This window comes from Hippoglossus hippoglossus, chromosome 13, assembly GCF_009819705.1.
Source record: "Hippoglossus hippoglossus isolate fHipHip1 chromosome 13, fHipHip1.pri, whole genome shotgun sequence".
Lineage (NCBI taxonomy): Eukaryota > Metazoa > Chordata > Actinopteri > Pleuronectiformes > Pleuronectidae > Hippoglossus > Hippoglossus hippoglossus.
The window spans coordinates 24937225-25081403 of record NC_047163.1 but is presented as its reverse complement, the minus strand read 5'-3'; the positions used below and the strand labels follow the sequence as shown (position 1 = coordinate 25081403).

Below are 144179 nucleotides of genomic sequence, written 5' to 3'. Positions count from 1 at the left end.
GATTAAAATACTGTAAAAATAATGGTGATAAATATGTCATAACAAATATCTGCAGAAGCCAAAATGTCTTTATCATCATTAAATCTCTATGTTAATTGAAGAGAGGAATATTTAATTCAGTGTTGCTCTCTCTCTCTGTGTGTGTGTGTGTGTGTGTGTGTGTGTGTGTGTGTGTGTGTGTGTGTGTGTGTGTGTGTGTGTGTGTGTGTGTGTGTGTGTGTGTGTGTGTGTGTGTGTGTGTGTGTGTGTGTGTGTGTGTGTGTGTGTGTGTGTGTGTGTGTGTGTGTGTGTGTAATTATACTGCTTACATCTCTGTCACAGTTACCACACAATACAAAGCTGCTGTAAGTTGCAATCAGCTTCTACTTTTCATAAAGAGACACGTAGATGCTCCCATTGTTAAAACTCATTCACTCTAACCTCTTGAAATCTGTGACAGCAAGGTCCACCTTATTGGCAAGAAAATGGTTATCTTCTGTGTTTAAGGAGAGATAATAAGCCCTGCATCATCAAGCCGATGCTGCCAAGTGCTCTCCTTTGTTAGGAGGGCTCTGTGCACTGCCTGATGAGTTGGCGAATGAAGCTTTCTTCTCAACCAGGAGACTAAGTGAGCAGATTATCAGAGGAATTAGTGAAGGTGGTCTGATGGAATCCCACAGAGTAATTGGTTTTTACGTTATAAAATCATATTTGACACAAAACTCCATAATGTAAAACACCAAGAATCCTTTAAACTCATTATGACGGAGATGTGCACTGTGACATAACAAGACAGTGGGCTGTGTATTTTTTATTGAATAAAATATGAAAAAAGCTTTATATGCTTCACAAATTGAGGTTTACTGGCAAGTGTCAAGAAGATGCTATAAGCCAAGGACTCCCTCCACTCTGTATTGATCTTTCCATTTCAGTTTCAGACCTCTTTGGGAAATGTCATTGACTGAAGGCCATGTTTTTATGGAGGATCTTATTCTCCTCCTACACTGTTCTCGTATTGACCATCTGACCAATGGTACAACAGATTTGGCTCTTAATAATACAAGACTCCAGCTAATTTTCAGGGGCTATTTTAGTTTCAAGGCTGTGCTGTCTTATTTAGTCTTCAATCAAGCCTTTACAGCACAACAGGACTGTCTGCGAGCCGCCTATAAAACACTTTTGTCCACAGTGCAGGAGCTGAGACGTTGTAAAAAAAAATCGGATGGAATAAGATGCAGCCTTTTATCACATCTCTGTCAGAGTTTGATGTTCGTGTCCCTTTGCTGGTCGAGGTTCATGTCTTTTGATACACAAACTGTATTTTTTTCCGAGTTTTGGAATTGGTCCTCAGTTAATGACTGCAGCACATGTTGAGAGAGGAAAAAAGCACATTCTTCTTTTGTAGTTTTACGCAATGGAAAGTTGGAGCGTTTCTCTGCATGTAAGAAGCAGCTGGCTTCACTTTATTGGAGCAGAATTGGGTCTTTTTGGACCCGTGTCAGACTTTTTTCATCAGGGCTCACACTGGACTGTGGAGGGATGATTTCTACCTGTGGCCAGATCATGAATAAAATATGTAAGAAGTTTCTCCGAGTGTTTACATGTTGTTTGTGCAAAGACGTGTCAAGAAAGTCAGCATATGATGTCCCCCACTGCTCCATCGTTCTTATTTTAAAAAGTCTTCAAAGGATATTAGACATGTATTGAAATCCTTTTCACCATATCAACACATACCCATATAATGGCAACTTTAACTGACAAATCTTTCCATGGAGCCCCTGTCAGTGTGCTACGGACCCACATTTGAGAAACTCATAAATGTACAACATTCAAATATTACCTTCGGTCATAGTGCCCAATTTTCGAGAGGCACGGGGGCATGTGGCATCTGTATTTTTCTAATCCTGGCTATGTATCCATCTTAACCCCACATAATTCAGGTTTACTTGATGTACCTAAGTCTTAAATAGTAGAGTAGGAGCCAGAGCTTTCAGCTCCTCTCCTGTGGAGTCATCTCCCAGTTTTCATTCAGGAGGCAGACACCCTCTCTACGCTTAAGAGTTGGCTTAAAACCTTCCTTTATGATAAAGCTTATAATTGGAGCTGGCTCAGGTCTGTCTTGGACCTGCTCTTAGTTATGCTGCTATAGGCCTAGACTGTCTGGGGACACATGGAGCTTCTCTTTTCTCCTCATCCTCTTCATCACATTTTTGTTTCATTAATACATGTTACTGACTTGACTTCGTCCCCTTCGTCTTTGTGCTTCCTCATTGCAGATCGAGGATCGCTGCTGTGGCCACATCGTAGATCGTGGTGGCAGCTGATCGTAGAATATGATTACAACTAGATTGCTTAATATATAAGTATTAGTATTTATATAGCACTTTTCTAGTCCTGATGACCAGTCAAAGCACTTTTCACACATTTCACAAATTCAAACAGCTGACCTTCTAGTGAGAGGACGACCGCTTGTGTTTTTATTGTGTATTAATAATTTAAACATTGATACACCTCTCCAGCTATGTTAGACACTGTCTTTTCTCATGAATGTTGTAAATATTGTTATCTTACTGATGTGCTCTGTTACACACAGCATCTCCTGAGCTTCTGTCTGTCTTAGGAGAGGGATCCCTCTCATGTGACACATTGTGTTTTTCGCTAGCTTTTCCTCACTCTTGTTGAGGGACAGAGGATGTCACACCTTGTTAAGCCCTATATGAGACAAATTGTGAATATGGGCTATACAAATAAGATTTGATCGATTGATACTGTTGGCCCTGTGTTAACTTACATATGACAATAAAACCTAAAACTTGAACTTGAATCCTGATATTTGATTGATTAGTATGTACCCATCAATGTGAATTGATATCAATCCAGGACACTGTTTCAAGGCTAAAGCGAAAACATCTTCGACCTGTTCTCATCCTAGATCCATACCTAGATAGAGTGCACTGACTCACTATGAATACATCCCTGTTCACTGCAGTGAGATCAACCTGCAGAGCACCTGACCTGACCATGCGCCCTTTTGCAGGAGACACCTACTCCCAGAGGCTCCCTGCTCCTCCTGCTGCTGCTCAGAGGGACACAGCAGCTTGGTCACCACACGGTGGCGCAGTGGAGCTCCTGACACGAATCCGTGCGCTTCTTTTTCCACTTCTCTCTGGAAAACATCAATGGGAAGAGTGGATTTGCATGTCCGGCCGCCTGTGCCAATGGGCGCACAGGAAAGGCTGGGTTAGCGGGTGGAGCCGGGGGAAGCAGCCCGGTTAGTGCACAGTCTACACGCAAAGCATCCGAGGTGACTACTCACACAGCGAGATCCTCAAACCCTGTGTCCGTGCGTTTTTTTTGTTTTGATCGCAGGAGTGAAGCTGGATCGCTGTTGTGAACCGTTTCTCTGTTTGAATGCGAGCGTGCGCGTGTGTGCGCATCGGAACCAGGTTGATCTGCGGCTCCACCTCGCCTCGATCCGTCGCCCTCCCAGTGCGGATGAAGAAGATTCGGTGAAATATTTACAGATCCTCATCTTTCCTGTGGTGAGCTGTAGTGTTTTCAGTCCGGGGTCCTGGATCCACACAGGGGAGGAGCGGGGAGCAGATCAGCCGTCGATCTCTTGGGTGAGTTCACTGGATTTTTTCTCTCGTCCCCTCTCGTCATCCCCCCATGTACTGACACTTCCAGGCTTATGTCTTTACAATCAGTGAGTGAAGGGATGGATGAGTGCGTGATGAAGAAGTGAGCGATCCACTCAAAACCACATGTAATGGTTGATTTGGGTGGGTTTCACACCAGCTGCTATTGGGCCCATATGTGTGAAATGAATGAAATGTCTATGATGATGGCTTTTATCTTTAACGAAGCAAAAACAATAGTGTACATGACTCAAAACTACAGACTCACAGATCAACCTAACATGGTTATTGTCCTGTAGAAATATCCCAGTGAAGCCATATTGTAATAAAAACTGTAACTTTCAGGCTCTGCTGTTATAATATTGATCATATTATGACCAAATGACACCCATCATTGCATCATTATTGGCATGGGAATGGAATAATGTGGTATCGATGGAGCTGTAAAGAGTCACCTTGATTATTGGGTAGTGGTTGGCTCATAGTTTTGCAGGTCTTTCTAAGAATTTCTTTCTCCTGGACAGCATGCACGGCCTCTCAAACAAGAGTTTTTGAATACTTCTACCTCTCTCCAACATCCCCTCCATCTTACCCCCCCATCATGCACCATGCTCGGTGATGAGCTGTTCTTTTTTTAGGGATGGTTACATCATTTTCAGAGTTACTCAGGGCTTCTTCTTCTGCTGCTGCTTTCTCCGATCTATCCCTGCTCCCTGATGTAAATAGGAGGTTGGTAGGGTACCAGAGCAAAAGTGCCAAAGTATGGCTTTCAGACTGGAGTCATAATGCATCCACACACACACACACACACACACACACACACACACACACACACACACACACACACACACACACACACACACACACACACACACACACACACACACACACACACACACACACTTATGCACTTCGCACATGCCTTCGTATATGGACCTGGTAAATGCATGCCGCTCCATTGTCTGTGGAGCTCCATCTGTTCCGTGACATGGCATTCCTCAGACAGCCAGTCATGCTGTTGGGGGGGGGGGGGGGGCTTCACCCTGACCCACTGCCTCAGAAAGAGAGAGAGAGAGAGAGAGAGAGTGTCACATGGGGTTTATTAAGAGAGGAGGTGCAGGGCTCAGGGTGTCTCAGCCCGCAATCCTTACAGACCACCTGCGTGGACAGCTCCTGCTCAGGCCAGGGTGGAGAGGTTTGGCCCAGTGTCAGTTTAGTGGAGCTCTAAATTGGGCCTGAGACTAGACTAGAGGATGGTGAGTTTAGTTTGGAGCATGAGTTATGTTCGGACTGGACTTGTTTTGGAGCTTGAGTAGGAGGACGCTATGTTTGAACCAAAGCCAGAGCGAGAGAGGAGCTGGGTATGGTCTGTTGTAGACACTAGAGACGAGGTATGGTCCAAAACCTGGATGAGGTGGGCTGGAGAAGGTTTAAATTTGGTCTGGAGCTGGGATGAGAGGAAGTCAAAGTCCTGTGACTGACGCTACATCCATAATACTATTTTTTTCTTTTGAACATAATTCTGCCTGATACTCTGGGCATTCATACTACTCTGGAGCTTTAGAGATGCTAAAACGTAGAAGTTTGGAAATGCTGCTGGACCCAGACCAGTGTGGAGAGTTTTGGCCCATCGTCAGTTTAGTAGAGCTCTAAATTGGACCAGGCTAGAGTATGGTGAGATTGGTTTGGAGCATGAGCTACATTACCATTAGGTTTGTTTTAGAGCTGGAGTAAGAGACTGCTATGTTTGCTCCAAAGCCAAGGATAGAGAGGAGCTAGGTTTATGGTCTCTTGCAGTGTTTGGATCACAATTTAGGTCTGGGAAGCCAGGTGCAACACTTGAAAACAGACGCTATAGTTCACCATTGTTGATGTTGGGCTTAAAGTCAGCTGCTCAGTGGGAGAGGTATAAAGTGACGTAATGATGTGTCTCTACGGGGGCTCTAGCTCATGGAAAAGCAAACTGGTTCTCACAAACTTTGCAAGTTGATCAAGCTCGGAACCAGCACTAGCATTGACTAGGTATGGTCCAAAACCTTGAATGAGGAGGGCCTGAGAGAGGTTAGATTTGTTCTGGAGCTGGAATTAGTGGAAGTCTAGGTGTGGTCTAGGGCTCTGACTGAGGAGGGCTACGTTTGGTCCAGAAATAGGACTAGAGGAAGGGCCGATTTGGTCTACAGGGCTGAGGCAAGAAGAAAAGAAGGAAGAGAGGTCGAGGCTTTAGAAGTCAAATCCGAGGGGTTGCCGGATATAAATTAGCTTCGGTGTGGTTAATCAACGCTGCAACTCAGTCATCACAACAAGAACATAATTACACCACCCCCATTCACACACACACACACACACACACACACACACACACACACACACACACATACACACATACATACATACATACATACATACATACATACATACAGTCCATTTCCCCTTAGACCACTTCCCCTCTTCCACAGCTCTGATTGCTGCATTAGGACTTGGCTGTCTTTTGTTGTCCACACACACACACACACACACACAAACACAAACACACACACACACACACACACACGCCCACGCAAGGGGGAGAGCCGGCCCAGCTGAGACCACAATACAACGGGGATCAAAGGTCATCAAGCTGGCCAATCACTGGGCTTTCTGGGTTGGCTAGTGGCGGAGGAGGGCGTTGCCCCCCCTTTTGTGCTGGTCAGGGTGGGTCCGCTAAACAAGTAGCTCTACTTCCAGCCACGGCCCAGCTACTGCCAGCGGCCTCGCCGTGCTTCCTCCGAGGCCTTCACAGCGCCAGACTGCTGCAGGTCAGGGGCCCGTGCAGCTCAGAGGAACTTCTGTATTGATTTACGACAGGATTTCTGGTTGATAATAGTTTTAATCAGCTGGATCTGAACTTAAGTTGTTGAGCCTTCACTGAGAAGGATTACAAGCAAATAATGTTATGATTTAAACTATAAAACATTAAAATACAACTGCACTGAGGTTTGATTTCTGAGTTGACAGCCATGATGCACAGTGGCTGCTTGTTTGTGCTGTGCATGCGTGTACATTTTTAGATTGTGTGTGTGTGTATTAATTAATGAAACCAACAAAAGCTCTTAAATTAATTACAGAATAATATATTTATAGCAGTGGGATTAGCTAATTAACAAAATTAAATATAAAAAGATAATGAGATTTGAAGCACTAGAAAGATGGTGAGGAGAGGAAGGATGCAAAGACATAAGTGGAGGAAGAGGAAGTCGTGTAGATTTGGAGCAGGGTGCTGAGGAGTAGAGAGAAAGACAAGATAACAGAAATTGGAAGAGAGAGAAAGTGACTCTGCAGAAAGACGGAGAATGGGCGAGTGATCATGTAAAAGAAGAAGAGGAAAAGATGGACTGGGAGAGAATTTGCCACCAGGGAAACTGCGGGAGCCTTTAGTTCCCCATCCCCGCTTGCTGTCTTTTCATTGGTGGCAGAGACTCCTCTCCTCGTTGGACATGATCTTGCCAGTTTGCGCAGAAGTTCTGTCTCAGAGGAGATTGTCCTCTAACATTTACATCCATGTCATCCTCCCTCTCACTTTCTTACACACACACACACACACACACACACACACACACACACACACATAAAACACGCACACATAACACACGCACACACTTCCATCTTTGCCGTCTGATGCCTAAGTGCCTTCAGTATGTGCTGAGTGGAGTTATCAGATTTTTGCTGGCTAGTTAGATCCAACCACTCCTCTCTTCCTACTTATAGTAGTTCCATTAGTGCACACACTAATGGCATACTCACAGTGCAGAGACATGGTCCTGTTGTTTTGTCTGTGTGTGTGTGTGTGTACATTTGCTGCACGCCCTTATTGGTGTGCATTATGCTTATGTGGATTGATAAATGATTGGAACAATGGATTTGAAAGCCATGTCTTATGTGTGAAGGCAACGATTTGTGTTGTGCTATGTGTTTGACCATGCGTGTGTGTAGAGCGATGCTCACTGGCTTGTGTGTACGTGTGTGTGTGTGTGGGGGGGGTGGGGGGGTGTGTGTGCCTGTTTCTCTAGTGATCAGCAGTTTATTTCTTTGCTTCAGTAGCTTTTTTCTCTGCAGATAACAAGAAAAGTGGAAATGGGTCTTTCTCAGGCGCAACTCCAAGTGGGGCGCTCATCGCCACAAATAACTCACTTTGAGTTTGAATTATTGGCATCTTGATTTATATTTTGATGATGACCTATTTCAGCTTATTTAGCTGTTGAAGATTAGACGCAACATCTCGATGAAAGAAGTGCCTTTGAAACAGAAAATCCCAAATGCTAAAAATGCTTCAGTCTCAACTTCAGCCTCTTGCACACCACATCCCTCCCTCAGGGTCTGATTTGATCTATATGCTTTCACAAGCTTTTAGCAGCTGCTTTGCTTGCTGCTTTTTCGATTGTTTTCACATGGTTTGTCCCAAATTACACTTACTGCACCTACTGCGAACGTATACCACAAACCTCCTGATGCTGTGTGAACACAGTGTTGTGCTGCCTTTGCACCATTTCTACACAGAGTGATGACTGGCCTATATGTGGAGGAGACTCAGTCCCAGTAAGATTCATGGGAGAACGACCAAAGCTGTTTTCAGACCTGAACACCGGAGAATGCCCACACAATGGAATCTGGACATTTTCCAAAGAAAACAAACGGTTAGCCTTGTAAATACGAACACTGCAAAGGAATTTCTACAAACTATGTATAAATGGTCACTTGGACTCAAGGATGAATTGAACAGATTTTGGTTTTCAAAGGTCAAAGGTCAAGGTCACAGCGGATTTTGGTACAAACGTTCACTTGGAGTCAAAGATGAACTGATTATATTATAGTTCTTGAAGGTGATGAACACTCATAAGGAATTTCCTTACATTTGGCACAAACATTCACTGCAACTCAAGGATGAACTGATCAGAATTTGGGTGGCCGAAGGTCAAAAACCTTATTTGCCTTGTGAAATTTGGTTCAGTTTTTCATCTGGCGTGTGTTAGAAACGTCATCACTCATGATGAATCCTCTGGAGGATCTCCTCCTGTGTTCTCACATACTTTGGGACTGGCAGGAGAAACCCTGGAGCCCATCTACTATCTGAAGTTCAATGGCATATCTGTGACAGTATGTAGCTATAAAACAGTGTACATGCTTTCAAATTTTCCCTGGATTAAAAATAAATACGATTGCATAATCAGGATTCTCCATTAGATCTATATGAGAAGGTAAATGAGCGCAGATGGTCTTTCTGCACCATAATGCATGGGAGAAACCCTGGCATTGTCTAATCTCCTGTTATTTACAGTACCTACAGCTCATGTACGATGACTTTCTCCCTGCACGTGTCGGGTTTAATTCAAAGCCTGTACTATGTGAGTGTGTTTGTAGCTGATGGTTTCACAGCCTTTAATTCAACAGTGGCTCCTCCGCTGTACTATTCCAGTGTGACGCCGGGGGAGAGAGATTGTTAGCAATAGACCGAAGAACCCAAGTTAAATCTCCCAGAGCACAGAGGGGCCCATTCACTGTGCTATGTGAAGAGTGGAGAGAGGGAGAGAGAGATAGAGGTTGCAGCGAGTGAGGTGGGGGTGGGACAGGAGCGGGGTGACGCTTAAAGCGTTTTTTATGGTTGATGGCGTGCATCTGTCGGGGTGTGAGTGTGTTGCATCGCTCCACCGGCCTGGCTGAAGCAGTCGGAGACCCAGAGACGGGGTGAAGGATGGAGGACAGCTGATAGCACTCCACATGATAGAGGACACACAAAGAAATAAAGCTCTGTACGTGTGTGTGTGTGTGCTGTGTGACCGAGGGCGAGAGAGGGGGCAAGTTCGAGTTTATGAGCAGCCACAACTCACCTCCCCACAAATGAGTCACTGGAGTATATGTATAGTGCATGTGTGTGCATGTACTGTTAGACTAGTAGCTCAGTTGTGTGTGTGTGTGACAAGAAATGACAAGGGCTGACAAAATAAATGTCAAGCAACGTGAGTGTCGAGCGAGGCTGTTTGAAAACTCTTCACAGGGGGTGCAGGAATGACACACTGGAGGTAATGGTGGCTCTCACATTACCCTGTATGACTTTCTAATGAAATACTATACTTAGCAGGGCTTATTAGAGCTTGACTGATGGATCAGCCAGGATGATATATCATCTCCATGAGAAAGTCACTAATGAGCTCTGCTAAGCTTATTTATTTATCGTGAAACGTCTGGCTCAGTAAATTGCAGTTTATTTTACATTTAAGGAATACTTAAAAAGTCACTTTTACTCACAAGATTCATATCAAAAAGAGTTAGTTATGCTCGGTAGTTATAGAATATTTTTTAAATAATGTGTTGTGTTTCTTGGGGTAGTTTTTCCTTACTCTTGTTAAGAGTTTAAGGACAGAGGATGTCACACCTTGTTAAACCCTATGAGACAATTGTATTTTGTGAATATGGACTATAGAAATAAAATTTGATTGATTGATTATTTTTCTATTATTGTCATATATGAATTTAAATTGTCCAGTATTGGTATTTGATATTAGTCCACAGTGAAATCGTCCACTTTTACTTCCCTAAGAAAATTCTGTTTACATTTCGCTCCTCTTTTAGCCGACATTTAACCAAAGCAAACTTTTAACAAGCTGTTCAAACAGTTGTCCCTGTCCCTGCCTGGTGCAGGAGTCACCGTCTTCAGGCTGAGCAGCCCTGTCTCCCTTATCCCCCACAGCCCAACCAATGCAGCAGCCTTCCAGTCTCAGCTGCAGGAGGAGGCGAGCAGCACTGTGTTGAATGACATATTAGTTGGCATAATTGCAGGGGGTCCGTGGGGATTTCTGTTTGTTTTATTATGAAAAAAATGATTAAATACATTTAAATGACAAGAATTCAAACACTGTAATTATGTTTCCACATAAACGGCCATTATATGAAACAAAAACTGCTGCTTGAAACTTAAACAGCTGCTTAATTTTAGTTTTCAGTGTGTACTGTATGAGTTATTCTGTCGCTTATATAATTATATATATGATAACGTTGATTTGATTTAGTTGACGTACATTGAAGTTGTCTTTACATCTTGCCCAGAATCCCTGGCCAAGGAGTTTTAACAGAGAGGAGGTTTTATCAACCAAGGGAGACTCTTGGTTGATAAAACCTCCTCTCTGTTTACCATGCGATGACTCATGGTTGTCATGGCGAGAGGCTCTGACAGCAATGCAGCTAATCGAGAGCATCTGACTCCACATGACTGTCCTCCCTTCATCTCTCTCTGTGCCTCCATCAGTCCATCGCTTTTGAGTCTGGCCTCTTTTCTTTCCTTTCGGCCTTGCTATCTTTGTGTTCGCAGACTTTCATTCGTTCTTTCTGCCACACCCTTCTATTGCGCTTCTCCTTTCATCCCTCGTTTTAGCGCCACAACACTCACCAACCTTTAATAAACCTCATAGGTTTTCTTTTCACACCGTATCCCCTCACTACTCCTCTCCTCTTTTCCCCTATCCCCCTCTCAGTCCCTTGCATCTGCCTGTCTTTCTATGGGGGGCCAGCTGTGCACCAGATGTGGCTCACTCTCCCAGCTGTTGGCATCATGATCATCATGAATACAATGGAAAGGATGAAAGTAATCCCTATAAAACATGTGAGAAAGATAAATATGCAAAAATGCAAGAAGGAAGGATAAAAAAAAAAAACAGTACTATTAATTACAGTCTAGTACGGGAATGTTTTATGAGATGTAATTGAAGCCGATCATAAACACTGAGTACTACAGATGCACTGTAAATCCTGAGAGGACTATCTGATGATGCTACAGTGGATAAATATGCTATTAAATGGAGTTAGGTCCCTTTTGAAAACAGACAGATTTGACTGTAAATCCCTATTATGAGATTGGAGGCTTGTTTTCATTAGAAACCCCATAACACAAATGCTAAGAGGTGTGAAGAGTAGAGTAGAGGAGAGGAAGAGGAGGGTCACTGCTGTTTGAAATAATCCAGATATGAACTTTTTTAGAAATTAAAAATGAGGAAAGTGCTTGAAGAAATGTTTCACCTCACAGCTTATGTTTCTCTCTCCCTTTTAAAGTAATACTTTTAAATTTTGGTAAATATGCTCCCCTAATTTATTGAGGAGAGATCAGATATTTGATACCTCTCTCTGTATTTTATAAACATAAATCAGGTTATCTTAGCATTTACACTCCAGGGGGACACAGTTAGTGTGGCCCTTACTTTAAAATATACATAGCAGCCTCACTAATTAACATCTTGTTTGTTGAAGTTATAGAAAGCGAAGTGTAAAACGGACAGACTGGGAACAACGCCCCTTCCCACAGTTTACTGCTCAGCCAGTGGAGCACGTCCAACTAGAGACTGAGCAGGACCTTGCTTCCTGTGGACATCCAGTTATACACTCCGTCCCATTTCTGCACACATTCACCAGTACTCTGATGCTAAACTACTGCTAATTTACTGTTGACCCACGTTACATTTTTCATTCGCTTGATAGTTACACATTAGTTAATTTACCGTTAAATTATGGTTAATCATTTTCACATTTCCATTTTTGCCCTTTGGTCACATACTGTATTACGATTATAATTTTTAAGTGGGTTTTACATTAGTTTTTACATTTTTATTTCTTCCGTCTGCATTTGTCTGTCTGTCTGTTAGTTAGCAGGATTATGCAAAAATGCTGGAAGGATTTCCACATGGGGCGGCTGTGGCTGAGGGGTAGAGCGGTCTTCCTCCAACCTGAAGGTCGGCAGTTCGATCACCAGTCTTCCCCATCTGCATGCCGAAGTGTCCTTGGGCAAGATGCTGAACCCCGAATTGCCCCTCATAGAACAACAAAGTGCTGCTAATAGATGCACTGTATGAATGTGTGTGTGAATGGGTGAATGTAAGTGTACTGTAAAGAGCTTTGAGTGGTCATCAAGACTAGAAAAGTGCTATATAAATACAAAACCATTTACCACATAACTTGGTGGAATGATGCAGTATGAGTCAGGAAAGAGCCCAGTGAGCAGATCTATTTAACATTGTGTGATGTGTTTTTTTTTTTCAACAATTTCATCGATTTCTCAGAGAAAAATACATCACTGTTGGACCTTGGAGGAGAAATGCACTCTCTGAGTACCATTCTAGTTTATTTACTTTGTCTTCCCAAACTGAGTGTTGAGAAATTGTAACAAAGTAATTTTCCTGCAGGGATCACTTCGATTCTGATTCTGATTTGGAGCCAGGCTAGCTGTTCCCCTTCCTCCAGTCTTTGTGATGAGCTAAGCTAATCATCTGTCTCTTCTCCTCTGTTTACATTGAATACTTACACACGTTATACTTCAGAAATGTGTAGCAGCATGATATATATAGGTCTCAAATATTAGTATAAAGACATGCTGTGTGTGTTTTATTTTTGGCTGAAAGTAGCTGGCCAATTTACCCATGATGTTAGATGTGTTTACGACACAGAATTTCCTGTTTTATGGCTCTCATAATCCTTCACAACCCACAAGATCATCTCAGGTTGTTGATTTTGTGAAATAGTATTGGCTTCAAATTCTGTGGGAAAGAAAAATCTGGAATACAAATCAGACTGGTTTTCACACGACAGCTCCGCATTTGCTGGTGCAGATGGATGGGGCCCCGGGCCAAGAGGAAAGACGTGAGGAGCCATCGTAGGTGCTGGGGAGATGGACAGAGCACAGGGAGAGAAAGATGAAATGAGGGCAAGAGGGAGGAGGGAGAGATGTCTTGTTTTGCAGGCTGGTCTGCTGTAAAATGTCACAGCCTCTGTGAAAAAAAGAAAAGCATGCTGGAGATGGAGATTGTTGATAGTGTTAGCATTTAGAGTGGATTGTTCATGTTGTGACCGCCCCCAGGGACTCTGAGGCAAATACTTTGCGAAAAGGGCAATGGAGAGTAACATTTTGACTGACTATAGCTCATTACACAACAACCATGTTGGACTGTAGCTAATGGGCAGCGACTGACCTCCACACCTTTTCTATACCTCTCTTTTCCCTCATCAATTTTGTACATAATCCTTCCTGTCTTTTTTCCAATTTCCTCTCAGTCCTTGCTAACTTTAAAGCTCCTCCTGCTTTCTATCCTTCTCAGTCATCTCCCTTTCCTTCAAAAGATCCATTTCTTCATCCACCTCACTTTCCCCCTCTGTCTGCCTCTGTCGGTCAGAGGAAGTGGCAGTCTCTGCCTGCTGGCTCCCAGAGGAACAGAGCGGCCTTTGTCTGTTTTGAACTGTAGGAAGATGAGTAGTCCGTCCGCCCAGCAAGCCCAGCAAGCCCAGTAGGGATTCAGGATTTGTCTGTGGCAAGCTAACCGACCAGAATGCCTGTAAATCAGATAGCCAATCAAGCCAGGGCCTTCCTGGTCTGTATACAGCTAGCAGTCAGTCAGTCAGGTATTATGTTAGGCTCTCATGACTGTTAGGAAGCATGGATGAGAAAGCATGGTGCACAGGGACCGCAGACCTTGGTTCAACGTTTTCCAAGCATAACCAAAATGTACAGTGACTTTGAAACCCGAACAGCAAATAAACTCCCCCACTCACTTGCGCTCATTTCCAAATGTGAAATTATTAAAGCCCAATTCATCACTTCCTGCAATAAACGCTATGAGAGCTACCAGAGCGGACTGCCAGATGATATAAAATGCAGAGTGTTGCCAATTCAGTGACTTTACAGACTCAACTCCTTCGACAAATCCTCAATAGAAGAGACCAGACTTCTGCATCTTCTTTGTCTGGTGAGAGGTGTGTGAGGCAAGTGTACGTATGGCAGTTGTCATCAGCTGTTTCAGACATTAACTAAAATGTCCAGATGATTGGGACAATTTCAGTTTGCCTTTCTCATATGAAGCATGCAGGAGGACATTTTTTTGGGTCAGACGTGTTCACAGCAACAGGAAAATATCCGGAATGTTCAGGTGAGGGATGGGATGGGATTTGTGTTCTCTCATGCAGCCCCTCCAGAATATGTCAGACTGGACTTTAGTGCATGTCTTGTTCTCTTTAAATCACAGTTGTTGTGTGGTTACTCATAGTTTCACTGAAATAATGAGGCAGTCTGTTTCTGCTTCAGTAAAGATTCCTGGTCACACTCTGAATTGACCCTGATCTCATTACAAGAAAGAAGCACAGAGAACTAATGAAACAACCAGAACAGGTTAGATGCAGCATAGTGTGCATGGTCTGTGCAAGCTCATTTAACCACACTCCTGTCTGCACCAACTTCTTTGCCGAACCACATCACATCCACGCCCTTTTGGAATAGGAAACCAAAAACACATCCAGTAACATTGATTTCTTTATTGTATTTCATAGCTGAAAACTACTTCACATCATTCCACTCGACACGACCCTTCTGATGTAATTTCCGCTGCTTTGACTACAGGCATGATGAAATTGAAGATACAGCTGGGGTTCTTTTTCTTTTTTTCTTACGTTCGACTTTATTGGATGGGGCTCCAGGCACCTCAGGCCTCGACAAGCCTTAACAAGGAGATCAATAGAAAGTTTATAGACTGTCGTCACACAGGCTGTGTCAGCTCACACCTCGGATCACAGAGGAATATTTGGGAGACAGACACCAAGGAGACGCAACCAGCGTGGAAATGATTTGATGTAATGGGAACACTATGGTCTGATTACCGTGGAGCAGCTCCTCATTCATCTCTCGCCCCGTACTACCACTCCGGTCTCTGTGAAGTCGATATGTCAGGGGAGGTGAGCTCGCATTAGCCATTCTCTTTAAGCCTCCCTTCCTTTGACAGCACCCCTCGTCTCTCTGTTTTTAAAGAATGGTGGTAGAGGTGGAGGAGTAAAAAAGGAGGATGACAGAGGCGATAAAGCGCTTGTGAGAGAAGAATAAAAATATATGGCTTGACACCAGTCTCACTCATTCACATCCTGTATCTGGATCGTCTGATTCACCAGATGGCTGCTTGATATACTTGTGAGGGGAACAAGCCCGGGACACACCACACTCTGTGTGTCTGTGTGTCTGTGTGTGTGTGTGTGTCTGTGTGTCTGTGTGTCTGTGTCTGTGTGTGTGTGTGTGTGTGTGTGTGTGTGTGTGTGTGTGTGTGTGTGTGTGTGTGTGTGTGTGTGTGTGTGTGTGTGTGTGTGTGTGTGTGTGTGTGTGTGTGTGTGTGTTTGTGTGTGTTTACATCCTATCTGTCCAGTGTTGCCCACTGTGCTCCACATAGGGAACGTGTTATTGCTCTTGCTTTGCATTCTTGAGAGCCAGAGGAGACTCTCAACCTCTTATAACCCCGTTCTCAGCTGTAGACCATCTTTGAAGCTTTTTTCTCTCTTCCCTCCTCTCTCTTACACACACACACACACACACACACACACACACACACACACACACTTACAAACTCAGCACAGCTTCTTTCCTCACATGGATTTGTTTACATCCTGGCAGCCACCTCCCACAGTACGTGGCTGCGACACAGGCTGTATGGAAGACATACTTCTTGCTGAAGTGCTGCACAGTCAAACTGTATTTGCAGGAGATGATGATTTGGCTATAAAGTGAATGCCCCATTTTGACACAAATGCATTTTGAAAGATTTTTGAGACTGGCTGGTTGTTAGCACAGGGAGGGAAGCCGACTTGGCATACTGGTTTCGTATCCCGTCCTTTCCTTTTCCCTGGAGACATGTTGTGATGGACAGATTCTCAGTCTGCAGAGAAGTTGCATGAGGCCTCGATGCCTGTGAAGTGGAGGGACTGTTTATGCATGCTGTCTATATCTATTTCTATGTAGGTGTATGATGATGGCTGCTGCATCACAACCACACTCCGTCTATGTGGAGTTTGCATGCGCTTCCTGTGTCTGTGTGGGTTTTCTCTGAGAACTCAAGCTTCCTCCCACAGTCCCAAAACATTCAGATTGGGGTTAGGCTCTAAATTCACTGTTGGTCTCAATGTGAGTGTGAATGTTTTGTTTGTCTCTGTATGGTGCTCCTGCGATATGCTGGCAACCTGTCCAGAGTGGACCCCACCTCTCGCTCAGTGTGAGCGGGGATTGGCTCCAGCTCCCCCGATGACCCACAAAGGAGAAGTGGTATGGATGATGGATGGATTATTGTGGCTCCTTCTTTTACAGAATGTGTGTGCTTCTGTATCTTATTTTGTGAACGAGATCAAATAGTCAGATGAGGCTGATGAGTACAAAAACCAATCCTATTCACACATCATGCATGCACGTTCATTTCCCCATTGTGCTGCATTCCGCGTTGCTCTACACTACTTTCCTTTCGCTCCCAATTTTCATCACCAATTCCCCAGTGCACATCTACAGTATTTAAAACTTGCCTAACATGCAAAGAGAATAATCTAATCTAATCTAGTTTGCCTCAGGCCCCAGATTCACAAAGCAAAGTTAGAGAGATTTGGTTCAGTGTGCTGTGAAGGCTACTCCCTCCCCTTATCTGTACACCACTGTATGTGTGTCTCACAAGATATGAAACAGAAATATAATTTTTAAATAAAAAATAAAGCTGAGGCAACAACACAGTGTTGTACTATAAAGTATGTACAAGTCACTTTGTCTCATATTCAGCCTTAAAATCACACTTTTTCTTGAAAGAAATTACTTTTCATAGGTTTCTGCTATAACTGTGTCTGTTTCAGTCACAAGACCAGACAGAAGAAAACATGACAAGATTAAGAAACCATTTAATTTACAGAGTGTAAGACTGAACTTTGATGAGATACAAAATATTTACTTAGCAAAATGTTCCTTCAAGTATACTCTTGATACCATAAGTGCATTTGCAAGTCATAGAGCTTCGCGCGTGTGTCTGTGCATGGCTCTATGTAGGTCTGTGTTATCTAATACAATCTGTCCATATGTAATATTCAAACTGCTAACCCTTGAGGGTAAAGAGACAGAGGAGAGGAGAGCAGAGGAAGAGGAGGGTTTCCCTATATCACCAATAAATATCATCCTGGAACCTGTTTAACTTTAAGAAGGAATCAAACACAGAACAGATTTAATAAACACACACAGAGTTGCAAAGGCTATTTGGCTCAGTTAGTGAGTATCCAGATCCCTCAGTCATGGGTGGATTAATACACAAGTTACAAGTCCTCCTGCCTGCCAGTGACTTAAAGGTCATGGACGGACGCACACACACACACGCACGCACGCACGCACGCACGCACGCACGCACGCACGCACGCACGCACGCACACACACTCACGTTCTCCTTCTTCAAACAATTCAAACTGTATTCTCTTTTGAGTACAACTAACATATCAGAGAATCACTAATATTTTCAAACCATCCTAACATGTGAGTATAGCAGTGTGTAGTGAAGCACAGAGGAACATCTTTGAAGTATTTAGGAGCAAAACCACTGCTTCTCTTCAACAGAGTCCATCTGTTCTGAACTCTGCTGTAACATCGACCAGTCATATTTCACTTGGAGCCAGGTTGGTGTGTGTTGTTGAGGTGGGAAACATTTGGATGCAGTTTGTCCCTGAACCAATCACAAGCCAGTAAGGTATGCTATGGGGCAATGGAGGTAAAAAAAAAAAGGAAAATTGATTCAATATTTAAGTTAAGTAGAGTATTTCTAATTAAAACAGCAATATCAAATTCAGGAGAGACCGACTGTAGCTCCCAAGTGACTCCCCTTAATTCCTTTATGCCCAACTGCCTGAGCTTGGGCTAATTATACTTACTTAATATTATTAGTATTATATTTTCTTTTTCTCTTAATCCACCAGACGTTTGGCCTTTACTCACTCTTTTTCTCCCTCTTTCTCTTTGGCTTTTCTTTTTCAAATATTGTTCTGCTCCGATACAGCAGATTCCACTCGCCAGGCACACGCAACGAAGTGAAAAACAAGAATGGAGCTTGAATCAATTACTTTGTGGATGCATTTATTAGGTGGCGCTCTGGATAATAATAATAATTCATATAAATATAATATTTATATGAATTATGTCTGATCTGTGCTGATCTGCTGTCAGCCTGGATGCAGATCATAATGAAGGGAGGTGTTGAAGCTCCATGAGTCATCCTCTCTTTCCAAGAGGCGTGGATTAAGAAATATGAGATGCACTGTAACAGAATGCTGTTTAGGAGCGCACCATAATTAATGATGCTCTCTCTAAATTGATGTTTGTGCCGTTTAATTAGGTGTAAATGCTTTACTTTTTCTGATAGACACAATGCAAAGCGGAAACATCCCCTGTACTCAGCGATCATCAACATGCTGTATAATAAAAGACTTGCAGAAGCTAATTCAGAGCTATTAACAAAACACATATTCAAAACAGTCTACTATTGATCCATATCCAGCACCTGTGAGGATTATTTAGCTTCCCGTCATTGCTTCAAAATTGTGTGTGTGTGTGTGTGTGTGTGTGTGTGTGTGTGTGTGTGTGTGTGTGTGTGTGTGTGTGTGTGTGTGTGTGTGTGTGTGTGTGTGTGTGTGTGTGTGTGTGTGTGTGTGTGTGTGTGTGTGTGAGTCACAGCCACAGCCTTTGAGTCACACTGATCTACCCAGGGAAGCTGTTTCTGGGTGGGAGATGTCATAGGAGGCTTGTTGGTAGATGTCTGGTTAAGAATATTTCCATATCTCCAGGGCTTTTGTTTGGGGCGTGGTGCTGTGTTTTTTACCACAACTGTCACCATTGCTGTGTTATGGAGCAATCAGAGAGACAACTCTCCTCCTACCGACAGATGGTTGTGTGTGTGGTGTGTCTGCGTGCTCCTGCTGACATTTGGGTGAGGTTTTTTGCTCGTGGGGGAGGGTAAGAGGGGTTTCAGGGAGGAAGAGGAGGTGGAGAAGTGTGGGGAGAGGTCAGCGGAGGCACAGCTGGTAAGACCCCCACTCCAACCAGCTGCTGCCTGAAAAGAGCCTGTCAGCAGCCTGCCGGCCTGCATGTCACTGCCCCGCCCTCTGTCTTGTGCCCCTGCAGCTTCAGCCCAGCTGTTCCAAACTTTCTACTCTCCTCCCCTAACACTCTGCACCCTGACCTCCACAGACAAAAAAGAAAAACCTCGTCCTGCATTTACAAACAAGCATGCATGCTCTTGGGTGCACATACACACCGACACTCATAACCTTGCCCTGTTCAGGCAGGTATCAAGTTAGTTACATCAAAGATGTCCCAGGAGAGATGGTGTAAAGCCTCTGGAGCAAGTAGAGGCCTGAGGCTGGAGTAAATCCACCAGCTGGGTCTTGCCCTCCGCAGTGGACTTGTCTCAGCTGAGGGTTTGGTTGTGGCCATCAAATGACAAACACTGTGGTTTGATATGAAATGCCAGAGCGATGCTGATTGTTTGTCTTGCCCTTAAAACTGCAAATTCGGAATACTGTGCGTCACTGATGACCTTTTCTCTGGAAGCGATTAGTTTCATTTTATCCCGTTGCTGTATGAAAATCAACTCGCCAAGACTTGAAGCAAGATTCAAGAGTGTCTTTGTATCAAAATCAGGTCCATATTTCAGTCTGTTCGTGTAGCTTATTCCGTATAGCTGGGCAATTTTCTTTATTTTATATCTTCCAATAAGGGTAATTCTTTTGTATTATTTTTATGAACCTCCCTCAAAATAAGTTTCTAAATAGGTTCCTACCCTAGTTTCCTGTAGCAAACCTGGTTGTTTCCCTTGGGTGTTATTTCAGTGCTACCCGTCCGTGACCTGCTGCAGTGAGAGCGAACGCTCGGAGCTGAGTGGTGGACAGACGCAAAAATAATTGGATTGGAAGTGTACGATTCCTGTGTTTCTTTTCCTATGAAAGTCCACACTACTCGGAAAACAGAGAAGTTTGGAAACGCTGGTGGACTCGTTTGAGTTTGAAAACTCCGGGCCCTGTGTTTTAGTCTGGACCGGCAGAAAGAGATGTTTGGACACGATGACATAGACTCTGAAGACTCTGAACCGCTTGCTGATTGGATCTTTTCACTCACAGCGTAGCCTTCGCTGATTCGTCAGGTCCTTTTTACATGACTACATGCTACCAGTGTAGCACACAATAATCAATTACAAGTGTCACTGACCCTGTTATCTTTTCTAACAGCGGTTGTGCAGTTATCTTATCTGCACTTTACAATGATTCACTGCTTAGCCTACAGGATACGAGCTATTCAAAACAATTCCTGTGCAAGATATTTCATGTGTGTTCCTATAGACAGGATGTTATGAGTAGTATGGAAGTAGCTGAACATCACAACACAATGCAGAATAAGAGCAGAAAGTGGCCTGCTACACCAAGCGACTCCTAGTGGCTGTTCAAGTCGAGTTCAGAGTCTTTACTCTAACTGCACTGACACACAATAACAACAAAACCCTTCACCGGATTTAATGATGATGGATTTGTGACTTGAAGCAGAGGTTTTATGTCTCTACAAGTTCATCATCAAACTGTTTAGATATTAATGCAATCCTGTAGCTGTCTGGAAGGGAGGCAGTCTGTCTGCAGACATATGGAACGCTTTGATTAACAGTCAGTGCTCGTGTTACTTATACAAATGTGTAGCTGATGGGCTGAAAGATACAAAGGCAAGTAGGCAGGAAGTGAAAAAGTGACTAATAATTTGATGAATTAAAAAGTAAATGATGAGTCTCACCAGATGTACACACCTCAGAGGAAACACTGCTGCTGAATATTTTATTTTTGTTGTTATATGCCCTCCATTAAAAGAAATAAATCTTCCAAGTTCAACTAAACCCAGGGCCACCCATGATGCACCTCAGCATCCCCTGTTGCAGTGGGTGCTGGGGGTGCCACACCCTCGCTCCCTGTCTTCCCCCCGTGCTATTGTTCCCTGGATGATAAGGCCCACGTGCCCCACTATTCAGCATCCTGGTAGGGGGTAGGCGGGCTCTTTGTCTGGCCGCCATTGTCCCAGTCACACGCTTCCATTTGACGGACACACGTGCTGACAAAAGAGAAAGGGAATGGGTTGGGGGGGGGGGGGGGCGAGGAGGGGCCACCACCACTGGCCATTATTCTCGGCGGCGGTGGTGGTGGTGGTGAAAAGACGAGACGCGCTGGCCATCTGTGGTGTGTGTCTGTAATCTGTAGTGACTGGGGGGGGGAACTGCACACGTACACACACAAACATACATGCAAACATACACACACTTCTTGGTTTCTAAAAGAATCCCTCTCTTTTGTCTCGCCACGCTTTTCTAGTGGCATGATGCCTATTGAGGTGTCTTGCCTTGGCTTTTGATGGATGTTTGTTTTGGTGCGGTGCTGAAAGAGAAAGGGGGAGAGAGTGTGTGTGGGTCACAGAGGCCGATATGGCTGAAGTGAACCGACACATGAATGTTGTATATCCTCTCCTCTCGTCTGCGTGTCACAGTGACTTTAGCTGAGAGTCTGTTTTCTAGCAACAGTCCTATAAACATCGTGTCCACTTGTGGTTTATTTACCCGGTTTCCTTCTCTGGCCTCGGATCAGGTTGCGAGTCTTCACCTCTGCTGTGTTTACTCTGCTTCTTCACGATCCCACTCAACTTCCTCTCTCCTGGAGACACACTGATGTTCTGAGAAGTCTAACATGGCCGTGTTTTCTGGAACTCACTGTTGGATGTTTTAACCGAGCTCAAATGCGATATGACCTGTGGATGTCTCCTTTCCTTCTCCCTTCTTTCTTTCCTTTGTTCAAGTCCTTTTCACCCATTCTACTTCCTCGTTATTGTGTGCTCCTTCCCTTCATTCTCTGTTCTCTTCCAGTCCGTATGTGTTTAATTCCTTCCAGTTTCCTTCCGTCTTTGTAGTCTTTCTTCATTCACTGCTCCCTATTTGTTTCCACGACTGCCCTCCTTTCCTTTCCTCTAAATATTTACTGAGTCTGTCTTTTTTTCTTGTCTCTTCTCTTCTTTCACACACACCAGTAAAAGCGATGCATTTGTAGAATACCGCAGGGGCAACGAGGGCATGTCCAATCATGAAGAATGAATCTTGTGCACATTCAAATTTTTTCTATGTTATTAATTTAGAAAATATCATCACAACACCGCTGCAATGGTTTGTGTTGAAGTCCTATTTTGTAAATTATCCAAATTTTCCTAAAATAACTCAGTGAAGTCACCTCATTCATATTTGTTGGAGAGAATCTAGACATAAAGTTCCTCTGGTGTGAGATGTATCCTGATCATAGAGAGTGAGGAGCTTTTATTGTTCAAAAAGGTCCTGAATATCCACACATGGATTATTATTCAATATTCTCTTAAGATTTCAGCTAACAGAGACACCAATACACGCAGCGTGATTCAGCGTCACCACGGTGCATGTCTGCTACTTCCCCTGTGTGTGTTTCTGCGTGACCAGCTTGGGCTTTTAGTTCCGGTCGATAAGGCACGACCATCCCATGAAGGTCATTCAGTCTCGCCTCGCAGCCACAAAATCTCCCAAACCACTGCAAAAGTCGGCCACTGGCGCTGCTCTTGTTGGCGACGATAACAGAGACTGACTTTAATTACTAATTTTTTCTTCCTCATGGGCCTCTGCCGCTCTGTACATGAAAACAATTGTGCCTCAGAGGTATTGTTATTTTGTTTAGTAAGTTTCTGTGTCACCAGATGTTGCTGTAAGGAGAATTGCTGATGTGGGCAAATAGAGGAGGACTGGGCCTCTTTCTTGTGGCCCAGAAAACGCTGCAAGAGTCCCCCTCCGAGGACAGACTTCAGGGCAGGGAGACAGATGGGGGATGTCACAAAGGCAAAGAGATAGATTGACATACAGATGGATAAACAGACTGACAGATAACAGATGCGTAGTATATATAGAGCCAGCATTCAACCGTCTGCTGTGTGTAGGAGGTTGTCAAGTTCAAGATAAGAACAGCAAAATATTGATTCATATCTGGGACAGAAAACAGCTGTACTGTAATTCCCTGTGATGGACTGTATTACCTGTGGTCAACAGACTTTTAAAATATATACATTTAATTTTATAATCCATATATGGAGGCCATTGTTTTAACATTAAGACATCTTCCAAATGTTTCCTGTCCAGGAATGCAGAGAGAGACAGACAAGCAGTCAGTCCGAGTGATGGAGCAGATGTTAAAAGCTTTAAAAGCCTCATTGATTTTAAAGCTCTGGCCTTGTATTTAGTTGCTTTACTAGCATAAACATGCATTATGCATGAATGCATTGTGTTGCCTGTCAACACTTGAAATCTGCTAAAACAATGCAACATTATTTGACATGACATTTACATTAATACAGTGTGATTTGCATTCAGTGCATGCAGAGATGGGTCAGCAAAATGAAGTGAAAAAACTGTGCCTGTCTGGACAGATCTGACATGAGGTCAGAGGTCAGAGGCCACAAAGTGACCTGGATAATGACTCACACACACAAATACACAGCATGAGCACAGGCTGCTGTCAGTGTGATGCGCTCCCTCAATCCAGTAGGGGCGCTGTTACACAGGCAACAAGGCACTATGCCTTGCCTCCTCTCCTCTCCTCTCCTCTCCTCTCCTCTCCTCTCCTCTCCTCCAACACCTCCTATCAGTGTGTTCCCTTTATACATGAAAAAGCAGTAATCCTGTAATTACAGCACATATGGAGCATCAGTAAAGTAAAATACAGGAAGACCCACAGGGAATGAGAGACCAACAACTTTGATTCATTCATTTATTACAATTTCCTTACAAAAATGATATAATAGTAGGCATCATGTTATTTACTTAAAACTCATATATGTCAGTTTTCTTCTGACCTTTCCCTTTTTTACAGTGTAAGTGTTGGTAATTTGGACAGTAATATTAAATGTTCCATTGTTCACCAAACTTTAAATGTAATAATAATAATATAATGTATTGTTATAATTAAATTCTTGATTGCTTCTGACTGTCTTACCACCTGCTCACAAGTATTTTTCTGATACCATCATATGTACAACATATTTACATTGTTGTTTGCCGGCTATAATCTAAAACCTCACAAAAATAATTTTGGGAATTTTTCATCTATTTCTCTCCTTGTTGCTTTTCCTCTATCTTGTTTTCCTGCCCCTCAACAGGAAGACCTCACTGTAATCTGCCTAGAGGGAGGTCTACTTTCACCCACAATGTTGTCACTGTCTCTGTCTCCTCACCCCCATCTGAAGTGTGTGTGTGTGTGTGTGTGTGTGTGTGTGTGTGTGTGTGTGTGTGTGTGTGTGTGTGTGTGTGTGTGTGTGTGTGTGTGTGTGTGTGTGTGTGTGTGTGTGTGTGTGTGTGTGTGTGTGTGTGTGTGTGTGTGTGTGTGTGTGTTCCCTACTTCCTCTGCCTTCTTCTGTCTTTCTTTCTTTCTTTCTATTTTTGTTCTTTTCCAGAGTTGCCCTTTTTTCCTCCAAAATATCTGCCACCCCCCCTTTTCCTTCCCCTCCTCTCTCTCTCTGTCTATCTCTCTCTCTCGGCCCACAAAAAAAGCCCCATACCATCGGTTGCCATGGAATCCGGTTGCCATGCAGCAGTGAGGTTTTCACATTGCCCTGGCATGTATGCGTGTGTACTGTGGTATGACGGAGTTTGGATGCCAAGTTGATTGGGAAGAGGGAGAGAGGATGCAAGGCCTTAAAAAAAAACTAGCTGCTGTCATCTCTTTGGCCCCACACTCCTGACTCATTCATACATGTACACACACACACTCTGTCTGTGTGTGTGTCCAAAGCCACTTGAGGGGACAGTCACACACTCCTCCATCATCTTACAGTTGGTCAATGAGGCTTTGTCTGTAACTACAGGCTTTGTGTGCGTGTGGAGAAAGATAAGTCGGGGATAATGGAGACATATGATGATGGAGAGTCACCGAGAGGAGAAATGGATGACAGGAGGGAGAGAAAGAAGAAAAAACGAGTGGTATTGACCAGAGGCAGAAATCGATGAGCAGCCTGTCAGGAGGAGGCTGGAGGATTTGGCTGCCCTGCCTCACGATTGGACAGCGTGTCCGACTGGGTGCAGTTTTACGGAGTGTGACTGGATAAAAAGAGGGTGTTTGCTGGGTGCTTGTTATAGAGGTGACTGGCTGATCCAAATACATCAGGCTTTCTTATCAGCCAATGATTGGATCACTCGAGTTTGGTTTAGCAGAAGTCAAAGAGGCGTCGTGATAACATGACGATGATCTGGAGCGGCTGAAATCTCCTAACGAAGCACGTAGAGTAAACTCACATAAAGATCAGCCACCTGTTTCTTCAGAGAATACACTCACCTTCATTCTCATAGACTCTTATTGTTGCTTCTTGTGTTCTAATGCCACATTAGCTCATGTTACATTATGTTAAAGATTTCGCTAATCAATATTTTTTATATTATGATGGATTTAATGAGGTGGTAATAAATCAATATTGTATTTAAAGCTTATTGTTCTGCCTCATAGCTGCTAAAAAATAACTTAATGTAGATTTAAGAGGTGGCTGTTCTAATAGACTGACACAGTGCACACACACACGCACACCATTGAGGCTTTTGTTGCATGCCTGTCACATGTGGTATTTTAAAGGAGATGATGTCATCCAGTGGTCGGGTTTTAATTTCCTCCAATAAGCTCTGTCTTTTCCACATTAAAGAAAACAAGAAAACAAGAAAGTGTTGTTTTCTTCTCTTCTATTCTGGTTATTTTTTCGAGGAAGGAATGCTGTATACGTTGCTATGCATAAAATGAAAAAAAGTAAAACACACTGTCTAAAACGGGAAGATTCAGTCACATTCAAACTAAATTTCTACCTTTTTGCGGCTGGAGTTTTGAGCTGGAGTTTTGTCCACAACATTCTAAACTTCAGCTTAAGTTTTCTGGTATATAACCAGTTGCATTCAGTGTTACTTCTTGATAAACATTGTATTTATATTTGAGATTTTTAAAAGTGTATTTTTAAGAAACAAATGCAGTTTTGACATTACAATCCAGAAAATGTCTGCAAACTTAGGCTCCAGACAGGAGATTGCATCAGGAGATAGTCTTGGACTGACGTGTTCACAACAACAGGAACATTCGCAGATCATTCAGGCGCCAGGTGGTGTCTGGGTAGAGCTAGAGGCAGGACATGACGTATAAATTCCACTGCGGTAATGACAAGCTCTTAAATCACACTTTTTATTTTCAAGTATACATATTCATCTGCATCTTCTATACAGCATACAGCATACACATATTCTTCCAGTTTTGTGTCTGCAGAATGTTTCACACGTCCTCAACACACTTTCTTGACATTTTACCAGGAAGCTGGCAGGAAAAATTCAGGAAAATATCTGAAACAACTGACTTGGACATTTGCGTTCTCGTGTACAGCCCCTCCGGATAATTTCAGGAAAATGTCTAGACTTTAGTCCATGTTTGAAATCTTTTACTGGTTTTTATTTTATCTTCGTAATAATACACACATTTAATGCTGTAAGACTTTACTCTTCTCATCTATAAACTTGATTTTACTGGGTCAAATTTATTCAAGGATTCAGTTTAATTTGAGTTCAAATTTTCTTGCCTGATTAGTATATAAATAAGAAGAAATATGACAAAAACAAACAGCAGCTGCTTTGAGGGAATTAAACTTTAACAACTTGGTGCTGAAGGACTCACAGTGACCACACTTCATTCATTTTAGCATCATTACAGTTTCCGCGAGGATACAGGAAGTAGGTTATTGCTTGTTAGTATATGCATGTCTGCGCTCGAGGGCCTGCTGCCTACTGGCCCATACGGAAGATTGCTTATTGGCACATAAACCTAGATTACTGAGTATTTGTAATGTGGTTTTGTGTGTGTGTGTGTGTGTGTGTGTGTGTGTGTGTGCGTGTGTGCTATGTGTGTGTATTACAGAGTGCTGATTAAAATAACAAACTGGCGTGGAGTTACTGAGGCACGGTGGCAGTCAAAGACTTAACATGTTCACAGACACAAACATATTACATGCACATGTAGACAATTACGAACACACTGACAACATGATTGTGTTTCTGTGTGTGTGCTCTAACTGGTGGGAAAGCTCACATGAAACACGTGCCGCAGGGCTTATTTCTTGCGAGCAGGAAGTGTGTCTGCCACAACCTGGCCGGTGAGATCATCATGTTTCATAACTACGCAGCAGCTTTAAATGGCTTATGTTAGCGTCTGCCCATGTACACAGATATACACAGTCAGTCAGATGAAAACGCAAGCAGATGCCTACACACACACACACACACACACACACACACACACACACACACACACACACACACACACACACACACACACACACACACACACACACACACACACGTATTCTGCAGTACAGTACAGCTACTTGGCAGATATGATACACTGCACCCGCCTCTGATTAGTTCAAAACTGTGGCTCCTTTTGTCTTCCTCTGTGGCTTATTTTTAGATCCTTTTCTTTCTCACCCTATTATTCTCTCTCTCCTGGAGGAGTGAAGAAGAAAAGCGGAGGAGGGCGAGTTAATAACGAGCAAGATGCAAAGTCTTTCAAATAAAGAGCAAATGAAAGAGGTGCAGGTAGAAATGATGAAAGCTCATGGTTCTTACCTTTTACCATACTGCAACACAGCTTTGGCCTTGTCACAAAAAGTTTGTTCTTGCAGACCCAGACTAATAGATTAAATGAAACACACATATTGTCCCACGTCAGATGTCAGATTTACAGAACAATTGTCTGGTAGCATTGGGACCACAGTGACGTTTGTGTGTGGGGGTTTATCTGTATTTGTAAATGTCACAGTTGCTGTGCACCTTTTTAACAATTGAAAAGCTCCAAACCATGTGACGATGAGAGTGTGACAGGATCCTAACATGAGGTAATATCTGTCAGCAGTGATGATTTCAGTGGATTTAATGGTCTTCAAATGATGTCACAGCAGACGGGACAAAGACGTGTGTTTGCAGCAACACTATCAGGAAACGATCTAACAACTTAAGCGGGAGGACATTTGTCCTTACAGATTTCTATCTGTCAGACTAGAAAGGGATTTGAGTCTGTGTTCACTGTGGATGAGATCAGATGGTTTCTGGTGCACAGTTCTTTTTATTATCTGTGTAGTGTTATCTAACCATTTGATTGTGGTGCGTACTTATTCACATTGCATTTTGTAATTAATGCAGTTCTGTGAAGTCATGTTTCCACACAGGGACATTTTAAGTACATCAAAATCAGGATGCCAGTCAGCTTTTAATGTCACCTCTGCCAACAAGAGGCGACTGACAACAAGCACAGAGGAAGCTGCTGTTGAACGCTGCCAGTCAGCAACAAATACCCAGAATGCTGTTTCTGTAACAGACACGTGAACAAAGCCAGAGCACAACAAGGACGTTTTTGATCCCTCTGACTCTCATCCATTGTTGATCTCGGGCTCTGGGTTGGAGCGGTAAACAGCTTATGGGGATGAACTTGCATCGTGGAAGGGGCGAGGAATGTGTGAGATAGCGTTAACACACAACACGACACTGAGCTGCAGTACAGGCTCAGCCTCAGTTGTAACCCTCCTGAAACACAGACTACATCCAACTGAGTTTCACGTTTGGCCTGACATCAGGAGGTGTCTCAAAATGCATCCTGTGTGACCAGAGTCCGTTTCTCCACTCACGTTAGATTTTATTGGTGTTGTAACTGAACTGCATTGCTGCTAAACAGGAAGAATACACAGTGGAGCTCAGCCGCATACTGCTAGAGTGTCCCCCAAGTCATTATACATGCAGTTTAGAGGTGGCAAATAAACTGTGACTGTTCACTTCTTTATTAGAGTTAAAGCAATTGAGCTTTCGCACCATCGCCGTTTTTAGAGGAACTCCAGAAAATGTGCTGACAATTGGCTCTGGACTTTCTCAGGAGGTTGCTTTTCACATACAGAAACACCGCAGCAGTAGATTGTCTCAGTCAGATGCGTTCAAAACAAAAGGAGAATGTCAGGAGCAATCTGGCGAGGCCAGGCGTCTGGGTTAGAGCGTGCTGGAGGCAGGACATGACATATAAATTCAACTGCGGAAATCACATGTTTTTGTGTACAGCACATCGACACCAGCGTCAGCTCTTATCACCAAAAGCTCTTGAATTTTGTTTGTCTTCTTCTGTATCTTCTACATCCTCTTTTTCATCATGAGGTATTTACAATCTTTTTGTTCATTTCCGTTTTGCATTTTCCTGCTGGATTCTAAATGGGCTCATTCCACTATGTTGGACATTTGTGTTCTGACATACAGCCCCTGTGGAAAACATCTGGCGATCAATTCATGTCTGAAGGCAGCACATGTAATATCTGTGTTTCAAGTGCATTTATACCTCTACTTTTACCCCTGTGATTACATAACCCCAAATTCACTGGTGCAAAGATGCAATGATGTAGTTTTCAGTCTACTGTGTTGTCTCTAAACCCACTGCCAACAAGCCTTTTTGATTCTGGGTGTTTGAGATAGAGATCCAAGAGTCTGGAGGATTAACTGATGCCAAAGCTCCGCACAGAGGTTTATAGTGTGATGAAGATGAATTTTTGTACTAAAAGATTATTCATTAAATATCCTTTGTGTCGCCTATTGGGTGGTTGACAGTAGAAATATGGCAATCACAAGTAATGTAACAGAAGTGAGTGGATGTGTGTATTTGTTGTGCCAGATACATTTGTTTTTCTGTCCTTCCTCTGCATCCATCTGCTGATCTAGCTTTGACCCAACAGCTAACCTGCCGCTCTCGCTCCACTATGAAAATATTTTGGGCACGGGAATTTCCTAGATTTCTAATTTGCATAGTAAGTGGCCATGCAATGATTTACGATAAAGTACAGTGCAATGCAAGGGCATCGACTGCGACACATCTGATACACAGTTAAAAAGTTGACCTAAACAGTATGTAAATCAGAGCGTGTCCCACAGAGCTCTTGAAAGTGCCGAGCCCTGTGAACAAACTTTTGAAACCACATTTACTGGAATACCTCTACACCCCATATCAGAGTTCAGAGAATTAAATCCCTGAAATGTTTCGATGATATAAGTTTATCCAGCTACGCGAGCAAATGTTTCCCCAGCTAGAAAATCTGGAACCAAAAACATGGCGTACTCATCCGACCAGGTGCTCGTGATGGTCTGTGGGTTTCATCATTTTGCAAAAAGCAGATCTTTATTTATTCATCTTTTGGGAACGCTGCCTGCTGTAGCCTGCCCTTCAGCATCCAGCACTGTGGAGCAGCACTCTCCCTCGTGTCCAGTTGGGAAAACACACTACCAGGATGAGGTCCAGTCCTCCGGTTAAACACGTCCTCCAGCGCTGGCCCCGTTCCCCAGTTCCAGCACGAGCGCCCGTCCCTAGACCGCCGCCCCAGTTCTCGCCCTCTCCCCCAGTGCACTGTTGACCAGTTCGCCCATAGCAGATGGAGAGCGAAGAAAACTGTGTCACCACCCGCCATGACTCGCTTAATCACCCCTCTTTTCTCTCTGTTACTCTCTCCCTTTCTATCCTCCCACTCTCTTCTTTCCCCACTCCCAGGATTTGGAGCATCAAACATTGATTTGACTTTATTTTTAGCGCAGCTGTGAGTGTATGTGGGTGTGCGTACAGTACTTGTGTGTATGTGTACACCAGACACTCATCCAGACTGGGTTGTGGGCAGTTTGATTGTGTTTAGGTGCATCCCTTTTTGCATGAGTGGGTATTTGCAAATGTGTCCAGGCTCCTTTTTCCAAGTTAATCCTTTAAGAAGAGGTGTGGTTCTCTCTCTCTCTCTCTCTCTCTCGCTCTCTCTCCCTCTCTCTCTCTCCCTCTCTCTCTCTCTCTCTCTTGAGCGCGCTCTGTGTTCCCTCTCCTCTCTGTCCCTCGTTCTCAAATGCAATTTCATCACACGCTTCCTCGCTCCTCTCATCTCCCCCTCGCATCTTTTTCTCGTTCTGTTGCTATTGCTGTGGCGGCTGGTCTGGGGGAGTTCTTGCTCTCAGCTTGTTGTCATCTCCTCTCGTCTGCTGTCGTTTCGGCGTGAGATGAGTTCTTGTGGCGAGATGGAGGAGGCCATCGAGCTTAGGTGAGTCAAACAGGTGTGAACTTTGTGTGTGTGCCTGTTTAGGAACTGGCAGATGACATCCAACATATGAAGGCGTATTCACTTTGAGGGTATTTCTGCTTATACACCTATTCACAGTGTCTTCTGGTATTTGTGAGTGTGCGATCGTGCACCTGGATGCGTTTGAGTGACAAACTGGGTCGATTGTTACCGTGGCAGTCAGCAACATGGGCTATTCTTTCTTAGCCTCACCTCATTTTCTGTCCATCAAGTTGACCCTGTATCAACGAGGCAGAAGTCTGCAAGCATGACAGAGGTCCACAGGAGATCTGTCGTCTTTGTGATAGTGAGAACAGTGGTTTGTTATTGTTGTTGCTGCTGTTGCTGTCGGTTATTGGCACCTACAGTGATATTTTCAGTCACTGCCAAAGTGATAATAGGTCCCGTCTAGCCTGTATCCACAGGGCTCATAGCGGCTAATAGCCTTAGCAGATGCATTAGCCCCCACGCCCATATGGAAGAGATTAAACCTGCTAAATTGATTCCTGCAAAGCGTTCGTTTCTGCACATGTTTTTGTGAGCATGTATCAATATGACAGTGCTTGTGTGTGTGTTTGTGTCTGTGTGTGTGTGTGTGTGAACACCTGCCATACACCCTTTTTTAACAGTGTGTTTTCAAGCATTGTCAGGCTGAAGGGAGGGACGGCTTCGCTTAAATTCCCTCACGAGTTTCCAACACTTCCTCTCTTTTTTTGACTTTCTCCCTCTCGCTCTCTCTGCCGTCATGATTAGATAACTGAGAAGTACAGCTCTCATGTGTTTTGGAAAATAGAAACAGAACAAGGTGATGAGCGAGAATACTGAGTACTTGTAATAGGCGAAATGAGGACAAATTAAGAATGGTGAGATGAGGCTTAACAGGAGGGAGTAGATAAGAGGAGGGCTGTGAAATTGAAAATTAAGTTGGCAAAGGGTGAAAATGAGAAGAGAGTGTGTGTGGGCGAAGACTTAAGGACAAATAGATTAACCATGAAAGAAAAAAGTTGACAGAAGAGAGAGTTTGAAAGAGGATGGAGACATGAGGTTGAGAAACGGTGGATGTGAAAAATGTGAATGTTTCAACAACGCAACTTCTCAAAAAGTAGATCCAAGGTTAAATCCTGATTCCTTTTCACTGTGAGGGATCAGAGTTTCTGAATACTGGCTGCAGAGACACACCTGCGTCACCTCTTCTTGGTGACTAGGGTCTGATGTAAAATCTGCACAATTGAAACTCATGGGTGGGGTTGACAACACATTAAGAAATTACAGCATTACAAAGTCATGTAAAGCTTTTTCTTTTTGACTTTGTCTCTCGAAGTTTATTCAGTTCTGTTCATGTGTAATTATGCCTTATTGATGTGATTGTGTTTTAAAGCAATGCTGGTAAAAATAAATAGTAGATATGGAGCATTGTGTGCCACACACCTTGCTGTCACACCAGTAATGCATAGAGTTTCTTTCTGATCGTCACTTAAATGCGTGCTCTTTCATTTCCAGAGCCTTATTTCTAAGTTTCATGTTCACATTTTGTAATGCTCCCATCAAAACTTTGGCCCTCTCAAGTTCTGTTGATCCCTTTTTGCAGAAGTTTCGTAAGCCTGAGCGTGAGGAGAAGGACTCAAACCGGAGAAGCGGCTCAACTGTGCAGTAAAAGCATTTCTAAGAGCAGTTTTGAGTAGGAGCAGAGAAAACTTGCATGCACGCAGGGATCTACAGTATTTAGGAGAGAGGGCGGGGTTGGGAGAGGAAGCGATACAAAATCTGAACGTGAAATGAAGAAATAATGCTCTTGAAATGAAAGATCATGTTCTTGATAGGAGAGATAGGGAAAGAGAACTCCACAGTAATGTAGCACAGATGATGAGCTGGCCTGTGGCCTTGGTCTGGACTGACAGGAGGGAATACAAAGTGGGAACACAGAATGACAATATGATACAGGAGCATATTGACAATACTGCTCCACTTCATGCCTGGCTGCACTGCACACACACATACACACACACACACACACACACACTTTTCCTGTCACAGTTACAGGCACACTCTGTCATGCAGGCACGTCCATGCTCTGATGATGGAGGCAAACACAAGATTGCTAACTCACAGAGAGCTGGTGTGGTCTGTACCCTCTTCGCCTGCTGTTCCAAGGGCACAGGGGGATTTGGATATTGTTATGTTAATCTGTCTCTCTTTTGTGTCTTGGATCCCATTCACACACATGCACGCATCACACACACACGCACGCACACACACACATACACACAATGTGCACACAATATGCACAAATACACGCATGCATCATGATGCAGGATGCACACACGTTTGCTTACAAAAGGAAGGAAGTCACTGCAGACACACACACACACACACACACACACACACACACACACACACACACACACACACACACACACACACACAGAGAGAGACACACAAACTCTGACGCAGACAATCTTCTTCAGGCTTAACTTGTGTGGGTGGGAACTGAAACCATTGCAGGAGGGCCAGTGACACAGGACCCTGATAAGCCTGGAAGAAGAGGATAAAAAGTGTGGGAGCTGTGTGTGTTTTCTGCTGTTGAGTTGACAGTGCATTTTTTACACACATGTTTTGGTAGCCTGAAACTCATTCAGCCCCCTGACCACTAGCATTGATCATTCCTTTACTTCTCCCCATGTTTTATCATAGCTGAGAATTTGATTTTATTATTTTCTTTTCAGTGGAGATAAGGACATATATTGACTTTAGCTGATCTCACAGTCATTTGTAGGGTTCACAGTATGAATGCATGTTGTGTATGGTCCCATTTGCCTGTTCGCTCATGTCTGCTTGCATGTTGGAGAGTGATAATGTGAATAAGTGCCAGTAAATCTCATTTAGCTGCAGTCAAACCATGACCGGACTGGCTCTGGAAACCAGTGCTGCTTCCTGGATCCCTCCATCTTTATTGTGATGACATTTCGTGCTATTCCAAGCACATCTCTCAAAGTTTCTTGTCATAACCCTCATTATTTGTTATGAACAATATATTTTAAACTTGCTTCAGAATGGACTTCTCTGGGAAAAGAAAGTAGAATTTACTAAACTCTAAAAAACTAAATGTAAGTTTAAATAATGGCTTGTTTACAACTTGTCTACTTGTCTGACTACTTCTGCTTCTCGTCCTGTCAAACACTACGTTCACACTGCAAGTCTCGGTGCTCAATTCAGCTTTATGGCTCAAATCCAATTTTTTGGGGTTTGGCCAACAAACCAACTGAACTGATCCGCATGCACAAAGGAACAACACATCATACCATGCACACGCAGCACCCTGAACAACATTGAGGCCAATGAAGTCAGCCCATACGGTTTCATGAATAAGTTGTTGAGCAGTCAGAGACCGGCTCATGGCTCACGTTATAAGCAGCTCAGAGGCAGCAAGTTCACTGACCAATCTTGTTCTCACTAATATCGTGGCTGCCAGCGGAAGTAGTTCTGCTCCCTGGAGTTTCAGGCTCCTGTTCGCCAGCATTGATTGACAGCTCAGTTTATCACAAGGTCAAGGTCGTTGTAAAATGGACAGATGTGTCGACCACGACTGCTTCGTTGGTTCGTCTTGAGCTTCTTTGGACTTCAGATTCTTAATTTTCCTCTGACATTGCAGTCACATTCTTCTGTGGCCCTGTTGAGCCATTTCTTTCATGATGTTTTCTAACTAATTGGTTGTTATCTGAGATCTCAAGTCTGGAGAAGTTTCACCGCAAATACTTCATAATGTCTAACACCTAACACCTCTGTCCTGCCACTAACAGCCTCTGTCAGTGTCTGCTGTCTTCCATGTTTGTACGAGCGAGTGACTGTGCAGAATTGTTACTAAAATGTCGCTGTAGAGTGATGTTAAGGTCGCTTGCATCAGATTTAAACTGCATATGAAAGTGTCACAAATTCTTGTTTGAAAAGTTCAGACTGACTTGTCATAAAAAAAAACAGACCTGAGTCAGATATGAGCAAACAAATCTGATTTGGGGCGACTCAAGCCTGCAGTAACCGAAGTGCTTGTATTGTTTTTATTTTTACTTGAATTTAAAGATATTATGTTCTGCATCTTTCCCATAACATGCAGAATTAAATCAGGGTGCCTGCAGCAGAGCGCTGCACGGGTCCATGTTTGCAAACGACGCATCCTGCAAAGCTCTGTTCGGGATCCAAACCGCAATTATCTCCAAGTCAAATCTAGAGACATTAACATATGACCCGACCCGACCCGTCGCCTGCGATCAAACGCACATGCAACATACAAAGTCCCTCACATCAAATGGGTAATGGCCTCCTTGTGCTCCTGTTTTGGTGCTTGAGTTGGGAAAAGTGTCTGTGAACTGTCGCAGCTCCTGCAGCTGTCAGTGTGTTTCCTCAGCGATAAAGTGCGTGACTATCAACAGCTAATACATTGTGGCACATTTCACAAGCCACTGAAAACATCTCTTTGTGATCCATTTTGATGTACTGGCTAGTTCTCTGTCAGTCGTGAAACTTATCTGACTGGAAGTGAAGGAGTCAAAGGTGATTAAAAAAAGCAAGAAAAAAGTCCTTATGGCTTACTCGGCTTCATATAAACTGATTTAGTTATTTTTGCACGATCATTTTAATTTCTGATACTTTAGTTCTGACCCGCTGCCCGCCTCTGCTTGATTAATTTGTATCCGAATTTATAGCAATATATTTTTACCCGTTACACAACCTTTTCAAAGGTTACCATTGAGTTCTAGCCAGCCTGTTAGCAAGTTTATGAATATGGGTAAATGCAAGTTTAATGAATAGTGGCTTGAGAATGACGAGTACTTATGGTGGTTAAAGTCAGTGCCTGGAAGTACTTAAAATTTATTTCAAATTTTGCTCAGACACATTATGTAAGATGTTGACCACCAGCTTACACACACACACACACACACACACACACACACACACACACACACACACACACACACACACACACACACGACTCTAATTATATTAGGGCAGCTTTCTGTGATGCTTCACTCTTCCCAGAAACCAGCCTGAAAGATCATATTGTGTTGTTGTATATGTTAGGCGGACGATTTACTCTGATGCTTACACCTTTGCAGAAATCTCAAAAGTTTATATGGTTATAATTTTTGAGCTGAGAGAAGGCCAGAGGTTTTAACGGGTTAAACATGTTAACACTGTGACACACACGAACACACACTCTTTAAATCCATCTAGCTCATGTTTCTCAGAAACTGATGAGAACCCACCTAGTTCATAGACTGTGGTAATAAATGTCACATAACCAATATGATCTGCACATCAGAGTAAATGGCAGGAGAAGGAACTGCCTGAAAATTGTATCAGTCTGTTACAGGAACTGGTTCAATTGTTATTTTCTTTCCACATTGCTCTTTGTTTTTTTAATAAAGAAATAACTGGAAAATTGACATTAATGTAAAAGAAGATCATGCTTATTATCATTGTATGGGTCCACTGTGTATTTGTTAGAGTCCTTGCAGCTTTCTTGCTGAGTCACATGAACATGAAGATTTTTTGTGCTGCTTGATGCAGGGTACTGAATAATTTGTTGACAACAGAGTCAGGCAAGTGAGTGTATCTCTAGACAAGCTTTGCTTTTTCTGTTATTAAATTCAGAAAATATTAACACTACAGGAAACAACCCGGGGGAATCTGGTTGCAAGTAAACTGAACTGACTCCATAAATATTATATATTACAGTACATGGAAAATCATTCAAGGACATCCCACCAGTCTATATTATATGATGTTATGAGTCATATTGAACAGTACTGCAGTCTGAGGAGCACTGCATAAAAAAACACTATGGATTGTGGATCGTTCCTGAATTCCAATGACTGAGAGATAAATGAACCCACCGACCCCTTTCTTTGGAGTGGCCCTGGCACTGCGAAGTGTGTGTGTGTGTGTGTGTGTGTGTGTGTGTGTGTGTGTGTGTGTGTGTGTGTGTGTGTGTGTGTGTGTGTGTGTGTGTGTGTGTGTGTGTGTGTGTGTGTGTGTGTGTGTGTGTGTGTGTGTGTGTGTGTGTGTGTGTGTGTAGCACCGTAGTGGGTGCCAAGCTGATGGTTAAACACATGGTTCTGCTTCACCTGCCACCATCCATCAGTCTGTAAACTGTCACTCACAGACCTAATCTTGGCAGAAAGAGATATTACTGATACACTGATGCAATATGGCCTATTTTGCCTCCTCACTGCATCACAAGCCTCCTACACACTGTTCTGTATACAACACTCCCCTGATCTGTATGTGCTGCTTCTCAGGGTTTCTTTATATTTATATTTATATTTGTTCACTGTAGCTGCTGGACCCAAGGGGCGTTTACGTTTCATATGGGTGCATATTAGACAGCATGGGTACAGACTGTATACGACTATTTTTACCTCCGACAAGGAGGTTATGTTTTAACCCCTGTCCATTTGTTTGTTGGTTGGTTGGTTTCGTATGTTTGTAGGGTTAGGTTAAAAAAACTGAATGTATTTCCACGAAACTTGGTATGGATGTTGTTTGATTCTTGAAAGAGCCCAGTAAATTCCGGTGCGGATCTGCATCAGGAGGAGGATCTAGGAATTTTTTGCTAGATAGAGTGTTTTTCTACATTTTCACTGTTTTCACTTGATGAAAAGGATTTATATCTATGAGTGTGTGAGATTTGGTGCAGCTTGAATCAATCTAAGGGAACTTTTGGGCCTTGATGGAGGTGACCTCGACTGAGCGTCATTCTAGTTGCAGCTGCAATGTTTCCTGCAATAAGTTATTGATATAGTGATTCAATATTTGTGTAATTGTGTTGTTTTGCAGCCATTAAATTGATGTGGAAAATGTCTGCCCATCAGCTGACTTGGTTGTCTGGCTTTTGTGTCTGGACACAACTCCCTGTGCGTCTCTGGATTGAATTAGGAAGTTAAGTCTAAGTATAATATCAATTTTCCTGTGGGTTCAGCACAAATATTGTATTGTAGATGAAGATGTGTCTGACAGGTTGGTCTGCTAACTGGACAGAGGGAGACAGTGTGGGGATCCATCTCAGGCATTATTCCATCCAAGCTTCTTACAGCCCCCCCAGACGGTACCTATAGAATTAGACATGTAAGAGGTATGCCCCAAACTTAGTAAGAAGGGATGAGGGAGGGAAAAGAGGATGAATGGATTTGGGTAGGGATGAGCAGAGGGGTGGATGAGATAGAGAGGTTAATGGATGAGGGGACAGGAAAGGATGAATCAAGAAATCTGAGACTAACAGCATGGGTTGACTGGGTATATGTAGGCTTGACAGTTGATTAGAGATGTCGTTGAGGCGCCTCCCTGCACCCGGACCTAACTGACAACCTCTGTACTGAGGGGCAGGTCCAAGTCATGTCTGAAGTCATTACAAGTCTTTAATCCTGTTGGGCCAGGTCATCAAGTCACTCAAGTTTTTTATTCAAGTCAACATGCAGGTCTGTTGCATCTGTGAATGTTAAAGTCTGTCCTAGGTCAAAAGTGTGTGTAGTATATTGGTTGAAGTCTGGTGATGTAACTTCTTTCTAACACCACACCCTCTATCGACACTGACTTAAGTGACATCACTTGAAGACTTATCAGATTTTACACAGCTTCCTCTGGAGCCGCTAAAGGCTTTATACTAATATTTTCACATAAACATCCCCAGGACCTGAAACGTGATGATTAAGTTTGACTTAAGTCCAAGTCTCAAGTTTATGGCTCCAAAACACCTGCCAATAAGAAAGCAAACAGGGCTTCCCTCCCCAAATAAGTGTTTCTTTAATATATTGCAGATGAGGTGAAATGTGTATTTGTGTCACAGTATCTGAAAATATGTGCATAGAAATGATGGTGTGTGTGTGTGTGTTTGTGTGTGTGTGTGTGTGTTTGTGTTAGTGTGTCCAGTATATTTGTGCCTACGTCTTTTAGTCCAGTTCAAACCCTATATAGAGCCATATCTCCTGGAGGGAAGACTGACCAAGCACCAAGCACGCTCTCTCTCTCTGGCTGTCTGTCTGACCCTCTCTCAGACTCATGCACACACTCATTCATACACACTCCTGCACCGCCTCATAAACCACTGCAATGTATACGGCCATCCTGTCCTGGGTCAGCCTTCAGTCCAAACACAAGTGCCCTGGGTTTTTTTTATCTCACAAACGCACGCACGCATGCACGCACGCACGCACGCACGCACGCACGCACGCACGCACACACACACACACACCAACTGTCGCTCTCTCTGTGTGTGTGAGAGGAGGAGAGAAACAGAGTTTTGAGGATAGCAATGATGTCAGCATCACTATTCGGGTCACTCAGTGTCAGTTAAAGTCTGCAGGGCCCAGAAACTGGGTCACCTTTCAGTGTGTGTGTGTGTGTCTGTGTGTCTGTGTGTCTGTGTGTGTGTGTGTCACCGTAATGTTCCTGCATGTATTGTGTTTCTGATTCAACTCTATCAACTGGACAGTTCATTGGCTAATATAAGCTTGGAGATGAGTCACCATTGGAGTGACATTCAATGGTGAGTCATACCATGAATGGATGTGAGCCTTCGTCTGTGTGTGTGTGTGTTTGAGCACACATATCTTTGTCTGTAATGTGATTAAAAGAGATGAAGTACTAACATTGCCTAATCAAAACAGAGGACCTGAGACCAACTGAACTAGGTAGATAAAAATCACCCTAAATATAAATATAAACTCTCTTGTCAACACAGGTGACTGTCCAACATAAGATATAAAACTTCTCTACAAACACCTCATAAAGAAAAACATGGGGCTGATCTCTGGTTCAGCTTAAAATTTTAACTTTTGTTTTGGACCAAGTTTTGGATAATCATCCAACATTTACTACTGATTTACAGTTTTGTTTTAAGCCATGAATGAGAAAAAACTTTGGGTTTTTGAAAACCCATGTAACTGGTGTTAACAATGCATTTAATTATTTTCATTTTCTAATGAAATTTAAGGCCTGATCATTGATCTATAAAGGTTTATTAAACAATATTAAATGATATACTTACTATTAATAGAACTATTGGTTTTAGTCCATAGACCATTCGAGAAGAGTAGTGTATTACAGTCCTGATGTGACACATAAAACCAAAAATTGAGACATAGGTATTGCTTTTCTAAGTAATCTCCAAACCTGCAAACTAAAACACAACAAGATGCTCTGGAATCTTGGTGTTTTTCAAGTTGACATCTTATATGTGTATGTTATGTACGTCTAGAGCAACTGACTTGGACATTTGTATTGTCAAGCACAGCCCCTCCGTAAAATGTCAGGAAAATGTGCGTCTTCTCATCAACAGTTTATGATGAGCTTGTCAGCAAACAATTACCCAATTACACACCAAGCAGATACAGAGTAGTATTCATGTGTTTCCGGCCACCTGATGTTTGGAAGTCCAGTATTCACTCTGCTTTTTATTCTTTCATTCCCAACAGGTCAATAAATACCTGGTTCTTCAGCTGCTGAATGCTCTGATATATTTAGCAGTCTCGCTTCAGTTTGCTGTTGCTGGTTTATCAGAGCTTTCACTGCAATAAAATCTCTCTATGTCCAAAATGGATGAATAAGAAGTCATTGGTGTTTGCTGCAAAGTTTGCTCATCAGAATCCTCGAAGACATTATTTGACCCGAATCAACTGAATCTCCATAAATCATATCATTAATCTCATGGTCATATACAGGACTTTGAAATGACATGAGCCTCTCAGTTGTTCGGCCAATAAGACACAACTGGAATTCAGCTGAACTGAAAGGGAGGGGAGAGAGTCCGGCACATTGTGTCCACAGAAAGTGGTCAGCTCAGTGATGACTAAGCCACGACAATCCCTTGCTGCAACACACACACACACACCCCTCCTTGTCTCTCCGGAACATCACAGATATATGGCTTACCGTAATACAAGGTGCCAATGACTCATTGTGTGTGTGTGTGTGTGTGTGTGTGTGTGTGTGTGTGTGTGTGTGTGTGTGTGTGTGTGTGTGTGTGTGTGTGTGTGTGTGTGTGTGTGTGTGTGTGTGTGTGTGTGTGTGTGTGTGTGTGTGTGTGTGTGTGTGTGTGTGTGTGTGTGTGGTCTAGGTTTTATGAAAGTTGTTGGGGCCTAAAACTGACACATTCACATTATGGGGTTAGGTTAAGTTCAGGTTAATGTCCTTAAACTTACCCTATAAATAGGCAAGTAGTAGTTATGGATAAAGCTGTGGTCATGGAGACACAACATTGTGTATTTATGTCTGTGTGTATGTGACAACATCATCACTTCTCTGCTCCTCCTCTGTCTCCCCCTCCTTGTGCGAGGTGTGTTTCCGAGCATCTGGATGAGAAGTAGTGTGAGGGAGGAGCTGTGGCCCGTTTTGCCAAAAATCTCTGAGCCGCTGCGATGAACACAGAACATCTGGATCAGGGAGGAACACTGTGTGAGTGTGTGAGCGTGTGTGAAAGGGAGGGAGAGTGCCAAACATATCAATCAGACTCACATCTGGCCCAGCACAAAACACAGCTGGACACACATGAGTTCATGCAGACTCAACACGGAGAATACAAAGTGAATACATACTTTTAATACAAGCTGATATTAATGACATCTACACGCACATTGTTGATCACAAACGCCACAATCTAGTAACAACTAAAACTCCAACATAACAAGCTGAAGCAAAAATATTCACAACTTTCCCCATATTTTAATAGTCTACATATGTAGGTGAACTTGTCATGCTAAATTCATCCCTTTAAAACTTTTTTTTGCATCCGTCGCTGCATCTTTCGGACAAAGCGAGGGGAGACGTGGTGTCTAAACTCACGCGAAGAAGAAGAATAGGGGGCGGGGACCGGGAGAGGAAGCAGCGATGAAGGGAGGTCAGCTTGGGTGAACAACGACATAACATCGTGTGATCGTAAGTCGTCGTCACTGCCATCTCCTCTGTAAAGGATGGCTGCTGAGACTCGAACACTCGATGGGGAACTACTATGTGTTTTTTGGCACCGGGCCTCATGTTTGTGTAGTCTACGCTGAAGTGCTTATGAGTTTTGCGTGGGTTTATGATGAGAGTGGGATTTCATTTGTGCCATTGATTTATAGATTTATTTTTATGTTTTGCCCGCCTGCCAAACCTCCCCCTCTCTCTGTTTTTATTCCTCTCGTCCTTTTTTCTTTCTTCACGCAGATGGTTCTTATTGTACGAGGTGAAGTCACAGCTATGCAAGGGCTTTGCATGTTGCATGCTGGGTAAATGTCTCCACCCTAGTGTGTCTCTACACAGACTCCATCAAAGAGCATTTACTATCAGATTTCAGTTGGTTTCACCCTTTGCCGCCCAGCGAGGGGACTATCAACTTGTTTTTTCAAAGGTCATATTTTTGTGTCCTGTCACTGTGGCACATGTGGATTTTGTGTCGTCTGTGTTTCTGAGCAACGACTCATTATTGTGAGAGCCACGACTCACAACAACAAGTGCAGAAACACATTGGTACTTATAAACTAATAAATTGGGGTAGATATCTGTACATATTTAAAAGCATTTATTTAATTTAAGGATTATTTCTTTTAGAAGAGACTTTTAGAGAAACAAATAAAAATGATTACATTAGAATAAAATATTAGAATACAATATAATTATTATTATTGTGAACAGAGGAATAGACTTCAAATTTAGAAATCTAATCTATAGAAATAGATTGAAATATTATTATTATTATTATTGTATACAGAGAAATAGACTTTGGCGCTCAGACTCCAGAGGGAAATCGAACACCATGGATGCACAAGTAAATCCCCCCCCCCCTCAGTCTGGACACTGGAGCATAAAGACGGGGCATCTCATGTTGGCTTCTGATGAGACAGTAGAAGGGGGATGACATTTTAAACTTTGACAGCCTGCAGGTGATTGACTCAAGGCGAGCTTGTTAGGTTGTAATTGGATGAAAAGACAATGAGCTGGTGGAGCTTAGAGATAGCAGGAACTGTGCATGTGACTTAGGAGGCGTGTGCAAGAAGACTGAACTTTGGCTTATAGCTTTATTACAACATTTGTGGGAAACACAGTGAGAACCTCCTCCAGCACCAGCATCTCTGTAACCTTATAGTTATAGTTTCATGTTTACCAAACATCAATTTTTAGCTCTAAGATACAAGGTTTATATTTATGCTGGCGCATGATCATGCATTACTATCCTTATATTCACTTTAGAGATAATGTAAACCTACTGTTAGAGCTGGGTTGTTGGTCCGTCTCAACTTCTTTGTCTGTTTTCCTACTTTGCATCAAACCAACCAGCCTCCTGACTCACGATTACGTGGAATTCATACGAATTATAGTGCATTACTTTTAGTAGTGTTTCCTACGAAATCTGGATGAGAACAGCCTGAACCATTCAACCCTTTCATTTTTTCTACACATATTCCAGATGTATTGTGAGTCATCTACTCTCACGAATCTTACATTGTTTGGGAACTTTGAAATTGCCACTCAGATGAGCAGGAAGTGGATTTTCATTCTGTGTATACTGGTATGTTCATGTGCCTGTCTCCCACATGTTTCAAATTTCCCAAGAGTATGAAGTATGTAAAGGGGTAACTTGATGGGTTGTGACACTCATTTTTATCACCTCATCTCTTAATTCCCTCACTTCTGCCAGTTATTTTTCTCTTGATCCGATACTATTAGTTCATTAGTCTCTTTCCCCTTGTGGCCTGGTATCTGATGCCAGATACCAGGCAGATATCCTCCTCCTCTTCCTCCTCTACTGCTGTCCCAAACCATATGAGGGCAGTTACTGGGCATCGTGTATTCCCCATCCAGTCCCCCTGTCCCCCATCCTGCTGCCATAACTCCCCCTTCTGCCTCCCTTGTGGGGTATTATGCACCGCACGCACGCACGCACGCACGCACGCACGCACGCACGCACGCACGCACGCACGCACGCACGCACGCACGCACTCACATTCACACCTGCTACAGTAGTGCTGGTGCCAACCAGGTGCCAGTTATTTGGAGATTTGCCCAGAAATGACTGGCACACGCCTCGACATGTGTGCAAACCTTACTGCAGATGGGGCTTGTATGTATTTGTGTGTGTGTGTGCATGCCTCACATGCCAGCAGAATGACTGAGCCACTTTAGCTGTTTGATTTAAATGCTCTGCATTACACACACATCTGAGCGGTGTGCATGGTGTGTGTGTGTGCACATGCTTCCAGCAAACCAGCCTTTGGCCTTACCAGTAACAGCAATGATTATGAGAAGTGATGTGTCTGTATATATATATATATATATATATAATTGCATTTAAACCCAGACCTGTGTGTAGAACAGCAAAGCGGAAAGTTCCTCTCTTCAGGATACAGCACTCAGCCATACAGATGGACATTACTTGTCTCCAGTGTAATATTTATGTACTTTCACACCCTGTTGTAGCCAGGATGCCAATAATTGGAGCAACCAGATGGTAAGACCAGTTTTTACTCAGATTACCCATTAAGACATATGGAAGAGCACAGGCAGTGAGGGAACATTTTACACACAGTCTTTCATTTCTTAATATTTTGCATTGATGCTGTATTTAAAAGAAGTCAGATTTCCTCTGTGTGCTCTGCGGTTGGTTTTAATATCATACTTCTCTTATCAGATCAACTAATGACAATTTAAATGTGTTTAAAAAATACATGTATAGAGAGCGAGTGGACCACAGTGATTGGAGTCTTAGACACGAGTCAGAGGGACCTTAAAGTCAGAGTGGAGGGTTTGAAGTGGGTACTAGAGCAGCAGGTTGTGCAGTTAACTCCGTCTTGATAAGCGGAGAGGAGCCACGGGAGGAGAGCTGTTTTTATCTCCACGTCTTCTTTTGAGGGAGGATCATGGAGGAATGAAAATAGTAATTATCATTTTTAAGCAGGTCATGTTTTGATGGCATCGTGTTTCATTATGCTTGAAAATTAGCATCGCTAAACAGGCCAGAGGGCTGAATGGTCTAATTAAGCAGCAGAGAGGACTGGAGTGTGTTCAGAGAAGGATTGGTGTGTGTGCATGTGTTTGTGTTTGTGTGTGTATGTGTGTGGGTGTCTGTGTGTATGTGTGTGTGCGTTGATCAGTTTTCGCTCAGCAGTCTTGATGTTTCTTGGAGAGATGAAAGCATCCTGCTCGATGTGTTCATCAGCGTTCACGTTGTACCTGTGTGATGTGCACTGTAGCGGATTGTCTGTATGGAGAATCAATAGAGCATCCTGGCGGGAAGTGTTTATGACTCTCTGACTGCCTTGTTAGTGCATAACGAGCTGGAATTGGTCAATGAAATCAATCCCAATTCACTCATAATCATCATGTATGAAACACACGACCACAGTTCCAAGCTCTCAGCTGGCGTTCTTTTAATTTATAGCTCAGCTCTGCTTTATTACATTATTTAATTAGCTTTTATGAGTCTCACTGTCATGTTCAGAGTAAATTTATGCATTTTCAATTGTTGTTTTAGTTTTTTGCCTTGGTCGTTATATGACAGAGAATTATTTGATTGTGATTACCTATTTCATCCTATTGAGCCTTTGTTTTTTTTTTGTGTGCCCCCGCAGTACCAGGGAGCACGTGACCCCGGAGATGAACAAGCTTCGTCAGAGCCTGAGGAGGAAGAAGCCCACCTACGTGCCAGAGGCCAGCAGACCCCATCAGTGGCAGGCTGACGAGGAGGCGGTACGCAAGGGCAAATGTAACTTCGCTGTTCGGGTGAGTTCTAGTCCAGCGCTGTACCATTCCTGACCAGTATATAATATATATTCATGGATTTCCTTCCCAGGCAGATTATTAATGGAGAACATGAATAAAGAATGAGTCATATTGACAAATGAATAATCTTCTGGGGGAAGACTTAAACTTTGCTACACATATCTCGACTAGATAAACCAAAAGGTCACACCCATTACAGTAAATGAAAGTTTCCTGGGTCTTAGCACACAGTTCATTCACCATTACTTATGCCTCTGTATATGGTTGCTCAACTATACCAGGTGCATAGGATCCTTATTTGTTCAGCACCTTGTCCTTGAACATCACAGGAGACGAGTGAGTTCAGAGGGAGCTTGAGGACAAAGCCATTCAGAACTTTTATATACTTATTACCTGAGAAAAAGATGTGAGATCAATGCAACTCCAAATATTTAAAGTATGAAGTATTGCACAATTTAAATGGTAAAACCTGAGTGAGACATATTATGGTCGACATGCACTGAATACACCACATGATGGACAGGGGTCCCACAACATCACGTCAAAACATCATTGATTGAAAATGAAATGTAGGTTAAGCTGAACCGCGCGGTGACAATAGCAGAGAGTTCACAACTCCACTTGTCTGAATACAGATTATTCCTAAACAGCTTTGTTACTTCAAAGTTTGATCAGTCTTTGGAAAAGTTGTGGAACATAGAGATAAAGTTGTATGATAAGCTGCGGTTAATCAACCATTCCAGCACAAGCAACCTGCGAGCACCCAAATGTGCACGGCCCGATGTCCAAAGTCATGTGTTGGTGTGTAGATCTATGTTGAAATATAACTATCGTTATATCTATCGTTGTGTTGGTTTGCCCTCTTATGGACATAATGTGCAAAAATAAATATTCCAATGCATTTTCATAAATAAAAGTAATAACTGGATGTTATTTGTTTGGCAACATGAGACTGAAAGATCATGACATTCACATCCTCATGCCAAATAAACAAAAATATCTTGTTATCAGTAGAATATTGGATCCTCCCAGGAACCCTGTGGTATTTTCCCTTTGGGCCAAGAACAAACTCATATTTTCGCTCTCAGCGGAGTGCCACACGTGCAATAAATGCAAAAGATGCATTATTAATGGGCCAATTTACTGATAACAAGGGCTCATCTGTGTTGCTGAGAGTCAAAGTGATTTGTTGAGGAGCTGGAGAGATGATGGCAGTAAGAGATGGAGGGCAGAGAGGGACGAATGACGACGAGGTGGAGTTATAGATTAAGGAGACCACAGGAAATGACAGGGTGAGGGATGAGGGCACACGGCGGGGACGGGGAGACATTGTGAGATATGAAATGAGGAAGGGAGATGTAGAAGTGGATAAGAGAGGCGAAGAGAAGGACAAAGACTGAATGGTGGAAGCTTGAGAAAAGGGAAAGGGAACAAAGGACGATCTGTGTGTAGGAAAAGGCAGAGTAAGCTTCTGAGGCAGGCCGATGGAAAATGGTCCTGATCGTAATGTTCCAAAGGTTCACAGGGAAATGGAGCTCAGAGCCTTACAGCAAGAGATCGTAAAAAAAATTGTTGCTTTTCCTTTTCCCTTGACTCTTCGTTCTTCTGTTCACTTCTTCTTTCTCACTCGTCTGCCTTCCCTCAGTTCTACTCCTCCAATGTATTCACGAGTCATGCACTATTAATGCCTCTTCAAGAGCTGCTGAGCTGCACCAGAGAAAAAGAAAAGTACCATTGTGAGCTCAACACTGAGAGAAAAGTTTCAGAACAGCAGTAAGTTAAGAGGAGGGGAGAGTGGAAATCCAACTAGTGATGCAAGCAGGATAAACAGATAAAGATCACTGGTTGCTTGATTTGTTTATGTCTTCGCGCCTGCGTCAGCCAGTGGCCGGACGATTTATGTTTTTGGGTTGTCTGTCTGTCCCATTACTGTGAACTACTACTACTTCAAATTGGGTTAAAAAAATGTACTTGGACTCAGGGTTGACCTGATTCAATTTGGGTGGTCAGAGGTCAAGGTCACTGTGGCCTCTTAAGCAGGATATCCCAAGTTTCCTTCAGGGAATTTCTTCTTTCAACCAGCTGTCACTTGGAGTCAAATATGAACTGATTAGATTTCAGGGGTCAAAGGTCATTTGACCTCATAAGTCTGAAAAACGATGTAGTCTCTCAACGCTCTCCATCTTTACTTTCTCTGGATATGGATAGTAGTAGCCTATGGATTAGTTTTCTGGTCTACAAGGGTAAGGGTTACTATCAATAAAGTCTATAGTATTATTATTATAGTCCAGCAATATTATATTTCGAGTTCAATTTGTTTGTTCATCATTGCTTTTCTAAAACTTGTCCTGCACTTCACCGTGGAAAGACCTAATTATTTTTTCATAGGTAGTGAGAATTTACGTGTTTTCCAATCCAACACGGTGCAGCTGCTGGGTTCAAATCAACCCCTCACACAAGCAGTGTTCTTATGAGGTCTTGCTGTTTCCCTGCTGCATATTAAGAACACAGAAGCCTTGTCATTATGGCTGTAACATTAGATTAGATAAAATCCAGCTGTCCATCCATACATACCTGTACATACATGTGTAGGCCTATACACAGGTTTTTGCTCACCGATTGTATCCACTACCATTGCAGAGCAAAAGCCAGGTGTCGGTGGTTTTTTTGGCCAGTGGTAAAGAGGCTCTTGTTGTCATGGTGTTGCAGAAAGCCATACAGGCAAAACTTGAATCTAACAAACTGCTACCTTTGGATAATTGTCGCTCTGCAGCCTCTTAAGCAGGTTTATATGATTTTAACAATCTGAGACCAAACTACTGCACTCAGAGCTCTCCTTCTTTCCTCCTCACTTGGCTCCTGACTCCAGCCGGGCTACTGGAGCTTTAATTGCGTCCCCGTTGGCTCTCCACACACCAGAGACAACAAGAAGGGATGTGAGGCTATAAATTACTCTCCTGTCCTTGTTATCAGCAGCAACATGCGGCTGTAAATCCAGTATGCCTGCTTATTAGCAGCTTCACACCTGTCAATTTCATAGCACTTACAGAAATACTGACACAAGCTAATGAGGCTTTGGTGATTATTACGTCTCGTGCTTTGGTTTTCACGTAGTTTTCAGTTCAGCTCAGTTGTTGCGTCGCTGGCCTCGAGGTTAGATGTAAAAAAAAATGTAACAACATCTGTCAACATCTGTCTGGTTCTGGCTTCATGTGTTTCTGCTTTCTTTTCTCCTCAGTACCTGGGGTTGGTGGAGGTGGAGGAGTCGAGAGGGATGCATGTATGTGAGGACGCAGTGAAGAAGCTAAAAGTTGTACGTATCCCTCACACACACACACACGCACACACACACACACACACACACACACACACACACACACACACACACACACACACACACACAAACACGCTCACACACACTCACACACGCTCCTTGTCTTATGATGTTGTTATCCCTCAAGGACGGTGCTATTATCAGAACACCTGCGTCACTCCTGAACATAAAACATTGCAACATCCCCTTTGTTCTGGGCTCATTTGCCCGTTCATGCAGTCTCTGTTGATTGACTGACAGACGGAAGTGCCACCACAACGCTCAACACTCTCCCATGTTGTGGTTTTTTTCTTCTTCATCACTTTAATCTCCTACATCTTCCTCCCTGGTTGGTCTTATTCCATATCTGTCGGCCTGGCTGCTCATCAGTCGCTCTCTGTCTGATCCCACTATACCCAAGAGAGCGGAAAATGAGATCTGAGCTAACATAGACACATATAAACACATACTGGCACACACACACACACACAAACACACAGTTTGGCCCCTTGGGAAGCTGGATTGGATCAGGGAGCGTGTGAACACAGTGACACAGACTGGCCAGTGTCACACACTCAGTGGTTCTGCACTGAAGCAATGATGTGTCTTTTGTCACTTTCTTCACAATCTTCCCATCTGTAGCTCTGCCACCACTTCTCTTGAGCAATGGGATCCAACCGGACCTTTGCATGAGAAACCGAGAAGCATATCTTCTGTTTCCAACGTACAATCATTCTATAACCTGATTTAGCTTTCTCAGAGAAGTTTATTTTGCACATGAGAAATGTTTTGTGCAGCGATTCAAATCTCCATTTAGTACAATTTTCCTCTTTTAATTCTCCCTGATGGATCAATTCTGTTTCTTTCCATCTTCTATCTTCATCAGCATCTTTCTTCTGCAGCAGCCCCTCCTCTCTGCAGATTCTTGCACTGAAAACATTTCTTTCGAGTTGCCCCCTCCCTCCACGTCCTCTTTCAGCTTTCATCTCCTTCTTCGCCCCTTTCCCTCCACTACTCCTTGTGTCTTCACCTCCGTTCTCACTCCCTCTCTCTTCCTCTTGGTAGGATTATGCAAAAATGGAAGCTTGTCATTGCTTTGCTGTGGGTTTCAAAGCCACTTTCTGCAGTGCTCCGATTTTTGCACACACACACGCACATGAAAACACATGCACACACAGAGCTCCACACTCTTCTTCAGCTCATGTATTTTTAGCATGGCCCATGCTGAGTGTGTTATTAGCTCTGCCTGGTGTCCTCCTCTGGAGAAATGACTCCTGGTGCCAGCTGGCACAGTTTTTAGCTCTGCCTGCCTCTCCGCTTCTTAACCCACTGCTACCTCATTTGCTTGTAAGGGTGTAATGATCGCCTTACATAACTGCAAATGAAGGAGCAAAACAGGCTGTTCATGCTAATAGCTTGTTGATTGCACCTCTGCAAGAATCAGTCAGGAAGCACCTGGTGAAACGGGCCAATGATTGAAGCACATTTACGATGTAACTTGATCTCTTGAGTTATAAATCATTCACGTTCTCTACTTTTCTGTCTTTTTTAGAGCGGGAAGAAGACAGTAAAGGCAGTGTTGTGGGTTTCCGCTGATGGTCTCAGGGTGGTCGATGAAAAAACAAAGGTAAGAAAACATTTGTTTTTGCATGTGTCACCTCTGTTTCTTTGTTTTGTCCTCCTCTCTTGCTTCCCTGCTTGTTTACCTCATCACTCTCTTAGCCACAAAGATGGCAGATTTGTGTTACACATGTATTTGTGTTGTCAGCCTCTGAAGATAAACAGATATACCTCCACCAAGGCCCAATAGTCCCCTTAAATTCAATCAAGTCACAAAAAATAGTACACACTCATATATTAGTCCTCTAATTGTGCCTGATTTTTTCCATCAAGATCTATTATTCCCTGGGAATTTGGTAACAACGTAAAAAAACGAGAGAAATCCTGGAACTGCCTCCTGATGCGGATCAGCACCGAAATGTTTTTTTCCTCCTTTCCTCCCTGACCCATATCACATCCTTTCACTAAGTTTTGTGGAAATCTATCCTGTAGTTTTTGTGTAACCCTGCTTACTAACAGACAAACACAAATGATGACATAAAGAAACTGTTTGCTGAACAACAGGTGACAGAAATGTCTCCTTAATCTCTGACACATGTTAGTATAGTATTTTCGGCCTTTTATTTCCCCATATTCAGGTAAGAGACGTTTTCCATCCTCAGACCAACAACAGCAGCCTGGTTTCAGAGCTGATATATGTGACTCATGGTATCTTGCTGAAAATGCATAGTGGGGGAGGGAAGATCAAGTAAACACAGACACACACACACACATGCACTTGAGCAGTGTCTGGTGGCCAGGGAGGCCTCCTACTGCTTCTATTGAAAGAAGAGCTGAATATAGAGCGATACAGAATAGAGGAAAGAGGGAGAGAGCCCAGTGGAGCAGCATCTCCCTCACCCGCACTTGCTCTGCTTTACAGTGATGTGTTTCAGGTAGATAAACAGTATCCTTTCCCTCTCTGCCACAGAGTCCCAGTGTTTTACAAAACATTTTAAAGACACACTTTGTAGCAGTAGAGCTGGTGCCCCACGTATGGGGACTTGGGTTCTCATGCAGGTTCAATAAAGGCAAAATGACCCCCACATTTTTTTGGTTTCAAAAGACGCACTGCTACACTGGGACAGATGTTTCTTCCTCAGATGTTTCTTCCTCAGGCGTTCCTTCCTCAGTAGCCATATCACAGTCCCGGCTGAGGACCAAAGGTGATGGGCCTTTTCTGTCAGGGCTCCCAGTCTTTGGAACAATCTCCCTGAGGAGACATACTCCTTATCCTCATTTAAATCTCTCTTAAAGACGCATTTTTATAGATGAGCTTTCTCCTAGTTCTGATCTTACCTACTATTTTAATCAGTTTTGATTATTGTTTTATTTATATTTACTTTATCTCACTCTTTTCTCATCTGTAACATTTTTTTATTTTGTATTTGCGCTGAGCTTCAAATTGATTTGAATTGTTTCTTTTAGTTTCTTAAAGCACCTTATGACCCGTGTTTTAAAAGGTGCACACCAGCACAAATAATCCCCAAACAATGAAATATTCCCCAGGAAATGCTAATCTAATCTAATCTATTTCTGTTTAAATATTGTTTGCAACAAACCACAGTGCAGCTGTTTTGAAACCATTACCGTGACTCATGATTTAAGTCTTGGACTTGGGGTCAGGAAGGGCTGAGGAACTAACACTGCATTAGATTGTCTTCTCTTTAACCTTCTTTTAATCCTCCTTTATGTTCTTGTCTATATCTTGTTAACCAGTGGCTTACCTGACATGTAGCTTAGAATCCGACATAAATGTTTAATGTGGGTTAAAGTTATTACCTCCACCAAGGAGGTTGTTTTCACCCCTGTCCATTTGTTTGTTGGTTGGTTTGTTGTACAGATTGTCACAAAACTTGTAAGAAGGAGCCAGGAGAGAAGCTGTTACATTTTGGGATGCATCAAGGAATTTTTGTCTTTAACATTGTGTGAGGGCATTTTTCAACATTTTCCTTGACTTCTCAGAGAATAATTCATGGATCTTGTCCAAAAATATCAGACACGTTGAGGGGACTGATATCTATGAGTGTGTGTAAAAAAAAAAAAAAAGTGGTTTCATAAGGGGGATGTTCCAGTTCTCTATATGTGAAATAAAGTTTCCACATATTTGCTCAAGCAAAATTCATTTAAATTAATTTCACTCCAGATATTTTCCCCAGGAGTGTGTAGTGATTAAAAACAAAGAAGAGTCAACGTCTGACCCAAGTGTTCATCAACCCTAAATGAAAGCTAATGTTGCGAAGATGTTAACTATAAGCCTCCTGCCTCCACCCATGAATCAGCATGTATGCCCTTCATAACACCCACACATTAGTCCAAGCCTGTGAATGTACAGTACACGTGGGTTAATGTGGGTGAGCATGAGAGTCACAGCTCCTGACGACCTTGGTGATGCATCAATAGAAAGAAAGAGTCAAGTCTTTTTCTTTGAAGCAGTTTCTCTGTGCACAAGGCTGAGCAGCTTCTCTGCTTAGATACAAAAGCCTGAGTCACACACTTCTGTGCTGTGTTCTTCCTTTCAGTGATGTAAGGACGTGATCTGAGTCACCTTTTCCCACACACACACGCAGAAAACTCTAGAAAACACACCGATAGATGTGTTTCTATAGGATGAACAACTTACTGTACCAGTGAGGGGGAGCGCACACACACACACACACACACACACACACACACACACACACACACACACACACACACTGCTCTCCGCTCAGCCTTTTGCCTCGGTACCAGCATCCCCCTTCAATCACTAATTGGCGCACAATGAATGGCCTGTTTTTCCTTCACCTCTTTCTCCGCAAATCCTTCCTTTTTTCTCCTCATTTCCCGTCCTCCCTCTTCCTCTATTCCCCCCCCCTCTCTTTGTTTTTCGCCGACACTGGAGGAGAGGAAGGAAGTGCATGGATGAGTGTGTGAATACCTCTTTCTCTCTCTTCCCTTTCTTCTGTGTTTCGGCGCTTGTTTTCCTTCTCTTTCTGTTTTTGGTGAGTCAAAGAGGTGAGCCGGGGGCCCCTTAATGTACACAGAGAAGGAGAGGGGCCCCTCTTAGTCTCCTCTATCGTGTCTATAGACAGTGAGACAGCCTGAATAACCCTTTTTAGTGAAGGACGGGTAAGTAGAGAGAATATCCCTGAGGTGAGCAACAGGGTTCAGGGCTATTAGTGTCCCTTTCTTTTCTGTCACTGGTGGATGTATACATAGGCTGGAGGGATGAGCACTTCCTCAGGTTAACTAAGGTTGAGAGCAGTGTGTCAAGCTCTGGATCAGTCTATAACCTGGTGTCCTATTATTGAAGGTCATGTATTTGGTTAGAGAGACAATATCCTGTCAGATGTGATTTGATGAGATCTACAGTGTAGACAACTGGACTGACTTCGATTCTCTCTGTGTCTGTTCCCTTCCGTCTCTCTTAGGACCTCATCGTGGACCAGACCATAGAGAAGGTTTCATTCTGTGCTCCTGACCGTAACTATGACAAGGCCTTCTCCTACATCTGCAGAGACGGGACCACCAGACGCTGGATGTGCCACTGCTTCATGGCTCTCAAAGACTCGGTGAGTGGACAAGTAACCTGCCATCGACCATTCAGGGACAGTAGTTAGGTCCAAGCCAAGATAACGTCTGTTCCACTCGTTTTTTGACTCTTACTCAGCCTTTCTTTCTTGATAAAAGTTCCTGGATAAATCAGCATCCAGCATTAGTTCTTAAAAATAGTTGGTTTGCACACAATAAACTCCCATAAAAAAATGACCAGTGTCAGCATAGGTGCTCACATGGTGAATAACTTGGTGTTATCCATATCCATAAGAATCACCACAGCAGTCTTTCTTGTAGTCTCTGCTGTCTAAAAAACTCTACCCCCTTTAGTACTTTCTGGCCTGAAGTATCTGCACAAGCTGCAGCCCCACACAGAAAAATATTAGATATTGTGTAATAAAATGAATGCTCTTATTTCAACAAAAAGAGTGAACCCAAGAAGATATTGTTGAGTAATCCTCAGTTCCAAGGCTGTACTTTATTCATTAACTTTATTACTAATGTCACCAGGGTTTTCTTACACTTGGAACAGAACCTGAAAGTTATTGTTTCCCTTTGGCTCACAATTACATTTTTACAACTTTTTTTTTCTTCCAAATTAAGAAAGAGGTATTTCAGTCTTATCTTGGACATTATTCATTTTATTGTCAGGTGAGCTCTTAAAAGTGTGTTTGTTTCAATCCAGAGAGGCGTTGATAAGTCTATAAAATTATTATTTGTTAATTTTAAAAAACACAGATTTTGATGATGAAATATTAATCAAGGACATGCATGTATTCATATATTTTTTCTTGGTTAAACTTCTGTAGTGTGAGGCTTTTTTGATTGTATACGTTTTATAAGATATAATCAGATGTCATGTTGGAGCCCTGAAATTGTTCTCGACATTTCACACACTTAACAGTGACCCAGGTAATAGAAGTAAATAATCACAGCTTCAGCCATATTTAAAATGTTGAACCCACACTAACACACAGTACAATCTTGAACCATGTATCATCAAGCACATAAATCCATTTTGAAGCACTAACGTCTAAGTATAGATGGGATTTGTGGTGTGAATGTAATGGATTCATTTGTTATGTTGCCAGCATAACCTATTGATTTTTAACCCCTCATGTTTATTTGACTCACCTCGGGATGAGGAGGTTGAGATTTAATGACGACTGCAATAGAACCAGTCTCGTCATGGTGCATTGTGATTTCAGCCCCAATCGTGGTTTCATCAGCTTAGACTCTGAATTGAATTATTAATGTGAATGGAAGAGAACGTTGCACAGACCTGCGGGATTAGGAGTGAGGATTAGACAGAAGCCCACAGAGTTATCTGTCCATCTCTGTGTCTCTGTTTTAACTGCACATACTCTGTGTTTACTGAACTGTGTCTACCCTAGCTGTCTGTGCAGAGAGAAGAGGTGATGTCAGGCAGGAATGCGATGGGAAAGTAGGACTAAATTGCAGAAAGCTGGTTGGAATTAGTTGCATTCAGAGGCACAAGGCACGCTGACGTTTAACCAGGTGTTAGGTTGATAGTTGCACTCGAATCACTGTGGCATCTCTGTTACACGTGATTGTACGGATTTGATTTTAAGGTTGTCATGAACATTAAGCACATACTACATACAAACTCCTCTGTGTGTTCAAACCCGTATTCTGTTTTTTAGAAAGTGTTAAAACCATCAGTGGGTGTAACCTTAAAGTTCTTTTAATCGCTGCCTTTTTTACTCCACTAGGGGGAGAGACTGAGCCATGCAGTTGGCTGTGCCTTCGCTGCTTGTCTGGAGAGGAAGCAGCGCAGGGAGAAGGAGTGCGGCGTGACGGCGTCCTTTGATGCCAGCCGCACCTCATTCGTTCGCGAGGGCTCCTTCCGTGCAAACTCCGCGTGCAACCAGCAGGGCAGCAGCAGCGAGCGGGATGACAAACTGCAGGACAAGAAGAAAGGTAGGAGGGTATTTCAAAGTGTGAACCACAGACTGTATAAAAAGATGGAAGGCATGACTGCTCCTCAAAAGGGAAGCCAATGCACCTCAATGGCCTCCTGGTAGCGGGCAGAAGTGCAGGTCGAAAATCCTACATCCCCCATATAAAACTTCATGATTGACAGCTGAAACTGATTCGTGATTGGTCGAGCGTGAGTATCGGCAGGACCTCGATACCGCTGTTTCGCTACTGCACAGGCTCTAAATGACGTCTTTGGAGCAAGATGGCAGTTCATATCCAGGATATTTTGGCTTAATTTCTGGAAATGGAGATGCATCGTCTATCTTTATATACAGTCTAAAGCAAACACGCATAGGCAAACATTTACTTCAATAACCTTTATGTATATATATATATATATATATATATTGGAAATATGTCATCTTTATGGGACATGAATAATGTCTTGATCTATCCTACTTGTTTCCCCAGCAGACCAGCCCTCTGGCATCCCAGCTCTCCCACCTGGCTCCGCCTCCCCGCCCGAGGGTGCAGCGTCCCCCATGGACCGCCAAGAACCAGGTGGGCCTCACGCCATCCCTCGCCGCCACGCGCCCATCGAGCAGCTGGTGCGTCAGGGCTCGTTCCGGGGATTCCCAGCACTCAGCGGGAAGAACTCCCCCTTCAAGAGGCAGCTGTCGCTCCGCCTCAACGACCTGCCATCCACTCTGCAACGCAAGACTGACTTCCAGGACAAGAACCCTGGTGAGTTGAGAAGCTATTGAAGTAAGACTCACAGGTGAGGTGGACTCATCGAGGGACGAGCCATATGCTTCCTGTTATCTGCTGTTGATGAGGGTCAGAAGGTCCCAACCTAGCTGTTCTCACCCGTTTATAGAAACACACTGATCAGTCATTTTGGTTGTTAAAATGTCACTATGTTAAAGAGGGGTTGGGGACCGTACAGTTTTTTGCAGTTGTTCCTACAATTTCCTCAAACAAGAATTATATTACATTTCAGCCTTCACTAGAAAACAAGAAAACAAAACAAGAAAAACAGCAAATCTTAGGTTCTGTGGTTGTGTCATTGCTCACCACCTTCTTCAAACACTTATTATCTGACATCAGTGGCGGGGAAAGGACTGTCAGGAAAATTCCACAAAAATGCTTGTTTTAACATTTGTCATATGATTATGAATTGCTAAATACATTGTTAATGTTTGATTTTGTGTCTTTGTAAAAATTACTTTTTGATAATATATTGAGGTACATTGAGGATTATTGAAATTTCTACTTTACTTTTGTTATTTATGTTAGAAAAAAATGATGCCAACTTAGTACTGTTTTTTATTATGACTTCATGGGGGATAGTGTTACTGTGTGTTAGTCAAAGGATGGTGCTAAGAAAACATAAGTAATGCTACAAAGGGCCTTTATAAAGTGAACTGTATGTTCCCACCACAATAACATTTGCACAGTCCCTTAGAGGGGAAGGAGTCACAAGCCAAGTCAGTACTAGATTTAACAGAAGTTGCCCTAACATGGTAAGAACTGACTGTTCCCTTAAATTTTATTTCAAAAGCACTTGAAACAGCATGTGGATCATATTTGGTGAGTAAATCAAACTGAAACAGTTTCCACAGACACTTTACTAGACTGACACCTTTAAAGCTGCTGAGTAAAAACCTCCCACATCACACTAGAATGATTCCTCATGTCAGATACGTGGCTCAAAATAAAAGCATATTTTCCAGCTGTTATCGCAGAGGAAAGTCGAGCATATTGGAGGTGAATGCTGAGGCTTAAATATAGAAGCCATGAGATCAATACACTTTATTAACATTTGTCTCAGAAGTGATCAATTCACTTGATATCAAAATGCCTCCTACAGTGAAGAAGGGGATGGCTCCCTTGCATATAGGACTTTTTTTTTTTCTCAAACTCAAGTCCCCAAATCATTTTTAGTTATTAATTAATAGCTTAGTTATGTCCCCGTTTATAGACACAAACAGAAGCTATGCACTCAGGAACTGTGTGTTTCACTTGCATTGTGGTGGTTTGCAGACTGGAGCAGTATTTACTTTTCCATTTGGCTTTGGTGTGACATCCCCGAGCCCTGACTGGAGAGGTCTAACCAATCATATTACAGAATGAACCTTCAGTGTAATCCACAAACTTTCTTTTCATTGAATGTGGCCCAAGATAAAAAGCAGTTACGTGAAGTGCTGTCAGTGCAACAGCACTGATGCCTGTTGCCTCTGCCACTCCGAGAGCTCCTGGCATTTTACTAAGACCAATTAATAATAACTGACTCACCCTCACAGGTTGATGTACACACACACACAGGAACACTCGCACACAGACACACCAACTCAGTGTGGTGCCACAGGATCAGAGTGCTCAGTAGCGAGGCTGATTACAGTCATTAGCAGAGATGAGAGAGTTGACACGGGCGCTCCTCTGACTGGAATACTAAAGCACAACAAGCACCTCCCACTCTCACTCCATTCATTATATTCTCCTCTTTCATTTCTGCCTGTTATTCTTCAATAAATGTTAGTGTATATGTCCAGTGGCAGTGGATTTGGTGGAAGGTTGAATCCTAAATGCATGGTAGCTACTATCTCTCCCTCGTACACAAACACAGCAGACACAAATCCACTGCCTCCCAGCTTCCTTGTGACTCTCTGAACAATTGGTGTATTGATTTGTGTGGTCAATCTGCTGTCCTGGTTAGCCTTCAGAAAGCTTTCTACCAGCCCTTACACACACACACACATAGACACACGTGTGAAGGGCTTGGAGTGCTTGTGAACTATGTGGGACATTCACAAGAGAAGAGTCAGTTTTAGTAGAACTAAGCAAAGACGACCCATCTTTAACGGGAGGCCTTACACATGCCTGCAGCCCCCTCTGCACCCTCCAATATCAATTAGTGACTGTAGCTACAATGCACACAGATGAGAGAGACATGCTCAAGAGTGGGCTTGAATCGTTCTGCAGTAGGATTCCTGGAGGTGTAGGGATCTGACCCACAATGGGCCCATCTATGGAAAACATGTATTAATTTACTAAGTCCCACTCCTCTATGTATGTATCTCAATTCAGGAGCTGCATCCTTCAGAGGACGCAATCTGCCCGGGGCATAGACCTCGTAGGCCGAACCGAAATTAGACAGACTAGTGTTTCCGTTCAGTGTCATAAGCTCATCCCGCCTCTTATTCTGTTGCTCAGCAAAAGAGCTGAAGTTGGACACGACAAGAAAGTTTTAATGCCCCTTGAGTTTTTAACGTGTACCGCTGTTTGGTTGACTTGAAGTGTGCTACTCAAGTATTGAACGTCTTGTTGCCTTCCAGCGTCATTACCTCTTTGAAAAAAGGTTTTGTCACCAAAGCACAATGAATCCAGGGATAGGTTGAAGGATCCACCCATTGGAACCTTTGTTTCTCTGGCATAAATGATGCATTTGTTGGCTGCATTCGAAGGAGCCTTTAAAATGGGACAGCATAGTCACACCGGAGTGCAGCCGCGAATTGAGACACAGCACATTCTTTCCTCTGCATGAGAATGTTATGAAACTGTACGACAGTGTCAAAGTAGCCATCAAACTCTTCTTTGACAATTCTTTTTTTGGGCAACTGTGTATATGTGTGAGTATGGATTGGCTCAGCAAAAAGGATGAGGGAGTGGAGGAGAGGAGGAGGCAGCGAAAGGAGTAAACAAAAATCCTGAGGCCTCTCTGAGGGAGACGAGGGAAAAAGGAACAGGGAATTAGATATAATATCTATTTATATCTGAGGTCTGTGCAGAGTTTTAAAGCTGTAGTTCAAACCAAAGTCAGATGGGAACATTATGCCGCTTTAATCCCTCGCTAGGAGGATCAGTTTCAATTTGAAAACATGGATAAACTAATCCAAATTCACCTCTAAATTGGAGTCATCCCAAGGCACGAAACATACAAGGCAATGATGCCACTGAATGAGGCAGGGTAGTTCATGGGCCTTCACACAGTGCTTAACCTATAAACATCCTTGTGTGCAGGAACCTTTTTATTTTCAAAAACAAGATGCTGATTAGCACAATACGAGAATCTTGTGTTCTGTTAATTCTCTATCCTCTTTAGTTTCTGTTTTTGATCCTAACTGGGTCTTTCAACCAAATTAATATATATTTTTCTCTCTGTTTGTTTGTCGTCCTACTCATCCCCCTCCTCTCCCTTCCATCTCATCTTTTCTTTCTTTCCCTGATCTCCATTTCTTTCTGTGCCCAACTCCTCCCCTCCCTCTGTTCTTCTCTTTCTTGCTGGTACCAGAGATGGATATGGGGTTGCCAGATGAGGGAGACTGTTGCATCAATGCCCTGTGTAGCCAGATCAACACCTCCTTCACCCATCCATCGGAGGAGCTTTTTTGCAACCCCTCCATGTCAGTGAACGGCCCTCCAACCGGAACTGTGCCCCCTGTACTGCCCCCACCGCCTGCACCGATGCAGGGTAAGAAAGACTGCATCAGATCAATAGTAATGGTGAACTATCCTCAGTGGTGAGGAATTTATTGCACTTTCTAAATCTTTTATTTCATTCCCTTAGCCAACTCCTCCTGGGTGCAGCCAGAGCCTCCACACCACTCTCCTCCTCCGTCTGTGGCAATGCAGATGCAAAGCGGACACAGACGCACACCATCCGAGGCAGAACGATGGCTGGAGGAGGTCTCGAAGGCCATCAAGGCTCAACAGAGCCCTCCCCCAGGCCCCACTATCCCCATCATCCCTGGACCGCCCACAATGTCGATTCATCAGATGTCCAGTCAGACAGCCATGTCAGCTGCCCCAGTGTCCACTGTCTCCATGGCCCTTGGCACCATGACCAAACCTCTCATCTCGGGCACCTCTGTCCTCTCAAGTCAGGCCTCAATGCCCCTTCCACCCATGTCGATATCATTAGTTCCTCTAATACCAGGCCCTCCAGTGTCAGGGCCTCCTATGTCCCTTCCTTCCATGTCAATCCCCACGATGTCCGGTCCAAGCATGTCTGGGGCTCCCATGATCCAGCCATCTCTTCCTGGGCCCCCAGGCTCCCTTCCAAGCTCCATGCAGCCCTTCCCCTTGGCTTTTGATGCTTGCCCGGCCGCTGTGGGAATGTTTGCCAGCCAGCCTGTTCAGCAAGCATTTGTGCCCATGCAGACCTACATGCCAGGCCTGGCCAGCAGTATGACCTACCCCAACGCTAGTGTGCCTGTCGTGGGCATTACGCCATCGCAAATGGTGGCCAATGTGTTCTGCACCGCCACAGGTTCATCAGGTGCAGGTGGAGCCATAGGCTCGGCTGGAGGAGGACCCAAAGTAGGGGCACTCGGAACGGTTGGCCAGCACCAGTCTTACCAAGGAGCACCTGGTGCAGTCGGTTCTACTGGTGGGTTTTCCACACCACCATTCTCTTCCACGCCGCCATTATCATCCGCTATCAATGGCCTCCCACTACATAGCAGCGCCATGATGAACCTCCAGAATGGGACGTCCAACAGTGGCGGGAATGGTGGCAGCAGTAGCAGTTGGCCACCAGAGGGCAGCCAGCTAACAGCTCCAGTGGCTAGCAATTCTCAAGATGATGATCGCTTTGAGGCCAAGTGGGCAGCACTGGAGACCAAACCAGCGACTCAGCAACCAGGAAATAAGGCGCCTGCTGCAGCAGCGAACCCATTTTCCAACAATCTACAGAAGACTTTTGAAATTGAGCTCTAAGACAAACTCGGCCTCCCAAAGCTGTAAGGGTAGTCCTGGAGTTAAAGCCTGAGTAAGATAGGCACTAAAGGTCCCTACAGTTAGCTTAGCATCTGACCTGTGGCCGCCTAGCAACTTGTTAAAATATCTGAACAGAGGCAGTACTATTATGATATTAATTGCTTTCTTTACACTCCCATGAGAGCTTGTGCGAAGGTTGGCAGGTTGTTAGGCAGCCATTGGAGGATCAGGCACCAGACTGGATTAACTGAATCTTTCAACTCCACCTGCTACATCCTCTATTCCCTGCTTTCACCGCTCCACTCTGGCTTTACTTTACCTGCTGCAAGTCCCTGGATGTACTGTACACGCCCCTTTGAGAACACTGTGGGGGCACAGTTCAGCAGTTTCTTTCTCTAAAAGGGGACTCCACTCGGATGCATTCCAATTCTTTGAGATGTTTTTGGCAGATTGGTTTCTGGTGGAGATGCAGTTGATTGATTTCTGGACTTATGATCAGACTTTTGCTGATCTTAGCCATGCACAGCGGAAGCTTGGATACCTGAAATGACTAGCCAATGATGGATGACCTGACCTGACTAACCCAAAAGGACAAACTTACCAATAGTAGAGATTTATGGCCAAAATTATTTTTATTTATTGTATTTTATTTTTTATTTTAACAAGTTATATATACTTTAAAATCAATTTGAAAGCAGTGTTTCAGGAGGGTTGTTTTTTTTATATCCCCCATATTTATTTTTGTTGAACCTTAAAGAGGAGGGAAACTATTTTGGTAGCAAACAAGTTAAACATATGACTGCACAGCAGTAGAGGGAAATCATTGCGGGAAACTGAGTCATGTAACAAGAACCAAAAAGCCAGGCCTGACAGTACAGCAGTGTGTAGTGAGACATGTGGAACTTTAAGTGTATATAGCGGCATGTTTCTTCCACCCGTTGGCCCTCACGTATATATGCTCCACTGCAGCTGAGGTCAGGTGGGTCAGTGTGGCTTCACTTTGGCTCTGTAGCTCATCTGTGTTGCTAACGCCTTTCTTAAAGGGCACTAGGACATGAAAAATCACTTCAGGATATCCAGCACACAGACACTCTGGACAATACAGCACAACCGTCCTTTGGACTCCGACATCATCTCCAGACAAACCCAAGAACTCGAACAACTCAGTGGAAATGAAATAAAAAATAAATAATCTACAACACTGTGCAACTGGTTGAAAAAAAGATGCACTACATTCCAACTTTCATAAATCCTCAAATATGTTCAAACACAGGGTATAGTCTCATCACGTACAGTATGATTGTGTATTCACCTTTGGTATACTGCTGGATCCGTTGCAGTGGTACTGAAGAGGAACATGAGCAAACATAGACTGAGGCATGACAACTGAAACAACCAAAAATCAGTGAATGAGATCTGTTACAGAACTATGAGAGATAACCGAGATTGGATTTATAGATTAGCAGATAGAGAAGAAGAAGAAGAACAGCTGAAGAATAAATGTCTAGAGGAAAAAAGGGAGGTAAACCTGTATGTGTGAGACTGAAGGAGAGAATGGAGTTATACCTTTAAAAAACGAGATGGAGGAAGTCTGAAGGAAGGAAAAAGAGAAAATATGCCAGGAAAAAGACAGATTGTGTGAAAATATTAAGAATAAACACGCATTCAGTTTACAGAGTGCTGTCTGCCATTTTTAAATCCTTTCTTTTGCCTCAAGGTCAAAAACCAGTCCCGACTTCAGCATCATCTCCTCAACTCTTCAAACTCACAAACAAAACGTTTCATTATATTTCAAAGAAATCTTGCTTTCTATATATTACAATTTCATACACAGTATGTACAACTCCCTATATATAAAATTTTATTTATTAAAGAATTCTGTGTTGCTGCCTTGAGTCATACAAGTCCAGGTCTATTCAAGAGGAAGAAGAAATGTTCTTTCTCAAAGGGCTTTTTCCACAGGTTGTTTCTGTATGTTATATAACCTGTAATCCGGCCAGAGATCCTGTTATGTTTCCTGGGAATTGAATTGTATGGATATGAATTGCCACTGATTAGGTTTTCAGCTCATTAATGCCCCACAGTTTACTGGCTCTCTTCCTGCGCCAGTGATCCCCTCTGGCAGTCTGCTTTCTCAGAGGTCCTACATTTCTGTGCCACCGGCCTCATTTACACCATCTCGGTTTCCTCCCAGGGTTTTCAATCAATACTTCTTCCCATTTCAAACCACTCCAAACTGCTCCCTCTATCAGGCAAAGACAGATTCCCTCATGAAATCAATGCTTTTGTTTTCGCTGAAAATTTATTTTAGCCTTCCACTATTGTTTGCGCGCCCTCCAAATTTATAAATGTGGGTTAATTGTGTTCTGCTTTCAAGCAAACTAAATGACCTCATAAACTTGATTGTAAAAACCATAGTTAAGTGATGGTAACAAAGCGAACCAGTTTATTTTTAATCTTTATTTACAGAATTTTTGTATTTAAACCTACATATTTGTATTGTAATTACATTGTACAAAAGATAAATAAAGTAATATAATATTACACTGTCTTATGTTTTGTGACTTTTTGGCTTTTCACAAGTAACTACTATAGTTTTCTTTTCTCTGGCTTGTCTTTTTTTTTTTTTTAAACCTATTTGGTTTCATGCACATTACTTTATGAACTTTTCTTTTTTCCCCAATTTATTTCTCTATCTTTTACCCTCAAACTCACCCTCATCTTCTCATTTCTGCCTCCTGGGATCTCTATGATGTCTGTTCTTATCAATCTGACTTTATTCTGTATTTCTATTCAGCTGTGGACAACATTTTTATAAATAACCCACAACATTGCAAAAGTCAAAGAGATGAACTGTTAAAGCAGATAAAACAGAATGTCTTTAAAACACAATGAAGGGCTCTAAACACAAACAATAAGTACTTCACAGAGATTCACTGTATTTTTTTTTTTTTATCGTTTTTTCTAGATGTGTAAATGCCATAAAACACAGCAAATTACTTCCATTAAAAATATCAACCATAAATTAAAATTGTAATCTAAATTAATATAACAAGAAGTCATAGATTTTTTTACAGGATTATTTAATTGCTTAATGGTCTTGAATGTTAAGTTCATTCAACTCGATGTCAAAATTCGAAAGAAAACACATCCTATAGCTGAATGTATGCATTTGTATCTGTAAATCTCTGAAGAATACCTTTTTTTTCAGTTAGTCGATGGTAAGTGTAACTTTTGCTGCCAGACACTAAGTTTACAGCAATAGTTGTGGTTGTACAAGGGGAAATCAGTGTGTCTGGCCAAGATAAACATTTTTACATCACTCTGCAACCACTCTGCAATTTACATCTCAGTATTTGTATGGACAAACACACATGATAATCTAACTTCCGACTTAATATTTAATGGACATGAAAGTAGACACATATGAAAGTGAATTGCTAAGTTTCATTAAAGTTACTGTTGCTCTTTAGTGTCACTTACAGTATATTGTAGACATGCATTCCCTCCCCACACACACACACACACACACTCCAGGGTGTATTGCTGTCTAACCAGCGCTGTCCTCGAGTCAGCTGGGCTGAGCAGTGCTCAGGTCACTAATGGAACGAGACAAGGCCTCTTTTCTTCTTAAGGGCCGTGAGAAATGGGGCAAACACAGACACACACACACACACACACACACACACACACTAAGCTTTTGAGTGGTGGTATAGCAGTAACTCTCACTCAGCCATTGTCCTCTGATCTGAGGTCAGAGTCAGTGAGTGTGTTGCTGAGGAGTCAAGGAGGGAAGATCAGCAGAAATCTTTGACTGTGGTTTGACTCCAGTGGATAGACAATTGTTTCTTATTGTGTAATTCATTGTGCAGAGTCAAAGTGTTGATGAGGAAAGCTTAGATGACATCATGTTATGTGCTGCAGGTTCTGTGATCAGGACTTTGTTGTTTTGGGTTACATTTTTTACATTTTCTCAGTGGCCTTGGCACAGTTAATGAAAGAAAGTTATGATTCTCAAAATACTGTGAGCAATTGTCAGCTCTACAGTTCATGTCCTCACAGTAGAATATGCACCCACACAGAATTCAGGTATCTGACAAATATCTGCAGGTGAATCAGTGATGCACTGCAGGTGAATCAGTGATGCACTGCATTATCCTCTGTGATCAGAACATCACACTGATTTCCAAACAATCTGTAAAAGTCTCACCATCATGCTTATTCCCATGAAATATATCGATTGAAACACACGTTTAAAGGTTTCAGTTAGTATCAATGTTCATAATTGAATTTCAATGCAACTTATAGCAGATTGTCAAATTCTGTCAATGGAAGGGATGGGGGGTTTATTTTGAGGGGTATTTATTTTGGATGACCAAAATATAAACCATAATAATCTACAATCCATACATAACATTTGTAGAATTAGTTATATTTATGTTAATTCATTAAGATAACTATAATATCGAACTCAATTTATTTTACCCTCCTATACAAGCATTAAATGAAACCACAACACCTTACTGTTCAAGTCGACTCTGAACAACCACAGTGCCTGCACCATCACATTGTGCCGTATAATAAAGTTTGCTACAACAGACTATAAAGGGGATGGCGATGCTTGGTTGCCATGGAGATATAGTAAAACGAATTTATAACATCTTGAAAGAGCAGTTGTCTGCAAAAACGACCTCCCATGTATATAAATTACTGTGCCAGAATATAAAGATAGTAGCTGAGAATACTATATCATCCTAATGGATTGTCACGGCAGGTACGACACACATGTGCGTGTGTGTGTGTGTGTGTGCGCGCACATGGGTATTGGAGCAATAATAGTACAGTAAAGTAGTATTGTAAGTCAGCCTCAAAGGGGGGGTGTGCTCCCAGGCAGCAGGGTAAGTTGTGAAAAAAAGGTAAATTGGAATATAGGGTTATACGTCACATGACAGAGACACTCATATGATTCATCAGTGTAATACACATGACATATGATGATCATGTAGAGGAGGACATGTCACACACACACACAGGGGGTCATTTGCATGCTCATTGAAGGTGACAACTAATAATGCTGAGGGCATCTCTTCATCTTTATTAGAAAGTCCTGTTTTTTAATTGTGTATGTGTGGGTGTTTCTGTATGTGCGTGTATGTGCATGTGTGTGTGTGTGTGCACGTGCACACTAGTGTGTGTATGGCATTAACAATTTGTCTGTCAAGCAAGTGATAGAAGTGAACACAGAACTATTTGATGTTCAAGTTCAATACAATCATGTTGATACATTTTGTTTGATATTGTATCAAATTGTTACTTGTCCTTTGTTCTTTGAACTAGTCGTCTGGTCAATTACCACTTCAATCCCTAAAGAAATAATTTCCTACGGAGACTTGGAACGAACAGGTCACTTTGTTGAGACATCTCACAATCTACTTCGAACTCCTCACTACCTGCAGCAAACCACCGCTGGTTTAAGAAGAGAAAGGAAACACTGCAGAGAAGAAACGTCAGCAAGGACATTACTCTTGCTGAAATGGCAGAAAATACAGTTTCAGCCGGCTGTTTGACAGCAGCTAAACTTGGAATGTATATTTCAACACACAGTGACGGGGAGTAATTAAGTACATTTACTAAAGTACAGTACAAAGAATGCTTTAACTATAAGTATCTAAGATTTTTTCTGCTTTATATCTCAAGCTAAAAATGTCAAAGGAAAAGATGCATAATTCACAATGTAAAGAAAAAGGATTCAGATGTTCAGTAGGAAAGAGAGAGATGAAGAAACAGAGAATGTGTTGTTTAAAGTTCAGGTATGAACAACATCAAGGGTTGATGATTTGTGTGTTCAGGGTTGCATGAAGCTGGTTATATATCAAGCACTGAATGTTGGACTAGTAGCTCCGGCTAAGCTTTAACACTTTATCAAGGCTGTAAATTTAAACACATCCCAAGAGGTGGCCCTCAAGATCCCCAAACTTGAGCGTTCAAGGTTTTTTGTCACGTTTTCTTGCTCATAACTTGTTTATTTAAGGAACTGCTGATACCATGCTGTGGCACCTACACCTCCTATATCATGTTTCCTCTTTCCTCCACAGATGAGGATGCTTAAGGCAGTGCGCGCTCCTGACCCTGCCAAAACGCACTGCATGGAGACGTTTCAGGACGGAAGACAAACCTGTCTGTTGTTTGAGCAGCTGGACATGAACCCATCCACCTGATGGGTAACGTGGAAAGCCCATAGTAAGTAACTGGTTTCAGTCGTAGTTGTATTAATGAGTTGTTGATTGATTGTTCACTGACTAATCCGCTGATTTCTGTTTTAATCAGTTAAACGGATTGTCTGGACAAAATGGGATCTTAGACTTGGACGATGACGAAGATGGCGGCTTTTGTTCAGATGGTGTAGCTGAGGAAGAGCCCAGGGTGGAGGAGGCTTCAGCCGTACCACAGTCAGATGACACAGGCTCAGCCGTTCCTCACTCCAGTGACAGGGTTGAAGACATGGATCCCCCATGTGATGGGACTGAGAGCAAACAAGTACCTGAATCAGCTCAGGAGACACAGCTCTGTGAAGAGACATGTCCTGCCAAACTCAGCAGTCTGAAGAGGATGAGGAAGATTTGGAGCAGAGTTGTCCAGACAGTGTTCGGACGCAAATAATGTGTAAATAATGTAAATGAAGTGCACAGTAACATTTTCCTGTTGTTTTGTTCAGCCAACAGTTTTCAAACCTAACGATATAAATGTTTGATATTGAAAAGAAGAAGACAAATAAAATATCTTAATACATTTACCTTCAGATGTGTTTATTTCTGTCTGCCCCACAACATGAGGAAGACAGTGACAGTTCATTTGCTGCATTGCTGCCTAGTGGTGATGTTCCTGTCTGCTCCAACTGAATATAGGTTTGAAGAAAGTAGAAATGTAATGATTCCAGTCGGTCAACATTAACACATGTTGTGGTGAAACATGAACGAACAAAGAAGAAGAGGAAGAAAACACTTATAGTGCTTGTGTGTGTGTGTGTGTGTGTGAGATCATTCAGATCAATTCAAGCTGATCATACATGAAGGTGTGTGTGATTTTTCTGTGATGTGACTCATTGCATCTTATACTAGGAGACATGTAGACATGTGTGAGTGTGTGGATAGAAAACATCACTGTGGGGAATGAAGCATCACTTCCAATTAGTGCTGTCTGTCTCTGCTGCTGCTTTCAATGGATGTAAAATGAAGGTTGTTGCCGCTTTAGACGCTTTGCATCCCTGCGTATATACAGTATATAACTAGAGATAGACGGGAAGAAGGTGTGTGTGTGTCCAGACGAGTGTGTGTGTTCATCTGCCTGTGTGTGATAGCAGTATAAGCTTAGACTCAGTAATGGTGTTTGTGTAATGGGCCATGTCTAGACTGTCAGATCAGCACTGGATAATGCTGTACACACACACACTCACACATACAGTCGTGTCTCCATGACTTCGGGGGGACATCACATTGGCTTACATTGATTTCCTGGAGACTAACTCTAACATTAACTATAGTTACTACTCACCTAACCCTGACTCTTACCTTAAACCTTAAAATAAACCTAACCTTAATCTTTAAACCTAACCTGAAACATGAGATATTTCAGGAGAACTTTTTGTCCCCATAAGGAAGACAAGTCCCCGTAATGTGACTGTGTGAACAGATGTAGGTCCCACAACATGACTAATATACCTGGACCCCACACACACACACACACACACACACACACACACACACACACACACACACACACACACACACACACACACACACACACACACACACACACACACTAAGGCCCCGTACACACCTGGTATTAACATGTGGTTTTTGTCATTTGCCCTTCTGGGCCACTGTAGTCCACTTGGGATCGGATCACGAAAAGCCACATGTTACCAGGTGTGTACAGGGCCTAACCCTCACCACCACTTGCCTAATCTTAATTAAATCCACTGAACCCCCAAACAAACCTCATTTATGAGGACAGACATTCTCAATACACTGGTCTTTAGTCTTAAACACACACTAGAGTCTACTGCTGGTGATCGTCACTGGTATAGTGTGGTCAATGTGACCTTGCCCTTCTTGAAGCAAGTGAGAAGTAATTACATTGATTAATTGCATATGTTTGTTATTGATTAGTGCAGCAGCTCACCTATTGTTCAGTGCACAGCTGGTTCCAACAGTACAACAGGGGCAGCAATGTAATTGTTGAGAAAATGCTTGAAAGAAGTGGAGCAGTGATCCATAACAATGTATGTACCAAGCAAACAGGCTGTGACAAGGTTCCACTCAGTGTGTGTGTGTGCATGTAGAAAAAATAGAAGAAATACTGACTTTGGCCCTAAGGGTTTGAAGTCAAATGCCAAGGCAAGGACACACACACACACACACACACACACACACAAACACACACACACACACACACACACACACACACACACACACACACACACACACACACACACACACACACACACACACACACACACACACAGTGTCAACTTATACCACCCCCTGGCAGCAGCTGTCACTCATCGGTACTGGGAGACTGGCCTGCTCTCACTCAACCTTTGTTCACTGTCTTCCCATCATCCGAGCAGTGATGTACATCGTCTGCTTATTAGGCCTCTGAAGCAGAACGCAGAGGGGGGGGGGGGGGGGGGGGGGGCTTCCTTTGGGCTCCGCTATACCTAATAAGCCCAAAGCAGACTGCGGTGCCAAGTCTTGGAAATGAACTCAATCTCCTCATTGTGTGAGTGCTTACTCACAAGCTTAATCACTCACTCGCTCATTGTTTGGCATCATGTGCATGACAGATTGTCAGTAATATGAGTAAATGCTGTAATATTTATGTCTTCCTCTAGAATGACGGGTTTATTATGATGCTACAGTCGGGGCTCTGATTACTCTGTAGTAATGCAAAGCTTAAGTAAGCGTAAGAAGCTTTCCAGTGTATTGGATGGTGAGGACGCTGCTTCATAATCACTGCCATCTATACATGGAGAGACCAGATCACCTCTGCTGGTCTTACATGTGGGCCATGTGCACAACATTACACATTCCTCTGCACCATTTTTGTGAGATCAGCTGCAGTTATGAAGAGCGGTGAGAGGGTCTCACTACATGAATAACTTACTGGCAGGGAACATGCAAATTCCTGACGTCCAAATAGGACAACTTAATAGTGAAATCCCCTGCTGGTGCTCACCCAGGACAGTTAACAGTAGGTGGTCTCATGTAAAATTCACCATGGTGCCGCTACAATATTCATGTTCATCTAGCACCTCCCAGTGTACGTAGAAGGCATCGCAACACGGGCCTAACCACCACCTTAATATCTAAAGTAGAGTTGACCTGATTTATCTCAGGTCACTACTCTGGGCTCATTGTGATGCTTGCATCAGCACCAGTAACTTTTAAAGAGCAGTAAATGTCTCTTGAAAAAAGTACTATTATTGGGACATAAATAATGTCCCAATAATCTCTGTCCCACAATATGGCTCAGAGGGTTTTAAACTAATAACCAATAATCAAATTACATTTGGGGGGTTGTAATTTTAATCAACTTATCTGAACTTAAATAATAATAATAATTTCTACTACACTGCAAATTTGTAAACTCCACACCCCTGTAGATATCAAGGATTTACTAACCCCCCATGAGCCTGCACGCCATCTTACACCAGATGATAGTCATCTTCTGGTAGTTCCCAGAGGCCATCATGCTTTTGCAGTACGGGCCCCCAAACTCTGGAATGACTTAACCAGCTGAGATCAGAAATGATGCACCTGCTTTTAAATCCCTTCTTAAAATGTTCTTTAAAAACTATCTAATTTAAAGTATTTGAATTATCATTTATTTTATAGTTGTTTTATTGATTTCTGCATGTGAAGAATTTATTATATATATCATTATTATTATGGTTATTACACATCTGTTTTAACACCAAAGGGGCCTCTGTCACACAGCAGACACTTGGTAGAAAAAGCACAAGAGTTATAACCATCAACAGGACCTCAAAATCAAAGCTGACAAACACAACTGAAGCACCAATAATTTCATCATCTTCACTTGTGCTCTTCCAACTGAGCCGTATCCAAATATGCTCAATATAAGTTGAACTAGTAGCATGAGGGACATCTATGTGTGGAACTTGGTTACACAAGCTTAACCTTGCACCTGCATATATAGCCACCACCCTTTTATTCTCTGTTCTGACCTTTACTCTCAGTTCTTCCACTGCCTTTGTAGATAAATCCCACAAGGAAACTTTATGTTTTATGAAACATGAAACAACCTTTGGATTTTTGAACAAAAAATGATTCCCACTCCCTTGGTATTAAAAGAAAGAAATGCCAGACATACATTTTTAATCTGCTTATTAATTTACGTTAACCGTACGTTGTTGAATTACAAATCTTTCTTATGAATTTTTTACATTTTCCCCATGGATTCATTATTACTGTTTTCTGCTATTGTGATGAATATTTCTTAGTTTTAATTATCATCTGAATGTTTTTAGTTGTTGGCAGCATCTTCACGTGATGTAAGGTTATTATTAGTATTATTAATACATAAAAGGAAATTAAATATGTCATGTGTATAAATGTTTGGTGTGTGTGTGTGGTAGAGTGATTCTAGGGTCACTACAGGGTTAGGATGTATACATATATATAATCCATTAGTTAATATGAACATTGACGAACTCTTCAAACACACAACTCCAGTACAAACACAACACTACTACACAAGTTACAATATCAAAGGAAATCTATGTACAACACCAACATCTTCTCACTCAGCAGTTATGATAATTAAAAACTGTGACAGAATAACTCATGATTCTCTGTACTCTGGATCGAAAGTGTTGTCATAAGCATAAAATAACATTACCACAACAGAACAGTGGTCAGGATACCACAGATAATGAGTATATGTAGCCAGACCACGTGTTGAATTCCACCTGTTTCCGTCTGATCCTGTGACTGGTGGGTTTGCAGGACCACGCACAGTAATAACAGTGCAGACAGTGTGGTTTATCTGCAGCGGCTCCAGAATCACTCAGTCAAAACCTCTGGTCGTCCATGCCAACACCAGCACAACTTTTCTACTGACGCTTCAGAGTGTGAGGTCTCTGTCTGCAGCTGCAGCTTCACATTAAATCAGTCTGAAAGTGTGGAGGCCCTGCAGAGGAGGAATTAGCTCTGAGCAGCAGCTCTGTGCTGTAGAAAGTAAGAAGCTGCCACTGATCACCACCATAAAGCCAATAAAATATTATAATATTTGGCTTTACCTTCAGATTAGCATCATATTATGTTTAATATTCCCTACATTTGGAAGCTAATTCACTGTGATGTGTGACACTGTCCTTATAAAGATGCTCCTGGCTCTCCTCTGTCTGTTGCCCGACTCCGTGCATAATCTGTGTCTGTGAGGCTGAAATCAATTTAGTGTGCATAATTCATTTATGAAGGAAATGAACGCTGCTTCAGGGATAATAACCAGTGATGCATTAGTGCGCTGGACACCAGGAGCTGTGACCTTCAGATAACCATGAACTGGAGGTTGTATGGAAAGGAGGAGGGAAATTGTGTGGAAACACAGTCGCACAGTGTGTACCTGGGTGCCACCTGCTGTAAACAGCAGCATCATTGCCAGTTCTCTGTGTAAGTCAGCTAGAGGCCCAACTCATATATCTTTAAAGGAAAACCAACACAAAGAAAGGGAATTACTTAAAGGACAGTAAGTAAATATAAGTAAATACAGACAGGATGAGAGAAATGGTAGACGTGGGACCCATTTTATCACGCACACAACAAAATCAGAAACGTCCACTAGTTGAGGTCTTTTGTGCTGCTGTAAACGAACCTGCTGCAACTGATGATAACCTGTGGAGACAACATTTTTTTATTTGATATAACTTTTCAATTCTGTGCCTCAGTCATTTCAGATAGAATTACATACCTGTATTTATTTTGCTTCTGTAAATATAAAAAGATCAGTAACCAGAAGCAATTCATTACTCAGATGAAGCTTTTTTGCCTCACAAATACCAGACCTCCTGCTCACAGACACAAAACCCACAGAAATGTACACGGCTCGAAGTTTATAAGTAGCATATAGGCTTCAGTATAAGAGGATTAAATCAATACCACTTTCTTAGTGAATTATTATGTCGCTCCAAAATTGATTAGTCGAGGACGAGGAAATGCAAGGAAGACATTAAAACACCGTCAATAAGAAGATAAACATTTTGACACAGGGAAGTCAATTTCCCAACAGGACACAGGGTGAAAGATTCTGCAGATCATATTCTCACTGATAACATCAGCTTTTGCTTGTTCATTATTTATCATTGAATTAATGATTGGTTTTTTTAAAATATATTTTTGTATTCTATTGTCATAGTGGCTGTGTCCAAAGTCACTGTTTATTTACATGTATTATATTTATACTATACCATTTTCTTTAAGTGTTAAAATTCTAAGTGTGTAATGTGTACACTACCTTCAAAGAATGAACAGAATGGAGTGAAAAACAAGTGTCCCTAGCCACTACACTCGTCTCTGCTAACAATCCCATAATTCAACAAACTGCATTTTACAGCCTTATCTGTCGTTAAGAGAAAATGATGACTCATGGAAGGGAGATGTTTAATACTACTAATGTAAATACATCAAAAATCTGTTAGAACAAGTGACACACGTCCTTTTGTTTTCTTTATTTGGATGAGTCTGATTTATCAAAGAAAAACATTATTACGATTGTCAAGTGCCGAGTGTCGAGTTTCACTGGAAAACATCTTGAAACTTGAATTAGTTATTTCTACAGAGTGTAGAAAGTACGTTACACAGACAAACAATGTGTGTATCATTTTTACTTTACATTGAAAGTGATATAACAAATGTCTTTACAAAATCAGAATAACTAAATTTTCCAGTTGTGTTTTCATGTTAGGAAATTATCCTTCTGAAGCATCAGTGGCTTGAGGAAGTGTCCACTAATTTGAACAACCTCAGGTAAATCTATATCAATACACAGGTCTTTCCATATATTGGAATGTATAAGGTGTATAATGTGTTATGCTACAGATATTATTTTGCTATTTCACAATATTGTACATACAACTGTAAAAGTGAGAGAAGCAAGGCAATAAAAGACATTGCTCTGTGATTAGGCACAAATAATCTCAGTCCTTGCACATGATTTCAAAATTCCCCCCAAAAAAATGTTAGGAGCTTCAGAAATGGAAATCAAAATTCCCATGAAGGCACACATTGCTGTAGCTTTAGTTTGTACACGTTGCATCTTTCTGCACTGAGCAGAGAAAGACAGAAATGAAAAATATTTAAACCCTGAACTTTCGCACCATTCCCTGCACATCTCTTTTTACTTGTTCTGTCATTTTTAGAAAACAAAGTGTTCGCAGTAAGAGCAGGCAGTCGGCTGCAGAGCTGTGCAAACTCAAATGAATGAACAAGGAAGACGACACTTGAGTGCAGTTTAGGTTTTACTGATATAATAAGAACTCAAGGGAGCTGTACGTCTCCATTCTTAAAATGACTACTAGTTAAAAACAGATTTCCATTAATCCAACCAGTCTTAAAACAAGTCTGACTGTAGTGAAGATTATCTGTGTCTATTAACCGATGCAGAATCAAAGAAGGCAGATGAACTGGTAAGCAGATCTGGAATCCAAGTGATCGTCTTTTCACAAAAACAAGGTCGATTCCAACTGTTGTCGTTTCATTGTGCTGAGTCGATCCCCGTTGTTTCCTCAGAGCAGCAGTGCCAGGATTCACAGTGTTTGTTTCTCATCAGAGGAAGACTGGGTGCACTTCTAGAGAAGTTCTGATGGTTGTAAGGATTACAGAGTGTCTGTGCGTGCGTGGCAGCTGTCACACACTCTGACTGGGTGATCCCAGCCTCGGGAAGGCACGGCCCTGGTGTGTGTGGAGCAAGGTCCGCACACGCCTTGTCCGCATGCCCTGCAGTGGTGCTTGGACATGATCGGAGTGAAGGCTTTGGAGCACTGGTGACACTGGGTGATCTCCTGGTCTGGAACCCAGTAGTCTGGTCGGGCCACGTCTTTCACAAAACCTGAGGGGAGTAGATGCAAAAGGAAATCATCATCAGATTTTTAGCAGGGTTTTTATGTAACAGAGCACAATATTTATATCCTATACAAACTGGAGCTGCGGTGAATCACTTTAAAGGAAACAAAGATTCATTAATGTTTATGGAGTAATTCCCCAAGTAGCCATTTAATATCTGGATGGATGGATAGCGTCTGACCCATTAAATGTATATTTATGGCATTAATTCCTTGCAGGTGTAGCATCAATTCAAAGCGGTCCCATGGTTCAGCTTGTCCACCTCATTCACCAGAATTTAGAGTCACCTAGGGAAGTACAATTAGATTTTTTCCTAACGGATAACCAACGCTTGTTATTCGATTATTAACAATTAACCAACAAGATTAAAATTTTATATAATGGATGAGTGTCTTTCTCTCTTGCTCAGACACACAGAAATCCAGTTGCTATGGTGGCCCAGTGGACCGTTATAACATCCACAATTCAGTTTGTAGCGTCTTAGACGGGCAAACTTCGGCCAAACGTTCTGCTTTTCCGCAGCCACGATGGGCATGCAGTCATTCTGATGAACATGAGAGTAAACTGGGTACATGTGGGGCAGTGGGCAGTTACAATAAGCAACCATCAAAAACAGGCCAGGCTCACTAAATCCTCAGCAGACAGCTTTTCTACCAGTTTTTATTCAGAAATGGCAACATGTCGACATGCTGTGGGCTCAGTCTGGTGCACAGTCTGTGAACTGTGGGACCGGTGGTGGAGAACACCTGCACAGATGATACCGATGTCCAAGGATTTTGTTCACATTTAACTGTTTTTTATGTCAAAACTCTTATAGTCAGTAAACCGTCATATCTGAACATCCAAAGGGACGACATTATTGTAATGAGAACAAATATTGGGTTTGTTGCAACATGGCTGTCATTGTCATGTTCAGAAGCACAGGTAGATGTAGTTGAAAAATTATATATTAAAATATCATTTCAGCTGGTGATTTCATTGGTGATACAACAGGCCAAATTTATAGGTCATGTTATTGGTGATGAGCCAGATGACCAAAGAGAAAATGTGCAACCAGCTGCACATACATGATTTGTAATGGTAAATTGCAGCTGTACTCACAAAGAGGGTAGTCGACCGCCGTGGTGACCATGTCCAGTGTGGACTGAGCCACTTCTGTCACCCTGCGAGCGATCAGACCTCGAGGCTCCACCTTGGACACTGAAGAAATAATTGTGTGTGTGAGAAAAAGAGAGACACGTTTGCCAAAGCAGCAAAAAAATTATAAGACAGGAAATTACAGCAGCCCTTTACCATCTACTCTGCATCTAACATTAGAAATTAAAATCTAAAAGATTGACTTTTCAAATTTTAAAGAACATTTAAAAAAGCAGAAAAGGGAAAAAGAGAAAATGAATTTAAGACGGGATGTCCGACAAGTTTTTTGAGCTTGCTCTGTATTAATAAAATAGTTATTTACCTGTGGGCAAAACTCAAAATGAATATCATACAACAATAAAATACAAAAACGACTAGAGCTAAAACAGTTTGTCGATTGATCCATTAGTTGACTGGATGAAAAGGAATCAATAGAAAAATTGGGATTCAAATAATCATTTAAGAGACTGTTCAAGCAATTATGGAAGAAATTCCCTCATTCCAGCTTCTAACATGAGGGAAATTGGTGTTTTTTCCTTGTTTTAGATCGTAATAAATGACATATTTCAACTGTTGGTTGAATAGATACAATGTTTTCATCGGCATTTTTCACAGTTTTCTGATGTTTTCTAGACCAAATGATTGATCAGTTAATGTGGAGAGTAATGATCAGATTAATTAAAAATTATTGCAGCCCCCAAAGCCTCTGCTCACCCACACAGTTGTTTAATTGCTCTGCCTGATTAGATCTGGGTCAAGTTCAATCTCTAAACGTTTTCCACCACTTTGCCATGGTTTCTGGGTTGCTCAGAAACAGTGTGCAATGGCTACAACAGACTGCGAGGTCCGTTTTCTCCTGTTTGGTGGGTGTGTCAGAGGTGTTGCCCAATCAGCGTTGAAGTGTTTATAAACCCAGCTGTATTAAATAGGCAGTGCACACAATGGATTCTCAAGTTCTCTACAAATGCAGAAGCTGTTTGGAGTTTGCATTAAGTGAAAATGTGGGAAAAAGCTACTACTGACAGCAAAAATAGAGATTGCAACACCAAGTGTATGTAGAAGCATTGATCACATGTTTAAACCCATGTCATCTACCTCCGCGTTTTCCTCCACAAGAATGGCCTTCTCAGCTGCTATAGTTGCAACTCTTGCGTATCACAACAGTCGTCAACGCACCACCTTTTACATCTAAATAAACATCTTGCTATCTTTTGTCTGGGCTCTGGTGGAAAATGGGTGGAACCATGATTGGAATTTATTATGTCACAAAACTCTTAATAGAAATAATCGTCAGTCAAATCCAGTTTGTCCACACCCACAAAGCTCTGAGCGGTGAAAACACCCGTTTGGGTGGACGTAAGGACGCAGACACTTTAAGAGAACAGTAATTTTAATGACTAACTTTTTATCTGATGCTCAAGTTACATAATCTTCTATACAGAATTCATGGTTATGAAATGTAAAGAAACTATCAATTCTAGTTGCTGCATCAAAATGACAAAAACACAACTACAGTAATACCTATCAATACTCTATTGAAGAGAAACATTTTTTAAAGTTTTCAACTTGTAGATATTTAGCCTGATGCAAGTTCAGTGACTACATAATGTGACAAATGCCAGAATACTCCACATGTCTTACTCCAATTGTTGCTTATTCTGAGTATGACCTTATTCAGGTTAGGGTAAACAGAAAATGCTGTTTACATGGCAATGTCTAATTCGGACCATTGTCTTAATCGAGCTAATATCAGAATATCAGTGTCCATGTAATCATGTCTAGTGTCTCACCCTGAGTGTTGACAGTGTCAGCCGGCCCTCCCTGGCGGTGGCAGGCCTTACACACCCTGACAGGGCCATTACCCCAACCCCTCTCTGGCACCGGCATCCTATGGCTGGAGCAGGGGTGGCAGAAACCCTCTCCACAGGATCGACAGTGGTGCTTCCTCTCTGGCTCCTCAAACACCTTCTGACAGCCATGACAGGCCTGAGGAGCACGAGGAGAAGAGGAGGATACGATCATGAAAGGAAAGACATGTTAATATCATCAACTCATATGCCTAGAGCAGAGGTTTCAATGTTTTTTTGCCCGAGGCACACTGAAGGACAAGCCAAAATCGCAAGGCACACCTGTATTCTTATTCATACCAGAGTTTCTCTCTTTTTTTAAAGTTGCTCTCCTTCACACTGACTGTCAATCAAGGTCTTCGATGTGTCACACGCCTTTTTATGTAATAATTTTACAGCGTTGGTCCGTAGTGGATACCCTGTATTCACACTTTTTGTATCCACTGTTCGACATACATCGCCTCGTTCACCTCCTCTTCTCCTGCTTCCCCGCTTCACGTGCATCAGTGTGTCAGTGAGTGGGGGCGGGGTCAGCCCTGGGTCTGTGTTTTTGAGTGTTAACTCGCAGAGGAGGTGAGGAAGTGACACGACTCGATCAAATACAGAGACACACCAGCAAAATGTTTGGTGCACAGGTGAGACAAAGGTACATTTTAATCCGAACTTCACAGATTTAAATGGCTCGGGAGCCCTGGAGTAGTATTATAGTATTGCAATAATAATATTGTACATTTCTCTCAAAATCTCATATCAAACAATGGTATGCTAACTTGTGTTTGGCACTGGGCATGATTTCCTGTGAACGTAACTGCATTGCAACAGGTTTGTTGTGTGTTCTGAGCTTTAGTTCGTCCTACTCACTGTTATGTCTGTGTTGGGTCTCCAGTAGGGAGGAGCCACCTGGTCAGTGAGCCAGGCAGTGACAGCTTTGGTGGGGCCAGTGCTGTACTCGGACACCGACTGAATCATGTAGTTCATCCCGTCCAGGACCCTCTGAGCAGCGTTCTGGTGGTTGGTCATGAATGTGTCCGACTGACAGAAAGAGAGGGGTGAATAAAAAACGTGCCATCTTCTTTGGTGATTTACAGCCTGCTTGTTAAGTTAATAGTACATCATTATTAACAAGCTAAAATGAAAACTGCTAGCTTCATTTTCCACATTTTATTTCACTGACATTTGACATTTGTTTTCAGATGACACACATTGAGTTTATATACTGTCTACATTTTAATTGTTAAAATAAGAAGAACCAATTTGAGTATCAATAAAGAACTGGATAAGGTGTATCTGAATTAATATGATAAATATAACATTATGACTACGGCCTGATGAGAGAAAACTGCCTCACCGCTGCAACATCAACATAAGCCCTCCAGGAATTAAGGGAACATTCTGCTTTCACACAGTCAGCATTCGAACACATGACTTATGAGCTGGAGCCCTGAAGGCAAGAGCTATGCGTTCACCCTTTTTGACCAATCAGATGAAGCCCCAGCTCGCCATCCGCTACCCTTAGATTAACCGGTGACAGTTTGGTGGTGACTGTAAGTTTTGCTGCATGATGGCTAAGGAGGACATAAGAACTCTATGTGCACAATTTTTTTTTTTTTACCACAAATCTCATCATCATCGTCATCGTCATCGTCATCGTCACAATTTTGAACAATGATATTGCATATCGCACATTATCCTCATATTACAGGAGATCAGTGAATAATCAGTGAATAACTACGGTTACATTCATTTTTACTGTAGATGGAAGCACAAAATCATACAATCTCAGCATCTAAATGTTTCAGTCTGGCCTCAAGGAATCTTAATGCATAAAAATTCCATAGTCTCATACATTAGATGCAACCAACTTTAATTACAGTACTCTTGTTAAAAGGATGAGTTACTTTCTTTGGTTGTAACATACTTACATTTGGAGTCCACAAAAGTCAAAATTAATAAATCACTGTATATTTCCACCGTCAAGTCAAACTTTAAGAGCTATTCCTGAAATATAAATGATAAAATCAAATTCAGACTGTGTCTCTACTCACCCCCTCCCAGACGTGCTTGACCTCAGATCGCACCACACCGCTCTCAGGGTCCTGGTTTCCCACCCAGTACTGTCTGCTGCGGTAGATGACACCACAGCTAGCACACTCCAACACAAAACTGAGGGAGGCAGAGGGGGACAGTTGATTAGATTCACTTGTGCCGAGTCTGAACACCTGCACCACACACACACACCAACACCCACACACACACTCACTCACACACACACACAGAAAACTAATACCAAGCAGCCAACTACTGTACTGTTCCTCCCCTCCCACAACCCATCAGATAAAACTATGTAATATCACCCCTGCCATTTCATTACATGTCCTCTCTCTTTCCCCTCCACCTCCCCCCATCCTCAATTAAATTTCTTCTACACTCCCCCCCCAATAAATCTGTGTGTGTGTGTGTGTGTGTGTGTCGGTGTGCGTGTGTATCTACCCACCCTGACCAGGCATACTTCGCCAGTCCAAACCATGGGTTGTCAGTGGAAGCTGATGTTTTGGGCATAACAATCACCTCTCTGCCTCCTTCATAGCACCGCTGGAGAGGCAACACAGAGATTGTAAAGAGAAAATAATCAAGTGTAAAGATTCTTACTCTTTTGGAAGCTACCATGTAAATAATAATCACAAAACACAACATCATATTTTGAACAGTTAAACTGGCACGATGATAGTAGTATCGGGGTCATTCTTACTTTACAGATGAGGACCTTGTTGTTGAACTGGTGTGCATACTGGCAGAGCCCATCTGCCATGTGAGGGACCCTGTCTCTCAGATGGTTCATTCCATTTTTACAGCGAACGCTGGAGGCGAGAAAGAAAACCAAATGGTTCAGACAACATGACAGACTTCAGATTTAGTCTGAATTATGACTCCATCAATCCAGAGCTGAATCCTTTCAGAAGCAGTGTTATGAGTTCTCCCACTCCCTGTCCTCTCATCATCAAGAAGAAAAACAAGTAGGGGACTTCCATGTCTCCACTCCAAAAACATGGAAAAGACATCAAGTTTTATGTGTCTCGATGGGGTTAATATTCATAAAAGCAGGAATGTCTTTCAATACTGGGATTCAGCCAGGGACAACTACACAATTTCCATGGTCCATCTGGCAAGTAAAAGCCTTTGACTGCTGAATAAAGACTCAGAGGAAGAGGGAAGTTGCCTAACTCAAGGATTTTTGTTTGGTTACATTGAAGCTGCTTTCACACATGGATTGAAATTTTCCAGAGGCTGTATGGAAAAACAAATAAAATGTCTAAGTCACTCTTTGAGAGAATAGAGCAGGAAAATGTGTGGAATATTCAAAGCGAGTGAGTGGGCATGTTGATGACGTTTCTAACACATGACGGACGTATTAACTTAATTTTTTACAAATATCTCAGGTTGAAAGTCATACATGCAGAAGACGCAGACAAAGATGTCAACTTGGACGGACAGTTAGATGCATGATCTTTTGGTGATAAGGGGCAGCGCCAGTGTCAATGACCTGTAAACATAAACATTGCTTTGTGTGACTGAATTTAGACAAGTTCATATGTCCTGCCTCCTGAATGGTTGTGAACGCTTCTGACATGGACAATCTCCTGCATTCTTCATATAAAAGGCAAACTCTGGAAATTGTCAGAAAACTGCTTTAATCAGAAATTTGCAACGTTAAAGATCCATGACATATTGTAAGACATAGGGAAATAGAATTTTGCCTGATAAGCTTTATAAATGGCCACATGTCACCATGTCTTGAAGCCCGGATGAAAGATTCTCACCTTTGTGAAACAGTAGATTGGAAAACATCCAGCAGAGGAGAATGCTTAGATTTGCAGGCCAACAATAAAAGTGGGGGTGCAATATATCCATCCCAAACATTTCTTATCAGCAATAACAACGCCTGACATAGTATGGGGTTATTTTATCAATAAGAAATAAAGTCCTTAACTATTGAGAGCAGGAAATATGATTTGGGAAGAAAATAAGTGTGACTGCACAAGGTAAGTAGTGAGAAGTAGAATATGCACAAGCAGAGAAGATTGAAAAGTCTCATCTCTGACCAAGTGACCTGATTATATTTTTGGCCAGGGTTTTTAGTCAGAATCTTTTAATTTATAGAATGTAAGCATAAATAAAGATTTTAGGCCAAATTCGATCTGAGGACAATAAGCATCTGCTCAAACTTGTCTGTAATGACTTACGTGCAGCTGAGACAAACAGCAGAGCAGGTGAAGTACTCATCTGGGAAGAATGAGTGCAGGGTCATCTTTTCGTCAGAGAGTTCCCCACAGAAACGATCACTCAGGGCCTGCAGACGGAGCGAGCAAAGGTTTCTTCATCTCACTTACATTTCTCTTAAACTTAACTTTTTGTCTATTTAGCACCAAAGGTAATTGGCTACCACGTACTTCCAGCGCGTGAAACACTATCCCCGGCTGGCGGGGGGAGCGGGTGTGAGTGTTCTTCACTTGCTGCGTGACGGCCTCCAGCAGAGTGTTGTAGTTCGTGGGAGGTGTGATGGTCTGGGTGCCTACATACTGCACCGAGCTGAAGGCTTGTGTCCCCAAAGCCAGGTCATGAAAACGCTTCTTGAGCAGCGTGTCGGCGTGGCCAGCCACCTTGGAGTCTTCAACAGCATAGCAAATGAAACCAATAAAAATACATAATTTTCACAGGAAAATAATTTTACAACCAAGGTGTGATTTAGTATATGTGTGCATTTCTATACATATATATGTACATATATATGTATATTTCCTTCTCCTACCATGACCCAGCAGCTGAGTGTGCGTTGTCTCTTGGAAGATAATGACAGCAGGTCCAAGAGAAGAGAGGGGTACATCCAGACCACAGCGGCTGGACAGGGCCCTGAGCTCTGGGGTGAAATGCTTCAGGTAGGCTCCAGAGGCACTGCTCAGGAAATGGAACATGTCGTTGTGGAGGCGTTCAGCTCGTGTGCGATAGACTACAATATCAGACACTGCCAGTACCTGGAAGAGAGAAGAGTAGGTGAATATAGAGGTAAGACAAAGGACTTTAGCACATGATATCTGATAATTGTGTGAGGACAATAATAAAAAGAATAGCAGTAGTTGATAAGTCCCCAAATTCACATCATATCTCGAAAAACAAGCAGCCCTCTTGGACCACTGTGTTGAAACTACCAGCATTCAATGGTATTAGAGCAACTATGAGCTGGGGAGCAGAAAACTGGGAATCTTGAAAGGCTAAAATGCAATATATTATCTATTAAGAAATTAAAGTGGCTGTAAAAAATGTTTTTAAATATTCCCTTTAACTGTCTGAGTGCAACGCCCACTAGCAACAGGCAAAATTGACATCCCTTTTCCCAATCAAATGAAAGACACCGAATGTGAACTGAACGTGTGATTGATATGCACTGTGCACTGTGACTGAATTGTATTTACAATTTATTAGTTTATGTAAAGAGACCCAGCTATTCATTAATTACAACTGAACCAACCAGGGAGCGATAAAATTACCTTCAGCAGCAGCCTCATCCTCTGGTTCTGGTTGGCTGCAGCGCCTAACAGGCCTTCAGTGTCCAGGGCGACCAGGTTGAGGGTGGGGTTATAGGCGGCCCACACTCCCACCGTACAGGTGCTTGGGGACTTTGAGGTGTAAAACACGCTGTTACCACCGAACAGAATATGGTTGAGGGTATGGGACTTGCCGTCGCCGGTGTTGCCAAAGATGGAGAGGACCTTGACGCCCGCAACATCCCCACACCCAAGCCTGTCCAAAAATTCTGACTCATCTCGGACCTGGAGGGAGAGAAGGGAGAACACCAAGCAGAGCATGGATTACTATGCTGTCACAACAAGATATCACTCACTGGTTCCTAAGGATGGATGATATGGCCAAAAATCATATTGAGCTAAACATTTTCATATCAGTCTATATAATATTATATATATATATATAATATATATATATATATATTATAATATATATATAATAAAGTATCATGATAGATGTCACACTATTGTTTATTTAAATAGTCTTAGAGAGTGTAGGGGCATTTTTGCCTTTATTGGTAGGACAGTGTAAGGACAAAATGGGGAGAGAATAATGAAGACATGTAGCAGAGGGCTGGGTCTGAAATGAACCTGCAGCCGCTGGACTCAACCCTCAGTGTAGAGCCTACTGCCTAAACATTTTCATTCTGAGTGAGGGTTTTAAACTCTTTTTATGAACAGAGAATGAGAAACACTTGATAAACAGCAAAAACATAAAACCAATCTGAGGGAGATCAATTACAGGCAATCCCCCCCTCTGTGCTTACACAATGGATAATCATGATATTCTTACATATTCAAATTTTGTTAAATTGCAATTGATGGAAATGATATTGTGATAATTATTTATATAAGGTTGGGTAATAATATAATTTGCATAATTAGTGCAATATAATTTACAAAAATAGCGATAGAACTAACGTTCATTATATATCAGCATCATGTTTATACATAGCGTAAGCACAGCGAGGAGGAACAACACATAATTGATCGTCCCAGATTTGTGAATAAACACGTGGCATTTATCGTGACAATAATCGATATCGACTGATTAGAAAAAAATGATCTTGATACAGGGTTGGAGCCATGTTGCCCAGCCCAGTGTTGGTATTGTTTTACTGCCCAGCTGGTTCTGGTTCGCCTGCTGACTTCACTGAATCCAGGGGGAACCTTATTGAATTTGTGTGGGCGATGCAGTCAAGGAGGACAACAAACCTTAACAAACAACAATGTGTGTTATCTATTGACACTCGATGAAGAGAATAAATCTTTACAGCGACGGCTGCATTCAGTATCTACATGGTGCTGAGTCTGCAGCGCTCTGAGGACACACACTTAAGGAGAAAACTGACATCGCACTAAGAGCCCAGGCCACTTAGATACGCTTAAAACCAGTCAATGTGGACTCCAGCTGGAGCAGCAGCACAGACAGGGCCTGTCAGCGGGTCAGATGGACTGACTCACTGGGGACATTCCCACTGAGACACCATTCGCTGCTCTGCCAGCTCCCTACGTGTGTCTGTCTTAAATCCGAGAGGTATCAATAACTCCTGTTAGCTAAAACATGTCTACCACAGTTGACGTAGCAGTACCGAGTAGTGAAGGGAAACATGTCCCACGTTCACTTTCTTCAGTTGACAACATGAAGTTAGCTTTAGCCCGGTGTTTGTGAAGCTAGGCGGGTATGTGTCAGCACAGTTAGCATCAGTGACAACACACAGTTAATGGCCTTCGTTAGCCTGCGCGTTGTCTTCCTGCTCTTAGCCCCGCAGCTAATGCTCGGCTAGCTAACTTTACCTGCAGGTTTTCTTGTTCGTCCACCAGCAGGAAGCTCCGGGCCCCGCCTGACTCTGGACGCTCCCCGGGCTTCTCCGGGCCGATACACAGACTCTCCATGTCCATCATCGGGGCCTCGGACATCGTCCCTCGGTCACTTGGAGCATGTTTGGGACGAAGAGAGGCAGAAACGAAAGTTCAACATGACTCCGTCTGTCAATCACAACAACAGCGCGTGGACTCGACGACGCTGTGGGAGGGGCCACGGACGTGACGTAAGACGCACAACGGGCCTCTGGGCTACGACACATCAGCACCACCGTGTGGCCAGAATTAGGCATAACACACAACCCGGCATTGAGCGAACTTCAGATATCATGGAATAAAAAACACATTACTTATACATGTACGTAAATTATACATGTTTTCTGACGTGGATTTTCAAAGCTTGGATTGAAGCTGCAAGTTGTGCAAAATTCAAATCCGTGTTTGTGCTCCACCTTTAAATAAAGCATGAAATTACACAGAGGCCTGTTTTATAAGAGCAAGTGGGCCCAAGTCCTAATCACAGCAATACTCAGGGAATCAATGTTTCCTTTTAACAGAGGGTGTTTTATCTGAGCACTGCTGCTGTGTTAGAGCTGCTTGCTAATGTTCATTAAATATTTGTTAGTACAGATCTATAAATATCACATGTCACTGAAAGGTTTCAGAGCGGCACCACTGCTAACATGACATGGAGAAAGAGATTCCTATACTGATGCTCGGACAGTCCTGGCTGAGCTACCCTTCCTTCCTTCCCTCCCCCCTTCCTTCCTTCACTCCTTATTTCCTTCCTTCCTTCCTTCCTTCCTTCCTTCCTTCCTTCCTTCCTTCCCACAAATAATCAAATTCAAGAAATCCTAACTTGAACACACATCCATGCGTACAAAAGCTACAGGCAGGCAGAGAAATGGGCTTGAATTAAAAGATGAAGGAAGGTACAAAGGAAGCATGGAGTAGTGGAGGGGTTTGGAGAGGGTCCTAGCCACTCTCTGGGCTCTACCATGAGAGACAATTTGTCTGAAAGAATCAATTATAGGCCTACTCCCAACCCATCACCCCTGATTAATGAATAATTAAAGCTGCTCAGTGCAGGGCTACCTAGATAATATAAGATTAGCCATGCCACCATTTATGTAAGGTATTATTAACTTGTTAATAAAGGATAACAGCCCACAGGTTAATATAATAAGGTTTTTCTAACTTTGCAATTGAGCACCATGTATGTTTTTTATGAAAAAAAAATTTTTTGCATGTGTTTTGTTGGCTAAACTAGTTATTCTCCATAATATTCACCCAGCTTAAGTCATATCTGGCCAATATTCAAAATATATATGAAAATAGACATAATTAACTCATTAATAGAAGGTAACAGCCCACAATTCGACATTCCTGCTTTTGTATTGCATAATAGCCTACCACTAGACACTGCATGAGTAATAGTTTTGTGAAAATATTTTTGTGTGTGTGTTTGTTGCCTAAACTTGTTATTCTCCATACACACAGACAAAGTCACATCTGACTAATATCGCACTAAACCTGCTCCAAAATCTTGATTTGCCCTAAAATAGACTTTACTAACTATTACTAACTAAGGGTAACAGCCCACTATTGATATAGTTTTTTCTAACTTTTGTATAGCACATGATGGACCACATATTGTATGATCCCTTAACTAGTTATTCTCCATAATACACACATAGGTAAAGTCATATCTGGCCAATAGTTCAGGTATATTATACACAACCGGAAGCCCTTCTGTGAGGGAAAATCGAAAGAAAGTATAAATATTGCATCCCCCCTAAATGAATAAATCACGAAGTGCATTCAACAATTTGCAACTCCCATGATGTGATGCAATTTCCAGGACCCCTCACTGCATAGACTGAAACCTGGCTCATATGGCAGCAGTGCACAAGACGAGTCTGACAGACAGGCAGACAGACAGACACACAGACTGACAGACAGACCTGCAATCCAGCTTTGACACAACTGTAGACATTTCATTATAAATCGGATCTTGGGGGATGGATCTACCCTCACAGGTCCGAGGCGGGACCGTGGTCCACTCACGCCGCTGTCCCCGCTGGTACTTGTAGTACCCCCCTCCTCGGCATGTTCCATGTTGACATGCGTAAAAAACTACACTTCCCCCAAAGCTGTCACGGCGCGCTTCCGCCTCCCATTGGCTGCTCGCTCCAGCCGCAGCCCCAGAGAATGAATGAAATTGAAATAGCTGCTACATTACATGTACAATTCCGGGCTCTGCAGTGTTGCATTCTATCACACTGTATCAAAATGGCCACAGCGGTGCAGAACCCCCTCAAATCGTAAGTACAACGCGTTTTACTGAGCGTCTGCGCTTTGTGTGTTTGTGCATGCTGTCAGTGCAAATTTAGCACCCTGAGAATGCCAGATAATTCTCAGCATGATTACCAGCACATATACATGCAATGCACAGAGCAGAGATGGAGATGATAACGTCAGGGAATCAGCCCTGGACAAAAGTTATATTTAAAGCCGATGGGGGTTGGCTCTGGTCTCTTTGGATGGGGATCATTGTGCGCTCCGATGCTATTCATGTCTCCCTGAGCCAACAGCAGCAGCGTGTGTGCAGGGATATGGAGGAATGCTGGAGGTAGATTTGGGTGACCCGGTGTGTCCCTTGCCAGTGTAGCCAGCCAAGATCACGGTCAAAGCCAGGCAGGGAGAGACGGAGTGTAAGACTTCACTGTCCCTGTCTACACGTTTTATATGTGGACACAGAGAAGCAGGGTAAACAGGTAGATGAGTGCTCGGGTTTAGGCTGCAGCGTCACCTCTCCTGCCGGACCTCTCGGGAATATATAGGTTGAGGTAAATATGCTGGAATACTCCGACACTTGCGTATATTTCTTCAGCGCCTATAATAAAGCTTAGAATAAACCCCTAAATTGCAATCTGGCGCTTTACGCGTATAACGCACATCTCAGCGGATATTTATCTCCGCCACGGGGTCTATTAACGGGTGGATTTCCCGTGAAGTTTTTCCTGTGATGATCCCCTTTGTGCGTTTTTTTTTGGAGGGGGGGTCCTTTTTTCGGAGACTGGTTTCAGCGGAATGCAGACGCCTGCTGCCCGCCTGGGCTCCTGTCCAAAAAGGTGGCTGATGCTGGTGCGTCTGTCAGCGGGTATTTACGCACGTCTAGCCGTGGAGGAGGAAGACGAAAACACACAATAGCTCCAATATAAACACACACAAACACAAGAGAGTTGGAGCCCAGTGAAGATTCAGCCCAGCTTAGGCAGTTTGAAACAAAGAAAAGTCACAAGAGCTGTGTATAAAACAGGGGCGCACATCTGATGCTGGGCATGGTTTTACCTGAGCAGGGATCAAGACTGTCTGTGTGCGTGCTTGCGTGCTTGTGTGCTTGTGTGTGCGTGTGTGTGTGTGTGTCTGAGACGCAGACATAGGCGACATTTCGTGCAATTCCATGAACGACTGCCCTGTACGTGTTTTGCAGAGCACTTGACAGGAGAGACAGGATTGCAATGGTAGTTACTCATCAGGCAACTGTGTGCTGATTGGCTGTGATGGTATTTTACTGTTTTTGCCAAATTTTTTTTTAGTCTTCAAGCACACATCTCAATACAACTCATAAAAAGTGGTAGATTGTCAATTTTAAGTTTTAATTACTGTACAGGCTGATACCATAGTTGTATTATGTGACGATGGAACAGGAATGGGCCGACGGAGGCTGCATATTGGAACCTCAGAGTACAGAGCATCCTCTCCTCTCCTCTACCTCCACTTCCTCTTTTTTCCTCCTCCTCTCTAAGGGATGCTCAACCAAGCAGAGCCCAAGTGTGGCCTGATTGCTCCCAGGGGCCCTCACTGACACCATGTCAGTGGTTTAAATTGACTGATTTGCATGGATTTTATACCGGGACAATTTGAGAGAAGACGTTTTGGCGGTGGCAGGAAGAGAACTTGATGGGGGGAAGGAATAGAAAGTAAATAGTAAAAAAAAATAGGCTCAGGGCCTATTTAAACAATTTAAACAGTTCTCTTACATTGATTTTTAAGTGCTTAGAAAGTTTGACAAAAGGAAAAAATAAAAGAAGTCATAAAAGAAGCAGCCAAGTTGTCAGCTATGCAGTTTCAACCCTGCAGGGATGCTGGCATCCTCTGCCATTACTGCATCTGACTCTATGAGCAGAACTAAAGCTAAATGAATTTATCACACAAGGCCACAGAAATCAACAATGGCTTTATAAATTCCATCGTTATACGCAGAATGGTTTAACAAGGTTCCAGTTGCCACACTGTGATGGGGCTTTAACATACGCCCTGGTAATGTGCATGTCTACAAACTAACTCGCTGTTAGAGGCTTATACAAATAAGGTGCCCATGCAGTAAAATGGGCAAAAACGTCAAATTTGGCTGAGTGTCGGCCCAGTATGGGGTGGCTGGCTGGCTGCCCACCAGAGACAGTGTCTGTTGTGTCCTTAAATGTCCTTAAACCTTGTTAAAGATCTGAAATCAATTATAATTAATTCAATGGATGTCAATTCTGTGGGAAGCTTTTACAATTGTTGCCCATTGCCCAAGTGTGTGTGTGTGTGTGTGTGTGTGTGTGTGTGTGTGTGTGTGTGTGTGTGTGTGTGTGTGTGTGTGTGTGTGTGTGTGTGTGTGTGTGTGTGTGTGTGTGTGAGTGTGTAGTAAGTACAGTCGAGGGTTCATTTGTGTGCTGAGGCAAATCAGTGGAGGAGCGAGCATGCAGCTCCAGCCCCCAATCTACTGGGCATTTCCTTTTACCAGCCCTCACGCGGTCTATCTCTCTGCTGGATTAGAGACTCCTTTTAATCTCCCATTCTCTCCTTCTCCTCTACTTCTCTCTCCCTCTTACTTCCTCTCTGTCCTCCCATCACCCCTGCCACCCCATCTTTCACGTTCCCTCCCTGTGTCTTCCTCACCATCATCCTACATCCATCACTGTTTTTTTTCTTCTGCATCTCCCTTTTGTTCAGCCATTTCCTCACTGTCTCCCTCTCTCTTTCCTCATTTTCCTTATTTTCTTTCTTTGGTTTGAAACCATCTTAGCCCTCAGTGTTACCGACTGTCAACCCCCACCCTCCACCTTCCACCACACTTCTGTGCATTATCACTGCTTATATATTCAGAAAAAACTATAGTACAGGAAAATCTCAATGCATTTTGTTAGATCCCTTTAAATCTTGTTGGAAAGCTCATTCCTAACAGTTCCTTTGGAGGGATTTTCTCTAGATTTGGATTATCCACTGACATAAAGTGTTTTGAGTCCACTGTTCATACCAAATTATACCATTAGCAGCATCACAAAGTGTTGTTTTAGTTTCAAGGGACACATGAAGACCCCGCCTCCAAATATTGTTGCTCATTTCGGATGCTTCCTGCTTGTGAAATAGATGACAAAATCAATAAAACGGGAAATATTTTAAGGAACAAAGTGCAATCAAATCAAATTGACAGCTTGAATCTCACATTATTACAATCAATTTCAACACGCAGGTGGCAGAATTAGTCACAATGGCAGTTGATGTTGCGTGTATGTGTACGATATTACTTCCTCGTGCTGGTTATAGAGGCAGAGATGTAGATAATGGTGTGCTGTGGTATTGGCAGCGGTTGTGGCAGGGGCCTATATAATATTATTTTCTGTCCTGCCTGACTGAGCCAGGCTAAATGAGTTCCATGTAATAACCGGCTCTGTGTGCAAACAGCCTCGCGCCACAGCCTGTGCATCCATTTCCAGATCTTTCTCTCATTCTTTCAGTCTCTGCCTCTCATTCCCTCACTTGCTCATTTGTGTAGTATCACCCGTGTGGATGGGGACTCTCACACACACACACACACACACATACACACACGCACACACACACACACCAGGGAACGTACACATAGTTGCACTCCCTCGTTCCCTTTCTTGCTCTCAGTTTTTTTTCTCAATTCGTGGGAGTGAGCCTAAGGTCTGATGTTTTTAAGGGTATTTCTTTTTCCGAGTTATTCCTTTCATCATCCCTCTTATTTAGACTTTCTATCTGTTTTACTTTGTCTTTTTTAAGACGACATTTTCAAGAGAGACTGAGAGAGGAAGAAAAAGAGAGAGACATAGATAAGTATTTTTAGCTCTATGACCTATTTCTCCAGTGCTACCGAACTAACTGACAGTCAGCTCTACTGCTTTTGGGACCTTGCGTGATATCCAGCCAGGAATTTTGGAATTTGTAGTTCTGTTGGGGTTTGAACTTGTAGTCCAAGTGTAAAGAATGGGAGAAGCAGAGAATGAATCCTCTTCCTCTTCCTCTCCTCTCCTCTCCTCTCCTTAGCATTATTTCCCCTCCCTTCTCTTGTCATTCCCCATTTATATTATTCCCAGTGTCATCGCGTGTCCAGTGGATCCCTATCAGGAGTTGTTGAGGGTGGAGTCAACACAATCCAATGGCTGCTCCCCTCTGCAGCACTTTAATAAGGATGCAGACTGGGGGGGAGCTGGATAAGAAAACACACACACACACACACACACACACACACACACACACACACACACACACACACACACACACACACACACACACGTACACGTGCACTCACACGTGCACATCCAGATACAGAGGTAGGGAATCCATCGCCATAATAAGAGGCCAAGTGCAGTGGTGATAAATCTCACCTGAAGGAGCTGTTCGGAGGCAGATTGCCTTACCCTGATGTACTGCCCTCAATACACACTGCAGCTAGCTATGGGCTATATACACCCACACATATAGACCAGGATTGAATGCACACACAAATACAAATACTCAGCATGCATAAATGGGTATGTGAGTATGCATGATTAATAAGAGCATGAGTTTGCATTCATATGTAGAAAAAACACATACATACAACCCACAAATGGGTAACATGTACACAGACATGCACCAAGAGGCCCTATGATTCACAGTTATATAGTGGACTCCAAGATAACCACACCCAGTGGACAACGAGAGAGGTACACACATGGGAAATGACACACAACTCTTCATTAAAGTCCCACATGTATGATTTGTTGCATAGCTCTGCCTCTGTCTGCCTCCCTCACTCATCTGTTCTCTGTCATATCTCTGTCATATCTCTCGTCATGTTCAGGTAGACAAATGGTCAGTTGCCGACACACATGCACACACAGATGCGCAGATGCAGTGCTGTGACAGCGATTCAAGGAAACTGACGTTTCCCAGCTGGTAGTGTGGCAGACGTCCACTACTGCACAGACACTGCCACACACACACACACACTCCTGTCTGTCCATCTGTCTGTCTGTCACTGTCAAACCGAGTATCGGGCCTCTTTGTCTTTCTGACTGACATGCACCCTTTCACAGACACACACACACACACACACACACACACACACACACACACACACACACACACACACACACACACACACACACACACACACACACAAAGGTACCTGTTTTCATTAACTGACATAAAAGAATAAGAGCTGGACTACACACACAGACACACATGCTTTAAAAAATTGTTTTTTTTGTATGTATATATACATACATACATGTACGTATTATTCTGTATATATAAGTATATATGCAAATGTATATATAGAATCCCTGTCACTGTATTTGTGCATATATATATCCTCTTGCCTATGCAGCCTGGCAATTTTCAGATGAACAGTAAATACGTTCATGCACACAGATTGAGAAAAGAGAGAAAAAAGACAAATCACTTCACAGAGAGAGAGAGAGAGAGAAACAGAGAGAGAGAGAAGAAATTGAATTGCGGGTGGTGAGGATGGGGTGGAGGGGTGAGAGGGAGGAGGGGTGAATTGGTAAGGGTGATATTGCATAGTTTAATCTGTTGAGTTCAGCCATGGAAGGGCTGGGCTGGGGGAGGGGAGGAACAGTACAGTCGTAGGCCGCTTGATATTAGTTCTCTGTGTGCACACACAGACAAAGCTCCGTAGGCCAGACAACATTCGTGTGTGTATATGTGTGTCAGTGTGTGTGTGTGAGTAACTGCACAGATGGACAATGGTGGATGAGGCAGGTGTGTGGTCCAGGTGTACAGACATGAAGATATAGGCACAGGTGTTTTACAGGCTTAAAGTAAAACCCCCACTACCCCCCGCACACACACACACACACACACATGCACACACACACACACACACACACACGCATATACACAGATCTAAAGGGCTAAACACTCCCATACAATCTGCACTCAGCCCTCCTGAAGCCATTTACATGTGGGCTACTTCATTTCCTTCCAGTTTAATTACCTCATTCCACACAGTTGGAAACCACTATTGGAATGAAATCCTTTGCTGGCATCGACGATTTTTGTAATTGTGGTCTAATTTTTATGATTCCTCCGTTCTTGTCAGCTTGTCCAATGATTCAATTTCACCCCTAGGGGGAGCCCTTTGTTTCACTATTAAGTGGAGAACCAGGTAATTGGTGTGGTTAATTGCACCTTTACCTTAAAACTGCCGCCGGCATTGTTTGTGTGTGTGTGTATGTGTGTGTATGCACCAGTGGACTGTGACCCAGTGTGTGCTGAAGTGAACTGCGTCTGCTGGATGGGACTCAGACAATAGCTTAGCCAGGGTGGGCCTGGTGGGGTGGCTGTGCTCTTCAGGAAGACTGTATGTCAACTCCCTATCAGGAGTACGAGTGTGTTTATTTGTGTGTGTGCGTGTGTACACACAGCAGCTTCCTCAGTGTTTTCCTCCCTGCTGTTTGCTCAGTGCAGGCTGAGGCAGACAGCGTAGTCCGGGCTTTGGATTCACATACGCACACAAACACATAAACTACACTCTCATTCCTTTTCCTCATCTTGATTTACTAGGTGTCAGAGTATGTCTCTGGTTACATGTTCATAATATTGGTTGTTCATGTCAGTTGTGTATGCAGGGAAATCTTTGTGATATTTGTATATATGCATGCATAATAAAACATCCTCTTTGCTTTGAATCTTTACAGCATGTGCATGCATTTTCTATCCCACATTTCTGTATGTGTGCTCATGTGTACAGGTGTCCTCTGTGTTGTTTTCGTGCCCTTGCACAGTGCAGGCCTGTGTGATTGTCATTTCTGTCATGTCTGCCTGGACAGTTTTGGTAGTCAGCTCCAGTTTGTTGGAGAGCTGGCTCTGTGCCAGTTAATTACTAGTATTTCGCTCTGCGCTTGTGAGTCAGTGCACATCTCTGAGCCCAAACTATACTTGGAATAAACCTGAAATAGAAATAAATGTTGATAACATTATAGCAAAATGAAACTGAATGGAACGGTAGAATTAGTTTTCATGCTGAATGAGAGGTATTTATTCACAGTGTGTTGACGTGGAATCAGGCTTTTGGCTTTCCTTCATCGGTGGTGTGGTTTGTCGTTTATCAGAGCCACTCTCTGTGGTCTGTGTTCTCAGCAACCTGCTTGGTTGGACCTCAGACCACAGAGCAGTGATTCAATGAGTGTTACCCTCTCTACATGGAGGAAAATCCATTATTACACACACACACACACACACACACACACACACACACACACACACACACACACACACACACACACACACACACACACACACACACACACACACACACACACACACACACAGTTGGAAATATATACAGTATGCAGTACGCACTATGTACCATCACTGTGTGTGTCTGTGTTGGAGAAGTCTTTAAGCAGTGTGTAAATGTGTGTGAATGGTGAACACGATCTGTTTATATGAGAGAATTGATCCCACTCTCAGAGTCTCTTTAGATGTGACTGTTGGTCAAATGTGAAATATGACATGGACAATATGACAGGAAAATACACATAAAATAGATATAAATATTTTTTTTTGAGCAGGATCAAGCAAAAAGTACTCAAAGAACCAATTACATTTTGCAGATGTGGATCAGGGCTTTGATGGATTCCCCCCCCCCACTTTCTTTAACACTGTGAGATTTCAACAGTTTTGTTGATTTTTCAAATAATAATTTGTGGGTTTTGATGAAAAACTCAGGCCCCGTTTAGCAGACTGATATTCATGAGTGTGTAACATTGGTGCAGATCCATGGTGGACGTCATGATTAACAGCTGTGATGTACTCATGATGATTGGTCGAGCACATGTATTGATGGGACGTTGTACCATGGTTCCATCCCTGATTGCTAATACACACACAAATTATGACATCAGTGCGAGATGGCCACGACCATATGCAGAATCATTTGGCTTCATACCTGGATAGTGGGAGGAAGTGGAGACGCGTCACCCATCTTTATACACGCTATACTCTACTGTGTAACTACAAAGGCGACTTGAGTCTCTGCTATGCAGCCATATGCACAATACGCAGTCTGCTGCTTCAACTTTACATTTTGACAGGATACATGGGCACTGATGAACCTGCCAGTGGCTAATAATGCAACCAGCCACCTGAGTATCACTTAACCTCGTATAACATACATGTTTAATGATGTTAATGTTTTTTTAAAGCAGTGTGTGTGTTCCACGTAGAGACTATGAGGGAGGACATGGTGTCTGTCGCTCGCTGAGTTCAGAGTCGTTTAATTTCTCTGCTATTCGGCTTCACTATTACTTAGCGAGCATGATGAGAGACGGCATTTGAGGCAGTATTTGCTGATCACACTTTTCCTGCTGTCGCCACTCCCCGGATGGAGGTTTTGAATCATATCTGAGAGCTGAATATGATTATTTTACAAATTGAGACTGGTCTAGAGAAATGCGAACGACAGAGAGCTTTTCACAGGTCATCCTGCTCTGCTACTGCACAGCTCAAGACTTGTGTCTCTCTCCGTCTCACTGTTGTCCCTTTCTCTACTCACCTCTTCCCTCACTGTCTCTCTGCCAATTCTTCATCTGTCTTTCACATTTTCTCTCCTCTGCCCTTCTCATTCCCACCTCTCTCTTTCTTCAAGTCTTCTCCCAACTTTCTCTTTTTTTTCCTACAGCTCGCTCTCGGCCTGCGCTGTGGGAGCCTTAGCTCCTCTCCTGTACAAGCCTCCAAGCAGGCAAACAGTCATGCTGCTCTGCTATCGCAATGTAATGAGATTGGGAGCACCCAAATTGAAAGAAGCCATTTTCTACAGCTGTCAACTTATTATCGAGAGGGGTGAGCCAGTACCTCTAAAGGCAGCGGAGGAGAGGAGGATGGTGATGGAGGGATGGAAGGGGGGTGGGGTTTGAAGTGAGAAGGCTGCTGAAGGAGGAGAGGGATGGGGAGCTCAGGGGTGAGCTGTTTAAAATTTGAATGGTTTCCTTTTTTTCCTCACTCGGTCTCTGGTATATTTCAGTGTGGTCACCAGTGCTGCCCTTGAAGTCCAAGTCTTTTATTCACCATGTTGCGCTTAATATTTAAAAAATCCTATGTGTAGGGCTCTGTGGACTGGTGTTCTTTGAATGTGTGCGACTGTTTGAGCACCTCTCAGTGGGTGTGAGTGTTTATTTTCCCACTTCATGACTATTTATATAAATAACAGAAGGTAGGCCTATATTTGGTTGTGTCGATCTAACCTGCTATTTTTTTGGACAGGCCTCTTCCCTGCTCCATTCTTCATTGGTTTATTGTAAACTGCAGGGAGGATACAGCACTAAAGCAAAGTGAAGTGAGGTGAGGAAAAGTCCCGATGACGCACCAGTGATGCGGCCATACGGTCACATGCACAGCCAGTCGCAGGCTCTGAGCTGTAAAGAAACATTTTCTCTCCAGCAGAGGGTGAGCAGCTCATTCCCAGTGACACATTAATGCACATGAGTGCAGTGTGCCCCACATATTGACGCCCTGATCACATCCTTTAAATGTCACATGATGGCACTGCGAGGTCACAGAACTGGTTTAGGCGGCTTCGAAGACGCCACGCTAAAGCTCTCAGACCGCACCAGAATCTGCTGGGTCGGGGATTTATCCTCCTTACTCCCCTCTCTAGTTTTAATCCAGCTACTAAGGACATTAAACCATAAATAATCTTCTTTTTGTTTGAGTGTCTTGTCAAAAAAGTCAAATCCTTTCAAACCTCTTTTTGCTTTTGTTCTAATCAAAGATGATTATATGCTTTGTTTGTACCTCAACAGTATTGTTGTGCTGCTTTGTTTTTAAATAATTACACCAAAGAGGCTTTTGTCCACTGAGTTTTTGTTCTTTTTGTCGGTTATTAGCCGATATCGCAGAAACTGTTTTACAGATTTCAGAAAACTTTGGCAGAAGTTTAGGCCTCGAGCCAATAAGGAACTGATTAGATTTGTGGTGCAGATACAACTAGTGTGGGATCTTTTTTCTTTTTTTAAATTTTTTTTGTGAAACTGTATTCTCTTACAATAACAAATTTAATCCAGTCTACCAAATTGTGCATAATGGATGAATCCCTGAATACGTTTTATGGTTTGTTTGTTTTTCAACAAAGCAAACAAGATTCTCTTCAGTAATTGTTTCATCAATTATTTAAAATGTCTGTTTTTAAGTGTTAAAACTCCATCAAAGTGTCAGAAGAGTCTTAATAACTGACTTTATTCTTCTTGTGGCTTCCATCAGGGGACTGGTTTTGCCTAGAGAAGGGAAACTCCTCTAAGTTGTACACATCAAAGTTGTATTAGGTGAAAACAGCTGTTTAAAGCCTTTTGTGTCTCTGGAGGTTTTGCTGTGTTTAAGTCTAGAAAATAACCTCAGGTCACTTGAGTCAGTAGACACGTTTACATGGACAGCAATACTGCTTTATTAACCTGAATAAGACAGTAGTCTGAATAAGACACTGACATGTAAACAGCATTTTCTGATACCCTCGCCTGAATAAGGTCATACTCGGAATAATCAATGATCAAATTTAAACATGTGGAGTATGTATACATCATAATCACATAACAATGTCCTATTGGAGAGTTCACTGCATTTTGCGTCATTGAAACACTGCTTAAAGACACATTCCCTCGAATATACATGAGTTGTAGGATGTAAAGTTGACATGATTCAAAATCAGACTCTGCTCTGTAACATGCTTATGTGAATATGAATGGAATATTCTATTAGCAAAGACCATTATCAAATTAATGTCTTATCCATAGTAGGGCTGGGCCGTATGTCAAAATTAATATCAGGATGAAAGTGTTAATTTCAGCATATTGATAATAATCCAGATAAATGTCGCATTTTCATTTCTGTTAAATTTAAAGACAGATTTTTGCTCCTGAGTGAAGGTTGTGGTTTTAAACGTTATGAGCAGGGGATGACAAACACTCTGCAAACAACAGTACAAATCTGAGATTAATCAATTATGTGTTGTAGCTTCTCACTGTGCTTGCACAATGCATAAGAATTTTATCGACATACAGTTTTTTGGTATTTCTATTGATGGAAATCATCTTGCCATAATTACTTATATTGTTTCATTGGCCCGCCCATATTCAGGTCAACAGTCGCTGTCCACGTAAACGTAATCAGTGACAGCTGGGTCTGAAGACTGCAAGTTTGAAAGTGATAAAAGTCTGAGTGTGGAATTTGAAAGGAGTGAGTTAACCAGACCTCTGTATGCTGCTCCTCATCCCTCATCTGCTTGAGTCTCATGTCTTACCTTGGTTTCTTTCAGACTAACATGTCTCTGACTGAATTGCTAGCGTTCATGTGGAATTGTGGGTAATTATGTCCCACTTTTTGACAAAGAACGTGTTAATTAAAAAAGGTGATGTCTCTGGCTGTGCAAGATTGATTTTGATCCTTTGTTTCAAACTGTCAGCAGTTGGTCTGAAAGTGTGATCAGTGCAATGTTGATGGAGCACTTGTTCAGCATGTGAAGTAATAATGCATTAAGATAATGTATAATTTCAAGCTAATTTGATGAAAACTACACATCTACATGGAGAATTGCTGCAAAATGAATCATTCATTTATTCAGCAACACTTTTCAGAGGATGCTCAAACCAAATCCAGCAAATCATCCTATTGAAACAGCACTGACTTTCTTCAGAGGTTGCTGTTGGCTCTGCTCTCTGTGTGCGTGTGTGTGTGTGTGCTGTAGCTGTAGTTTAGTGTGTCCTGTATAGCAGAGTGACCTTGATGTCTGCACTCAGCAGGAAGACACTAGAGAGGAGTGATTAACAGGAGAAAGACAAAGAGAGACGAGACAGAAGTGGGAAGAACGATGAACATTTCAAAAAGTGTGAACGGTAAACGTGCCAGGAAACAAAAAAACAGAAGAGGGAGCTGATTCAGAGAAAGGTGAAGGCACGAGAGAGTGAATGAAAGATGTAAAGGACCATGAAGCCAAATGAACGTTGGGTGGGGTGTAGGAGTGACTCACCACATGTCTATTGGATTTTTCTTCTTCTTCTTCTTCTTCTTCTTCTTCTTCTTCTTCTTCTTCTCCCTACAGGCAATCTGGAGGTGCAGTCATCAAGAACAGGTAAGAGGGAGAGTGAGGGATGGGAGGGAGGGAGAAGGGAGTGAAAGGAAGGAGGGGGGGAGGAACAAAGTGAAGAATATTACACTGAATGTTAATCAAACTCACACTTGGACAGGTGAGAAAATAGATTGTATATAGTTGGCATCGTCCTCCCAGAGAAAAATGTGTATTGTGTGTGTGTGTGTGTTTGTAGTTACCAGCTCATCTGCCATGACCCAGGTTGATAGGGCTGTGGATGTGTATGGCTTTTCAACACATGAACACACAGTTAAACAATAACTGCCCATGACATGCACTAAGATGTGTGTGCAGCTTGATACACACAAACACACGTACACATACACTGACAAACACACACACACACACACACACACACACACACACACACACACACACACACACACACACACACACACACACACACAGGCATGCATGCACACAGACACACACACATTTGGCCATCTTGTTTCCCAGCTGACATTGGACTGTATTCCCTGCTTCTCCTTCACCTTTGACCCCCACACCCCCTCTTCACTCTTTATATTCTTGCTCTTCCTCTTCCCCTCTTTCTTCTTCTTTCCTCCCTCAGTCTTGGTGAGGAGTTTTATAAGGAGGCCATTGAACACTGTCGCAGCTACAATGCCCGTCTGTGTGCCGAGCGCTCCATGCGTCTCCCCTTCCTGGACTCCCAGACCGGCGTGGCCCAGAGCAACTGTTACATCTGGATGGAGAAGAACCACCGTGGACCGGGTGTGTGTCTCTCTGTGTGTGTTTGTGTGTTCAGTACCTGGGCAGAGTTAGGTGTCTGGCTGAAGCACGAGGAGTCCTCCAGAGCACTCTTCTTTGTTAGTGTGTGTGTGTGTGTGTGTGTGTTTGTTGTGTTGTGCCAGCTGTTGTGCGACACAAATTACTCTCTTCAGTCATTTGTCCCGTGGCTTCCTTCCTTCCTCTGCTCTGCGTGTTTCTGTCTGTCTTTCCTCACTCCCTTATTTCCTCCTCCTCTTTTCCAGGCCCCCACCTCTCACACCTCAACTTTTTTTCCTTCTTTCCCTAAAGGGTGTTTTCTCATCGCTTTTTCTTTCTCTGTAACATCAGTGTATTTTGGCAGGGAATCAGACACCCCTGTAGGCAATGATATGCCGCTGGCACCAGCTATTCCAGAGAGGATGCTCTTTATGCATGTGTGTGTGTGTGTGTGTGTGTGTGTGTGTGTGTGTGTGTGTGTGTGTGTGTGTGTGTGTGTGTGTGTGTGTGTGTGTGTGTGTGTGTGTGTGTGTGTGTGTGTGTGTGTGAGAGTGTATGTCGTACGTGTATGTGTGTATGTTGGTTCACTGAGTTTGTAGCCTTAAGTGTCTGCCCGTTAAAGTCTTTTGTTTGTTAGTTAGTTTTTAGGTCTTACTTGATTTGCATAAAGTAACAGAATCAATTTTGCTAATTGATTTCATTAATTAACATTCTGCAAGTGTTTAAGAATTAAGGTTCATTCCTATTTGGTTTCTGTTAGTCATGTTTTTAATAGCTAACTATTCATTAGACACAACCTTGAGATGAAGTTTTCCAAAGCCAACAAAAGGTAGTTTATGAAGTATTTATAAACTGCGTTAATAATGGAAGCATGTGCAGTACCTCAGACAACCATTTATACTATTGGCCATGCTAAAGTTGTACCACCAGAGTAGATACAATCAACATTCATGGTCCCCTGAGGAAGATAGGATTAATTCAGATTTTTCCTCAGGTTGACATATTTTGCTTTTATAGAAATTGCTTGACAACCATTAGATTTGTATAATAAGAATGATAATAATATAATATTTTATTTATATAGCACTTTTCAAGCTTTCAACTTTTCGAGAGTTGAAATTTGAACCAGAAACCCCTGAGAGCTCCCCTTGTGGGAATTACAATTTTTTGAAATTAACAGCATGTATTTCTACAGTATATATATCATTGGCACAGAAATATTAAGACAATAGTCTGAAACATTTTTGAGTTTAAACTTTATTTTCTAATAATCTATTTAATTTTTTCTGAGTCATGTTTGTTTCTCTGTCAAGCTGTGTATTCCTTTGTGTTCCAGGCCATGCTCCAGGTCAGTTGTACACATATCCTGCTCGCTGCTGGCGCAAGAAGAGACGGCTAAACATCTTGGAGGACCCACGGCTCGTACCCATCGAGTTCAAAATTGGTAAGGAGTAACTGGGCCAGCTCTTTAGCATCAACAGCACTGTGGAATCTTTGGGTACATATTCCTAATTGTAAATTGTTAATAAATGCTGCCCATTTACCTCGTAACAATGCCACTTTTCCCTTTAATTTGTTTGTCTATGCTTTATTTGGTTTTCTTTTAGCCTAAGGCTAGTCTTCCAAAATTCCATAGGCTTATCAAAATCACAATTAAGTGTAACCAGTGGAATCTAGCATTGTGTGCGTTCTGATGTGATAAAAAGGGCCAGATCACAAAATAATGTTTGGAGGTGATCTCCATTTATTCTGACAAAATGAGACAAATAACAAAATCCAACTGTCAGATGTGAAGTAAAGTAAAGCCCCTCTCCCTTGGAACACAAAAGCCAAAAAGGGCTTGCAGTACCTTGAAACAAAGACTGAAAAGAGCCAAAACACAAATTAAACAACACAAATATGTTAGCATATTGCACAATAACTTCAAGTTAGCAAGTAAACTTACAACTATGACAACAGAAAGGCTCAAATAATGAAATTTGTACCACAAAACGTCACATACCTCCCATAGAGTTCAACAATAAAGAGAGGTGAAGCACCTTTTTGAGGAGGGTCACCAAAAAGTTAACGTGGTGGTTCAGAAACTTTCTCAAACCTTCCACATTTTTACTATGGAGGCCTGCACATGTCAGGTAATATACACATTTTATGCAATTATATAATTAAATATTACAGACTTGGTTACACATATTACTGCTTTATAATTGAGATTTTTACTTAAGCATATTAAAATCTAATAGGCCTATAGCACACAAATAGGCTCCTGTTATGTTCTTTATTTCCCCTTGAGTAGCTTTGATTTTTAAAATTCATGTTTATTCCACATTATCTAATATTATTGCATTCACTGAATACTCTGCATCCGCTTGTAGAGCTGAAACAACATTATTTCATAAACATGTTTTTGAAAACCTTGTTGTTTTTTCTGCCCCATCGGGAGATCAGTGAGGATTAAAATGTATCTTGTTATTAAAATTGAAGGGGTCAAACAATTTCTTCCACCTTTACCTGCCTTTTCTGACTGTAATATAAGACGTAGGCCTTGTCTCTACTACTGCTGATATTTTTGTGCAGAAGATTTCCCCTCACTTAAAAAAAAAAATTCTGTACACAAAACCTTTGTTTCACAAAATATCTCTGTCTAGATAACAACACAAATACGACTGCAAACGCTCAAACATCACGCTGGTTCTGTTCATGGCTCTGTGTCGTCACTAAGCTTTGTGTTTGCGTCATAATCAAGCTAAAGTTGATGTAAAACTCTTTTGTGGCTAACATGAAGAGAAAACATCTGTAAAGAAAATGTGGACACTTTCCCTAAACCTCATCCATATGATATTCAAATTGCAGATGCTTACTTCCGCCTCTATACACTGCAGAAAATCCTTGTGTCTCCACAAACCAGCCACGTTTAGTTTCCTCAGGGCAGCGTTAGCTCAAATGAGCATGTCAGCATGACTGTGAGGTCTCTGGTGCTTTCTGATTGTAATTGTCTCATCCCTCAGACTACGAGGCTTCGCTAAAGAAGGAGGGGGGCATCCCGGATGGGCCTGTGCTGGAGTCGCTTCTCGCCGGGGAAACCCTGGACAAGAAGGTAGAAACCAAGGAAGAAGAGCCAATGAGCGAGTGTCAGGTGAGACTCATTGTTCTCCCTCCCCCCTCTCATTTCTCTCTTCAGTTATTTGTTATTCTCTGTGTCTTGTTCTTGTTGTTTTCCTCTTATGTCAGCCTGTCTCCTCTTTTTATCTGTCTGTATTACCCTCTGTGTTTGTGTTCCTCTGTCTGTCTCCGCCTTTGTCTCTCGGAGCGTGTTTTGTTTGTGACATCCCTCCTGGCTCAAAATGTGTGCGTATGTGTACGCGCGTGTGTGTGTGTGTTTAATTGTAATTGTGTGTGATTGCACTGAAGTCAGTCTTGGGAATCCACTTGTGTATATGAATAGCCAAATATTTCTGAATAAGGGGCAATTGAGGGAATCGGAGCCACCTCTTTGCTGTTTGTCATTCTTTTTACGGCATGTGGCACTTTTCTAAGCAGAAACTTTAAGTCCACCTGACTCTGTATTTCATCAGCTACAGGGCGTTGCTCTTGAACTCTTGAACTCAGATGGACAGCTAATCAATCAGCAGTCGAGTGAATGGCCGTCACAGCTTTCTGAAAGCTGAAGTAGTGTTCAGTTCCTCTAATCCAGGTCTCAAGGCTCACTCGGGGCTTTACGTCAACACCTTACAGCGATCTCTTTTTGAACACAATCAGATTAAAGTCTTGTAACCTAAAACTGTTGTTTTCCTTTAAGGCGTAAAAAAGATAAACGCTCATCCCATAAAGGAGGATTGATTTTACACATGAAGTTCAGTGGAGAGTAGTACGCAGCCTGTGAAGGCTGGGTGAAGGATGGAGCCGACTAAAGAACTGACCCAGATGATGTTGTTAGTGGTATCTTTTTTTAAATATTTTTTCCGTCATGTCAACGGAGTCCCTAAAGTCTTGACAGGTGATTTTGTTAGATGTACAGAGCTGATCAAGTTTTATTTTCACCTCGGAATGTCACATAATGAATTTATGCAGTGGGAAATGTAGGATCTGGTATTTTAAGGGCTTGAACCATTTTAGAGACTAAAATCAGGATAGTTAGCCCTCTGTTGCTTGATTTTGTTATTTCCTTGTTAATGTGCATCTGCGGAATCTCCTTTCTGGGAATGTGGAATACTAAGTTGCATTTTGAGCCCTTCAGTTAAGAAAGTAGTAAATCGAATCATTTATTTCAATTTAAATGAAACACTGACACATTTGGCTATATTTAGTGTTAATGGTTCTGCTCTTACAGTTGTTTCCTGCACTATGATTAGGCAAACACCCTCAAAATCAGCAGGAAGATGTGCAATTTCATGACCACCCACGGGTCATATGGAACAAATGGAAGAAGAGGCTGAGATGGCTGAAAGAAAAGAGAAGAAAATAAAAAGCTTACAGTCTACCCTGTACCTCTCTCTCTTTCTATATTTCGCCCCCACAGAAGTTGCTTGTCGGGGATTTCCCTCACGACCTGGAGGTGGATGAGATGGAGGAGGACGTTCCGAAGCGCAAGAACCGTACCAAAGCACGGGTAAGCACAGCATTGACATTTCATACTTTAATCAAGCCTAGTTAAAATCTGCAGAAATGATCCAGATTGAGCTCCCAGTCCAAGTGTGGTGGGCCTGAGGTGAAGGTTTAGTGACCTGCCTGTCAGACACACGTACACACAGCTGAATTAGACCACAGTTTAAGATGACAGCCTATAAGATATTCTGATGCACAATACTTGAGCACAACCTTTGCATGCATGTGAGAGCGTTTCACTTTTTACAGCCTGAAAATCTTTAAGACTCTGTAATGAAATGCTATGTACATACCAACAGTCATTACGAATAATACATGCTAACAGATCCAGAAATTGAGATTCTGCTCGTGCTGGGACAACCTTTTAAAAATATTTTTTTCTTTTTACAACTTTGATTAAATCAGACAGGTTTTTCCCCTCCATCCTATGGGAAGATAATCAAGTGTTAACAATGTATTCTGAAAAGTATCACCAGACACATGTACACACAGACGCACACACACTCACACAAACACATGCTCACACGCAGACACCAGGGTTGCTAATTGGAGCTGTTGCTCCCCTGCTTGGTGTCATCAGCCCCCTCCTGCTGGAAGTGCAGCTTTACACTGAGAGCAGATGATTAGCATGCAAACGTGTGTGTGTGTGTGTGTGTACATGATCGTGTAAAAGTGGGTTTGTAGACACTTGAACACACAAAACAAGAGAGTGTGCTGTTACGCTAGTTTTATTTTATGTATGTGTGTGTGTGAATACAGGACTTCTGTGACAAGTCACGAAGCTGAAACTTTAGCCGTGTAATTTATGTGTGTGTGTGTGTGTGTGTGTGTGTGTGTGTGTGTGTGTGTGTGTATGTGTGTGTGTGTGTGTGTGTGTGTGTGTGTGTGTGTGTGTGTGTGTGTGTTTGTGTGTGTGTGTGTGTGTGTGTGTGTGTTCGCTCCAGGCCTACGGCGTCGGGGGCATGAGAAAGAGACAAGAGCTGCCTGCCATTGAAGACAGAGACAAGCCTTACGTCTGTGACAGTGAGTGCAACGTTACGTCTTTATTCACATTTCTCTTTATGTATATATTCATAACTTACTTGTACAAAAAACTTAGATACTTTATAATAGACTGTATGTGTGTGTGTGTGTGTTCCAGTTTGTGGAAAGCGCTATAAGAACCGCCCAGGGCTGAGTTACCATTACACTCACACCCACCTGGCAGATGAGGAGGGGGAGGAAGACTCAGAGCGACATACACTACCCTTCCAACGCAAGAACAACCACAAGCGTGAGTCTGCTGCCTGAATATTAAACTTTCTCACAGTCATCTTCTTGTCCATCATTACTTACCTCATGTTCAGGATCTTGTTTGGTAGGACGGGCTGATTCTGAGACCTCAGCGACAGGATGAACATGTAGAAGGTTTAGCAGTGTGAGCTTTAATAATCTAGAATATTATCAAGAGCTATTGATCCTCCTGCAGCGTTATAGATAGTTAAAATGCTGACTGAACTGAATCCAAACTTTCCTCTTGAGTGATGAAAGATAAGATTTCTCCCAGTGGAGAGCTGGGTTTAGCAGATTTCTTCAGTTCCAACAATTTCAGAGTGAGGCAATGACGCTGTGTTGAGCTGTGTTTGTGGTTTATAAAAATCCTTCGACCTGGCTTCTTAACTCACTTCTTGGCCTGCACTGAACAAGAGTCAGACGCTTTGGTGAACCGACATTTTGATTTTATTTGATGTTATTGATGTTTAAGTAACATTTAACAGATCTGACTTGCCCAAGAGACTAAAAAGAGGAAGAAAAGGAAACTGAAACCTATTGAATTCATTTCAGGTTTATTTTACTTTTTGCTAATGACTTAACTAAATTCTCAGCCATTTTATGATTCTGCAGCCACAGTTTAAGATGGGAGTCTCTGTGGTGAAAACAACAGTGACGAGTACCCTAATATGAAGGGGTACAAAACATGCATTGTGTAAACCTGCAGTATATGTTAATATTCCAGGACAAGTTCACATACATACATACATAAATATACATACATCACAACTATATGTTTATAGCATAATACTATTTAGTATACTACTGTGAAATTATACTAATTTAAGAATACAACCCATTATTTTTACACATATTTCCATACTCATATTTAAACTGTATACCATACCTGCCTATATACTACATACTATAACAGTCTATATATGCATATACTGTATATAGAAATATATCTTATCTTATCTTGTCTTGTCTTATCTTACTTACATGTAGTAATAGGACAAGTGGCCGTGGCTGGGCAGGAATAACATAAAATAAAGCACTCATTTAACATCACTGCAGAATGATCTATGTTAATCTTACTCTGAAAGTATAAAGTGTTGTCAGTGTTTCCATCAGTTTACACAACCTTAACAGATTTAACAGCTCCTCCAAAGACACATGAGCTCAGTGAGAACTCTTCAATGGACACTCATCAGCTCAGTAGCTAAATCAGTGGGCAAACACCAGTCACACACTTTGGGAAATTTCCAACCCACTCTATATTTGTACCTTTCAATGTACCTTTCAGTTTAAAGCACGCAGTATGGCTGCAGCTATCAACACCTTAATGAGTTTCCATTAATGTGCTGCTCCGGAATATCATTAAGTTATAATTAAGACCCATGGTATTGCTTGCTAATGCCTCCAGCACTGTGTGCCAGACTGTGTAGGAATGTATGTAAATGCAAGAGGGCAAGGGAACAGATGTTTTTATTGTGAAGTGGTTTATCATATATTTATATAGTCAGGTATTTCCAACCATGCTTGTGACATGGCTTTGTGAATAGCAGCGTTGGTTTGTTGGTCAGTTGTCTAACACTTTGGTCTCAGACAAAGCTTATCATTTGGATAAATTGCCTTGAAATGGTGCACAGACAGCAGACATAAGATCCCAGTGACTTTGTTGATCCCGAAATGTCTCGACAGCTATTGGATGTATTACAGTGAAATTTGGTGCAATCGTTCATGTTCCTCGGTTGAACTATAGTAACTTTGGTGTTGCCCTGACTTCTTCATCTTCTTCTTCTTCCTCTATCTCCACCATCAGATTGAAATGGTCATTTGTGGTGTACTCCATCCTCATCCTCTGTGTACTTTGCATTTAGTAACATGTTAGCATTGGCAGCTTCGAGCTAAAAGCGCTGCTGTAGCCTACCTAAGTACAGCCTCATAGAGCTGCTAACATGGCAGGTGACTCTTGATTTGTTTCCAAGTGACCTGAGATTTGGAGGGAAACACGATATCAAACATTTATTTCACAATGTTAAATCTTTAATGTAGAGGATCGCTGTCGCAGTAGGTTCTGTCATATGAGCATCAGTTTATCACATTCTGAAGGCCTCAGCCCATTTTACTGGAATCATGGATGGTGTCAACGTTCAGTTCCAATGCAGAGTGTAGTGTGTCCTATACAAAGCCAGGCTGACAGTAGGGATGTGGAAGTTTGAGTTTGTCTAATTTTCTTTGTCCCTAGTAACCACATTCCCTCCCTAATCTTAACCATCTTTTTGTTGCTTAACGCTAAGTGCACTGTGTTTTTATCATAGTTTATTTGCCATTTATCTGACTTAAAGCTGACTGTGATTGTCAGGAAAAACAACATTGTTATTGAAAGTAAATCAGGGTTTTCAGAATGATAAAAATCCTTTAATTCTGGCTATGAGGCTGACGATTATTGAACAGTGTCATCAAAGGGAAGAGTAGAATCTACAAAAAAACCACATTACAGATGTTTGGGTTAGCACTGTTGCCTCACTGCAAGAAGGTTCCCTGGTTTGATTCCTTGTTCGGCAAGGATGCATGCTCTCCCTGTGTTTGTGTGGGTTTTCTCTGGGTACTCTGGCTTCCTCCCACAGTCATGCTGATTGAGGGAAAGGTTGATTGGAGACCATAGTTGTTTGTTTTTTGTATAGTGGCCCTGTGATAAGCTGCCGACCTAGGGTGTACCCTGCCTTCCGCCTAATGTCAGCTAGGATTGGATACAGCTCTCCACAACATTCCAAGGATAAGAAGAATAGATTGTGGATTGATGGATGCACTAATCCAGTTGACATACATTAGTGATGGCTCGGTTTTATTCATCTGTTCCAAAAAATCCAGTGTGTTTTATCATAGATTCTGTTTCCCGAAAGCATTTTAAGGCTCAGATGCTCTTTGGCCAGTTGTAAATCTATGGGCTAACATCGTCCTATAGCTTTAAAATGCTTTTGGGAAGTGGAACCCAGGTCTTGGCACTGCATGTAGCAATTTGATGGAATATGTCCATTATAAATGTTATTACTTAATGTACATTGAATGTCAGTCTGGATTTCACCTCATGCCACATTATTCCTTGTGGGGCTTTGCTTGTATATAATCAGATCACGGGAAGTAAATCTGACAGTTACTGAATATTGGCAGAGTCTCTGATGCTGAAAAGAGGCAGAGTGCAATACCTGGAGAGCAAGCTTGTCCAAAGAGTAAAAAGGCACAGAATGGCAGTGTATGTATAACAGTTCTGTGGGTTGCAGTTATTACAGTGTGACAAAGCTTCTGCTAATGGGGACCATAAGAGAGAAATAAGAGTGAATAGTAAGTAAAGCAAATATTTAGGATTCTACGAGCAGGTCATGAGCAGCTTGTTGTCTTTGTCGCTATTCATTTCCACCCCCCAGGGCCAGTTTTCTATCAGTGTGTGGTTTTTGTAAAAGATTGTCTTCTGTCTGCGTGTTTTGTTTCTTTGTAAACTCTTCTTATAGTGTGCGTTTATCCTGTGGGAGATTGTGTTTTGGTTAGTAATTTTCAATAAAACGTCTATAGTTGTTCACAAAACCCCCCCAAGAAAAATAGCTGTGGACATTGGAAAAAGGGAACGCAGATAATTCACCACTTTCTTTGTTCATCCCATTCTTAAAACAAGCTATTTGCTCAGAATAGAGCATAGATAAATACACACAAAAACACATGTGTCCACATTATCCGTGTATGCTGCACTACAACAATGTCCACACTGAAACTATTCTGCCTCTCAGTTAATTGGCATCGTGCGTTTTTTAAATTGGCCTGTCTGACAGAACAGACTGGCCCAGTCTATGTATGTAAGTGTGTGTGTGTGTGTGTGTGTGTGTGTGTGTGTGTGTGTGTGTGTGTGTGTGTGTGTGTGTGTGTGTGTGTGTGTGTGTGTGTGTGTGTGTGTGTGTGTGTGTGTGTGTGGCCATGCTGCAGTCTTAGGTCTCTACAGCGAGGAGAGCAAGGGAGACAGCATTTGAATCGTTTAATATCCCCCATCACTCCCTCCCAAACAGTCAGTAATCACACACACACACACACACACACACACACACACACACACACACACACACACACACACACACACACACACACACACACAGCTTCAGAAAATGCAATCTTCTCTGCAGAAATGAAAAAGAAGCTTAGCCCCTATGTGTGTGTGTGTGTGTGTGTGTGTGTGTGTGTGTGTGTGTGTGTGTGTGTGTGTGTGTGTGTGTGTGTGTGTGTGTGTGTGTGTGTGTGTGTGTGCGTGTGTGTGTGTACCCCTGCATGCACATGCATTTGCAAGGCTCTGTGAGTGTGTACATGCATGCAATTGTGATTACATTAGTGTGTATGTGCACGCGCGCACACCATTATAAGTTTCCCCCAATCTGCTGAGTGTCATGAAGGAGACTCCTCTAGCCTTTGGTATATTGCCACATATGTAATATTATTAATATGGCTCCCCCAAATGAGAGCAACCCTGCATGCATAATTCATGCTATACTCTTGCTCAGAAAAAGCTGTCTAGACGCTATAGTATGAATGCAGCATCCACGGTACAAGTGGAAGCTTAAAGTTTGCACAAAAACTATAAAACTCTGTCCTTTCTGAACCTCATCCAACTCCATTCTCACTCCCTGTTTTTCCATCAGTGTGATAAATGGCAGATTATTCCACCAGGAGATGAGATTTTCCTTCCCTCTCTTTCTCTCTGTCCATCTTCCTCTTCTGCTCTTGCTCTGCATCCTCACTTAACCCTCCTCTCCCCTCCTGCTCTGCCTGCCCCTTTTTACCTTCTCCTCCGTCTTCTTTTGCTTCATCCATCATCCAGCTTTGGGTTTTGTTTTAATTTATTTCGCTGTTTTGTGTCTATACTCTCCGCCTGAGCACCATCACCAAAACCAGCCACCACTATTAAACCTCCCCGTATATTTGGATCCCAGCCGATATACTGTTTACTCAAAGCGATCAGCGCCATTAGAATTCATGACTGCACCACATCCAATGTTTTTTTTTACTCTCTTTTACTTCTTTTCTTTTAAACAGGAGAAGAAGAAGGTTGGAGGTAGAGAAAGGGGGGGGGGGGGGGGTGCTAGGACAGAGGTGTGGGGGTTCTTTTGGCATTGATGTGAGGAGGGAGGGGGTGGGGGGAGAAGAGGAAGAGGAGGAGGAGGAGGAGGCTGAGGAGAAGTGAATGAATAAGGGGGATGTTTACTTTGGAGGTCAGCCCTGCTGTGTCCACCTGAAAATTGGTTTTGTGGGGTATGAGTAGAGAGAGAAAGAGAAAGAAGTGGAAGAGAGAGTGAAATAGTGAAATAGCAGAAATGAGATAAATAGATTGCAAGAAGGACATGACGACTGAATGAGAGAAATAATAGAAAGACAGAGAGAGAGGGGAGGGGAGGCGGAGGGGGAGGAAGAGGAAGAGAGAGGGCGGGGGGATAGTTGTCATTAAATCCCCCTTCTCAAATCAGAACTGAGATTCAGAGGCCACTTTATCTGGACGGACAGACGGTCCTACAGTGTGGAGCAGCAGGGACGCTCCGAGTGTGTGTGTCGGAAAATGCACACAACGCACACACACATAGACACACACTGTAAGAAGTGCTTGCGTGCGTGTGTGTGTGCTTGTGTCTGCCACTGAGTTGTGTGAATGTGCTATATGGGCAATCATGCCCAACTTTGAGTGTGTGTGTGTGTCATGTAATTGAGCCCTTTGAAGGTCAGCATCTCTCTGTTCCTATCCACCATTGTTGGTTGTTGTGGTGTTTCTTTCCTCTCCATTTTTTGCCTTGTGTCTCAAAATGGCCTCTCGTCTTCCTCCCGCTGTCAGTGAAAGAAATGTTGATCAACCAACATCGATGTGAACCAAAGCTGACCGACCTGAAGTGGCCACTCCCTGCAGTCTGTTGTCACTCAACATGTGCACCACTGCTTCTCTTTACAGCCGTCTGTCTTACTCCTCTGAATTATTCAGCAAGGATCATTTGACAGTGTGTTAAGATTTTACCTCTTACTTTAGCAGTTATCATTAATCGAGGAATCACTGGGCAGATACAGGTGTGTCACTCCTTTGTGTCCATTTTAGAGTGTAAGTAAACTTTTATATTCTGTTATTTTATCAGCATGGAAATGTTTTACATTGAAGTCACCTGTTCCTCTAAAATTTCTTCAATGATTCAATAGGTTTCTGTTCAGTTTAAATTTTTGCTTCCTCCTTCCTCGCAAATATAGATTTTCTGATCTGCTGACCATGTCATATGTCTACATGTTAGAACATCAGTGGTTGTGGAGATAAAGAGCACGCCATGCTTCCTGGATGTGTTCTGAACTTTTCACGCACACCGGCATTTCTCCTCAGCTTTTGATTGGTTGACTCTTGGCTGCTGCTGCACGGCACAGGAAAGGAAGGGAGAAACGGCTGTTGCCTAGCAATCTGGTTGCCATAGATACCGCCAGGGCTCCCTCCTAAAGACTGTTATGTACATTGAAAAGAGAGAGAGAGAGAGAGAGAGAGAGAGATGGTAGAGGAGGGAGAGAGGGAGGGAGTAGAGGTGTGGAGAGAACAGAAAAGGGGAGGGATGCAGGGAAGGAGGGAGGAAGAGAAGAGAGAGACGGAAGAAGAAGAATGGAAGAAGTTGAAGTGTAGAAGGAGCGGAGGGGGCACAGAGGAGTTCATTAAAAATAACATAAAGAATGGGAGGAGAGAGAGAAAACAGACAAAGAGAGAAGCCGAGCGAGAAGCAGAGAGTTGTACAGACTGAGAAAGAAGAAATCTCTTCATGATTCATCATATAGATTCCCCCAGACAGTTGGGATGGTGAAGGCAGGGTAATATTGGAGTCTGCTTCATTTGGTATTCTGTCTTAAGATGTGGTGCTGTGGCTCGCTGTCTGGTTGTTTTGTGGTTCCTCGGCTGTGTTGGCCATGTTTGGATAAGCCCCCCACCCCTCACTACCACAACCCTCCACACCACCGCCACCGCCACCCCCAGCCCCAAATCCATCCTCACCCTCTATCCATCTCCTGTAGTCTGGTTTTCTTTCTGTTACTGAATTCTAACAGTAAAACACAACAAGAGCGAGACGAATTACAACTCAGCAACAGTTTTACATTCTACGGTGATATAAAAACCCAAATGTTTATTCACATAATGCAGTAGTAAATTAACTTTTACACATACTGAACTTACTGTGCTATTACTGTGTTATTCCTGGAGAACATCCTCCTGCCCCCAAACGATGCATTTCACAAGTCGGGTTTGTTTGGAATCAAATTCTAATTGGTAGTTAGCACAAGCAGTGATAGCTACCATGACGGAACTCACGAAGCAAACGGCACCACAAACTCAAACTCCCCATCTCTGTGCAAAAATACCACAAAAACAAACAAACTTGGAGGAAGATATCCTCTTTGAATGTCTTTTTGCTTTCTTCTTTTTTGATCATTGATCATTTGACATTTCTACATGACAGTGCAGCGCTGACACACAGTATAGTGGACCATGTGCGGTTGGGCAAAATTCAAACAGGATTTCACAGTCACATTCCCAGCCGGCTCGCTCCCTGGAACAAAATAGGATTAATAATTTGCATTTTAACTCTTCATCGACAGAGACACGAGCCGGGCTAAGTGGCTCTTTTTAAGTGTGTATATATCTACACTCACCAGAAATTAGGCATACGGTGTGTGTGTGTGTGTGTGTTTGTGTATATGTGTGATTTCTTTACATACATGATTTATGGGGAGTTTTTTTGTTGGTGCATGCGTGTGTGTGTGTTTGGGTGTGAGATTTATTTACATGTGTGTATACTGGCTAAATGTGCACATATCTGCAGGCTGCAGAGCCTGATGGATTGTTTGTGTGCGTGTGTGTGTTTGTGTGTCTGTTTCTGCGGGTCAGTGTGATTACATAGCAACCATAGATCAAGTTTTATTATGCACCAAAACTGCCTCTGTCCTCTCTCCTTTGCAATGTCATCCCTGCACACAAGCTCACGTTGCAAGCAGTCACACAAATGCATGCATCCTGACCCACAATGCACTGGGAGTTACGCAACCTGCTGACTGGACATGAGTGAAAGAAGTACTTGTGTGTGTGTGTGTGTGTGTGTGTGTGTGTGTGTGTGTGTATAAGGGTGATGGGTGGGGTAGGTTTGGTGGATGCATGGAGAAGAAACGAGAAAAAACAGGGAGAAGAGAGCATGGCACTGGTGCAGGCATTAGAGTGACAACAGATGGATTGCAGGAAAGAGCTCCAATTTCCTCTTTGAGAGTAAAGGGAAAAAAAATAGATCGACCGAAATAAGGAAAGGGGAAGCGAAGAAAAAAATGTAGCACAATGATGCACAGAGAAGAGATCGAATCAGAGGCAGAGAGAGCAGCAGCAATAATGAGAATGCATGAAAGTGCAAAGAGGAAGAGGATGGGAGAAAGAGTGAGTGGAGGAAGATCCAAAGAGAGAGAGAATTGGTGGCAGTGACTTTTCATCTGTGACTGACGGTTTCCATCTGACTGCATCTCTGCCTCTGTGTCTGCATAAAAAAACCTGGAGATGTCTCCTTAAGAATTTGGGATTTGTGACCATGTGAATGTGCAATTTGTCTGTTGTTTAGAATATGTGAAAGATTTGTATTGTACTGTATGTAAATGTGTGTGTGTGTGTGTGTGTGTGTGTGTGTGTGTGTGTGTGTGTGTGTGTGTGTGTGTGTGTGTGTGTGTGTGTGTGTGTGTGTGTGTGTGTGGACGAGAGTTACAAGGGAATTTCATTCATCACATTAGAGAGAGCAATTGGAGGATGGGACTGGAACTGGACAGCAAAAGTTATTATGCATAGGCTTGGTTGTAAATCTTTAAGTGTGTGTGTGTGTGTGTGTGTGTGTGGACTAAATTGTAGGTGTGTGTTCTGGGTGTGTTTGAGTTCTGTGTTTGTGTGCACCAGTGGACTTTACTGTACGTGTGTGCTTTTGTTTCATCTGTGTGTGTGTGTGTCTGTGTGTGTGTGTGCTCTCATTGTAATTGTGTGTTTGTGTGCAGCTCCTGAGAGGCTCTCCTCATTAAGCAGTGAGGCGACAGGAGTGCAGAGTGTGTGTTTTCACACACCGCTGCTCCGATACAACGAGAGCCTTTTTTTTCCACCTCCTTTCCTTCTCTCCCCTTTGTGCCTCCATCCTCCTCCTCCTCCTCTTCTCCTTCTGTTTCTCACTCTTTCTTTCCCTACTTGCCTAATCTGTTCTTGAAATTCCACCCTGCCTCCTTATTTTTCCTCCACCATCGTTTCTCCTCCTCCTCCTCACTCCTTCCTATACACCTGCTGCACTGGAGTGTTTGCTGCCTCCCATAACAGTAACATTGAAAGTGAAAACATTCACACTCAACCCTTCCTTGTTAATTCCTATCGGAGAACCACAGCCTTGATTTACCAAGTTTTGCGTTTTTGTGATGTTGGTAACCATGGCAACAGTTTTTTGTTCACTGACTAAATGGCGTACCTTTATCGAAACAAACAACAGAAATGCATGTAACCGAAGTGAAAAGGAAGCATATAAAATCCCTTGGAACAATATACAACCAATCAAGGACCAGAAAGAGAGACAGAAACATGAGGAATGAGCAAACAAGACAAGTCAACAGGTAGGGGCATTTGATTGATGTGTGTGTGTGTGTGTGTGTGTGTGTGTGTGTGTGTGTGTGTGTGTGTGTGTGTGTGTGTGTGTGTGTGTGTGTGTGTGTGTGTGTGTGTGTGTGTGTGTGTGTGTGTGTGTGTGTGTGTGGTCCAGTTATATCTCACATTGTGGGGAACTAAATCATTACATTTTATAAGACATGTTTTCAGGAAAGGTCAAGGTTAGGTTTAGGTTAAGGTTGGGTTTAAGTCAAGTTTAGGTTAAGGTTAGGTTTATGTCAAGGTTAGATTTAGGCTCAAGGTTAGGTTTAGGTTAAAGGGCCCATATTGTGTAAAATACATTTTCTGGGCTTTTACTATCCGTAATGACTTGAAGTGGGTCAGTAGGGACCCTCAAAGTATGAAAACAGTCACTCCGTGGACTTTTTCACTCAGTCCATTCTAAGAAATATGTTATTGAAACGTCTCGTTTCATACTTCCTCCGCCATATGATGTCATTCGGGATCGCACTCGTCTCTCAGCCCCACCCAGTCGGTATCAGTCCAGCCTCCGAACCCACCACCACTCCTCCACACCACCACCACCCCTCCATACCGAACGTGACACCAAGCAGACATGTTGCTGAGCTAGCAGCTTGTTAGCTACCAAAGGCTAACCACAACAGACAACACTGAAGAAACACTGCAGCGTGGAGGGTTAGGGTTAGGGAATGAGGGAACAGAATGAGACCGCTGATAGGCCTGGTCGTGTGTCACTCAAAGTGCAGTCAGCCAATCAGAGGAGGGGCTCAAGAGGCAGGCGAAAACAGCCTGTTCTGTCTGCAGCTCCAGAGAGAGGCAGAAGAGAGGACATGGAAATACACATTGCAGCAGTTTTTTCTACTTTAAACCACTGATATATCATTTTAGGGCTACCAATACCTCAAATTAAATCCCAGAAAGGTGTAAAATATGGGCCCTTTAAGGTTAGATTTAGGTCAAGGTTAGGTTTAGGTTAAGGTTAGATTTAGGTCAAGGTCAAGGTTAGGTTAGGTTAGGTTAAGGTTTTGGTTTTGGTTTCGGTTTCGGTCAAGGTTAGGTCTAAGTTAAGGTTAGGTTTCGGTCAAGGTTAGATTTCGGTCAAGGTTAGGTTAGGCAGGGGCGGCTCCTGGCATAGGCGACATAGGCGGTTGCCTAGGGCACAAAATGCCGAGAGGGCGGCACAAGAGGCTGATTTATCATGACGTGATACATGCAATGTTAACCAATGCAGTAACGTCACACCATCATCCTCTAACCCCAGGGACACACCGGAGGCAGAAGCGCCACAAAGCGCATCGAAAAGCTGTCCGCCTCCTTTCCGCGCCCCTGTTAATCAATTGGGCTGTTTGCATCGGCAGCGAAGCGCCGGGAAGTGCCGGGAAGTGCCGTGAAGTGCCGGGAAGCCCCGCGGCCGGCTCGCGATCTACAGCGATGGTTTTCGGGGTCTGTTCTATTTTTTCCGCTCGCCGTGAGCGAATCGGGCCAGAAAGCACACTGAAAATCGATATTAAACGATATAAGCGATATATTATATATTATATAAATGATTAAATATGCTCCCATACTTTCGATTTCCCCGCTGTTCTCCTGGAGTTTCAATTTCCCTGATTTTTGCCCCCACATGATGAAATTTCCCAATCTTTAATTATGTACTTATTCCACACATTTGTCAGTTGTGTCTAAACAGGGTTACCCTAACCCTAAACAGACACAAGCACACAATCTGTTGTGGGGGGGGGGGGGGGTGGCGTCTATAGGCTTGCGTAGGTCAGTCACCTGTGAAGACCATCATCATCATTCACCCCTGAACCAGTGCGGAGAAATCTGCTTCCTGTGTGAACAGCCAGGCGGCTGCTTGCACGAGAATTGCACATAATTAATGTTTATTTTTGTCGACACGAATAGCTAGGTAGCTGTCAGTACAGCAGATTTCAGACTCTTTTATATTTTTTATTATATATTTGTATTGTTTTTTTATAGCCTACATCCAGTACTTATAAATATTTTTTTTGTTAACTTGTTCTATTAACTAATGAATGTACCTCTGGAGTGAAGGAAGGAATTTGAATTTGAATTTGCATATGTGTTTGTGTGTGTGTGTGTGTGTGTGTGTGTGTGTGTGTGTGTGTGTGTGTGTGTGTGTGTGTGTGTGTGTGTGTGTTTGCAATCTGAAATCTCGCCTAGGGCTCCCCAGGGCCGGCCCTGAGATTAGGTTTAGGTTCAGGTTCAGGTTACGTGATATGGTGAAGTTTAGAGTAAGTCCCTAGGAAATCTATGTAGGTCAATGTAATGTCCTCTAATGTCATGGAGACACAGCTGTGTGTGAGTGTTTGTGTGTGTGTGTGTGTGTGCGTTTGCAGGAGGCAGCGGTAATTCCTCTCTGATGGAAGCGCTAAGTTGATGAGGCTTCCACTGTGGCTAGCCAGAGGAGGAGATTATCGACCAGCCAGAGTCAGGCTGTGGTTTTGGTTCCAGAGTCTTGGAGGGAGATGGAGGAGTGAAGGGTTATAAGGGGGGAGGAAGAGCAGAGGTTGGTGGGGTAGAGAGAGATAGGGCGATGCTGGAGGAAGAAAATGGGGGAGATGCAGGATGAGGATAAAGACACCAGGTCACCCTGTTCCCCGACCATTTCCCCCCCCCCCCCTCTTGCTGCTTTTTCTTCATTACACATGGTAAGAAATGTTCCTCTAATGCAGGTCAGCATTAGTTAGAGAAGATACACCTATTCTTCAGATGCACATTTTCTCTCAGACGGTTGAGATCATTTCTATTCCAGTCCAGGTTTTCCTGACTTTTAAAAAACCACACTGGCAACTGTGGGCTCAATATGAGAAGCTTAATTTGAATACTTTTGCTGTGCTAATCGCTGTCACTATCCATTTAAATCCACACATCTCCAAATGTTATGGCTATTAAAAAAAAATTCTGACAAGCTGATGAATGTCTGTGGGTTGAAAAAAAGATCCTACTTTGTAAATCTTAAGGTTAATACCCATTTAATTATCAGTGTTGTTTTTCTAACCTTATATGTTTTGGACATACATAGTTTTCACAGAGCAGTGATGTATAAAAAAAGTAATTTAAAGAATATATGTAACCTGGTCCCGCTGCATCTCTGAATCAAAACAGAAGACCTTCTTGATGATGTCGTAAAGCAGCGTGGGATCTTGGGAGTTGTTGTCCTCACCCCCATTGAGAGATTCGGCAGTAGAACATGCAGCAAACAACAATGAATAATCATCATCCATTACGAGTGAACAACACAAGGAAAAAAATACCAGACTTGCACACTGGCCAACATTGTGTTTTCCCTTCAGCATACGTCGTTTGCCCCTGAGGTTAAAGCAGAGATGTGCAAAGCCACGGGTAAAGCTGATATGACGAAATTAAAGTGCGACCAAAATTAAATAACTTGTTACCTTGAATACCATTGGGGATTTCTCTGGGTTTGAACATTGTTGGAAACATTTTGGATAATGCATGTGCACAAATCAAAAAAATAAGTAATATCTGTCTTGTTGTTTTTATACATTTTGTCGAGGATTTATTATATATTACATTTTAAAATGTAAGGAATCAAGCTTTTCAAGTTTCAATGTTTCCTTCTGTTCTTCTCCCTTTTTATTCGGTCTTTTGTTTCCAGAAAACCACAATTACTCATATGTTAGGCTTGACCAGAAAAACTATTTTAAAACGTCACTTGACTGAACCGTTGAAAGCATTAATGAAAATATGAACATTCTTAAAATGAATATGTGAGAATGTAAATACGAGAAGCTCAATTTGGAAAAAGGAGCTTGCAGTGAGCAAAATAACAATGCAAGGTAACGAAGGAGCAGCATGGAGGAGGAAATGAGAAAAAGGGGAGAGAGAAAAAATATTATAAAGCAGAGAGGGAGGAAGGATGGGGAAGGGTAGGTGCTGGGGGGGGAGTTGTTGGGGGGGAGGGAGTGAGGGATGGGGAGGGGGTGAGGTGCATTTGAGGATTCATCTCTTGCTGGATAATTCCCAGGAGGATCTCTCTCCAACACTTGAAAGCTGTGAAGTGTGCGGTTCTGCTCATACTCCTCCTGGTAATTGGAAGAGGAGAGCAGAGGAGGGAGGGAATGCGGGAGGGAGGGAGAAGAGGGTCAGGTAAAGGAGGGAGGTAAAAAACAGAAGAGGAGGAGGAAGGCTGAAGCAGGTAAAGATTTGGAAACAGAGAGGGACGGGGGAGCGGTAAAGGTAAACGAGGGAGTTAGGAAGAAGAGAAAAGCAGAAAAAAGCCACCTGACTTGTGCCATCTTTCTTTGTTCGCTTTCTCATTTTCCCCCCAACCTGGCATATATCTCTTTTATTTTTGCTCATTAGCTCAGCCCTCTTTATTCCCTCTCTCTCTATCACGGTCCTCATCCCTCCCTCCCTCCCTCCCTTAGCCAGCAATGGCGTGTCTGTGGTTGCAGGCGGCTTCTGAAACATGGCCACAGGCGTTTAATCATTGATGGAGTTTTTTTCCATAGTACAGGCAGGCCAGCGGGCAGCCCCAGCTCACTCACATGCATCAGGACCTGCTGATTCACTCTCTGGGGCCTCACACACACACACACACACACACACACACACACACACACACACACACACACACACACACACACACACACACACACACACACACACACACACACACACACACACACACACAAACAGGCACGAGTACAAAAGGTAGAGATGCACGCACATAACAGTAGCACACAGACACAGATAAAATGCAGTCTGTGTGTGTGTGTGTGTGTGTGTGTGTGTGAGTGTGTGGCTATCCGCATGTGTACCAATCCCACCAGGGATTGCGAGGCCCAATCAGCAGCAGTGAGCCCAAATAAAAGCAGCGAAGATAAAAGCAATTTGTTTGACCAGTACAAGGAGGCAGAGACGTGTTTGTATTGGCTCCAGGCCTGCACACCATATACACCCAGTCTCTAAAGTTTATCCATCCCTCAGCTAGACTCAGTAAACAGCTGGCTGTGTTAGTTTCTTAAAAAGTAAATACACTTATAAAGCTACTGTATTCTCCTACTGCATAACCAGCGTCATTTCAGAGCAGCTATTTTATTTTGTTACCTGTTTTTATATGAAGCAGGAACTCTTCATACAGTTTTCACATCAGGTTCAATGTCCTGCTCTTAAGCTATGTTACCAATGCAGATGTACAGATGTTGGTGATCCATTAAAGCCAGGGTTGGTAATCTTGGAAAAGCTTTCAGAAGCAAGCTTCACTTTGAAAAAATACAACCAATACATCTCACCCTCCCATCAGCCATCTTGTCAAACCTACTGCCCCCAACACATGAACGCTCACTGTTTGACAACTGCTAGAAGACGACTTTTCCGTGACTCACTTGCTAACTTCGGGCTATCATCTTCGCTTCAGCAGTGTATGTCTGTCCAAAGACCAGAGTCTCTGGTCATGTGCAGTGATAGCACGGGCAGGCTGGCAGGCTGGCAGGCTGGTTTGTGACAGACAGGTACGCCAGTCAATTGTTTCATTCGGTCTGAATGAATGGTCACGTTTATTACAGTCCTGTGAGGGCCACAGACTCAGACTGTTTTTGTTGTTTTTTCAGTCGATTTATTGCTAGCTGTCAGGATGTGAAGACAGTGTCGACAAATAAGATAAATATTACCAACCCTGCCTTTAACTCTTCAACTGGTACCATCATCAAGTCAACATTTTAAATTTGTCGTTGACCCCCTCGATCTCCGGTGGTAGTGCTCCGTTTTCTCTTTACGTCTTTGCTCGGAGCATCCAATTCAGATTTCTGACACTTATCATCGTTTTGCCTCGTCACTGACCCAATATGGCTCTTTGCTACTGTATGTTGCACAATAGAATAGCACATTTCTGAGGGCGCTATATCGCGCTTGTTTCACCCAATAAGGACACTCAAGTAAAATGTCAGATACGAAATACTGTGCACCAATGATTTTTGATTCTGAAAAAAAAATGAAACTCTCATCATTAGAAAAAGCTGACACCAGCAAGATCACAGGCAAGAGATTATTGAGAATTATGGAGGATGGAGACGTTTGTGTTGAAATACAACATTGTGAATTTCAGGTGGAGCTGCTTGCTTGTAGCTAAGATCCAGACAATCCACTCTGGTCGGTGTATTCCCCCTTCTTTTCTGACTTGCAGTAAATCTGTGCCACTGAAAGTCTATGAATACATCATAGGATTGAGCATTGTTACTTACATTTGATGATTCAGTCTACTTATACTAGTTTACAACCTTGTTATCCATCATTGTATGAAAGTACACATTCCAGTAACTGCAGTTGTATGTAATTATTTATATATATGTAGAAACTATGGTTTTTGCTCAGTGTAACCCTGTTGAATTCTGCAGGAGCAGGTACATCTTCTCATCTCCCTCCCTCCCCTCCTCTGTCTGTCTTTCTGTCTCTCGTCCTGATCTGAGTATTTTTTTAATATTATTATATTATTTCTCGGAGGATTAAAGCCAGACCCTGTGGAGTAGAAACCCAATCTCTCTCGCTCTCTCTCTCTCTCTCTCTCTCTCTCTCTCTCTCTCTCTCTCTCTCTCTCTCTCTCTCTCCCCCCCCTCTTTTCCATCAAATTCGCCCTCTCCTCATCCCCCCTCCCCGTTTTGGACAAATAAGACTCCACCCTGAAATGGATGGATTAATGACCTCTCTCTCTGTCGCTCATGTAAAGACACACACACACACACACACACACACACACACACACACACACACACACACACACACACACACACACACACACACACACACACACACACACACTACATTAACAGTATCACCTCCATTAGTAGTATTTAGTCTTTCTGCAGGATGACTGGTTTACTATGCATGCATGTGTATATGTGTGTAGCTGTTGCTCCGTCCTGCCTGGTGAGTCATTGTGGAGGACACGTCCAGAACATCACATCTGAAGAGAAGAAAGCACACATACAGACTCGTCTGCAGTGGTTATGTGATTGTTTCCATTAAAGTGATTATGCAATCAAAAGCAGTAAGACAGGCAGGCGGACTAACAGTCAGACAGACAGACATAATGACAGAGGGATAACACACACACACACACACACACACACGCACGCACGCACGCACGCACGCACGCACGCACGCACGCACGCACGCACACACACACACACATACATACACAGCACTCAGGCAAGGGGAATTTCTCTCTTGTTAATAATTATTATGAAACGGCTTCACATGGAGCGCTTGCCTCTCCGTGCTCAGCATGATGGCAGGTCTGTCCCAGCAGTCTCCCTACACTCACACACACACACACACACACACACACACACACACACACACACACACACACACACACACACACACACACACTTGTCTTTCTTCAGTTTCTTTCTTCTTACAGTATTTACCAGACCTCATAAGCGCCAACAGAACCCTCTGTCCCTCCTCATCCCCTCCCCTCTCACTTCCTGGGTGAACAGGGGTTTTGGCAAGTCCCAGTCGCTGAAGCTGGCCTGCACCAATGCTTGTTTTTACTGAATCAAAGAGAGAGACAGACAGAGTGTTGTCCCAGCTGGGATGGTATGCAATCTATAGTGGCAACTGGGACTTAGTTACAGATTGACTTTCTTCTTCTTTGTCTTACATCGCATTTTACCTCTAATCACTCTCTGTCTCTACAATACTGTCGGTGATGTTTCCTCTTTCTCAACATACCTTGGTGGCCGCTGCTTTGTTGATATGTTAGGACTTTTATAGACTTTTCCTGTCCAATCTGTCCTTCTGTTGAGAGATTGATGCAGCTCCCTCGCTGACTTTACTGAGTTTACACTCTTCATCCCACTCTTCCAGAGCCCAGGAGGGATTAAGCTAAAAATCCCCATTTTCCTCACCCTCTTCTCTTTTCTTTTTTTTACTTCCAGCCAAGAAAGCACCGGACGGCTCAGTGATCGCCAACGGCTACTGCGACTTCTGCCTCGGAGGTTCAAAGAAGACCGGCTGCCCTGAAGACCTTATCTCCTGTGCAGACTGTGGACGCTCAGGTAGGGCACCGCTGAAGGGGATAATTGGCAGGAGGAAGGCAGTCCTCTGTTGATACACATTTTCCAATCACTTCCTTTGTGGAGAATAGATCTACTACATAACTACATGCAAGTTTCACGTAACAAGTAAAATGGATGGACCATACCAGTGTTTTTTGTTTTGTTTCAGCCCATCTGCTACTAATCATGTACAGTATACCTAATCGCATTAATAACCTTTTGCTGTAGTGTTTTTACCTTTTTGTTGTTGCTTGTTGAGCAATAGATTTTATTTTTTTTATACAGTTTGAAAATCAATTTGCAGAGAATTGAACCTAACCTGAAATGGTGGCCCTGAAGGACAAAATTCATACGGTGAAAGCTTATTTGAGATTCTCCTGATAAATATACAGATGAATATCACCTACATACAAAATTGTTATTCACTTAAGTTAGTGAACAAATTAGCATCATCTCACACTGTGACTTTAAGTAGTAAGCGTAAAACTAGCCTATCGATAGAGCTGGAATTGGTAATTACTACCTTGATTGTTTACTGTCCTTATAGGCCACTATACACGTAATTGTAATTCATGCTTTTATTTGTGTGATTGATGTTTTCTAGTTGGATTAAATGCAGATTGATTTTAAAACTCTGCTGCGTTACCATTCAACAATAACATAACTTACAAAATAAAAAATAATGCATTGTCTTTCCTCAACGTATTTCCTGCAAGTTGATTTTCTTTCTGTGTGTAAAGGAATATGAAGCCTTTGCTTCCTGAAAGGAAGACAGCACATTAAAACTTCCAAAAATAATAAGACATACTTTGGAGAACACAGGCTGTTGCACTAGATTTCTCTTTTTCAACAAAAATACTGTATTTTTGTTGCTACTCGAGAGGTGTCAGGAATTAATTCAAATTTGAAGGCTTATTTTGAAAGTATCAACAGCCAATAATATAGTGATATTCTAGAAACAATGTAATCATTATCTCATTAATCATTGTTGCAGAAGGATTGGGGACTTTATAAAGTTTTGTACAATGTTGAGCATGTGAATTTGTTTAGACAAATCACATTAAATACAAATTAAGATATTCAACAACCTGCATGCAGCTCCCAGTATGTGCAAAACACACAATGATACAGTTTGTGTATGACAGAAGTGCAAAAAACAGACTGACGGGTCTTGTCAAGGTCAGGAATAAACTCACCTTCAATCTGGCTCCTAGTTTCATCTACAGTGGTCATGTCCATTGATCACTGTGCTGTCAAACACTGACATTTCTTGGCATTGAAATATTGAGGGATTCAATAAAATCTTGGTGTGACCTTTTCTAGCAAAAATACAAAATTGTTTTAAATCTTGTTGCACACCTTTCAATCCTGGATTTTTCTGCATCAATTTACAATTGTGATATTATAAACCATTGTTTATTTCTTCTTTTAAGAGGGTCTCGTCATGTATTACAAGGTACATGGATGCATCTATGGGATATGTATTTTGGTTGCACAGTATATTTTATTGGAGTAGAGTTTAAGTGTGATTTTATGTGGTTGTATTATTTACTTGTTTTGTTTTTCTTTCTGGTTACATGTATACATGCAGAGATTGCAGTGTATATAATGCAGAATTTGTGTATTATTGCATGTACTGTATATACTTTCCCCATCTGTTCCTTTTCATCTGACAATAAAAAAAGAGAACCAAAACTGATGTATGTGACTTGTAATGAATGGGTTGATGCATGCAAAACATTGGTATGGTCCTCTTCTTTATATTTTATAATCACTCACAAAGATGAAGGTCAGGTAGTGAGTATGATGTAATAATTCTATTTACGGTACCATGTAAGAGCAGGTACCAGGAAAAATAACAATAGGACACATCGATAATTGTTTTCAATGTCAGTTTGAGTGCACTGCAGTGACACTGTCATGTTGAAAATATTTCCCAGAATCTGTATTTTTCAGAAATCAAATCACAAATTCATGATAATATTTCCTGAGACAGCTCCAATTAAATCATGTTCCTTCACCGTTTGCTAAATATCACAGCTCAATATCACAACTTCCACACCTCATGAAGAATGCTGTCCAAAATTTCTATCAAGTAATTTAAGTTCATTCATTTCTACAAAACACCACTGCTGAAATGTATAAAAAATTGCACATAAGAACAAACAGATAGATGGACAGATAGAATAGGTGGATAATGGATGACTTTCCTCAAAATACAGAAAGTGACAATGAAAAACATTATGTGGATGTGTGCTTGTGTGTGTGCGTGTGTGCATGCATGTGTGTGTGTGTGTGTGTGTGTGTGTGTGTGTGTGTGTGTGTGTGTGTGTGTGTGTGTGTGTGTGTGTGTGTGTGTGTGTGTGTGTGTGTGTGTGTGTTTGTGTGTGCACCCAGGCCACCCATCCTGTCTGCAGTTCACAGTGAACATGACGGCTGCCGTGAGGACTTATCGCTGGCAGTGCATCGAGTGCAAGTCCTGCAGCCTGTGTGGCACGTCTGAAAACGATGTAGGATCTCACTTTATACTACATGTTAACACATGTGGCTGCACACACACACACACACACACACACACACACACACACACACACACACACACACACACACACACACACACACACACACACACACACACAACACCCTGTACATACAGTATATGCATTATGTAAAGTTTTAAACAGTCTTGTTGAGCGTGTATGAACAGTGATTCAGGCGCTGGCTTAGATTCACAGGATGCGAGAGTGGCTCCCTCTGGCTGAAGGATGACGTCCATCCACTGAGCTGTACTGTTGCCCAATTAGTCTCTGTGGAATGAAACAGCTTTAAACCTGTGAGAAAACTTTGAAGAAAGAATTGTCGACCTGAAATAAATGCAGGTTTTATTTAATTCATGAAGAGTAAAGCAGAGTCACGGTGCAGAGAGAATTAGGAACAATTTCAGTGAAGGGAGGTTGTTAGGTCTGCATCTGTGTTTATAATTTAAAAATAACCAAGGGGCATATTTGTCACACCTTAACCCTTTGATTTATATGAACACCAATGCACATATTCCAGTATTATACACATTACATTAATGCTGCTCTGTCCTCAGCTTTGATTTCAAGTCTCCCACTTCATAATGACATTTATCTGAATATTCTCCTCTGTTCCAGGACCAGCTGTTGTTTTGTGATGATTGTGACAGAGGCTACCACATGTACTGTCTGAGCCCTCCCATGTCTGAACCACCAGAGGGTATGTATAACACGGAGCATGAATACAATGCAACACTAAGGAAACTAAGTAGAGCGCATACAGACACTGCATACCAGGACCTCTCAAGTGTTCAAACCTGCATGTAATTTCGTCCAAGTCTTTTTTAGTAAATGATTACATAACAGTACAGTAGGTGGAGAGACAATCAAAACTAGAAGGACCCTCAGTAGAGTGCATACCTCCGCCAAGGCCCAACAGTCCCTTTATATTTAATTAAACTGCACCAAATTGCACACACTCATAGATATCAGCTCCCTAAAGAAGCAAGATTTTTTCAATCAAGATTCATGAATTATTCTCTAACAAATCAACGAAAATGAAAAAGTTTGAAAGACACCCTCTTGCAAAATCTCCAGTTGTTTTTGCATAATCTTGTTTACAACAAACAAACCGACAGGAGTGAAACCTCTTTGGTGGAGGTAATGAGTCAAAACAGTCCTGTAATCTGACACGCTGACTTTTAGGACTTTAAAACATGACTAAACCCGTCGTTGTTTGGGTGACACTCAGGACTCGTCACCTCTTTTTCAGTTCATGTTAATCGGAATAAGTCTCGACATTATATGTAAAGTGCCTTGAGATCATTTATAGTATGATTTGGCGGGTTAAAATGGATTTGAATTTAATTGAATTGAATTAACCACAAGCTGAAATGCTCCTAATGCTGCGTGTGATCACAGAACAGGAGCAGGTACATCTGAATCCAGTAGTTTTTTCCCCACGAAACATAAGATGGCTGCCTTAGGATGTTTGATGGCATTGCCATGGAAACCGGTAGTCCAAAAAATAATCTGTTTCCATGGCAAGAGTGTCACTTGGCTGAACATACAGCAGCAGTGCCACACGTGTTTAACGCTCGCTAACAGTGTCATGCTCTTCCCACGTATGCAACACTTTTGATTTATGAAAGACATCTACTCAGTTATTTTAGATTTATGCTTGAGCAGAGAACGTGAAAGGTTATATTATATACATATAAACATACTGTACTGTGCTTAGTGTTCACACAGCACTTTACAAAAAAAAATACATTACAGCGACAATACACACATTCATAAATACATTCTCATTGAAGTGTAAAAGATGCTGCAAGAAGGAGTGTTGGATTTTAACATCTGTCTCAAGTGGATGTTTAATTAATGGTACAAACCACATGCCAAAATCCACAGCAAAGTACTTGTCAAGTCCCCTGCATCTCCAAACCACAGGCACAGCATGTGATGCTTCACCACGGGGCTTTAATTTACAGTGTTACTTAATGCTGTCTGAAATGAGGGATTAATTCACAAGGCTTTACAATAGCGGTGATTGAACTGCTGATCTGTGATGTGCTCTGTGTGTGTGTGTGTGTGTGTGTGTGTGTGTGTGTGTGTGTGTGTGTGTGTGTGTGTGTGTGTGTGTGTGTGTGTGTGTGTGTGTGTGTGTGTGTGTGTGTGTGTGTGTGTGTGTGTGTTGCAGGGAGCTGGAGCTGTCATCTGTGTCTGAGACAACTGAAGGAGAAGGCCTCAGCCTACATCACCCTCACTTAATCTGCGAAAGCTGCGCCTCGTCCTCTCGGCCCTTCATCCTTTCCCAAGCCACCTCTCCAATGCCCCTCTCTGTGCCTCAGCTGCCTCCCTCCTCCTCTGATCTCCTCGCCGCCACTTCCTCCACAGTTTGTCCCCGCGACCTTTGACACGACCGAGCACACAGCACCCACGGCTCCATACTCATTCTTAAACCCATTCTCCAGCAGCAAGCCAACCTCTGTCCTTTTGTGTCATACACGCTCCCTGTTGTGCTTGAGCAGCCTCCCCCCTCACTTCTGAGGAATTCATCAGCTGACTATAAGTTTGCTAGTGAGACAAACACTCCAGCCTGCCAAGGGCACTTCAGAGGCATACTACTCCACAGGAACCCTCTTAAGGGCCCTTGGAAGAGCCCTAATGATCTTCAGCTGAAAGTCAGTCAAGAAGAGAGTGAGGATTCATAAAATGGATAGGTGTTAGGCCGAGGACAGGACTTGGAAGACCCCGGGTTACCACAGAGCAGTTTGTTAGCCAACTGTGAAATATACAGTACACTGAACCAAGATTTCATATCCTCCCTCCGTTCCTTGCAGTGTATGTCAGAGCTGAGCTGTGGAGCGCTTCTCAGTTTCTTGTCTGCAGGGTTCGCTGACCTGTGCAGATTCAAAGGGAGAGCAAATTGTACAGAATTAAGACTGATGCTCTATCTTCACACGTTTTAAAAAACTCCCCCTTACCGGAAAACAACTGGTCAGGAGCTCAGGCCATCTTTGACCTCACCCTGTCCTCTCTCTCTCTTTGCATGAGGTTTCCACAAATACACAATGCATATTGGGACCGACACAGAAGGCTTTAGAGTTCAAAGGTCGATGAGAGGAGAGATGGATTTTTTCTCTCATCAGCTATTTCTGATAAAACAATGTATTTAAAAATGACATTTTAGGATTAGCAGCTCTCACAAGTTGAACCTGACCTCCATTCACCTGTCCCCTTCTATGAAACACCGACTGTGAAGCCAATGCAAGACTGAAACTCTCCTGGTGCTTGGTGTTTATTATCTGTGTGTCAAGAATGTAGGATTGATGTGTGGTCAATGCAGATCTTTGTCCGGCCCATGCCAAGGCCCAAAAACGTCTTTTTTTATGATTCCCTTTTTTATTTTTTATTTTTCATTTGCATGTAGCCATCTCAATTGTTTTTAAAGAAAATCTTTTGATTGAAATTGAAAAGAAAGCACACTTAATTCGCAATAATGTGTTTGTGATAATAACTGTTGGCCAAACTGGGTGTGTTTTAAACTCTTCGTGTGCCTGTGTGTCTGTTTATGTGAGTTTTTTTGAGCGATACAGAAACTGTAGCCAGCTTCATGCCAGGTGGGATCTGCGAGAGGATTTTTGAGCAGCGAGAAGGTTATATGAATGTCATTTTTTTTCTGTAAAGGCAGAGGTGGAACAACGGCTTTGTTCTGCAAGTCACAAGTCGTCTCAATGTAGTCCTAAATCAAAGTGAGCAACTGTAAAAGGATGAGCCTGACATCTGACATATGCACAAACCAAAGAGTCAAAAAGACAAGTTGTGGACTATATGTGCCAGACTCTTTCTTGGAAGTGACTCCAGGAAGTAAAAGCACCCAGCCAAGACGCTGTCTGGCACACGTTGCCCTTTGTAAAACCATAACTTGTCACTTTCACCCTTTGTAACATGACTTTGTTGAAACGACTGAGAAATAACGTGGTTCTTAGTGAGCTGGAGAAGTGCTGGTAGATGGATTCTGTACGTTTGGCTCGAGCCATCGTACCTGGCTTATTGTTTAGTCTAACTGTTGGCAATATAGCAAAAGTGCTATATATATTCCCCAAAATATGAAACTAGTTCTGAATGTCATGGAAATAACCATTGCAGATTTTACTACATTAAGGAGACTTAATTCTCAACAAATATGATGATGCTAAACTCTTTGGTATGAGTTCAATACTCCACTAAAAATATGTCTTTTGAGGCTCAAAAACATTAATAATGACTTGTAAGAGACAGTAAACAACCCCTGTTAATCTCCATTATATTATATAGACTGTAAATCAAGTTGGATGTCATGACAGCTCCCATAAGTAAAGCCAAATCATCTTGATCGCCCCCTGATGGATGCCTCCTCCATGTTAGCAGATGGGACATGGACTAAACTAAAAAGTACATGTCAAATATTTTTTTTCCAAATATGGTTTCTGCCATTTCAGGTAGTTCTTAGTACTCCAATGTGTTTTCATGTGCTAATCTTTCCAGCAAGTTTGGTTTTGAATATTTAATTGAGGTGTAAAACGCCATGATTGACGGCTGTGACTGACTCACGATTGGTTGAGTGCTTGTACCGGCAGGACCTCGATGCCACGGCTCCACTCAACAATCACCACTGCGCAGAGGTGTCAAAAGGGCAGGATGGCGGCGCCCATATTCGTGATATTTTAGCTTGATTTTGGAGGAAGTGGAGACACATCATCCATCTTTATTTACAGTCCATGTTCTATGCAGTCACAGTGTCACCAAATTATGGCCAAATATCGTGCTTCTGTTCGACCCTCAGTGACGAAACATTTAATAAAGATTTTTGCGATCTTGGTCTTTGAAGATGAAGATATCAAACATGCGAATTAAACTCACAAGATATTGGTGCTGGAGAAGACAAAGTTTGATGGCAGGATGAATTCGTCTGCTAGGTTGCCAGCTCATAACAGCTGTTTTTTTTTATCATCTTTGTGTCGTTCAAAACTCGAGGCCACCTGTTTTGTGAAATGAAAAATTTACAGGAAAAAAAAGTTTTAAAATCTTGCTACCTGTCAGTCTGCTCTGCACGTTAGAAGCCAGTATAATAGATCAGCACTTGAAGACCAAGCTGAAATGTTGAGGCTGAGATTTTTATAAAGTGATTGATCTTGTCAGCCAGCCAGTCAGCCAGCCAGCCAGCCAGCCAGCCAGCCAGTCAGCCAGCCAGCCAGCCAGCATGTATTATTTGAGATTACACTGAAAAGAATATTTTCTTTCTTTCAAGACAACTTTAATGGATGGATTGCAAGGTAACAGAAGTCGAAGTGCTGAATTAGTGGGATGTTTTGTTTTGTTCGTATGGTCTAGAGAGGACATCCATCAAGTGATTTGAGAGCTTTAAGCTTGGAGACAATAGCTGTAAATAGGGGATTGAATTAAGAGCAACAACTGGCCTTTTTCATACAGTATTTAATATTCTTGTGTACATATCAAAGTATGAAACAGGTCAAATTCAGCTGGTTGTGGGTTTTTTGAATGACCATCTCATTTTAATGCTGCATCACATCTCTAAAAGGAAACTCCCAAGATCGGGTGAGCTGTGAGAATGTACCACCTGACCTGCAATCGTGTTTGCCATCTGACACAGGAGGACATTAGGTGCAAATACTGTGTTACCCCTTGATTCAGTGTAACTCCACTGATGCATGAATGACACCTGAAATGTTTCTGATTTCATATTTTGATGTTGTCAGTATTGATTTTTTTAATAACGAAAAGGAAAAAACCTTAAACTGCTGTTGGTTTCCTGTTTATTTCCTGTTTCAGTGTTTGGTTTTGTAATCTGTGTTTTTTCACATTTTGCACAGCGTGGCTGCATTTGCTCTCAACGTGTGTTAATGCCTCTGTGTGTGTGTGTGTGTGTGTGTGTGTGTGTGTGTGTGTGTGTGTGTGTGTGTGTGTGTGTGTGTCTAATCACTTATGAATACTGGAAGGTCAGAGAGAAGCAAACCAAACCAAAATAGTGAAATCGTTTTATTTTGCAGATATTTTCTTTTCAGTGGAACCACTTGGCACTGCTAGGAGATTGTAATGGCTAGTGCAGGTTACAACAAAAGCATGTGCATGAATGCATAACTTTAACACAAGCCACTTGGATCGAGACGTATATCTGTTTTTACCTCTGTAAAAACAGGTATACCTGTAATATCAGTGTTCTATTTGCCACCAAAACAAGTAGTGTTCAATCAAAACAAATGTTATTCTCATTCATCAATCCGATCTTACATTTGTTTTAATGGTAACAGGTTTAACAATGAAATGGATGTTGATGATGTCTGAATATAATGGACATGTTTGAGTGGATGGACGATGACAACTGAAAAGCCTTTATAATGGGAGCCTTCCCGCACCTGATAGGAGAAGCATGGTGGAGTCAAACCAATTTTGATTGTACTATCTGAGGAGGGTGAGGAAGCGATGTTGGGGTTTTGGAAAATGTGGGTATCAGTGTGATTATTCAATGAAACTTGAGCCTTCCCTTTGTATAAATGGACAAACCAATGTGGTGGTGGTGGTGATGAGGTGGGTGGGTCAAACTAAGCCGCAGCAGGAACCTTCTGGTTTAAGTTGACGCCTACAACAACCATCTCCTCCCGCTTTAGTGCTGTTGGGGGGGCTCGGTCAGAGGGTTGAGAGTCGGCCTCTCTTGTAAATTGTCGTTCTGTGATCTTTGCTTGCACTTTTTTCTTTTTTTTTTTTTTTTTATTCCCCAAAAATAAGAAACTTACTGTAAGTGTGTGTGAGTGCGAGTGTGGGTGCACTTTTTATTTTTCAATCTTTGCATTTTTTCAACGTGATTGTCTGTTGTAAACAACACTGGATAAAGATGAATTTTTAATTTGTATTTTTTACCTCGAGAGGAAGATAAAATCTTCCTGGACATTTTTTAACCCCCGTCCCCACCCCCCCTTCTCTCTCTCTCTCTCTCTCTCTCTCTCTCTCTCTCTCTCACTCTCTCTTTCTTTGTCTGGTACTGGTACCTGGGAATGCTTTGAAATATGGACTGTGACCGCATTGCTGTCATCACTGCTGTCAGTCATTCTCTGTGAATTCATACAGCTTTCTCGATTTACCCCGTTTTTTCTCTCTTCCCTCGACTCATTTTTTTCCATTAAAAAGATGAGATTGAAAAATGACCTCTACCTTTGTGTTATGTGTCATTGTGTGTGTGTGCGTGTGTGTGTCTGCAAGTGTGCATGCATTTGTTTTTGTCCCTGTGGTATAAATCACTGAATATTTGTGTGTTTTTTGGACAGCAGTCAGTCTGCTCGTCTGCTTGTCTGAATCGTTGCCAACTAGGCCAGTTTACCAGTCAGTTAAAAAAAAATGTGCAGGACATTCTAGCCCACACAATCCTTCCCACACATTCAGTTGTATTTGCAGACCAACACCAGCCATTGTTTCCTCTTTTTACTGTGCAGATAACAACCTATCAAAGCAGCATGTTCAAAGTCAGTTTTCAAACCTGAATTACCAATTATCATTTCCAATTTTGCACTTTGCAGTTGAAACACGTCTATCGGAACCCCTCTGTTTTCTTTTTTACAGTGCACTCCGAAAACATACATTTCATTTGAATAAAAGAACAAATTGACAAAGAATTTCCAAAAGATTAAGGGACAGTATTGTTTTGCTCCTTTAGCTGCCTTGGGAAATTGGGAATGGGGGGTGGGGGGACAATGGAGGTCCATTGTCCACAATTGTTTTTGAACAACACTGCAGAAGAATACACTTTGCTATTCAGGGCAGGTACAGTTTTTGCTATTTGTGATGTATTCCTGGAGATGAGGCATTCATCATAGCTGCTGTGTTGGCCAGACCTGGCTGAGCAACAGCAGCAGGGTGAAGTCAAGCTGATCAACAATTCCATTTTTTCCTGCTTCCTTCCAGACGCCAGAAAACCAAAAACCAGTGCACACGTTGCTCCTTGGGGAGATATAGGTATTTTTAACAATATGCTCAAAAAACACACACACTTCCTCCATCCATCCTTTGGCAGAACTCCAACCTTATCCAAAATCCACACACACACACACACACACACACACACACACACACACACACACACACACACACACACACACACACACACACATGCATGCACACAACATACACTACAGGCACGTTTACACACATACTGTAGGCTGCATGCACACACACACATACACAGCCTGCAGCCCCCATCTTCTTATGGGCTTCATTACTCTGACCCCAGTCTCCCTTACATCTGTGTATGTGTGTGTGTGTGTGTTTCAATACCCATTAAAATATATGTATGTATATTTGTGTGTGTGTTTATGTTTGTGCATTTGTGTGCATGGGCATGGACGTGTATACTGTATGTCAGTGTTTGAATACTGTACTGTATGTTTGTGTGTGTGTGTGTGTGTGTGTGTGTGTGTGTGCGTGTGCGTGTGCGTGTGCGTGCGTGCGTGTCCATGTGTGTGTATGACTTCCCAGCCAATTACCACATCTACCAGACACACTGAGACTGCCTGGGCCCTGCCAGCCAATCAGAGAGGGGCTGCGCACTGCCGGGCCGGAGGCGGTTGCTATGGAAACCAGGAGGCCTGTTTGTATGGTGGCTGATGGAAGAGTGATGGATTACAGTAATAGGATGGAGGGAGGTAAGGAAGGAGGAAGAAAGGGAAGAAGGAAAGAGGGAAAGAGGGAGGACTGAGGAAGGTATAGGAGGTGGTGACAATGGGAGGAAGAAAGGAACAGCGAGAGAGAAAGAGAAAATTAGGGGAGGGGGAAGGGAGGCGACCAGGGGAGGTGTGGAGGAGGATGGAAGGGGGAGAGAGACTCATACATAAAGATATTGAAAATGTATGAATGCATCTGAAATGAAGCGACTTAAAAAGATGGAAAAAAAGAAGGAGAGAAATGATAAAGGGGAAGTGGGGGAAGAGAGGGGGGGGGGGTCGCTGTAAATGGGGGTTGGCGAATTGAAGTCCTCTCTTTCCTTCGTCTGTCGGGGCTGAGATGGGCGTCTGGCCATCTGTCCTTGGAGAAGATGGAGAGGTAAGTGTGTGGAAAGTTGCAGTCTCACCTTTTTGCATCCTCAGCAGCACTGCAGTCAGTCTGTACCAGAACCACCTCAGTGTTTCCACCCAGTCTCAGAAAGCTGCTCCAACTCAAACTGTCCTGTGAGGGCTGAGATAATGCACGGCAATAAGTCCCATGGAATCTTACAGCTGTGCATGTTTTGACAACTTGATAAGTTAGCCGTGAGCAGGGTTAAACCCAATTAGAAGGAGACTACGTGTTTCATTTCAGCGTAGGATGACCGATTCCTTTTTGTACAAATAGAAAAAAAACTGAAAAGTGAACAGTTTAATTATTAATCCTAATGTTGTGTTGACATTAGCTTTCCTGCATTGATCCAAACACTTTTTACATCCGACATAGACATTGTGTTGTCACCACTGTACGTTTGCTTGTCTTTCAGTTGGCTGCATTGAGAAAAAAACAAACACTGGACGGATTACCATGAAACGAGGAATGTGGAATAGCACTTTCTTTAATATTGTGAGATAGGGCTGTTTTTTGACATTTTCACTGATTCCCCAGGTAATAATTGATGGATCTTGATGAATGAATCAGGCATGCTTAGGGGACTGATATCTGTAAGTGTGAAATTTGGTGCAGCTTGATTGAATTTAAGCGGGCTGATGGGCCTTGGTGGAGGTATGTGCTCTGCTGGGGGACATTAAGTTTCTCTTTTCTTCTAACCTCATTTGACTCAAAATTTAGCGAGGCGATGAAGTAGTAACTCTCCCCTTTGCAACAAACTGATCCTTTCATAAAGGTGACAAAAGGTGGAATTGACCAAAAGGCATAAATATGAATTGTTTAATGTTTGTTATATATGGGTGATACATTTATCTGCCAAATGAGTCTTCACATACAAATGCTTGTTACCCCTTAAAATGAAGGACATTTGTGTGTCCTTTTCACTGGTTGTCACATGTTCATCTGTTTCATTTGAATTATTATAAAATTGCCCAGTAATCCTCAAGAAAAATAGAAAAAGAAAAAGACAGAAATAAGAATACAATGGTGTTGTTCTCCCTTCAGGGTACATTTAGTAGGTTTTTAATCTTTTACATGATCTTCTGATATGATCAAAAGCTCCAGAGCAGCCACCAAGTGGACCTTGGACCTCGACATTGTTTGCGTACCTTTGTTTTCATGGTCAATATCTGAAACAGAAATTAAACCTCAATGTTCACCTCATCAAACCCCAGATTGGAACTCTAGGATTAGACCACAGAGAGGTCAAAATGAAAAAATCTTCAATTACGGAAAATAAACTTATTTAGGGTTCTGGAGGAAAGTGTTGTATCAAATGTTGTCAATGTCACAGTGCATGTGAAAATCTATTTAAACATGTTTTGCAGGGTCACTGAGAACCCAAACATGAGAAACACTATCCTGATATATTTTGTCAGTTCAAAATCATGTTCATATGCAATTCCGAAGAATTAGCTAAATTTCTACATTAAGTATTAATATTAATAAAGCAAGTTAAGTGTTTTTTTGAGTTGATAAAGCGATCGCTTCAAGATGCCTAGTGTTAATCCAAATAACAAAACTAGAAGGGCACTGAGAGACCACTCCGCCAAGGCCCGACAGTCTCCTTATGAAAACACATCTATATTCACTAGATCTGGATTTTTATTTGATCTGCACCAAATAGCACCAAATAATAAATATCCCTCCCGTAAACATGAATGATTTTTTTCGTGATGATCCATGAATTATTCTCAGAGAAATCAATGAAAATAATGAAAAATAAATCCTGGATCCGCACCAATATTTGATGAGTTCTTCCTTCACCCATACCATGTGCTTCCACCAAGATTAGTGATAATCACTCCAGTGGTTTTTTTGTAACCCTGCTAACCATCTGCAGGGTAACAATGCAGACGAAAACCTCCTTGGTGGAATACAAACGTCCTCAAACCTTACACGGACTAATTCAAAAGCTGACTACTTCACATAATCACACCATAACCTTCATTATCCATGTTGGATCTGTATAACCTGAGAGCCCAAAGGCAATTAACAATCAAATCAAATGAATCAATTAGCCAGTTAATCAAGTGACCAGGACCAATGTTAATCAAAGCATGTGGAGTCAGAAGAGGTTTGTGTACAATAGGCGAATTGAGAATATTGCTCACATGTCTAATTCAACATGTAAGCAGTGATTTTAGTTTTGTGCTCGACAGTTTTCCTGCTGAACCACACTCAGTTCTCTCTCGCTGACAGACAGGGAGTGAAGATGCTTTGGAGGCAGGGATTAGGCTAAATCTGTGTCTGGGGAACCCGACTCCACAAAGCTCCATTCAAGTCAATTAAAGATGTCCACTCACATTAACTTCTGGGCCAAATTCAAAAACACACCAAAGTCATTGGTTAAAATCCATCACATTTCTGTGTCATTTACTGTCATCTTTAATGATTATCTGCCACAATTTGCACTTTTGTGTTCTACGGCTTTGAAGCCGAAAGCGTAATTTACTTGTTTTTTTAGTTTTGAGGACACAGCCTATCAATGATCGTCAGTTTGCAGGACGGATATTTTCCAGGTGGTTCTGCAGTGCAACAGTATTCAAAAGAAACAGGTGAACTTGAAATCATAAATCAACACTGCAACCTAGAGGCAGACTACTGCAACAACATCTGCTGCTTTTTGCTGCAAAAATCAATCAAATGCAAAATAGAGTAAAGGAGAGGAGTTCATTTCCTAAAAATTTAATCTAGACTCTGATTTTATATATATATATATATATTAGTTTGAATTTGCACACTTTCAGTGATAAATTTTACTAACTTGTCTATCAAAAACTTCAGCCCATTTAATAATGATCATCTGACTCCATACTTTGTCCTTTTTTCCCTCTCTATGTGTTTACACTATTTACATCTTAAATTAGATAGAAAGCCAAACAGTACGGCTCATTAACAGCTGCATTTGTTTATTTCCCCTAACAATAAAGCAATTACACTGGGCAAACACAATTATAACACTGTGTAGTGTCTTCCAGTTCATGTACTGCTGTGAGATTTACATGTTTGGTTAATGTGAAAAATGAATGCCGGCAGAGTAATGGGAAAACACAAGGCTGATTAAATAAAGCCTGAGTCTTTATCTTATTCCTGATGTTTTCAATGTGTTCTCTGGCATCCACCAGCCGTCTTGGCATTTTTCCAATTCAGTTTTAGTCAACCTTTAGTTTCCTCTATTTGACTTTAATGATTTTTTTTAACTTGATCGATGAGTGAACCTATAATCTGATTTTTACTTGAGTTGGCTTTTTAGGAGCCAGCTCCAGCTTGTGGCAGTGATTTAACTGAATTTACAAGAACTTACCTTCTCAGACTGATTTAAACACTGAATCGATTTATTGCAAGGTTATGACAGTAGTCACTTTTTATTTCCAGAGTTTACTTACTTAAGTGTCAGGGCAACAGAGCTGACACAACTCAACTAAATGTTAAAGTCAAGTGTTGCTGGAATTTTGTCTCACAACGAACCAACTAAATATCATTAATAATCACAATCATTAATCAAATATTAAGGATGAACCATTTTAATTTTATCAAATGCACAAACATCTCAGAAATGACCAAAAACATTCTTCAAAAGCACTTTTTCAAAGTATAATATTATGTTTTCCCTGTCGATTCTCAAGAGATTGAGTAATCGAAATAACTGAGTACATTTACTCAAGTACTGTATTTGTTTGTATTGTACTGCACAATTTTTTTAGGTACTTGTACTTGTATTTAAATTTGTGCCACTTCATCCGATTGGACTACTTCTTTAAATGATTTATTTTCTGTAAGAAATATCAGTTGGTTTCATTGTAATGATTGTTCAGGTTCAAAGATGCAAAGCTGAACTTTGTCTTTTCTATTTTCTGCCCTGTTAATAGTAGTTAAAGTCATTGCTTTAGCTTTACCAGCTACAGTGGGGACATACTACGAACACATTAATGCACGATCAAACATTCTAATCATCTAACATATAACAATGACATTATATTATATTCAAAGAAGCTATTGTTCTGCAGTAAAGATACTTTTAATTTGAATACTTAGAGAACATTTTGCTTCTAAAACTTCAATGCTTTTATACAGAAAAATAATGACCCATTCTGTTCGGTTAATTTTCATTGTACCTGTACTTCACCCTTGAATTTCTCTAGAATTAAATAATCTCTGTCAAAGAAAAGGAGTTCTTGATTTACAAATTGGACACTTTGACCTTAGAAATAGTAGTAACAATAGAATCCCCTGCTTTGTAGGCTATTGAAACTTCAACATTTTGAGATGGATGGTTTTATGTGAAAATATAAAAATGTTGGTTATGAGACATTTCAGGATTTGTAATCATAGTCATTTATATTTCGCTGGTAAATTTCTGTATCATCCCAGAGTTAATATTGCAATTTCTAAAACCATTTAAAAACATTCGTAAAATTGTCAGTCCAATTGTTTTGACTGTAGATAAGAACATCAAAAATTCAATTCAATTCAATTCAATTCAATTCAATTCAATTCAATTCAATTCAATTTTATTTGTATAACGTCATATTAAGACATACATAATCTCAAGGCACTTCACATAGTAAGGCCGAAACCAGACAGTATTATAGAGTTTAAGCAAACACTTTTCGACATTGGAGAGAAAAAACTCCCCCATAACAGAAGGAAGCTTCGTGAACCAGACTTTGTGTGGGCAGCCATCTGCCTCGACCGGTTGGGGTGAGAGGTGAGAAACGGGGGAGAGAGGAGAGGTGAGGGAGCAGGTTATGGGAGTGTAACTTAGAAAGTGGGAGAAGCCCATATGTTAGGTTTGCACACAGTGTGTACCTTGATCGTGGGAAAAACAACACATGAACCCATATCTCAGTGTAACCCGAGCAAAAAGGTGCTGTGACTCAGTTTGCCTGTTGCACATGTTCTAAACACGCCAGCAGAAGATGTTGATATCGAATAAAAGGAATGAACATCAGAGAGTTTTGCCGCATTAAAAGTCACTGATGCAAATACGGTTTAAATGCATTAAAACATATTTACCTCACAATTATTATGAAGCTGTTGCTCCAGGTCTGAGTTACAGTGACTGTGCAAAAGGAAGCAGACATAAAATAAACAGTTCCTCGTTATACAGTGTGAGTCAAACATGAATTTACAGCAGGATTGTAAACTAGTGGTGGAAGAAATATCAAATCTTATAAGTATCAATGCCACAGTGTAGAAATATTATTATTATTATCATGTGATAAAAATTTTAGAAAAGAAGAACATTTTCATCAAATTACTGTGTGTGTACTACTTATTCTGAATGTTTTATTTACAGAATAATGCATATTTTATTTTTGGATTATAGTTATAATAAATTAATGTGTGGATTTTCAATATATTATATACTACTCAAAAGCTAACTCGATTAGCAGATCAATTGAGGCATATCTTAGTTTCTTATAGTTTATTTCTTATCCCTTTTAAATGTATAGTTTATATATTATTATATGTAATATTTATAATAATCATAACAATAATAATAACAATGATCATTATTATTATGAATAATAATAAACTAAACTAAATAATAAGAAATAAGAATATAAAGAATATATTAAATTATATTACATTATATTATATTATATTATTAATCTGAATATGGAAAGTAAAGAGTAACTACAGTAATCAAATAACTGTTGTGGAGTTAGAAACACAACATTTGCCTCTGATTCGTCGTGGAGAAGATGTATAAAGTAGCTGAAAATGGAAACACACAACTAAAAGTATCTCAATTTGTACTTAAGAACAGCGTATATATATATATATATATATATATACAGGATATTGTCTCACATCAATCCCATATTCCGCTCGCTCTTGCACATTCAAAGCACACATTTTACACTCATTACACTCTCACTCTTGGTCATCTTCATCCACACCTGATTCAGGGTCATCCCGCACAAATGTCACGTGTCAACATACAGGCGTGCAAATAAACGCAGCGGACAAATAAGGTGAACGGTGAGGAGAAGTCACATATAAAAGCCCCTTCCTGCTCAGGGCAGCGTGTGGCAGCAGACTGGTGCACCGGCAGGTGAGTGGAAATACACACATGCAAACACACACTGCAAACAAGCTGACCCCCCTTCCATGTGAGGGCCTACAGGCTTTTACCGTGGACCAACGCACTGTAAAATGAATTTGTCCTGTTTTGTTTCATTTGACTCAAGGGGGCAGTCGAGAATCCCTGATACCTAAAGTTTAGTCCACAATGCAGAGCTTGGTACCTTTGTGTGCTCTCCTCCTCTTCCTCTTCTCTGTCCGTGCTGATGTTGTGGGACGTTTTGAGGTTGGTGACCTCAGTTTATTTATTGGACACACATTTGTGTCCATTTGTGTGTGTTGTGATGGTGATTCAATCAGGGGCTTGTCTCATTTTGTCATTCTGACCCAGGATGAACCAGAATGTATGAAGTACTTCTATAAAGAGAAGGTGCCAGAGTGGGGGGCTTCTACTCCTGGGGCGGCCCGTCTCTGTCATCGCTTTGTCAACAGGTAAATAAACTTAAGTTACATGATAGGTTTAAGTCAACTTACATCTTTAAACAATACGTTTGGAGTTTAGGATAAAAAGCTATCCCCAGATAATAAATACATCTATTTATGTTTATTTATTTATCAGATCTGTTTCCCTGTATAACAAAACATTGTTTCCTGCTATGATGATAAGAGTTGAAACATAGTATAACATTATGAGACAGACCAACAGAGTAGAGTGCTCCTGTTAATTTATTATCATTAGTTG

The 144179-nt window shown here is 42.2% G+C and overlaps 5 protein-coding genes across 8 annotated transcripts in view; 4 read left to right on the top strand and 1 right to left on the bottom strand.

Moving 5' to 3' along the window:
* The window catches only part of coq8b (coenzyme Q8B), a 12190-nt gene extending 12090 nt beyond the window's left edge, over positions 1-100 (top strand). For both annotated transcript variants that reach the window (XM_034604205.1, XM_034604204.1), the window contains exon 16: positions 1-100. This exon is cut by the window's left edge and continues 526 nt beyond it. The gene's annotated coding sequence lies outside the window, so the exon portion shown is untranslated.
* Positions 101-3190: 3090 nt separating this feature from the next.
* Positions 3191-65008, top strand: numbl (NUMB like endocytic adaptor protein). Of its 3 annotated transcripts, none has more exons than XM_034604203.1 (9): positions 3191-3602; positions 46206-46356; positions 49595-49669; positions 51222-51296; positions 54682-54822; positions 56539-56746; positions 57218-57490; positions 61038-61217; positions 61314-65008. In XM_034604203.1, the coding sequence occupies exons 2-9, from the start codon at positions 46231-46233 to the stop codon at positions 62462-62464; spliced, it is 2229 nt and encodes a 742-aa protein (XP_034460094.1). In that variant the 5' UTR covers positions 3191-3602; positions 46206-46230; the 3' UTR covers positions 62465-65008. The 3 variants fall into 3 exon arrangements, with proteins under 3 accessions (XP_034460094.1, XP_034460092.1, XP_034460091.1); XM_034604201.1 differs by lacking the exon at positions 3191-3602 and adding an exon at positions 31365-31593 and having other exon boundaries at positions 57221-57490; XM_034604200.1 differs by lacking the exon at positions 3191-3602 and adding an exon at positions 31365-31593.
* Positions 65009-75200: 10192 nt separating this feature from the next.
* On the bottom strand, positions 75201-87202 carry si:ch211-11n16.2 (zinc finger FYVE domain-containing protein 1). The gene is made up of 12 exons (XM_034603871.1): positions 86969-87202; positions 85136-85417; positions 84400-84622; positions 84041-84258; positions 83834-83940; positions 82342-82450; positions 82087-82184; positions 81638-81755; positions 80454-80624; positions 79536-79731; positions 77710-77808; positions 75201-76594 (listed from the first exon to the last, which is right to left on the bottom strand). The coding sequence occupies exons 1-12, from the start codon at positions 87089-87091 to the stop codon at positions 76362-76364; spliced, it is 1977 nt and encodes a 658-aa protein (XP_034459762.1). The 5' UTR covers positions 87092-87202; the 3' UTR covers positions 75201-76361.
* A 1902-nt stretch (positions 87203-89104) lies between these two features.
* dpf1 (D4, zinc and double PHD fingers family 1) lies at positions 89105-131507 on the top strand. The gene is made up of 12 exons (XM_034603872.1): positions 89105-89319; positions 101391-101420; positions 102010-102170; positions 103501-103608; positions 105170-105297; positions 106681-106770; positions 107711-107789; positions 107908-108039; positions 125625-125744; positions 128142-128254; positions 128900-128981; positions 130461-131507. The coding sequence occupies exons 1-12, from the start codon at positions 89105-89107 to the stop codon at positions 130529-130531; spliced, it is 1329 nt and encodes a 442-aa protein (XP_034459763.1). The 3' UTR covers positions 130532-131507.
* Positions 131508-143386: 11879 nt separating this feature from the next.
* Positions 143387-144179, top strand: part of si:dkey-243k1.3 (endonuclease domain-containing 1 protein) — a 5227-nt gene continuing 4434 nt past the window's right edge. Inside the window, exons 1-3 of the mRNA XM_034603870.1 lie at positions 143387-143468; positions 143606-143723; positions 143829-143929. Of these exons, the coding sequence (XP_034459761.1) occupies positions 143646-143723; positions 143829-143929 (179 nt within the window). The 5' untranslated portion in view covers positions 143387-143468; positions 143606-143645. The remainder of the gene's footprint in view (positions 143469-143605; positions 143724-143828; positions 143930-144179) is intronic.

Excerpts from the sequence above, each read along its gene's own strand:
- numbl (XM_034604200.1), top strand. The coding sequence starts at position 31,553 with ATGAGTTCTTGTGGCGAGATGGAGGAGGCCATCGAGCTTAG. Across the intron at positions 49,670-51,221 it reads CAGTGAAGAAGCTAAAAGTT|AGCGGGAAGAAGACAGTAAA; the intron begins GTACGTATCCCT and ends TGTCTTTTTTAG. Across the intron at positions 56,747-57,217 it reads ACTGCAGGACAAGAAGAAAG|CAGACCAGCCCTCTGGCATC; the intron begins GTAGGAGGGTAT and ends TTGTTTCCCCAG.
- si:ch211-11n16.2 (XM_034603871.1), bottom strand. The coding sequence starts at position 87,091 with ATGTCCGAGGCCCCGATGATGGACATGGAGAGTCTGTGTATCGGCCCG. Across the intron at positions 82,185-82,341 it reads ACAAGGTCCTCATCTGTAAA|CGGTGCTATGAAGGAGGCAG; the intron begins GTAAGAATGACC and ends TTGCCTCTCCAG. Across the intron at positions 80,625-81,637 it reads TCAAGCACGTCTGGGAGGGG|TCGGACACATTCATGACCAA; the intron begins GTGAGTAGAGAC and ends TCTTTCTGTCAG.
- dpf1 (XM_034603872.1), top strand. The coding sequence starts at position 89,105 with ATGTTCCATGTTGACATGCGTAAAAAACTACACTTCCCCCAAAGCTGT. Across the intron at positions 103,609-105,169 it reads ACCCATCGAGTTCAAAATTG|ACTACGAGGCTTCGCTAAAG; the intron begins GTAAGGAGTAAC and ends CTCATCCCTCAG. Across the intron at positions 105,298-106,680 it reads AGCCAATGAGCGAGTGTCAG|AAGTTGCTTGTCGGGGATTT; the intron begins GTGAGACTCATT and ends TCGCCCCCACAG.